We start from the raw sequence: 144,179 nt of genomic DNA, 5'->3' as shown, positions 1-144,179 counted from the left end.
CTAAATCCATTTTGAGTTTATTATTGTGTATGGTGTTAGGGAGTGTTCTAATTTCATTCTTTTACATGTAGCTGTCCAGTTTTCCCAGCACCACTTATTGAAGAGACTGTCTTTTCTCCATTGTATATCCTTGCCTCCTTTGTCATAGATTAGTTGACCATAGGTGCGTGGGTTTATCTCTGGGCTTTCTATCTTGTTCCATTGACCTATGTTTCTGTTTTTATGACAGTACCATATTGTCTTGATTACTGTAGCTTTATAGTATAGTCTGAGGTCATGGAGTCTGATTCCTGCAGCTCTGTTTTTTTTCCCTCAAGACTGCTTTGGCTATTCAGGGTCTTTTGTGTTTCCACACAAATTTTAAGATTTTTTGTTCTAGTTCCGTAGAAAATGCCATTGGTAATTTGATAGGGATTGCATTGAATCTGTAGATTGCTTTGGGTAGTATAGTCATTTTCACAATATTGATTCTTTCAATCCAAGAACATGGTATATCTCTCCACCTGTTTGTGTCATCTTTGATTTTTTCATCAGTGTCTTATAGTTTTCTGCATACAGGTCTTTTGTCTCCCTAGGTAGGTTTATTCCTAGGTATTTCATTCTTTTTGTTGCAGTGGTAAATGGGAGTGTTTCCTTAATTTCTCTTTCAGATTTTTCATCATTAGTGTATAGGAATGCAAAAGATTTCTGTGCATTAATTTTGTATCCTGCAAATTTACCAAATTCATTGATTAGCTCTAGTAGTTTTCTGGTGGCATCTTTAGGATTCTCTATGTATAGTATCATGTCATCTGCAAACAGTGACAGTTTTACTTCTTCTTTTCCAATTTGTATTCCTTTTATTTCTTTTTCTTCTCTGATTGCCAGGGCTAGGACTTCTAAAACTATGTTGAATAATAGTGGTGAGAGTGGACATCCTTGTCTTGTTCCTGATCTTAGAGGAAATGCTTTCAGTTTTTCACCTTTGAGAATGATGTTTGTTGTTGGTTTGTTGTATATGGCCTTTATTATGTTGAGGTAGGTTCCCTCTATGCCCACTTTCTGGGGAGTTTTTATCATAAATGGGTGTTGAATTTTGTCAAAAGCTTTTTCTGCATGTATTGAGACAATCATATGGTTTTTCTCCTTCAACTTGTTAATATGGTGTATCACATTGATTGATTTGTGTATATTGAAGAATCCTTGCATCCCTGGGATAAATCCCACTTGATCATGGTGCATGATCCTTTTAATGTGTTGTTGGATTCCGTTTGCTAGTATTTTGTTGAGGATTTTTGCATCTATATTCATCAGTGACATTGGTTTGTAATTTTCTTTTTTTGTAGTATCTTTGTCTGGTTTTGGTATCAGGGTGATGGTGGCCTCATAGAATGAGTTTGGGAGTGTTCCTTCCTCTGCACTTTTTCGGAAGAGTTTGAGAAGGATGGGTGTTAAGTCTTCTCTAAATATTTGATAGAATTCACCTGTGAAGCCATCTGGTCCCGGACTTTTAGAACATAACTTTTTAAGGCAGTACTTTTTCCTATTTACCACTAATATCCCAAAGGCACATTCCTTGGACAGACTTCCTTTCTCACATATAAGTCAGGGTATCCTAGGTTATGCTATGGTAACAAACTCTTTAAAATCTCATTGACTCTCAATTACAAAAGATTATATCCCACTCATGCTGCTTGTCTGTCACAGATCAATTATGGCTCTGCTCCAAGAACCGTATTGAAGGAGCAGCCTACTGGAGATCACCGATCATCATGACAGAAGGAGAGTGAACTTGGCAGAAGCACACACTGGCTTTTACAGGCTCTTTATTGGCTAAAGCAAGTCACATGGCCATGCTTAGGCTAAAATGGATGGGGATATGTAATCCTTCCCCAGGGAAGAGTACAAAATAAAAAGATACCAAGTATGAGTTGAACAGTTATACAATGTACCATAACCTTTGACTTCCCAGGCTTTCAACTTCCTCACAATACATTTGTAAGTTCTCACCCATACCATCGTCACCCACAGCACCATCATTCTCCATGACCCCATCACCACTTTCACCAGCCTCATCACAACCACATCAATATCCTCATTAACAACATTATCGCTACCTGCCTTAACCCACGTTCCCTGGAAAAGATAGTCTGCCTGGGGGAGAAGCTTACCTACTGACATTTAGTTGCAGAGTGCAATACCAGGGAAAAGGAGACTGAGGCAGGAAAGAAGGGACAGTGAATAGAGGGGATATTTAAGAAGCAAGCCACAGTTTCATAACAAATGCAACTGACTGTTGAGTCTTGCAGATCTTCACATCTTCATGGTTCATCTGCTGCACCTCTTACAGAGTTTATTTGTGAGGAGGAATGGAGAAGAATTTATCTGTTGATCCCTTCTCAGCCCCCATCTCCCATTAGTCAAAGTCAGCTCTATGAAGCATTTACACCCTTGCTTTTCTGAAACATGTAAGCTGGTCTCCTGGGCAACCTCTAGAGGAGCCAGAGCTTCTGGGGGTCCAGGACAGAGCAGACAGTCTCTTCTTGTTCAAGGACCCTTCATCTGCAATGGTAGCAATGGCAGTGCTGGAGATCTGGCTTTCTTGCAGTGGAACAATAGGGTGAGCTCTCGCTAGGGCTGCTCAGCTGAAGAGCAAGGCAAGTGACCAAGGCCCAGGCAGAGGGAAGGTGTGGCTACATAGACCTGGGGTGGCACACAAATGGGGTCCAGTACAATTATCCATTGTGACTTTCAGATCTGCTCATACCCGTTTATAATACATGGATCTTATATCAGATCAGTACACTTTCAATTCTTCCTCAAGAGGTAGAGAGAAAATCCAGTTCTTCAAAGTAATGGCAAATTGCAATATTCCAAAAAGAATTAAAGGAGGCTAGTAAGCCAAACTTGGTACATCCGTACTACTGCAGCTGGTCCTAGAGTTGTTATAACTGACATTCACCATCACGCTCATTCAGCATCCATTTTGACTAGTCTGCATTTCTTCCCTGCTGGAGTGACCTACACCTTCATACCCAAGAAGTCTAACTCCTTAGTTGCCTAGACCTTGTAGAGCCATTGTTGCTAGAGTTGCCTGTGGGCCAAAATAAGCTCCCAGTGAATCTGTTTCCAGACATTGTCTTCCTTGTGCCCATTATGTAGCATCAAACCTAGCTCCTCATGGTAATCAGGGTCAATTATTCCCCCACCCAGTAACTCCTTTCTTTTTCTATTGGTTTCACTGGCATAAGGACCTAAAAGTTGCCAAGTGGTAGTTGCAATTTCTAGTTAAGTAGGATCCTTACTGTGCTCCCTGGAAGCCATAATTCCCTTCAATGAGCTCTGGGTCTAAGAACTGATAGAAATCTGGAAATCAGTCAAAGGACCACAATTTTCCACTCTTGTAGGTGACATCAACCTCCTGCTGGGCTGGCAGCTCTGACTTTTTCTGCATCTATTCATAGAGTTTCTCTCCCTTAATCTGTTTAGGTGATGAATTTAATTGATTGATTTTCAAATGTTATGGCAATCTTGCATTCTTGGAATAAGTCTCTCTTAGTCATAATATATTATTCACTGTCTATATTGCCAGACCAAATTTGCTAATATTTTGCTCAGGATTTTAAAATCTATATTCATGAGGGATACTAGTAATTTATTTTCTTTTAATGTCCTTGTCTGGTTTTGATATGAACAAAAGTATTCCTTCCTCCTCTGTCTTCTTAAAAAGTTTATTTAATTTTGGTATATTTCTTACTTAAGTACTTGATAGAGTTCACCAATGAAGCCATCTGGGCTGGGAGTTTTCTTTGTAAGATACTTTATAAATATTTGTATTTGTGAAACTTTTATATTTACACATTTATTTACCATTTCTGGTGCTTTCCATTCCTTCCTAAAGATCAGAATTTCTACCTGATGCATTTCTCTGCAACCTAAAGAACTATCCTTAGCATTTCTTGTAGTACAGATTTGCTGGCAACAAATTCTCTCATTTCTTTTATCTGAAAATGTCATTATTTCATCTCATTCTTAAAGAATATTTTCACAGGAGATATAATGCTAGATTGACCTTTTTTTTTTCAAATTAGCACATTGTAGATGTTTTTCCACTGTATTCTGGCCTCTATGATTACTGATAAGAAGTCAGTGGAAATTTGAGTCATTGGCACCATACATGTATTGTATCACTTTTCTCTGGCTGCTATCAAGCTTTTCTCCTTATGTTTGGTTTTTAGCACTTTGACTATGATTTGCCTAGATGTCATTTTCTTTTTATTTATCCTTAGAGTCACTAATCTTGAATCTGTCCATTTATGTTTTCACATAATGGCAATTTTCAGCCATTATATCTTTTTTGTTTGTTTGTTCAGGTGCTATCTACATGACTGGTTTTTTTCTCTTCCACTCATGGAGACATTTATTGAACAGACATTTACAAGCAAATAAGCACAGAAGAACCATATAATCTCTTCTGTGTCTTGTTTAAGCCCCAGTCCTTTTTAGGTCAGTAGTTGTCAACCTCGGCTGCACCTGGGAAGCTTTAAAAAATACTGATGCTTGAGTCCCATCTCAGAGATTCTGATGATATGGGGTGTGGCCTGGGCACTTGGGCATAGGTTTTTTTTTTTTTTTTTAATATTGTCAGGTTTATTAATCAGCCATTATATCTTCAAATATTTTCTTTTCTGCCCTATGCTCTCACTCTTCTCCTTCTGGGACTCCAATTCCAAAGACATTAGACCTTTTGATGTTGTCCCACAGTTCCCTGATCCGCTATTCTCTTTTTTATTCAATCATTTTCACTCTCTACTTCAGATTATAGAATTTCTACTCATCTGTCTTCAGGTTCACTGGACTCTCTATCACCTCCATTTTCTTTGACTTATTTTTTACTTTACTGATTTCTACAGTTATCTTTATTATTTCCTCTTCACTATTAACTTTAGGCTTAATTTCTTTCTTTCTTTTTCTAGCTTCTTAAGGTGGAAGCCAGATCACTGATTTTAAATGTTTTTTCTTAATATCAGCATTTCAAGCTGATATAAAGCTATAATGCTTTATTTTTATCCCAAATTCTTACATGTTGTGTTTTCAGTATCATTTAGTTCAAAGTACTTTCTCATTTCCCTTATGATTATTTCCACGACCTATGGTTACTTAGAAGTGTACTGTTTAATTTCCAAATATTTGGGGATTTTCCAAATATCTTATTGATTTCTAATTTAGTTTCATTGTGATCAGAGAACATACTCTGTATCATTTCAGTCTTTTGAAATTCATCAAGACTAGTTTTATGGCCCAGTATATGTTCTAGCATAGTGCACATTCCATATGCATTGGAAAAGAATGTGATTGTATATTCTACAGATGTTGGGTATATTGTTCTATAATTGTCAGTTAGGTCAAGTTGGTTCACAGTGTTGTTCAAATTTTCTATATACTAACTGATGTTTTATTTACTGGTTCTGTGAGTGACAGTGACATGATATTAAAATATCCATCAATGGTTATAGATTTTTCTTTTTCTTCCTTTATTTCCAAACATTTTGTCTTCATATATTTGCAGCTTGTTAGTAGACGTACACACATTTAGGATTGTTATACCTTCCTGATGAATTGGCCCGTTTATTCTTATAAAATGACCCTTATCTCTGTGATACTTTTTAACTTGTTTGATATTAATATAGCCATTTCAGTCTTCTTATGCTAAGTGTTTACAAGTTATATATTTTTCCATCCTTCCATGTGTCTAAGTCTTTAGATTGAAAGTAAGTTTCTCATAGAAAACATATAGTTGGGTCTTACTCTTTTATCCCTCTGATCTTTATCTTTTAACTGGAGTGTTTGTTATTAGTTTCCATGTACATTTTAAAACTTTATTGATACGGTGGATTTAGTTCTATCATCTTATTATTTTTTGCTATATGCCCCCTATGTTTTTTGTTCCTCTGTTCTTCCTTTTCCTACTGTCTCTTGGGTTAATCAATTTTTTTTTTTTTTTTTTAGTATTCCAGTCTATCTCCTCCATTGGCCTTTAAGCCATACTTCTTTGCATAATTTTTTGGTGGCTCTCTTAGGATTACAATATACATACTTAATTTATCACAATGTACCTTGAATTAATATTATGCTACTTCACACACAAGAAGTGTGAAGTAAAACAGTGCAACAGTAAAATTCCATTTCATCCCCCACTCTTTGTACTATTGTTGTCATATATTTCCCTTCTACACAATATATTGTTATTTTCATTCTAGAGAATTGTCATTTAAGTAATTTTTAATCATTCTTTTCCCATATATTTACATTTTTATTACTCTTCATTTTCTTCCCTGGATTCAAATTTCCATCTGGCATCATTTTCCCTTTTCTTCAAAAATGTCCATTAGCATTTCTTACAGTGCAGGTCTCTCAGCCTTCACTTATCTGATAACATCTTTATTCTTGCCTTCATTTTTTTTTATTTTGCCTTCATTTTTGAAAGATTTTTACACTGGATGTGGAATTCAAAGTTGACTGATTATTTTTTTCAGATTTTAAATATGTCATTCCATTCTCTTCTGGAATGTTTTTATGAGGAGTCAGCTGTTATTCTTATCATCTTTCCCCTGTATGCTGCTTTTTTAGACTTTTTATCTGGATGCCTTTAAGACTTATTTCTTATCCATTGCTTTCATCATTTTGATCATGTGTGATTTTCTTTGTATTTATCTTCCTTGGGCTTTGCTCTCTTTTTTTCTATAAATTGCTAGTTTTGATCAAATTGAGAAATTTTTAGTCAGTATTTGTTTAATTATGTTTCCTACCCCATGCTCTTGTTCCTTTTTCTTTCTTTTTTTCTTTTTTTTTCTGGGACTCCAAACACATGTATTCTAAGCTCCTTAATATTTCTTTCAAAGGTTGTTAAGACTCTATTCTTTTCTTTTCACCTTTTTTCTCTCTCTGTTTCACTTCAGATAATTTCTATTGACTTGTCTTGAAATTCACTCATCCTCTTTTCTATTCTGTCAAATCTGCATTAATCTCATCCAACAGAATTTTTATTTTGGATATTTTATTTTTTAGTGTTAACATTTCCATTGATTCTGTTTTACAGTTTTCATATATCTTTTGAAATTCCTCTTCTCCTCACTCATTATGTCATCTTTTCCTACAGACTCAACATATTCATCACAATTATTTTAAAGTTTTTGCTAAAACTGACATCTGGATGATCTCTAGGTCTGTTTCTATTTACTATTTTTTCTCTTGAATTTGGGTCCCATTTTCCTGTTTCTTCTCATATCTAATTTTATATATATATATATATATATATATATATATATATATATATTACATCTAGGACATTGAGGATGATATGTTACAGGGTTCTGGATACCATTATCTTCCTTAGAAGAGTATTGATTCTTGTTCTAGTAAGCAGTTAAATTACTGGCAGATAACCCTGATCTTGTGGAAGCTTAATTTTTTGCTTTGTTAAGGTAGGTCTTTTCAGTTTTTCCTTTATCCTAAGGAGCAGTCTTTAGTCCTTGTACATAGTCCTTACTCCCAGAGTTTGACCCCTCTCACATTTTAACAAAAAGCCTAAGGTATTGTCAAGCTCTTTTACCTTGGCAGAACTTGAACTCTAAATCATGTATCCACAGCACTGGAGAGTTGCTGTAATATCTGCTTAGTAAGATTGCTAGTGCTTTCTTCTGGGATTCCTTGGAGTCTTGCCCTATGTCTTCACAGTCAGCTAAGGATTTGAAGAAAGATCTGCAGATTTGGGAGCTCCCTCTTACATGACTCCCTCTTTTCCTGGATATCCCCCCTTAACTTTCAGCCATTCTAGCAGCCCTGAACTCCAACCTCTGTCTCCTCAGTCCATTAGTAATTCTGTATGAGCTCTATTCCCATACATTGAACAGACTAGGGAGTGCCCTCAGGGGAAAGACAGGGAAGTGTGAGTCTTACCTAGGGTGTTTGCTTCTTTCTTAGATTATAGCCCCTCCAGTTTCTGCCTGCTTTTAGTCACTCTACTATGCCTTCAAGTAATTATTTTTTTTTGTATTTTACCAAGAATTTAAAATTGTTGTCACTAGGAAAGTTAGTCTGATATAAGGTCCTCTGCCATTATCTGAAACCAGAAATCTCTTGAAATATTTTTATCATACAAATTGAGCAACATCCTAGTCAGTTCTCCATATATTTCATCACTTAAACCCAGTCTTCCTGATATCTGTCATTTATTTGGTGAGTATCCCAGTAGCCTTCCTGGTAAATCCATTTTGGTTTGAATCAGCCAGAGCAAGTTGTTTACAACAAGGGCTAAGACTAATACTTAGGGTTTGTATTGACCTGTATGTTGCTCAAATCTTGACTACATTGAGAAGCTTCAAAGACCTCTCTACAGTCACTGGCCATGCATGGCTCTCCCTGAAAATAGCACCTCAGATCACTGCCACCTTTAATAATTTTTTTGAATTTTATTTTATTTTTTATACAGCAGGTTATTAGTTATCTATTTTATATATATTAGTGTATATATGTCAATCCCAATCTCTCCCAATTCATCCCACCATCACCCCCCCACTTTCCCTCCTTGGTGTCCATGTTTGTTCTCTACATCTGTGTCTCTATAATATTTTTTAATTTTTAATTAAAATTTTGACTGAAAATATTTTAGTTTTATAATGATCATATTTTTGCACCTGGATAAGTAGATTCCTTCTTAATACTATTAAGTCATTTTACCACCTGGTTTGGATCAGCTTCACTAGCCCCTTCACTCTGCACCCTTATTAGAATTATTCTCCTTTTCATCAATTCTGAGGGTCTAAAACATTCTCACCAAACCATTTGCCTTGCTCTCCACCCATTCATACGCCCACACACAGACACACATCTTCCTTAGCCAGTAAAGGCAGATGTTCCAAACTTTCACATCCTTTCCTCCCAGTGACAGGCAGAGAAGAATTCCAATTAGTAAAGGAGAAAAAGACATATATTTGGAACATGGTGTAAGACACCAGAGGCAGAAGTCAGGAGAAAGAGAAAATTGTGAAAGCAAGGATGCTGATCTAGGGAATTTCAAGAAGTCCTCACAAGCTCATTTGATTGTGCACTGTCCAGTCATTTTCAGAATTCCAAACAAAGTGCCGCACTTGTTAATGAGTATGTTAATGACCCTTTAATTTACTCAGTGAAGACCAATTCATAAAACAGTTATGCTCCATTATGTAGAATTTCCTCTGTCCCTTTGAGGTGAATCTTCCTCTCCTCAGAGAAACTAAGAATGGGAATGGGCAAAGTCTCTTTAAAACTGGGTTCCTGGATCACTCTTCCTGCTAAAGTGAAGAAGGGATGAAAAGAAGGAGAATGGAACTTGGTAGCAGACAGACACAAAATTAAGTCTCTACTCGGCTTCTCACTAGTTCTGTGGTCTTGGGCAAGTCAATTACGAATAACAATAGTTAATACATATAGAACATTAGGAACTGTGTATTACTAAAATACGTTAAAAGTTTTATTTCATTTAATCCTTATAAATTCCTATTGAGGTAGGTACTATTATGATTCCTATTTCACAGAAATAGGAGAAAGCATCATGACAACATGCTATCTGAGTCTTGCCATAGTGCACAGCTTTTATTCATGGTGTTTGATGTTTGGTTTCATGAATGCTGTGCATCAGATGAAAGAAGCAGCAGGATTGCTGCTATAACAGTCTCACTGTACGGTTGGGTGTATCTCCTGGCTGTGTCAATTTCAGCTTTGTGGCTTTCAAGTTTGGGTCCTGAACCTTCTAGGAATTCTGAAAATTGTTAGTATACTGTATTCATTTTCTATTGCTGTGTAACACACTGCCATGAACTTAGTAGTTTAAAACAGCACACGTATATGGAATCTAAAAAAAAAATGGTTCTGAAGAACCTAGGGGCAGGACAGGAATAAAGATGCAGACATAGAGAATGGACTGGAAGACACGGTGGGGGAAGGGTAATCTGGGATGAAGTGCGATAGTGGCACTGACATATATACACTACCAAATGTAAAACAGATAGCTAGTGGGAAGCAGCTGCATAGCACAGGGAGATCAGCTCAGTGCTCTGTGACCACCTAGAGGGGTGAGATAGGGAGGGTGGGAGGGAGACACAAGAGGGAGGGGATACGGGGATATGTATACATATAGCTGATTCACTTTGTTATACAGCAGAAACTAACACAACAATATAAAGTAATTATACTTCAATAAAGATGTTTAAAAAAAAACAGCACATGTTAATTATTTCATAATCTCCATGGATCAAGAGTCCAGCACCTTTTAGTTAGGTCCTCTGCTCAGGACCTCATGGAAATCAAGATGTCAGCAGCTGTGTCCCTTCAGGAGGCCCAGCTAGGGAAAGATCTACTTCCAAACTCTCTCAGGTTATTGGCAAAACTTATTTCCCCATGGCCACGTGATTGCAGTCCCTATTTTTCTGTCAGCTGGGGCTACTACCAGCTCCTAGAGACTGCTTTTGGGTCCTTGCCACATGGTCCTCTCTACAATATGGCAGTTTACTCCTTCAGGGCCAGTAGAAAGGCATCTGCTTTTCTTCTCATAATTTTTTTTTTTTTTTTTTTGCGGTATGTGGGCCTCTCACTGTTGTGGCCTCTCCCGTTGTGGAGCACAGGCTCTGGACGTGCAGGCTCAACGGCCATGGCTCATGGGCCCAGCCACTCCGTGGCATGTGGGATCTTCCCGAAGAAGATAAAGGGGACCCCACCCCAGAAAGCTCCCTTGCTCTTTCTACCATATGAGGACATGTGAAAAGACATCTATGAACCAGAAAACAGGTCTAACCAGACACTGAATCTGCAGGTTCCTTAATCTTGCACTTTCCAGCCTCCAGAACTATGAGAAACAAATTTCTGTTGTTTATAAGCCACCCAGTCTATGGTACTTTTGTTACAGCAGCCCAAACAAAGACACACATATATACTATTTTAATTCTCTTCCTTCTTAAACTTGGCAAAATGGATTCTGTAATCTGCAGGTGAACCCTGAGCAAAACAGTAAATAATATAAACAGCAATAAATCTTTGAAGAAATGAGAATACAGGATTAACAGGCTATCTACCCTGATGGGGTAAGGATACAGTTACCAATAAAAGATGTGATATTGCTAGTTTATAACACTTAGAGACAAAATGATTTCTTAAATTTTGCCTGTGTCAACCTGAAATAAAGAGCACGGAATGAAGACTTTGGTGGCCAGAATGGCAGCTATGATAGAACATTATTAGAGGCTTGAGGAATACAAGGACTGTGTAGACTAGGATTTATAACTGCAATGATAAGCTTAGAGAATAAAACTTAAAAGGCTGGGGTTTTAAGTTTTCTGCTCAAAGTACGGTCAGAGAACCAGAGTTTCTATGACTACCGAGAAAGAATGACTCTCTTATTTCTAGCAGGGCTGATGTAACTAAGATCAAACTCAGAGTCTGCCTGTAGCTTGTTTAATTATACATTGGAGCTTGAACTCAAAACCATATCATGTCTTTTGAAAGGGCAGTTGTTAGAATAGAGTAAGATCTCAAGAACTGGAAAAGTTATATTCTGGAGGATCCATATGACTCTGAGTACTCCAAGCCCAAAGCCCACTGAGCTTCCTTCTTCCCTGTGTCACCAGGCTGGCTCTACCTCATATAAAGACCCTGTAATGACCTCACCTGGCATAGTTACATTGTAAGAATTCCTCCTGTCACCTAAATCTATCCTCTCATTGCCTCCAGATCTATAGTGAGGGTCAAATGACAGTAATCTCCAAGAGGCCAATTACAAAGTTGTACCTGGCAGAAGATGGCCAACATACCAAAAGAAATGTAGGAGTTTGCCATTTATATTGCCCAAAGTATGGGAAGAGACTTCTGGTTCTGGGTAAGATGGAGTGAACACACTTTACTCTGTACCTCCCAGTTAATAAAGCTATAAAACCTGGACAGAATTCATGGAGCTATTTGAGGTTTCTGAAAGATAAATAGTAGAAGGTGGGGAAAACTTAAAGTATCAATGAACTGGTGGTGAGTGTTCTTTTTTTTTTTTCTATGATATCTCCCAGCCTGGACTCAAGAAAGTCAGAAATCTGAAAGTGGGCACCAAACATGACAGAGAATGCTCAGGAGGAATCCTCTAGTTCTGGCTCCAGGAGCAAGAAAGGGAACTCCTAACACTCAGAGAAAGTGAGAAAGTCCTCCATTTTTCTTTCTTTCTTTTATTTCCTCCTCTCCATTCTCTTGTGCTCCAACCCCCAGGCAATCTCATGGAGACAGAACAGGAAGTAACAGCGGGGAGCCTACAGATCCTTAAATTCTGAGGAAGGGAAAACTTCATCTCCAACTGGAGGGCCTGTGGTCCCAAGAGGTGGAGGCAAACCCCACAGCTTTTTTTGTCTCTCTTATTCTTCCTGTCACTTGGTACCAGATGCAGGAGAACAAAAACCTGGAAAATCCCAGAAAGATTACAGAGAGGGAAAATCTAGGAAAGCGATCCCATAAAGTAGTTTATAAACTCTGAACTCACCCCTGAGCTGCACATGTATGGCTCTGGCCCTAACCAGTATACCAAAGACTGAGAATCGGACTACAAGATAGACCACCATTCAGGCCCCAGACTGGTCACCAGGTGGCAGACCAGGTTGAGACACATTCAATTAGCACAACAGACTATGAAGACCCAACTGGCACTGAGAACAACAACCCACAAAAGGCTAGTTGGAATGTGCAGTCTGAACCTAACTGAGTCGATTGCTTGCCATAACAAAATATCAGCATTCTCCCTACAATTTAAATAAGACCTAAAGTCTCCTAAAGTAATATTTTCAATGTTCAGAATATAATTTTTTAAATTACTCAGTATTAGAAGAACCCCAAAAATTTCAACTCACATGGGAAAAGACAACCAACAGATGCCAATGTTGAAATGTCACTAACGTGGGAAATATCAGACAAAGACTTTAAAGCAGTTATTTCAAAAATGCTTAAGAAGTAAGGATCAATTAAAAGGAAAATAAAGATAGAAAGTCTCTGCCAAATGGGACCTATAAAGAAGAACCAGATTTCTTTAAAAAAGAGAAGAACCAGATAAAAATTTTAGAACTGAAAAGCACAATTCCACAAATTAAAAACTCACTGGATGGTCCAAGAGCAGAATTGGAAGACTCAACCAGCCAAAGATATCAATTCTCACCAAATTGATCTATAGTTTAATACAATTCCATTCAAAATCCTAGCAGGAATTTTTATAGATATAGACAAGTTAATTCTAACATTTACCTAGAAGGCAAAGGAATTAGAATATCCAAAACAATTTTGGAAAACAAGAACAAAGTTGTAGGAATCATACTACCCAATATGAAGACCTACTGTAAAGCTAGGGTAATGAAGACAGTATAGTATTGGCAAAAGGATAGGCAGATAGGTCAATGGAACAGAACTGGGAGAGTAGAAATCAACACATATTTAGGGACAACTGATTTTGAACAAAGGTGCAAAACCAGTTCAGTGAAGAAAGTATCTCATTTAATAAATTTGCTACAATAACTGGACATTCATGCTCAAAAAAAAAAAATTAACCTCATTCTAAACCTCACAACTTATTTTCTTTAATGGATCAGAGATCTAAATGTAAAACTTAACAGTATAGGAGAAAACATAGGAAAAAAATCTTTGTGGTCTGGGTTAGACAAAGGTTTCAAAGATCTACACCAAAAGCATGATCTGTAAAGAAAAACTGACTTCACCTAAATTACAAACTTTTGCTCTTTGAAAGGCATTGTTATGAGAGTGAAAATGCAAGCTACAGACTGGGAGATATGTGAAATCACGTATCTGACAAAGGACTTCTGTCCAGAATGTATTTTTTAAAAACTCAACAGTAAGAAACCAGACAACTCAATTTTAAAATGGGCCAAACACCTTGGACAAAGAGGATAGATGGATGACAAATACGCACATGAAAAGATGTACATCACTAGCCATTAAGGAAACACAAATTAAAACATACCTATTAGGATGGCTAACATAAAATAGAAAACTGACAATACCAAGAATGGGGAGGAACTGAAACTCTTATACATTGTTGGCAGAAATGCAAAATAACATATTCACTCTAGAAAACAGTCTGGCATTTTCTTATGAAGTTAAACCTATACCTACCATACGACCCAGCAATCCTACTCCTCACATATTTACCCTAAAGAAATGAAAACTTACATTCACACAAAAACCTATACATGAATGTTTATAGGAGCTCTAATCATAATTGCCAAAACCTAGGTACAACCTTCAAAAGGTGAGAGGGTGAACAAACTGTGGTATGTCCATACAATGGAAAATTCATCAGTAAAAAGGAACAGACTGTTGATACACACAACAATGTGGGTGAGTCTCAAATGCATTATGATAAATGAAAGAAGCTAGTCTCAAAAGACTATGTACTACATGATTCCACTTATATGACATTCTCAAAAAGACAGAACTACAGTGATGGAGAACAGATCAATGGTTTCCATAAGTTACATGTGGGGGAAGAATATGACGACAAAGGGGTAGCACAAGGAAGATTCTGGGGGTGAGGGAATTATTCTGTAACTTGATTGTGGTGGTAATCACATGAATCTATATGTGTGTTAGAGCTCATAGAATTATATGCCCAAAAAAGAGTCGATTTTACTGTATGTTAATATAAAACTTAAAAAAAAATTATGAGGAATATGTGTGGGAATGAAGGGGGTCTCATGGACCTAGAATAGGGAGAGAGGGACATAATTTTAGATCAGGTCAAATTTTCTATGTGTGAACATCTACAAGAGATTCTGGATGCAAAATATTGACTCAAGCTACTGGGAAGGATTCCATTTATTTGCTTGGTTGATGGACTAAAACTAGAGTCAACAGGAACCTACATGAATTTGAGATGCCAGAAAGAACTTGATATAATATAGAGGAAAGAATCCAAAAAGCTGGGGAGATAAGAGTGTAAGATTTATCATGTGTTCACAACTCCCACCCCAAAAATAACCCACAAGACAGTTCAGAAGATAATCTCTTCATCATAGTATTGAGAAATACATTGACGATGAAGAGCACCAATACCCTTTAAAATCATGTTAGGTAAAATCACACTAACCACTGTCGGTAGAGTATAAAAGTAGGAAATGTTGCCATTATAAAGAGCTCCTTGATTTAAGTGACAATGATGGAAACTTAGGATGACAAAGGTCAAGTAGATGTATTCAAATACCAGAGAAAAGGGAGATGCAGTTACCATAATAGGTAGCAGAGCCAGAGTAACAAACAAAATGGTTTTACCTACAGGGTTTTACCTATAGGGATCTGTGGAGATAATTAGGCCTCTATGACTTAAATAAATGGGTTACCCCCTAAGGTTTTACTCAATGTGCATAACAACAACAACAACAAAAAAAACCCAGCTAGACTTAGTAAGCAGAGAAGATTGATTTGAGCCACTATTATAGAAACTCACTACTCCTCACCCAGTTCCCAGCCCTAAATCAGTTCAAAGAGCCAGAGCTTTCTGACTGAAAAGGAGATGGGGTACCCAGTTCCCAGTCCTAAATCAGTTCCCAGCCCTAAATCAGTTCAAAGAGCCAGAGCTTCCTAATTGAAAAGGAGATGGGGTACCCTTAAAAAAGAATTATGTAGTAACATTATAAGCATGTGCCATAACACTTTCACCTGACTGTTACCAAAAGGACACAAATTATGTTTCAGGATCATTGTACCCTAGCGGGGTGGGGGAAAGGAATTCCTAGAACTCTGAGGGACTACTTGACCCTGGCTCGGAGCTAACACTAATCACTGGCAACACAGAATATCACCATGGTCCACTGCTAGGGTAGAAGCCTGTGGAAGTAAAGGTTATTGGAGTTGGATATGAGTCCCGCCACAGTTATTTCATCAGTTCGTGGTTGTATAGCCCATAAGACTGCCAGTTTTGTGGGGGATACAAGCAAGAGAAGGCTCTACCATGCCCTGGATGTTGTGCAAAGCTCTGCTACTAGGACTTCATGACGTGGTAGATTTGTGGCTGATTGAGAGCCTTGTAGAGCCTATGGCCAGCCGCAATATAAGCACCACAGCTGAGCCATCTGGGGCTTTGAAACAAAGCTCTGCCCTTTGAGTGGGCAGATGTTCTCTTGACCATTCGCGGTATGGGCTACACAGCTTCCAGGTGTTCTTGCTAGCCTTTGTGGTCAGGCAGGGCCAGGCTGCTTTTCCCCTGGCCGGACTGCATCACCGACTTGGTTCTGCAGATGAGCAAAGTGCTGGTTGGGCTACTGTTTGTGATCTGCAGGGAAGAACTCGGTCTGCCTAGATCCAAGTGCTAGTTGTTACAAGCCCATACCCCATTCTCCATCACAACCAGAATCCCACTGATGGAGCCCCACAGATTCCCCTGCAAACCCCAAGGGGCCAGACCAGAGTGGGGACTCCCAAGAAGTGACCCACAATGTTGGGGGAGCTGTAAGTGCCCCTTGGGCTCTCTTTTCCCACTGAAGGATCCATAGGCTCTGGGGAGACCTCACCTCACCACATGGTTCTAAGATTCTCTCGTTGGTGTCTTGTCCATGAATAGCTGTTAGTTGTTCTTCTTGTGAGCGTGAGTGAAATCAAGTACTATGTCGTCATCTTGGTGATGTCACCTCAACAGTTCATAGCTTGTTATTGGCCCTGGAGGAGATAAAAATGTCAAACCATGGGAAAACTGGTGGCCTTGCAATTAAGTTGCCCATCTCTAACTAGGGGTGGCCAGCCAGCATTAGGATGTATCCAAAAACACTTCATGATCAGATGGAAGTGGTACGTAATGTACAAACTTAGCTGATCCAATAGATACAAGAAAATTGCATGACTCATATTCCCAAGATGTCTACTCCCTCCACATTTCCATACCTCCTTCAACCTATGCCTAGAGCCTTAAGAGGTGTTCCACATGGCCAGCTGACTGAAAAGGTAAAAACTAGAGCCCCATTTTCAGGTAGTTCTGCACAATATGAAGGCTTTAGACGAAAATGGAATATAACCCCACATAGAGATAGTCCTAAAGAACAGTAAGGAAAACAAATCTCTCCCAGGGGGTACACTTTTAAGAGTATATCTCATGTTCCACTTTATATGGAAAGAGAGATGTCCGGGGTTGTGGATCTTCTAGGTTTCACAGGCAGTGGCTAATGGTTTGATCAGACTTGAAGATAACTAGATTGGAGGATTGGTGACAAGGACTATTGGAGAAGAGGCACGTGAATGGACCTCTCAGAAAGGACAGAGTGTGGAAATACTTTGTGGTTTCTACTGAGGAGGAAGCTCACAATAAACAGGTTATTAAATAATCTCACAAAATGTAGCTCTACAAAATGTAGTCTATTCTTTTAAGTTTTTTTTTTCATTTTCAGAATTTTTTTATACATCTTTATTGAGTATAATTGCTTCACAATGCTGTTAGTTTCTGTTGTACAACAAAGTGAATCAGCCATATGCATACATATATCCCCATATCCCCTCCTTCTTGAGTCTCCCTCCCACCCTCCCTATCCCACCCCTCTAGGTGGTCACAAAGCACCCAGCTGATCTCCCTGTGCTATGCGGCTGCTTCCCACTAGCTATCTGTTTTACATTTGGTAGTGTATATGTGTCGATGTTTCACTCACTTCGACCCAGCTTCCCCCTCCCCACCCCCCGTGTCCTTAAGTCCATTCTCTATGTCTACATCTTTATATCCTTTAAGTTAATGACCAGTTTCACCCCTAGAGATAAGAGGTGGGAGTAGCTCCTCACATCATGATGACTAATGAACCACTTGCTAAATTTTTGCCTTCTGTGACTTTGGGTTCTACTGATGTAAAAGCCTTTGAACCAATGGGAGGGATACTTTTACCAGGGGACACAATAATAGGCCCATTGAATTGGAACCTGAGACTTCAACATGGACATATGAAACTTATGCCCTGTTGGACCAAATGACTGATCCGGATTATCAAAGTAGACTGCTGTCACACATGAGGGCAGAAAGGACTATTTCTGTAAACCAAAGGACCCCCTGGGGCACATCTAAAATTACCATATCCAGTGATAAAAAGTTAACAGTTCTAACCCCATATGGACGGAGCCAGTAAGTATTCAGATTCCCCAAGAGTGAAGATTGGGTCACCCCACCAGATAAAGAATCACAGGCAGCTGATTTGCTGAAGACAAAGGGAACATAAATGGGCACTGGAGGAAGGACATTATAAACGCCCTCGCAGTGTCACAGCCAGCTGCATCAGTCAGTTCTGTGGCAGCTAGCCACATTTTCTTCTTTGCCTGCTGTCATGTACATATCTAGTATTTAATAAAGTTTCTTTTTTCTTCCTTCCCCTTTTCTCTAAAATTTTATAGAGTCTATGTGAGTCTACAATTTAGTCCACAGGCTACAGAATATCAGTATGATATTATGACAACCAGAGGAGATATGGTCATCACCCAGAAAACCTGAACTTGTATCTAGGTGCAGAAACTAATGAAACTTTGGGTCCTTCCTTTGAGGAAGTGCATTTTGATTGTCCAAGTGATAGCTGTATCATTTTAAGCAAGCACGGGTTATTGCTACTATTATGGTTGGAAATGCAAGTATAAAAACATGGCACATATGGATGCTAGGCAGCCAAGGGGTAGATCGTAGTAACATCTGTAACTTTTGAACGCTTCCACATTGTAAAGTCTGCCTTTCTGAGATATAATCCCAAAACTACATTTTCCCGGCTTCCTTTTAAATAAGGTATAGACATGAGACTAGCTTCCTTCAAGTAGATGCATCAGCATGAGACTGGCAAAGCAGAAGGGAGAACAGTGAGGGTACGAGCAAGTGTTAGGTCTTAGGTAGTTTTGCAGGAGCAGTAATAGAAGCTCTGGTGCAGTGGATGTCCCATTTGTTGCTTTTGTAGGGGTTAAGCAGAAGGTCTCAACATCTGCAGGATTTCCAGATGATAAAATAATGTCATCCAATGGATAAATATGTGGTCCTTATATACAATGGAATATTATTCAGCCATAAAAAAGAAAAAATAATGCCATTTGCAGCTGCATGGATGGACCTAGAAATGATCATACTAAGCAAAGTAAGTCAGACGGAGAAAGACAAGTACCATACAATATCACTTATATGTGGAACCTAAGATATGACACAAATGAAACAGAAACAGACTCACAGATATAGAGAACAGACTTGCAGTTGCCAGGGGTGCGGGGGCAGGGGAGGGATGGGTTGGGAGTTTGGGATTAGCAGATGCAAACGATTATATAAAGAATAAACAACAAGGTCCTATTGTATAGCACAGAATATATATTCAATATCCTGTAATAAACCATAATGGAAAAGAATATGAAAAAGAAGAGCCATATATATATGATATATATATATATATATATATATATATATATATATATATATCTGAATCACTTTGCTGTACACCTGAAACTAACATAACATTGTAAATCAACTATACATCAATATTTTTAAAATGTCATCGAGATTTTGCTGTCTCCATCCCCAAGCTTTGCTTTCCTCTGCACTGGGTATCCTCAGATGAGATTTCTGAAGCAGGTTCTCCCTCTCACAGTGGCTCCTGGCAGCTCCAGATTGAGTAGGAAGACAGTTTCACCTTCGAAACAAAATAAGTCCCTAGACTGAATCTCATCGATCCAAGTTTGGGTCAGATGTTCATCACTGAATCAACTGTTATCCAAAGGGATAGAATATGCCAGATCTGGGTGACATACATACCCTGAACAGGGAGAACAAGATGAAGTCTGAAGGGGAGAATGGGTTTCTCCCATATATTTCCTCCCACGTATTTCATCACCCAAAAGCACCTGGCCTTAAAGAAGGGAGGAACAAACTATTGAAGTGATGGCACCAGCAGAGAAACAACACCTGGTGAGGCTGAGGGTTGCCAGATAAAATGTAGCATGTACTTTAAGTTAGCAACTACTAACCTAATGGTGGTTCTCAAACCAAATTCAGTATGTTACTAAAGGAAAAGAGAATGGATGCTGGGTAAGCAGAAACAACAGCTGTCCACCAGCCAGGAAGCCTCGCTCCTCCCTTTAGCTACGAATGGGACAGAGAGCTAAGACCCTGACTATTTCCACCTTGTGATCCAAGCAGCACTTTCAGTTTGCTGGACTAAAATTCAGAAGGCCTGGTACCCAATTCTGATGTCTGTGAACTTGGGAAACTCCCTTAACTTTTCTGGACCTCCATCCCCTCCTTTGCCAAGTGAAGAACTAACAAAGCCTGCCTGGTGAAGATTCAACAACATAAAACTCATAAAATTGTTTCAAAATCTGTAAAGCGCTCCATAAATGTAATGGATCATATTTATTGCTCCAAGGAAACCAGGGGCAACTTGAGCCTAGCTCATCCTATTTGCAAACAGTAGGGAAATTGAGGTGGATGGAAGATGATAAGACAAAATAGAGGGATTTAGATTGGAACCACTCTCACATGACCTTCACCGCACAGATAGGACCAATCCACCTCTTTCTGGGATACTGATCAAATTTTTCTCAGCTCTTCCTTTTCCCTGCATAAGAGTGAAAATAGCAGGTGAGCTGGGACCGAAGACTTAAACTGGTAAATATGTTTGATGCAGAATTCCTCATTGAGGACATTTCTTCTAGGAAAGTAATTGGATCGAAAAGCAAAGATTCCTGCAGAAGGAAATTTATTGCAGCAATTATTAGGATAACAAAAGTTTGAAAGTAAATGCCCCGCAATAAAGGATTACATAATTACACAAATGATGGTATTATCTTCTCAGTAGCATACTAGGAGGTCATGAGAAAGGATGATATGGATATTATATAGAAGGATATCCAGGATCTAATAGCTGAAAAGAGCATATAAAGTATGATCCTGTTTTTATCAACCAACCAGTCATATAGATGTGTTCATATGCATAGACAAAGCTTGAAAAGATACAAAGTGGAGTCACATCATACATGCATTTAACTTCTCTGAATTCACCTCTATGCACTCCACAGAGGGTGGGGGTGGGAGACAGAGAAAAGCTTAAATAGTGCAGATCTGACCTGCCACTCTACTCATTGAGCCCATGAGTGAGATGGGGACACGAGGCTGCTGAAATTCCTCTCAATTCCCACTTGCTTTCCAGGACGTGAGCATCCTCCCATGCTGAGTGTAATCTAATGTTTCAAGATGTGCATTTTTCATACTACCTGTCCCCTAAAAGCAAGCCAACCACTTTTTCTGGGGCTCAACTACCAAACAGTGATCTGGTCCAATCCCAGAGGAAAATGGTTGGGTTGTATAGATTGAGAAGTGGTATGTCCACTCCCAATGTGACACATTCCTGAGGAATTGTCCAGGGTAATACTTCTCCTTATGGACCGACTTTACATTCTGATCCCCATGGTACCAAACAAAATGTCTACAGCGGGGATCTCTGGGTGAACCTATTTCTTTTTTCTGCATCTCCAAGTTTCCTAAAATGAACATGTATTTATGTAATATATTTTCAAGGGATAGGTAAGACCCCTGTCCTCATAGGTACTTGAGGTACCCTCCAGGAAGTTCCACGTAGGGATCTCAGCTTTGCCAGCCCACAGAGGCAGCTTCCTATTGGGGCTCCATAGAGCCGGCTGTCCTTCTGCCGTTGCTTGGAAAGCTGCTCTCTCCCTTTCCCTCGGCCCTTATCAACGAGGATCTCTGTGGGTTATAGCATTAGGCCAGGCTGGGCAGCACTGGATGGCTGCAGGGCCCAGGGTGCCAGGCAGCTCGGGGCCATCTCAGCCCATCGCTCCCGGGCTCCATCAACCCTTGTTAGTCCTCATTACCAGCCCGAGCCCAGACAGGCTGCCTCCACACTGGGTCCTTGATTTTTCTATTTTGAGAGGGTTACTCGGGCTAAATCATCAAATCAAGTTATGCCCCTGAGGTCTTAGGACTGCAGCGCTCTGACAGCTCCCTCCCCCTACCAGTCCCCACAGGCTGGGGTGGTCCTACTCTGGTCCCCCAGCAGCACATAAACACACTCTCTCACAAACACCCCCCCCATGCTCACGTACAGACACACACACCTTCACAGGCTTACAAACACATTCTTTCACCCACACTCACACAAATAAGCATCCTCAGTCCCAGCAACATAAACACCCACACTCAGGGGCCCTCAGAAGTCAAGAGAGACCCAGAAAAAAAAAAAAGAGACCCAGACCACTTGCAGTTTTGAGGCTTCCAGAATATTAAAGAATGAGAAATGGTTATCACCAAGTCCCCATATTTGTAGCTGTTCTAAATGTTTACATGTAACAAATTATCATTGTGTGTTTTAAATGTAATGTAATTACCCACAAAATAATGATAGGATTTATGAACTATTAATTCCTAGGGCACTGTAGGCTGTGTGCTTCAGTAATGCTGTGTGCTCAGGGCCGTGTGATGAATGTCTTCTCCTCTCCATCTTGTCAGCAGATCTTGGACTGCATGTATAACCTCATTTGAGGATAATACCAAGGGCCCCTTTCAGGACAGAGGATTCTCCGTAACCCCCAGATGGTTGGCCACCCTGCCTTGACTCAAGGTCTCTCAGCTCATTGCTGACATGACAGCCTGGGCCAGCTCTAAGGAGAAGGAATGCAAAGCCAGCCATCCTGGAACTTCCATGTATCAGCACCCTCATCCTCTTCCATCAAGCAGACCTGGGACACGGACCATTGCCACTCCATTCAGGGCTTCTGTTCTGTCCACCTGTGTCTGGGAAAGTTTTGCAAATACACACACACGCACACTTACTTTCTCACTCACACTCATACATGTACTCATGCTCACACCCATACATGTACACACACACTTTAAAAGACAGTGTGGCATTAGGAGAAGACTGGCCTTTAGAAGCAAACAAGCCACCATTGGAAGCTCTCTTCCACCCCTTACGAGTAGTCACTTAAAGAGTCATTTGTCCTCTCTAAGCCTCAGTTTTCCAGATCTTTAAAGTAGATCCAGAGAAGATCTGCCTCATAAGTCATTGGTAGGTTGTCTCTGAGATACTTGTAAAAGCACCCAGCAAGTGCCTGACACATCACCTCTTTGCTGTATTTGATCCTCTTCTCTATCCATTCCACTGCTTGCAACTGACAGTAAGAAATGACTATCCCTCTTAGGGGGAAAAAACATCCTAAATGCAAAGAAAAACTTGCTTGTCTATACAGTATGGGGCAAAGAGTATCAAAATGGGAATCTAATAATATCTGAATTCTGGCTCCAGTTCTGCCAAAAATCAGTTGTGTGCCATTGGTTTTCCCATCTATGAAAGGGGTACACTGGAGTAAGTCCCTCGGGTCCTTTTCAGATTCAGTGTCTGGAATTCTCCTCAAAGGCAACTCTCTCATCCAAAGTGCACACCAGGGACTTCCCTGGCGGTCCAGTGGTTAAGGCTCCGCATTCCCAATGCAGGGGGCACAGGTTCGATCCCTGATCAGGGAACTAAGATCCCACATGCCACATGATGTGGCCAAAAATAAAATAGAATGAAGTGAAATAAAATAGTGAATTAAAAAAAAAACCAAAGTGCACACCAGCTTTCCCAAACTCAACTGGTGAAATTCATAAATTAGACCTGAGACCAGACATGTTCAATTCTGTCCAAATTTCTAGCCCCTCAGGAAGACCATGACTCTGTCATAATATGGGAAGCCTTAACTCTTCCTGTGTCCTGCCCATTGAGCCCAAATGAACCTAGTGGAAGTAAAGGCCATGTAGGCCGCACTGAGGTAGAGGGTTCCAGGAGCCGGGTGGGACAGGCAGCCAGGGGCAGGGTAGTGGGAGGAAGACTCCAAAGGGGAGTTGAGGAAAGAAGGAAGGTTGATTTGCCAAGTCAGAAATAGAAGATCAGAAGCTGGGGCAATCTGGAGCAAGCTGGCATGTGGCATGTGAAGTGCTGAGGGAAAATGGCTCCAGACCAGTTTTAGGTGGTGCCAGCTGTATGGCACAGGGCAAGCCTCAAACCACGGATGGGTAGGCAAACCCCTAGCCAAGGCCCTGGAAATCACTTGGGCCAGTGCTTCCAGAGTGAGGCTAGATGGGGAAGGCAGAGATGAGGAAATGACAGTGATCAAAAGGGTCAGTTCGCTTCTCAGCCTTTCCTAAGTTAATGAATCAAAGACACGCACAAGGAAGTATCAATATGGGACTTGACCCAGGAGAAATTCTGTCCCCATCCAGGGAATGAGGTGGCAAACACAGAAGACAAAGAAAAGCTTGCCATTCCTTATAATCCTTTTCTGGTGACCATTTGCACTACAACTTCTAAATAGATTCTCTTCCATGACAATGATCCACTGTTAGCTGTAGCTGCAAAAGCTGAATAATAAAGTTTCATAGACTGCCCAGCATCTCTCAGCCAGTAAGCAGTGGAACTAGGTCCAGCCTCAGGCTCAGCACACGCTGTCTAGCTCTTAAATCAAAGACGCCATTAATGTCAATTTTCAGAGCAACTAGACCCTCAGTAAAAGAGGTAAGTATGGCTTTTGGAGCCAGGTGGGCCTGGGTTCAAATCCCAACTTCACCCTTTACTAGTTGTGTGACTTTGAGAAATTTTTGTAACCTCTTCATTCTCTATTTTATCATCTATAAAATAGACACAAATAATGCTTACCTCTCAATGTTTGTAAGGTTTTTAAGAGAACTTAGCCTATGTTTGTCACGTAAGTACTCAATAAATAGCTATTTTCTTTCCCTCTCCTTTCCTGCCCCCATTTTCTCCATCACATGTCAAAGAGAAATAAATTGTGGTTTCCCTGAGTCTACCTGTGTTTCAGGTGAGCACACCTGAGTATTCATATTCCTTCTGTCTTAGGTTTGGAGCATCATGGGAGAAGGTGTCCTCCAAGTGTCAGGACTCCCCCAATTCCCAGGTCCTCTTCCCAGATCAACTGAGCCTCCATCTCCTTGCACAGCTGAGGGCAGAAAGTCATTGGGAGTCATTGGCTCCCAAGCTCACCATTGTGTCTAAGCACACAGCCAGAATCCACCCTTTAAGGCCATTAATTAGCCACAGCCATTTGGAATGACTTTTTTTTTTTTTTGGCATGGTTAGCTGATAAGAGTTTCAGAACTAGTTTCCTTTCCATCCCCAGCTTCAGCTGTTTGTTCCCTCTATGTATATTCAGTGGCACAATCATTTCACCAAGAAACACCTCCTGAGCTTACTGGCCAAGCCCTTTGGTCAGAGCTGAGAGGACCCCCTACATTTGCTCCTGGAAAGAGAAGTCTTCTGCACTAAGGGTCCCTCCAGGGTCTTCCTGGGCTTTTGGGAAACCCATGGACCAACCACAACCCGGTTCACTCTCACCAAGGATGAGCACCAATTCAAACATCCAAGCAGAAGATGTGGTCCACGCCCCATGGGTGGCTTGTTATCATCCTTGATCTGGCCAGATACTAAAGAACACATCATATGTTGGGCAAAGTAGAGTCCTGGACTCTGCCAACCTCTCTAGCCGTCCATTTACCTCTACTCCTCCATATGACCTAGGTTCATACCTTGCTGAAACACCTGCAGCTCTCAGCCTTCTGGTGTGTATTGCTTTCTGTATTGCTGTCTCTGATTAGAATGTCTTCCCTGTCATCTCCCAGCTCCTCCAGATCAGGAAAGGCTTCCTGGAGGAGGTGAGCCCATGGATCAGTCTGGAGGGGTGAGTTGTATCACCATTTTCCTGCCTAACTCCTATCCATCCCTCCAAAACAGTGCACATAGCTTCTCCCCAAGAAAGCCTGCCTTGATCACCCTCCCCTCAAGCTAGACTGGATGCTGCAGCAGGTAACATTCTTCCATGAGTGTTTCTGGTTTGGGGTTGAGATGTGTATTAGGAAACAGATGGCACACTCAAACTAGGTAATTGAGAAAAGTTTCATAAAGGGGCAGTTTACAAAGGTGTGAGCAGGGTTTAGAGAAAACAAAAAAGAGATAGTGCTGCGCAGAGACTAGCAACAGAGGGCAACCTTAACCATCCAAGGCCTAAAGGAGACAACAGGAAGAGCTGCCAGCTGAGCCAGGAGATAAGGCATGGAGTAGAAGCAGCAGGGCTAGTCGTGGTTAATATCACATATCAGGATGATATTAGCTTAGTAATGTTTGTATAATGTTAATACTTTAACACTTTTAGTTGATGTTTTGTAATATGTTTATACGTATTTTATATGTGAAGGTATTATGGTTTTAGTTTCACTGATTATTTAAAAATGAATTTCAAATACTTAATTTTAAAATACAAGTATTAATGCTAGTATTTTCACATCACATAAAATAAATAGTAAAATACACTATTATAATTTTGTCCTGATATTGAAAATCAGTACTCTTGTGGTTGTAAGTATAAGAAACCCAACTCAAACTGGCTTAAGCAAAAAGGAAATTTATTACCTCACCATGTCTGAAAATTCCAGGGGGTGAGCTAGCTTCAGGCCTGGCTTGGAGCAAGGGCTTAAACAACGTCACCAGGACTTGCGTGACTCCGTGTCCTAGCCTGACTCTCTTCTCCTTCATGGGTTGTCTTGATTCTCAGACAGCCTCTCTCCTCAGGATTGCCAAGGACTGCAGCAGCTCTGGACCTCATACCAACTCAACTTCACATCTAATGGGGAGAGCCTCTTTCCCAAAAATCCACTGAAGCCACACTGCCTCTCATTGGCTCTGGTGGGGGGTTGGGTCCTTTGCTACAGCAATCTCTGTGACCTGGGTTGTGAGCTTCAACCACCCTGGAAGTCTGGGGTAGGCCCAGCTTTTCCTGAAACATAAAAGACTGAGAGTAGGAAAGAGGTGATTCCCCCCAAAGCATAGGAAAGTACCCCCCAAAAGGGAAAGCTGATGCTGGGTGACCAAAAAACACCTCAGATACACCCATTGGGGTTCCCACAGAATCCTGGACTTCCCTCTAAAATGACTCCATTCACGTTATTAAAAAACAAAAACAAAAAAACCTCTTAGACAAAATTCCTAAAGGACAGGAACTCTCTTGTACTCCCAATCCCTAGGAAGTGTCTAGCATTCTCTAGCTGCTCCATAATTGTTTGTACAGTGAACATATGACTACAAGTTCTTTGTGAGGGTGTCTTGCTGGGGACCCTCTCTCCAACAGGCTGATGGGACAAAGCTTCTTAGTTACCTTCTGAGTTTTGAATATAAACTTGAGTGTGCCTAGGAATTTCTTGGAGAGCTTTTTAAAACACAGATTTCTTGGTCTCAACCTCAGAGATCCTGTTTCAAGAGGTCTGGGGTGGGGCCTGAGATTCTGCATTTTCAGCAAGCTCCCAGGTGATACTGATGCTGCTAGTTTGGGACCTTTTCTTTGAGTAGCACTGCTCAAGAGAACCTACAAGAGAGGCCCTGAACGGGAAAAGCATTGTTCTGGTCAAGAGTCAGGCTACCCTTCATGATAAAACAACTAGGTATATTCAACACAATGCTCCAGTGACTGCTATATTAACTGAGCATTTTCAAATGGCTTTGCTCGATGGGGCTTCTAATGAAAGGATTAGAATTTTCAGAACTATCTGGTAAAAGATTCATTCAATTAAAGCAATTAGATTTTTAAAGGTATTTGTCCCTTCATGAAGGCAAAGCCATGCTTTTCTAATTAAAAGCTAATTACTGGCTAATATGCCAGTCTCACTACTTTCTGCACAATGAGGCAGAGGGAGCGGGAGGGCCTGGTGGCTGTGCTGGAAACCCCAAGAGTGAAGAGTGAAGGGCCCTGCAGAATGAAACTTACATATAGTAGCTTCGTTCATCCAACAAGCATCTTGAGCATTCTAAAAGAGAGATTTTAAAATACCTATGTAAATTGGACTGGGTAACTCCCCTGCTTAAGACCCTTCACAGGCTCCCAAATGCGTGCCTCATCTCGTACCACTTGCTCCCTGACTTGGGGGCCAGTCACACCAGGCTTCTCTCTGTCACTTCCTCTAATGCAAACAAGTCTTTTCCTGTCTCAGGGCCCTTGCACATGTTGTTGTCTCCACCTGAAAGGCCCTGCCAGCCTCGGTGAAATATCACCTCCTCACATAGACCTTCCCTCCTTCAGTCTATTTTTTACCTTTAGAGAACCCATCGATGAAACAGATTTCAGATTCTAGAAACATAACCAAATACAAGCAAAAATATAGCACATGGTCAATATCACATTTCAAGTCAGTAGAACAAAGGATGCAGTATTCAATAAATGATGTTGGGATAAGCTGTGTCTCTACCAGGAAAAAAAAAAAGTTTAATCTCAACCTTCTTCCTCATACCAAAATAAATTCCTGATGGAAAAAAACCACAAAAGTACCAGAAGAACTTTTACATTCTTGGAGTGGGAAAGCCATTTTTAAAAGTATAGTACAAACCCAGATACTATGATAGAAAAGATTGAATACACCAACAAAAAATAAAAGTTTTCTGTGAAAAAAAGAAGAGTTACACAAGAAGAGTAACAAACTGAAGGAAGTATTTGCAACATATATCACAGATAAAAGTTTAATTCCCTTAATATATGAAGAGCTTCTACAAATCAATAAGATCAGCAGTCTAATAGGAAAATATAGACAAGATAAAATAGTTAATAGTAACTGGAGTAAAATGGATTTTAAACATACAAAACCTATCAGGTTGGATAACTTGACAAAGCTAACTAACAGATTGTTGGCATGCATGTGAAGAAACCGACATTCTCCTTCTATGCACTTTCAATGCATGTGACCTTTATAGAGGCAAAAAACCATAATATTTAAGATGTGTAGAGTCTTCAATCTAGCAATTGCAATTCCAGAAGATTATCCTACGGATATGCTTGCCCATATATGAAATGACATATGTAGAATATTCACTGGGGCATTGTGAAAAATTCAAAAGACTGGAAACAAACTTAATATCCTTCAATATCAGAGACTGGTTAAATAAATTATGATACAATCCATACCACTGAATATCATACAGCCTTTAAAATGACTGAGGCAGCTCCCATGAATTGACGTGGAGCATTCTCTAAGATGCATTATTATGGGGAAAAGCAAGTTATTGAAGAGGGTGTATACCATGAGAGAATGTGTGTTTAAAAATAAAAGAATATGCATGCATATACTTATATGTGCATTGATTAACTTTGGAAGGAAACTCAAGGGGCTGGTAACCAAGGCTGCCTTCCAGGAAGGGAACTGGGATGGGGGAGACTTCTCTTTAGCTGCATACCCCTCTGTAACATTTGAATTTTGTATGTATTATGTATCAGATTGAATTCTTGATTAAGAATAAATGAATTAAAAGCCATTTCACAGAGGGAAACTACCAAAAGGGAAAAAAGCAGAAACAAAACATTACTAGTGATTGTGTGGTGGTACAAGGAGTGCCTGTTCTTTGTATTTTTCTATATTTAACCCTGCTTCTTTAATGAGCATGTACTGATTTAAAATGGGAAAAAGAATCATTTTTAAAAAGGATTGGCAAAGTCACTAATCACCATCTTTCCCATTGAGCCGCGTGTGTTCCCAGCTGGATATGGCATGAAATACCCCAGCCATATCTGTTATTCCTGAGCCATCCTTGTAAAGACCCTCTGAGCCTCTGCATGTGGCTATGGGGAAACAGGTCATCCCAGCTGCTTCTCTGGTCCCACTCCAAGCATGTTGGGGTGGGACCTGTGCTTAAATGACAGCAGAGCTCTGTCTCCAGAGCCACAGTGGCCCCCTGAATACTTGGAAAGACCACAAAAACACAGTTAGCATTTGAACAACACTCTGGAGTGTGCCAAAAGTATCTTGTACAACAACTGCCATGAGATGAAGCTCTAATTTTCCCTTTTGAAAGCTAATGGAATTGATGTTGTGAGAAAGTGACTCATCCAAGCTCACACAGTTCCATGCCATAGGGTCAGGAGTTCAATCCCCATCTTCTAACTCCAAACTTGAAGCTTTTGCCACTTAATTAAGTTGTGGAGGTAGACACTAAATGTGCTCTCCAAAACTGATCTCTTTTTCCTGGGCACACATCTAGATTATATTTCCCTGCCTTTGTTATAATTGTGTGGTCACTGAATTAAGTATGCCTTTTTATTCTGATGTCCTTACTGACCCTGGGCAAACTGCCTTCCCAGAGTAAGCAGATTTCTAGAGACAGTAAACTCTCCCAAGAGCACACAACTCATATGCAAACTAAGCAGTCCAAACCCAAACCCCCAACCCCTGCTTTCTCAGGATCTTATCCTATGGGACACCATCCCTCTGCCCTAATCACCCCAGGGCCAGGCATCAGACAACTAGGGGGCTACCCCTACACCCTGAGCCCCCAGAAATTATTCAAACTAGTCAATCCTAAACCTGCTTACCCTGCCATGCCCATTCCTCCCCACTGAAAATACAATAAAGGCTTTTCTGAAGTTCCCCTCTCTCTCCCTCTGCTTCCTAACTGACCCTGCTGCTTCCCCATGTGGTCATACATGGCCTGGCATGAACCTTCCTCTCGGAAACTGTGAGTAATAAACTATCTTTTCAGTGGCAGTTGTCTCCTTAGCTGCTAGCCTCACTGATGGAATGTGATCAGAAGTGAAAGATAACACTTCCAGGGCTGGCCCATAAAAGCCCCCATACAAGTTTCTTTCTCTGTGTCTCTCTCAGTCTCTGTCTCTGTCTGTCTGTCTCTCTGTCTCTGTCTGTCTCTCTCTTTCTCTCTAACTTGGATGTAGAGCATCCCATTAGCAAAGTATTTTGAGGTCCTAGAGGATGGTAGAGCTGCAAAATGGAAGGAGTCTGCGTGCTTGAATTACCACATGGGAGGCCACCTGTCAAACACACACATCTGAGCAAAAAATAAACTTCTATTGTGTTCGGACTTTGCAGTCTTGAACTTCTCTGCTGCAGCAGTTGGATGATCCTGATTAATACAGTTGCCAAAACGTGTCTTTGGTTACACCCACCACCTACCATAGCCCTGCCTTTCTCCCAGACTTCCATTCCCCCTCTCCTCCAGTCCCCCACCGACTTGAAGCTCTACAATCCTAAGTCCCCCTTGACAAGCATCCTATTATATCAGGTATATTCTCCCCAAATTCAAAGCCACAAATGTCTCCTGGCACCTACCATGTACCCGGTCCAGAACAGGTTGCAGGACACAGGTGCCAGCCCTATGAGAGGGCTGGGGAGCAGCTACTGGAGGTCAGGAGCTAGGCTGGGCCCGGGGAACACAGGGCTGAAGCAGAGAATATCTGCCACCTTGGATTACAGACTCTTTGATGGGTAGGTGTGCAGGTTTCAACATCCAAAAAAAAAAAAGGAGAAAGAGGAGGAGAGAGTATGAGATTGCAATTAATTGAGACTCAAAGAACTGAGGTAAGATGGATTATGGGTCCCAGGGAAGACCAGGGAGCAACTTGAGAACCTCAGGTCACAGGCAAAGGGGAGGCCCAGGGGCTCTAAAAGTGTAGGTAAGAACACTGGAGAGCGCAACACCCGAGTCCCCCTTTTTTGGGGGGGTTGCTAGAGTTATTTGCCTTCTGTCCTTGAAACCAAGCCTCCCTTAGGGCCATCCCAGAAACATGCAGCGGCTCACCCTCCCCAGTGCCCCCATCCAGTTAAGAGGCTTGTGTCTACAGCTCTGGTCATGGGCCCTGGCCCGTTGGACAGCTGAACACTCCTCCATCACAGCCGCACAGCCCTCAGCTGCAAACATATTTGCATTCAGCCAACACGTGGGATTTGCTGTGAGAAGCTGGGGATGCAGCACGTGTGAGACACTGTCCTAATCACTGTTCCTAATCAAGGAACAGAAATGTCTCAGATAAGCTCAACTAGTAGAGGGTGTGATGGAAGGGCTACCAGGGAAACCCAAGGAAATATTGAGCAGGAAGTGAAAGTAACTCTCACAGGAGCTGGAAAATCATCCAGGGCATCTCTCCCCCTCTCTGTCCCCTGTCCCTGGGTGGCATAACCGTGTGTCCAGTCCGCTCTGTAGACTGGCTTCATCTAGGTACTATGTGGGTTCTGGCTCATCCACAATGTAGCTGAGGTTAAGGGGGAGAAGGGTGCCATGGAACAGAGAGTCCCTTCCAGCCACTGGGAGCACTGTGAGCTGGATAAGTAGATTGTACAAGCAGAGATGCAGATGCGCTCACAAACCCACCGCTGACTGGCCCCAGCCCTCAAAAAGCTCACCGTTTACTGGGAGAGCTTGCCCTCAAGTATACTCTCCAACAAGGAAATGAGAGCAAGGCATCAGTCCCATTTCCCAGGGTGGAACAATAAGTTCAAAGAAGAAAGTCCCTATCGCAGGTGAGGAACTTAACTGAGTCCCTATGGGAGTGACCCACCCACACTTCACACAAACCCATCCTGTGTCCCACACTGACCAGCCTGGCATTTGGTTCACCTGAACCTGTAGCCCCACACAACCTCTCCATCCTCAGCCTGCCATCAGAAAGTCCTGTCATACTCTTGCATGAGCAGGATGCCAAACCAGAGGTAGCTTTATGACTCAACCAAACAGCACCATCCTTGCTCCCTAGAAGTGTAAATGTCAAGACAGACCACACTGGTCTAAAAGTATCTAGGATGTCCCATGCAAAAATACAGAATGTAAACAAAAACTAGTCACACAGTGGCAGAAGGAGGGCTGGACTTGAAATGCTGAGACCTGATTGCTTGTCCTGAAGTGGAAACCAGCTCATCAAATGAGGGTGGACAAGTCACCTCCTCTCTCTACATCTAGATGACTTCTACAGTCTGCCCTTCCAGCTTCTTTGGTTGAGGAACATCTTGGGCAGGGTTAGTGGGGTGGGATGTAAAAGAGAAGATGATTCAGGCCTTCCCCTACTTAGTCAGAAAAGATTCCCTGCATGACATCAGGTCCCAGAATTGGTTAAAAGAGGGCAGGGAGAGGGCAATAAACAACATCAAGAAAGAGTTTTCAGGCCTGGTGCCACTGGGGAGAAGGCGAGTTGTTGTCACAGGACAGGTACATCTGGCTGAACAGCAGACCAGTATCCTGTTGAAAGGTTTGCTCAGCCATTAAAAAAAGAAGAAGAAAATCTTGCCAATTGCAACACCATGGATGGACTTTGAGAGCCTTATGCTAAGTGAAATAAGTCAAAGACAAATACTGCATAATCTCACTTACATGTGGAATCTAAAAAAACTGAACTCGGGACTTCCCTGGTGGTCCAGTGGTTAAGACTCCAGGCTTCCTCTGCAGGGGGCACGGGTTCAATCCCTGGTCAAGGGACTAAGATCCTGTATGCCATAAATTTAAAAAATTAAAAATTTTAAAAATAAATAAATAAATAAGCTAAACTCATAGAAACAGAGAGTAGATTGGTGGTTGCAGGGGGGCTGGAAGGTGGGGGAAATCAGGAGGTACTGGTCAAAGTGGACAAACTCCCAATTACAAGATGAATAAGTTCTGGGATCTATTGTACAGCATGGTGACTATAGTTAACAACACTGTATTGTATATTTAAAAGTTGAAAGAATAGATTTTAAATGTTCTCACCACAGCAATAACAAAAAAAATGGTAACTATGTGAGGTGACGGATGTGTTAACTAAGCTTATTGCGGTAATCATTTTGCAATATACACCTGTATCAAATCATCACATTGTACACAATTTTCTACGTCAATTTTACCTCAGTTAAACGGGGGAAAAATGATCTGGGTCCTGATGTTGCTTCATGGTCTTCAGTAGGTGAGGGTATGTATATGAAAGAGCCATAATAGTAGGGGGCAACCATGAAGTGAAATACTTGGCTTGTGTGGTCTTCTCCAAAGAACCTATTGAAGGATTCTTCAAGGCATCCTGTTGTGAGTCAGGAGGCACAAAAAAACCCATCCAAATTATTTTAAGTCAGGAATTTCCTGGCAGTCCAGGGGTTAGGACTCCATACTTTCACTGCCAAGGGTGTGGGTTCAATCCCTGATCAGTGAACTAAGATCCCGCAAGCCACACAGCACAGCCAAAAATAAAAATTGTTTTAAGCCAAAAGAGAATTTAGTGATACATGTAGCTGAAAAGTTGAGAGGCAGGGCTGGCTTCAGGCATGGCTGGATCCAGTCACTCAAAGAGTATCACTAAAACCTGATTCTTCATCTCTAAGGTCTTCTTTCTTTGGGTACGATCCGTTCTCAGAAAGGCTCTCCTGACAAAACCACAAGATGACTATAATTGCTCTAATGCCACATACTTCCAGGTTCAAGTCCTGTGAGAAAGCATGAGCTTATTTCCCCAGTACTCAAACAAAAATCCCAGAGTTAAATCTCAATGACTCTGATTGGCCAACTTGAGCTATGTGCTAGTTCTTAAAACAATCATTGTCAGCAGGGGAATGAAATGCCCTGACTGTATAAGACTGAGCCTTATGTTCTACCCCTACCAGGGATGGAGTCTACTAAAACCACATGGGCTGAGAGATGGGGAGAGGTGGACCCCCAGATAAAAATGGAGGATACTATTACCAGATAATGGGGAAAGAATACGTGAGAGGCAAATAACACATGTCCACTATAACAAGTTATCCTAAACTTCATATATTGCTAAAAAGTGCATTTCCATGGCAGATGTAAATACACATTAAAAAAAAGAATTCCATCATAGCTACTTTCAGTGTATCTTATCTTCCTCCCAAGGGCTGATTCTTATTCATCATTCTACCCCTTGAAGTGCCTAATACAGGACCTGCCTGGTAAACAGTAGTGCTTAATACCTGCTTCTTGGATTGAAATGAATATCTGCAGTGGACTTCATTAGCACTGTATGCAGCACTTTATACAATTTAGCAAGCATTCTTGTATCCATTATCTGATTTCATCTTCCCAAAAACCCTGTAAGAAAGGCATTATTAGTTTTACTTTATAGGTAAGAAAACTGAAGACGAGTGAAGCTAAATAGCTCATCGACCGGTAAGTGACTTGTCCAGCTGGTGAGTATCAGAGCCGAGTCAGTTTCAATGCAGGACTTCTCAACCTAAAGTATGGGCTCCTTCCTCTCCACTGTGTGGTCACCCAGGGGAACAAGGAGAGGACATCAGCACCATGGTTTGGGTCCCTGCTGCCCCAGCCCAGCTAGATTCAGACACAATAAACCACTGCCCACCCAGTAAACTGGCCAGCAGGGTCTCTATCCCTACACATCTGGAGATAGTCTTGCTGCTAGGTCATGTGGCCTGGGGACTAAGCCCTGGGGGCAGGAATGAATGCTGAGCTGAGAACTGTGGTGCCAGGCAACCTAATGGATTCTCTGTTAGTGCCCCCACCTCCTGACACCCTTCAGGTCTCTACTGAGGCTGGAGCGACCCAGGGCTGAGTTATGAACCTAATTTATTGATGTATAAAATCCAAAGGCTTATTTTCCCAAGATTCCACTGATCATGCATTTTTTAAGTAATAACTACAGCCACTGAAAACATGCCTATCCATTTGGTGACTGCCTTTGAAAGAACTGATATGCTTCTGAGCATTTGTTTACCTAATATTTCCAAATTAAATTTAGAATATTTACATATTGATATTAAATGTGTCACCTATTTTGAACTGTATATAAAAGTGTTTATAAGAACGATATACATTTCCAAGTATTTACTTAATCTTCTAAATTAACCTTTGAATTTCTACAAAGTGCCATGTTAAGCATGTCACTTATTTTTCTCTTAATGCAGTACATAAAAATATTCACAAAAATTGCATTGTTTTGGGCTTCCCTGGTGGCGCAGTGGTTGAGAGTCCGCCTGCCGATGCAGGGGACACGGGTTCGTGCCCTGGTCTGGGAAGATCCCACATGCCGCAGAGTGGCTAGGCCCGTGAGCCATGGCTGCTGAGCCTGCGCGTCCGGAGCCTGTGCTCCGCGACGGGAGAGGCCACAACAGTGAGAGGCCCGCGTACTGCAAAAAAAAAAAAAAAAAAAAAAAAAAAAATTGCATTGTTTTTATCATTTATCTGCTTAATCAAAAGCAGATAAATCTGTATGTGTTTGTGCATTTATTTAATTAAATAAAGGTTTTAAATTTTCAAGAAGGGAAAAGATGGCCAACCAAATATAAGAACTCCGAGAAACCACAAAGGAACTACTTATACAACTTTAGAGAAGCAATGAAATAAACTGTCATGCTGAAATGAAACAGTCACAATGAAGATGTGCAGGAAAGACTACAAACTGGAGGAAAGAAATGTTTCAGAACTGACTAGACAAAGAGATGGTGTGATATAAATCATCAATAAGTACCATGGACTGCATGTTTATGTCTCCCAAAATTCATGTGTTGGAGCCCTAATCCCCAATGTGATGGTGTTAGGAGATGGGGCCTTTGGGAGGTAATTAAGTTTAGATGAGATATTAAGGATGGAGCCCCCACGATGGGCTTAGTGCCCTTATTAGAAAAGGAAGAGACACAAGAGTTTCTTCGGTCCACCTTATGAGGACAAAGTGAGAAGGCAGCCATCTGCAAGCCAGGAAGAGAGCCCTCACCAAGAACTGAATCTGCCAGCACCTTGATCTTGGATTTCCTAGGTTCCAGAACCATGAGAAATATATATCTGCCATAGCCACCCAGTCTTTGGTATTTTGTTATAGCAACCTGAGCTATGATCAACATGGTTGGGGCCCAAGGTAGGAAATATGTAACAAATATGAGCATCACAGTGAACTCAGACACTATTCACCTCTCACTCCTACTGTTCCCCTCCATATTCAAAAGAACAGGTTCCTGATTTTTCAGTGATCACCTACCTATAAGCCCCCAGGGAAAAACTTTTGGCAGAACTTCAAATACTGGAGAAGGATATGCTCTGTCAAGAGTTTTATCATAGAGCTCATTAAGGGTTATATTTGAGAAGAGTCAGATTAACTTTTCATAATGAGATAGATAAATATATATATATATGATTTTATTAATATCACAATAAGATCTGCTGAAATGAAGTGTGTTAGTTACACTGGATATGGCTCATTTCCCGGCCTCTGCCCCTGGGGCTGTTCTCTATCTTTTGGATCCTTCTGACAGAATTCCTGATCCATGCCTCAGGCTCTCACTGGACTTAAAAGAGCAGCCTTGCATTCTGTCCAGGTCTTTAAGATTATACACTATACTGGACTTGACAATTTGGACTACCAGTTAGCCCTATGCAGCTAATTATTTTCCCTAAGTGCTCCCCATCCCCCAAGGCTGCACACACACACACACACACACACACACACACACACACACACAAAAACCCTAGCAATGTCAGTTCTTTCTCTTCTCCCCACAAAGAGATCCCATCCTATTTGCATTCAAGGTAGGGCTTGCTGTGATCCAAGGACTTAAGTGGTTGAAAGACTGTTGACCATGGGCACAAATGGCTTTAACAAGCAGATTCTTAACATTTTCCCTATCATAACACTTGTGAAATATGTGAAGAACATAAGTACAGGCAGATTTTAACAAAAATCTCAAACCATTTTTGAGAGAAGTAAGATACTACAATAATTCACAGTTATCTCATCAGTAATGGTGAATTATTTTATTATTATTTTTTTTGGTTTTGTTTTTTGCGGTACACGGGCCTCTCACTGTTGTAGCCTCTCCCGTTGCGGAGCACAGTCTCCAGACGCGCAGGCTCAGCGGCCATGGCTCACGGGCCCAGCCGCTCTGCGGCACGTGGGATCCTCCCATACCGGGACACGAAGCCGTGTCCCTGCATCGGCAGGCGGACTCTCAACCACTGCGCCACCAGGGAAGCCCTATTTATTTATTTTTTAAACATCTTTATTGGAGTATAATTGCTTTACAATGGTGTGTTAGTTTCTGCTTTATAACAGAGTGAATCATTTATACATATACATATGTCCCCATATCTCTTCCCTCTTGCGTCTCCCTCCCTCCCACCCTCCATATCCCACCCATCTAGGTGGTCACAAAGCACGGAGCTGATCTCCCTGTGCTATGTGGCTGCTTCCCACTAGCTATCTACTTTACATCTGGTAGTGTATATATGTCCATGCCACTCTCTCACTTTGTCCCAGCTTACCCTTCACCCTCCCCATATCCTCAAGTCCATTCTCTAGTAGGTCTGTGTCTTTATTCCCGTCTTGACCCTAGGTTCTTCATGACCTTTTTTTTTTCTTTAGATTCCGTATATATGTGTTAGCATACAATATTTGTGTTTCTCTTTCTGACTTACTTCACTCTGTATGACAGACTCTAGGTCCATCCACCTCACTACAAATAACTCAATTTCGTTTCTTTTTATGGTTGAGTAATATTCCATTGTATATATGTGCCACATCTTCTTTATCCATTCATCTGTCGATGGACACTTAGGTTGCTTCCATGTCCTGGCTATTGTAAATAGAGCTGCAATGAACATTTTGGTACATGACTCTTTTTGAATTATGTTTTTCTCGGGGTATATGCCCAATAGTGGGATTGCTGGGTCATATGGTAGTTCTATTTTTTGTTTTTTAAGGAACCTCCATACTGCTCTCCATAGTGGCTGTATCAATTTCCATTCCCACCAACAGTGCAAGAGGGTTCCCTTTTCTCCACACCCTCTCCAGCATTTATTGTTTGTAGATTTTTTGATGATGGCCATTCTGACCGGTGTAAGATGATATCTCATTGTAGTTTTGATTTGCATTTCTCTAATGATTAATGATGTTGAGTATTCTTTCATGTGTTTGTTGGCAATCTGTATATCTCCTTTGGAGAAATGCCTATTTAGATCTTCTGCCCATTTTTGGTTTGGGTTGTTTGTTTTTTTGACATTGAGCTGCATGAGCTGCTTGTAAATTTTGGAGGGTGAACTATTTTAGATCAGAAGATGCAAACATATGGCCTATGGCCTAAAGCAATCTAGTCCACAAAAGCATTTCCCTCATCCTACATAACATTTTTTAAATATTGGAATTTTTTGCTACCCTGAAAATGAGATGATTTCACACTAAAAGAACAATCATCTGGGCTTCCAATTAATAGAGCAGGTCATAAAAGACAGTCACTCTTACCATAACAATGAGAAAACATCAGATAAACCATAAAGTCATATTTTGTAAACCCAGTAAAGAGTTAAGGATGGAGAGAGATCTAAATGAACTAATTCTAGACAGAGACAAGCCTTGCATAAATGAATAGAGACCAGTGGCTGTTTTAATTCTTGGGAACATGGGCAGGCAGAGAAGCAAATTCATAATAGATAGGGGTATTTTGCTGAATTAAAAGGAACCCAGATTAACTCATAATGACCATAAGGGCTGGCATAATGAATTGGGTTCTGATTGAGCCCTCAGGTAGAGATGGCAGTCACTACCTGCCAATCCTCCCCCATAGGATGTTTATCAACTATGCAGCAGCATGTGGACTTGGGCTGGAAAGAGAGCAAGAAGTCTACCATAGAATGAAAATGTGACAGCAGGAAAGGAAATCAGAGAGAGATATTAAAATCATTTAATATTTAGATCCCAGAGAAGAGGCCTGATCCCATCCTCAAGGCATTTGAAACCAATGATGATGAAACCACTATTTTACTGCTGAGAGAAAAAAGGACATCACCTTTCTGGGGATAAATATTACCTACTTCAGTTTCTACTGTTCTCTTCTACAAAACGTCTAGCTTTTGATCCAAAATGACAATAAATGCAAAGAAGGATGACAACTCTAATCAAGAAAAAAATGGTCAATCGAAGCAGACCTACAGATGACCTAGATAATGAATTAACAGACAAGAACTTTGAAATGACAATTATAAATATTTTAAGAAATTAGTAGAAAGTATAAACATGATGGGTAAAATGATGGAGAACTTCATCAGAGACAGAAACTCTAAAGAAGAATCAAATGGAAATTTCAGACCTAAAAATAATCTGAAATAAAGAAGTAACTCAATAATAGACTGAATAAAGCAGAAGAAAGGACTAGTAAATGAAAAAAAAATCAACAAGAAAATAACAAAATTGAAGCATGAAGAGAAAAAAAGAACTAAAGTTTGAATAAATTGGTCCTTGGAGAATTAAAAAAAAAAGAACTTAAAAAAAATGTAGCATCAGAGTGCTGTGGGAAAAAAATCAAACAGTGTATACAAATACAGCTGGAGTCCAAGAAGAAGAGGAAAGAGAAAATTAAGGCAAAAGAAATATTTGAAGGGAAGATGACCAGAATTTTCAAAAGTTTATGAAACATATCAATCCACAGACTCAAGTTTAGCAAATTTCAAGTTGGATAAATACAAAGAATACCACATCTGATGACATAATAGTCAAAACACTGATAACCAAAGATGAAGAGAAAATTAAGAAGCCAAAGAAAGGAGGGATATTAAATTTAGAGTAATAACCATATGATTTACAGAAAACTTCTCAGTAATATAAACATTGTTTACAGCAAACAATAGAATGACATTGTTTAGGTGCTGCAAGAAAAAACAGACAACCTACAATTCTATCTGCTGTGAAAACATTATTCAAAAATGAAAGCAAAATAAAGACATTTTCTGGGACTTCCCTGGTGGTTCAGTGGTTAAGACTCTGCACTTCCACTGCAGGGGGCGCAGGTTTGATCCCTGGTGAGGGAACTAAGATCCTGAGTGCCACACAGTGTGACCAAAAAAAAAAGACATTTTCAGAGAAATGAAAGAAGAGAATATTCAGCACTAGTAGACTGCACCAAAAGAAATACTATAAGAAGCTCTTCTGGCTGAGGAACAGATAGAGATCCAGGTCTTCAGGAAGGAATGAAGAGTAAAGGGAAAGGGTAAATATTGGTGTATGTAAAATATCTGAAAAAATAACACAAATGGTGGGAGAGGAAGTAAAAGGAATCATACTTTCTAAGATTCTTACATTATTAAATGGACTAACACTAATACTAATTACACAATTTGTTAAATGTGAAAAAGTTAAGCATACATAATTTCTGTAATAGACATTTAAAATAATATAAGAATGTACAGTTTAAAAGCCAACAGAGGAATAAAAAGGAATAATTTTAAATACTTGATTAATTCAAAAGAAGGCTGAAAATAAGAAACAAATATATAAGAAAGGGATTGAGATTGGACACAGAGTAAAAGGGCAAACTTAAAGCCAGCTGTAATTATACTAAAGGTAAATACACCAGACACTTCAATTTTAAAAAAATAAAAGATTGTCTGTCTGGATAAAGAACTGAGCTCAAATTATGCTATTTTCAAGAGACACTTCAAATATAAAGACATGGTTTGAAAGTAAAGGGTGAAAAAAGATATACCATATAAATGTTAATCAGAAGAAAGTTGATAAAAAAAAGAAGTAAGTTGGTGTAGCTATATTTATATCAGACAAATAGACTTCTAGACAAGGAATATTACTAAAAATAAAGGGAACTTGTTATAATGATGAGTCAATTCATCAGGAAGACCCAACAATCATAAATGCATATACATCTAATAATAGAGCTTCAAAATACATGAAGCAAAAACATAACTAAAGGACCTCCCTGGTGGCGCAGTGGCTGAGAGTCCGCCTGCCAATGCAGGGGACACGAGTTCGTGCCCCGGTCCGGGAAGATCCCACATGCCACGGAGCGGCTAGGCCCGTGAGCCATGGCTGCTGAGCCTGCGTGTCCAGAGCCTGTGCTCCGCAACGGGAGAGGCCACAACAGTGAGAGGCCTGCGTACCGCAAAAAAAAAAAAAAAAAAAAAAAAAAAAAACCATAACTAAAGGGAGAAATAAACTAATCTACAATCATAGATGAATATTTTTAATTAATAGAACAATTAGTCAAAAAATCAAGAGGTACATAGAAGATCTGAACAACGTTATCAACCACCTAGATTTAATTAATATTCATAGAAAACAATATTCAACAACTGCAGAATATAATTTTTGTTAAATCTGCTTGGAACAGTCACCAAAATAATCCATATGCTGAGACATAAAGCAAGTCTTGATAAATCTCAAAGGGTTAAAATCATATAGAGTACGTTCTCTGACCACAATGGATTAAAATAGAAATCATCAACAAAACAAAACCTAAAAGTCTCTAAATATGTAGGAATTAAGTAGCACCCTTAAAAAAAAAAAACATAACTCCAAGCATCAAGGAAGAAATCCCAAGGAAATGAGAAAATATTTTGAAGTGAACAAAGAGCATACTAAAATCTGTGGGATGCAGCTAAAGCAATGCTTAGAGGGAAATTTATAAATTATAAATTTATAGAGGGTATTATAAATTATAAATTTATAGAGGGTATCTATTAGAAAAGAATAAAGGTATAAAATTAATGGCCAAAGATTCTATCTCAAGAAGATAAAAAAAGAAGGACAAATTTAACCCAAAGTAGAAGAAAGAAAATTAAAATATGAGCAAAAAATCAATGAAATAGATAAAAGTAACAGAGAAATCCAAAAAGCGAAAATTGTGTTATTTAAGATTAATAAAATTGGCTAATGTCTAGTAAGAATAATCAAGACAAAAGGAGATTAGACATAATACTAATATTAACAATAAGAAGGAGAATGTTATTATACATCATATTGACATTAAAAAGACAATAGGGGATATTATGAAGTACTTTATGTTAATAAACAACTTAGAGGAAATGAAAAATACCCCTTGAAAACACCACTGAAACTGAAACAAGAAGAAAAAGGAAATCCTATTTTGTTAATTTAATCTGTAGTTAAAAACCTTATATAAATTAAACTTCAGACCCAGATGGCTTCACTGATGGATTCTACCAAACATTTAAGGAAAAAACTAACAGCACCACCAAGAAAGTGAAAAGGCAAGCCACAGACTGGGAGAAAATATTCACAGCACACATATCCGACAAAGGACTTGTGTTCAGAATACATAAAAAATAGAGAATATATATATATGTATATATATATTATATATATGTATATATATTATATATATGTATATATATTATATATATATGTATATATATTATATATATATATATATCATATATATTACATAAATAAGGCACCCCAATTTTTAAAAGAGGGCAAGGAGGGGCTTCCCTGGTGGCGCAGTGGTTGAGAGTCCGCCTGCCAATGCAGGGGACGTGGGTTCGTGCCCCGGTCCGGGAAGATCCCACGTGCCGCGGAGCGGCTGGGCCTGTGAGCCATGGCCGCTGAGCCTGCGCGTCCGGAGCCTGTGCTCCACAACGGGAGAGGCCACGGCAGTGAGAGGCCCGAGTAACGCAAAAAAAAAAAAAAAAAAAAAAAAAAGAGGGCAAGGAATTGAAAAGGAACACCACAAAAGAAAATACTGAATCGGCAATAGATATATGTAAAGGTGCTCAGTATCATTATTCATTGGGATATACAAATTGAAACCACAATGAGATACCACTACACACCCACTAGAATGGTTGAAAGTGCTGGTGAGGATATAGAGCCACTAGAACTCTCACATATTGCTGGTGAGAATGTAAACTGACATAACCTCTATGGAAAACTGTCCATGTCTAATAAAGTTTCAAAGACTTATACCATGGCTCAGCAATACTACTCCAATGTGTGTATATAGTATATAGTATATATGCTATATATATATCCCCAAGATAAATGAGTGCATATGTCCAGGAAAAAAGACTTACACATGAAGGCTCATAACACCTGTACTCACAATAGCCAAGAAGTAAAAACAATCCAAATATCCCTCCAAGGGAGCGTGGGTAAACAAATTGTGGTATTTGGTAGTACTCAGCAATAAAAAGGAATGAACTACTGATAACATGCCAGATGGAAAATCTCAAGAGTACTGTACTGAACAAAAGAAGCCAGACTCAAAAGAATACATACTGTAAGATGTTAATCATAAGAAGTTCAAGATCAGACATAGCTCACTTATGGATATAGAAGTCAGTGGTTACCTTTGGGGAGGAAGGGGTAGCTATTGACTTAGAAAGAAGCACAACGGAACTTTCTGAGAGATGAAAATGTTCCGTATCTTTATATGGATGGTGGTTACATATGTAAAATGTATACATATGTAAAAAATAATTAGGATTTATATATTTTATTGTATTTAAATTATGCCTCAAAAATAAAACTTCACATAAATCCTCTTTCTTTTGAAAAAATGAGAAAATATGGCAACACAGGGCCCACATTTGGCCACATTTGGCTGGGGGAATGCACATGCCACTTCACCACAGATGCCACCACTCTCTATTGTCACCTACAACTCATCACACTCATTTCTGCTACCTGCCTGGCTCCAACCAGATCCAACCACCCTAGCACACGGGTCAAGCTGGGAGTCCTGAGTGAGGGCACCACAGCAGCCACCCACCAAGACAGCCAGGGAGTGGACTAGTCAGACCCTAGTTGTCTTTCTGCCTGGTATTTGGAAGTAGGTCTTCTCCTTCATACTTAGCCAACGATTCAAGGGGCAGGAAGCCTCAAAAGAGGGACCCTGATCTTCCGAATAATAAAGATTGTTCAAGCAATCAACTGAAGGAATAAAAGAAATGTGATGGTATTTGCATTCCAAGCTGGCGAAGCAGGTCATATTAATTACATTTTTTAAATCATTGAAGCAAATCATGTGCAAACTCTACATTAACAGAGATGTACACTATTGCCCCTGTTCAACCTCCAGATAGATGCAGGGCTCCATCTTTGTCTTATGGCTGTGCTGGGGAACACTCTGGGGATGGGGCCTCCCAAGGTAGCCAACAGTGGTGGGCCAGGCACCATGTCCACAAGCCATGGTCACTCAGCTTACTGGTCTGACACTTCTTGTCTATAGACCTGTGATACCCAAATAAGTTATCTACTGGTCTGGCACATCCTTGACCCATCAGTACTGATACTGGCCAAATCACAGGAGCAGGGTCCTCATAACTCTTTTAGTTAATGGACCAGTGGGAGCTCTGGGAGGATCATGAGGGGAGGGCCAGGGTCAACGGAAGAGTAGGAAAACTCTTGAGGCAGTGGTTATTTACCAACCAGTATGAAAATTTTAATATTTATTAAGCAGCCTTATCACACCAGTAGTACTGGACCAGAACTGTGCTGGAACCAGATCACACCAACCCCTGAGAGCCAACTATGAGCACCTCTTCCCTATCCCTCATTTAGTGGCACCACAGTAGTGGCTCAAAACCAGCCATGGTGGGAGTGTTAACACCATGGAAATTGGCAAATGCTACAAAACAGCACTCTCTCCCCACTGCGCACCACCTCCAAGAACCTGTTCACCAGCACACTGCTGGCACCGACTAAATATAAGCCACAACCCCACAAACAGGACAGTCTCTGGACTCGGGACCGTGGTGCCAGGCAATCTTCTGAGTGCTTTAATATACACACTCATTTGATCCTCACAGCTACCCCACAAGGTACGTTCCATGTGTATTCCCATTTTGCAGATGAGGCACAGAGAAGTCAAATGACTTGCCCAAGATCACACAGCTACCAGGGGGCAGAGCTGAGTTCAAACTTGGCCATCCGGAGCCTGAGTCCACATGCTTCTCCCCTACATGACACTGCCCTGCCTCTTGTCTTCCTCCCTCAAACGTTTCAGTGGACTATGGGCTTTCTGTCAGCCATGAAAGCAGAGCCCAAATTACTAGCTACAGAAAACCTGACTCCCCATTCCTTGGAGGCAGGAAAGGCCTGGGCTTCAAAAGCACACCCTACCTCTTAGGCTAGACTTTTATGGAGGATGGGAGATCTTTGCATCTAATCTTGAGAAAAATTCTCCTCCCACCATCCCAGCCCCAGAAATGTGCCTAATGAGACCTTCTAAAATGCAAGTTTGAGTTTTCATTACAAGAGCAGGTGGACCGTCCATATGTAGTAGCATTGGTAATGAATGGGTTTCCACAACCCTGCTTGAGCTACAGCTGCCCTGCCCTGCCTTCCTCTCTCTGGTACTGGGGGTAGAAACCCTTCCAGGACCCTTGGAAAATCCTGGCCTGGACCCAGGCACAACAAGTACATCCAGCCCTGGCCCCAGCCCTGCTCAGGGGTCTGAGAAGACCTCTGGGAGGTCCTGGCTAGCAGTGCCAATACCAGATGGCAGGGGAGATTACTACAATTTGATTTCCACATAACCCATAACTTGGATGACCGAATGTTCCTTCACATGCATTACCCTGTAATCCCAGGGAAAGTTGTGTGAAGAGCCCAGCTCTCCCTACCTCCTCAGACCCTGGTATGCTAAGTAATCCCTGCTCTACTGGGGGGGGTGGTGGTTATGAGGGCCAAGGAGCCCTGCCAGGGGCCCGAGGAGAGGCTCTCCCCAGGGCCATGCTGGCTCCTTAGAGCCTGGTGTTTGTGAGCTGGAGCAGAGTTCCCGAGGCTTCCGGAAGGCATCAGCTCTCACACTGGAGCCAGGCAGCCTGCATAGGGCATCTGGGCAAAAGCCTGGGGGTGGGAGTCAGGACTCCCTGGGTCTCCTGCCTTTGCCTCTGCTCCGTATAAGGCCTGAGATAAGAGACCCTCCATCTCTAGGCCTCGTTACCCCAAATGTAAAGAGAGGAAGTAGAAGCACAGGTGATTTGAGGGGCTCACCCACTTCACCTGCTGCCATGTGTGACCTGGCCAGCACTGTCTCCCTGTCGCAGCTGACAGAATCACCCAAACCACCCTGAGGCGGGTGCCCACCCTACTGACTGTTTCCAGTACCCAGGGGTATCCTTCATGGCTCATGAGAACCCCGATCTAAGTCCCAGCTCTGCTGCTTACTAGGTGTGTGGCAAGGGCCATGCCACTCCACTTCCCCAGCTCCTGGTTCCCTGCACCTGTCAATTAGGGATACCTACACAACCCTGCTTTCCTCGAGCACACTATAAAAATCACATAAATTTAGGACACTGGACTACAGGGAGTATAATATAGCGTTATCAGGCAGCTCGAAGTAAAGCTACATTAAACTGAATCAAATATGTGTGAAAATGCTTGGATGTTGGTGTTAATACTTTTTCTCTCCTGGCTCTGTCTTCCCTTTCAAATTTTACCTGTCCTGAGTGCCCACAACCTCTTCATGCTTCTGTTTAATCCTATGAGCTATAGTAATTCTAATGTGTTAATGATTTGGTGATTTCTGCCTCACACTATCCTTCCATATTTGCAGTGATCTCCAATGCTTTAACTCAGTTTGTAACAGGCAGAGGGCCACTCAGAGGCACTGGCATGCAGGGAGGCTCCGGGGAAGAGGAACGTGGGCTTTCTGACTCCGTGGGCCGCACAGCTTTTGGCCTGGAGTGTCTGGGGCTGTGTATGTCTTTGTGTGTTGCGCCGCCTTGTGGACGATTTATATACTGCCTGGGACCCACCCTGACCACCAATCACCAACCCAAGGCAACGACCACCAGCATTGCGAAGCCAACTTCCTAAGGCTGCAGATGAGAAAACCGAGGCCCACATAGGGGCATATTACTTGTTCAAGACCAAATAGTTCCTTAGACATTTTATAAACATGAATAAGTGATGGGTCATGGTCCCTCATGATTCTATAAGCAAGAATGCTGAGATAAGGAACAGCTTGCCCAAGTCAGTTTCACAACTAGGAATTTAGATTTGGGGGCATTGCTCAGACCACAGGTGCACCCAAGTCGCGAGGGACAGACACTCCCACTCTTCCCTATTTATCTCCGGCATTGAGAGTCCCCTTGCTTCTGAAACCATGTCTGGCCCCGTGATGCAAAATCGTGAGGCTCCACGAAAGCTCCCACGACTCAGCTGAAGGCCATTTACCCTCCGTTCTCCAAATGGGCTCCATCTGAGATGGCCTGGACCCTCATAAAGCTGCGCTCACTGTCATCATTTGTGGTCCATCTAGAGAGGGCTGGATGTGCCCCTGAGCCATCTAGTCCCGGGGTCCAGCAAGCTCTGTCCCAGAAAAATCCTGGAACAGGGAAGGAGGCACTGTACTCATGCATTCAATAAATACTGAACACCTACTCTGTACCAGGATTCCATCCAACAAAGACCTGAGCACAGTTGGAGGCAAGTGTCGGTCAGGGATGAGAATATTTTAAAGGGTGGGTGTTAGAGAAGCAGAAGTTAGGGTCCAGTTAGGGAAAAGTCACCCATTCCAGGTAGTTTAGAAGAGGGAATTTAATACAGAAAACCAGTTACAGAAGTATTGGAAAGTATGGAAAACAAAAACAGAGGATGATGAAGCAACGCAGAGATTAGCAAGAGTAGAAGCCACCACCACACCTAGAGCTGGAGGGACAGAGCAAAGAGGTGGTGCTGCCTGGACCCTTGCCATCCTGCAGCAATTGGAATCATGAATAAGTCTGCTAGCAGGAGACGGGACCACAGAGGGACGCTGGGAAGGCCACCCAAGCAAAGAAGGAGGAGAAATACCTGGCTTCTCCCTTCACCCTCCCACCTCTCACTGGTAACTCTCATTGGCCAAACCCAACTGGAATCCAGTGGCAAGAAAGCTTGGAAAATGTAATTTTCAGGGGTCAGCACCCCCCTCAACACACACACACACACACACACACACACACACATTGCAGAGCAGGGGAAGGGCAGGGGATAAATCTGAGAGCAACAGGCAAATGACCTGCACAGCGAACAGCACGTGAGGTGAATCTTCAAGAGTCTGTGTGTGATGTGAACGTGCAAGAATTTGCATGTGTATCCTGCTATCACTTTCAAAGGCGTGTGCTTGCAGAATGTGCAGTGCTTCAGTGTGACTGTTCAAGGGTACATATGTATCAGATGGATTTCAGGGGTTTGTATAAGAGTGTGATGGGAGCAAGCATCCAAGGGTTTGTGTGTGAATGTGAACATTCAAGGGTATGTGTATATGTGATGAAAATATTTAAAGCTCTTGGGGGTGGTGTATGCTGTGAATGTTCAAGGAGGTGGATGTGTGCTGTGCATGCTCAAAGCTGTGTGATGTGAATGTTCACAGGTGTGTGACATGATGTGTAAGGGTGTGTGTGAGAGACTGGTGAGAAGTGGGGATGGGAGAACGGAAGTGCACAGAGATGTTCTCTATGGACATGGGAGAAGATGAGGCCACGTGTCTTCGTTGGGGACAGATATGAAATCAAAACTTTTCATTCTCGCCTATGGACACCAAATGGCTATGAGGATGATGTTCAGAGAAGGTTGTATATGAGGTGTGACTAAAAGAAAAGTACTTCTTTAGCAAACATACTTTTCCATCCAAATGAGTGTCACCTGCTTCAAAGCAGTCATCTTAAAAAATAATATTCTTTAAAAAAAAGAAAAGAAAAAAAGTTAAATTCTTATTTTATTGACGCAGACACAGTGCAATGAAGTTTTGGGACCTGCCTTCAGTTGTCTGTATGCCATATGTAAAATCTACACTCACTACTGTAATCATCACTTATTCTTATTGGCTGAGGCTAGAATTACCCAACTTTAATCACTTAATCACTCTCATCACTGGCTTGACTTAGAACTTTCCTAAAATGCAAATCTCTCACCTTAAAAAAAATGTTAATTTGTCACCTTTGAGGCCAAGCCTCCTTTGGGTATATTGGTTATTTGGGTATAAGCTTCATTGTTTGATAATTAGCTCCTGCCGATGGGAGTGTACTGGGAGCTACAGAAACAACTGGGAACCAAATGAATCCATAGAATCACATCATACTCTTATGAACTCAGACTATTATACTGCGACTTTTAAAGGGGAGACCAATAATCTGCCAATAGTGCAGGCATTTCCATCCACTACTGATGAGATTACTGCTCCCAGGGCTCCTGCTCTGGAACGAGCCTGAGATGGGTGAGGCAACTCCATTGTGTCCCGAGTGCCTATCCTTGTGTGAGCATCTCATAATGCTGAGTGTGATTATGAATCTCCTTCATATTCTCCCAAATTGCCGCAATACGGGCCTTTCCCTGCAATCAATTGCCCCTCAGTGACAGGTACGGAAACCCTAGTATTTTATACAATACAGCCCCTAAACACAAGCCAACTGGTTAATCTTGTGCTCAACCAAATAAACCATGATTGGTTCCATCGCTGGGTGAAATACTGGCCATGTGGGGATTCCCCCAACAGACCTGTGTCAGTCATATATGTGACACCTTTCTAAGGGACAGTTCAATGGTAGCTTTAACTGTACATGATTTGTGACGTATGCACTGACTTTATTTGTTGTTTGTTTTGTTTCGTTGGCTGTGCCTTGCAGCTTCTGAGATCTTAGTTCCCTGACCAGGGATTGAACCCGGGGCCACAGCAATGAAAGCACTGAGTCCTAACCACTGGACTGCCAGGGAATTCCCTATGCACTGACTTTAGAATTCAGCCCCCACGTAAGATATGGCTCCACTGTAATAAGAGATCATGGGACTCATTTGCCTTTGGACAAAACAACTCCTGAGCTGTACTGGACAGTTAAGAATGTAAAACATTGTAAAATATCTCCCACATGTGCTGCACTCCAGCCCCACAGAACTTCTTTCAGACCTCTCCGGGCAGGCGCTCCCTCCCCACTCCTCCCCGGTTCACTCCTTCTCATCCTTCTGGTCTCAGCTTAGACTTGTCTGTCCAGGAGGTGTTCTCTGAGCCCCCGACTGACCGCGCTGGGCGCATAGCACACGTCCTCCCACAGCACAGCTCTATCTGCTGGTCGACGGGTCTGTCCCCTGCCCCCAGCCTCAGCACTAAACTGTCAGGAGGACATCGGCCGGGAGAACTTCGATCACCATTTTATCCCCAGTGCTTGGCAGTCAAAGCACCTCTTCCACACACATTTGTTGAATGGTGACTGGAATGTCTCAGGAACTCACTTTAATGTTTAATAATCTTAAATGTCAAGGAATTCTTCCCATGTTGTAATTTCCCAAAATTCCACGTGCTGCATTTCAAGCTCAGTGCCCTGTATACGTAAAATACACACTTGAAGACCATGACTCTCATCCTTCTCTTCTCCAAGTTCAACATCTTCAATCTCTTTAGTCTCAATTGTTCTCCACTCCAAATCCTCTTCATGTTCTCCCAAATTGCCCCCGTTCAGGCCTTTCCAGGGGTCCATGGGCCTGCAATAGGTTGCCCCTTGATAACAGGTGTGGGAATTCTGACACAAAGGTAATCGTCCAGGTAGCACGGGGCAGTGGTGGCTTTAGAATCACACAGCTCTGGGTTCAAATCCTGGCTCCACTGCACGCTGGCTGTGGGACCTTCACAGAGTCCCCTCACCTCCCCAAGCTTGTCTGCCGATCAAAACACGGCGAAAGTAAAAGCTGCCACACAGGGCTAACACGAGAATCAAGAGAAGCAGAGTATGCGAACACCCGCGCATCTGTCCTGGCCAGTGCATGTGTCACCCCAGAGGACCGGGCACCGAAGGCTCTGCGGAGCCTGGGAAAAGAAGCTTCTCCAAGGCAGCGGCCTAAGGCCAGGCCTGGTGAGGCTGCAGGGGACGAAGTGGTTGTCAGGCAAATCCTGCCACCTCGTGGTGCCCGTGCATAAGAGACCATCCTACCCGTCCTGAAGCCCCGCCTTACCCCCTCCGCCTCCAGCCGTCTTCTTATTCTGGGGGCGTCCTCTCCCCACTTCTCAGCTCTGCCACCCAAGGCTTCCTTACATGTCCTCCCAAGGCCCCTAGTCCCGGGGTGTTCTCAACTTTAACTACCAGTCCTGTCATCCTCAAAGACAGAGAGAGAGAGAGAGAGAGAGAGAGAGAGAGAGAGAGAGAGAGAGAGAGAGAGAGAGAGGCGGGGGGGAGAGAGAGAGAGAGTGTGTGTGTGTGTGTGTGTTCCTTGCTGTGGGCTAGCAATGGCCTCCCCTCCCAGTGCCAGCCCCTCAGCTGCAGCAGTGACTCACTGTCTGGACCCATCCCTGAGTCTTTACAGAGGCACCTATTCTAGATACTTCTGGAAGCAAGGACAAGAACAGTTTCCTCCTTCATGTCCTGTGGTTTAAGCACTGACATTCCAAGGCAGGTGGGAAGTGACTGATGGCCTGAAGTGACTGGCTATAATCCAGGCTTCTAGGAAATAAAGCAGAGAAGGGCGGGGGGCCGAGGCTGCCCTAAGATTGCAGGCAAACAGGCTTTAACTTGCTGTGTGTGCTTGCAGCTTAGCGACATGTGAGCTCTTAATAATTGGGCTGCTGACCCTTCCACTGTGCTCCTTTTCCCCCTGCTGGGGTAACGGGATTGGTCAGCCAGTCCATTCTGCTTTTAGTGCCCCCAAGCCTGTGCCCAACAGTAGCTCTGGATTTCCTGGCCCAGGGTGGGAATCATGCCCAGCCAGATGGATGTGGTTATGGGACTGACCTGCCATCCAATCACTCTGAGATGGGCTGATGGAATCCATCAATGTCCAAATTACCCATGTTCCTCTCCAAATGGGTCAGAAATGCTTGGCTGTCACGTGTATAACCTGGAAAAGGTGAGAATGGGAGTTGCAAAAGCTAAAGATGATACAGCTAAACTCCGGAGAATTTAGCAGCTTAAATATGTCGGAAGCAGGGAAACATTTACTGAGTGTTTATAATAAGCCATGCATGGTGCTAAGTACCCTTACATAAATTACCACATTACCTGAGAACCAGTATCATCTTCATCTTACAGATGACAAAAATTAAGGAAGGTTAAGAGCTAGTTTTGTACAGATCTGGGTTCACATTACTAGAGAGTAACCCTAAGCAAGTTAACTAACCTTTCTGAGTTTATTTTCTCATCTATAAAATAGGAGTAACTATGCTTGCCCTGCTGTTTTAAATAGAAACGTACATTGTAGGTACAGGTTCCAGCCCCAGTACCTGGCACTCAGGGGTCATTCCACTGTTGTAAATAGTGACAGTAGGTGTAATTTGCCTAAGGTCATAAAACAAATTCAAACCCAGGTTTTCTGATTTCCAAGTTCAGCGCTCACAGGGAAAGAAGCTGATTCACTTGAATATGTCTTAGTATGGCTGTGAGGCAGGCCCTGCCCTAGGATTTGGAAGTTCAGTTAGGTGTGGGAGCCAGACCATTGTCCTATCAAGTGCTACGTGTAGAGACGTGTTCAAGGTGCAGAAATGGCCCAGCAGGAGGTGACTCTTGAGGCTACGTTATCAGGAAAACAAGTTTATAAAAGTGATATTTTCTCCATAGTCCCCACAAAGGGGAAAAACAAGTGACTGGAAATCATTGGGGAAGAAAATGACCAGGTGAGGGCTAAACTTCTGGAGGAGACTTCGAGTGAGGTGGTCTGTTTTTCAGGTTAAACACACACACACACACACACACACACACAGCAGCAGCAGCATTTCTCTTAGAGCACACAAACACACCTCAAACTGCAACTCCTAACACCCACATCACACACAATATTCCTTCCTCCTCTCATTGTTTTCTTTAAGGACATCACTTAAAATACAGAGATCACCACCTTTTACTTTGTTCCATGGCAATATTTCCCCCAAGGAGACACTAGAAATAGTTTTTTGGTTAGCTTGGCAGCCAATGGACAATTCAGGTTGGCACTCAGCATATGCGGTCATTTCTACTATAATGCCAAAAAATACTTGCATTCTGCAAAATCACACTCCCCAAATAACAGGGCTTCTGGGGAAAGGGGATTGGGGCAGACCACTCAAAACCTCCAGAATTTTGTAGCCAGGGCACTAACAAAACAGAATCCAGCCCCACATGATGCTAACACAGTTAAACCTCCACTGGCATGTACACTGGTCCCTTACAGCCTGAAATCCTAGGGTTCTTTTCTTCCTGAGATGTAGGGTCTTTGAGATGCAGGTCCTAGCAGAGACTAGTTCCATCAAAATCAAAAATGTGATCCAGGCCAGGGCTTTCTTCATCAATTTTGTAAAACAAAGCAGGATTGCGGAGGTAGGGAGTGGTCTTCCTTTCCAGTTTCCCCAGACAGCCTAACATAGTGGAAAAGCTAGTGGTGAGTCTTGAAACTACTCAACTAGCCACTACTTGCAATAAAGAAAGTCACTTCTACACAATTTTCAGCTTTTTTTCTTAAGGTATTCTATCCTTTCCCTGATCTCTTCAAAATATTAAAGACTGGGGAAAACCTCACAGGAAGCAACCTAATTCCAGGTTATCCTGACACCATTTCTCTACTTGCCAATTTTATATATGCTATTTCCTTTTAAAGAAACAACCCTGCAACAAAACAGACCATCTTATGAATGGCCATTAAGATTCTGGTATCAACTCCACACCAAGCAATTCTGTGACACCAGCTAGATGTCCTACAATTCAACTCAATTTTGACACTATCTACCTGAAGAAAGCATCGGCTCCCACAGGTTAAGGGCTCCATCCTACCAGACTCCTCCTCTCCCCCCTTAGGTGTCAACCACAAGTCCAAGTGGTCACTTGTGCTTCTGACCAACTGGTTATAAATCAGAGGTTCCAAGGACTCCCCCTTGTGTGCAATTAATTTGCTAGAGGCCAGACTGTTTAACCCAGAAGGCCTTCTGAGAGGAAACCAGGAAGTTTGATAGGATCCAGGACTGCAGTCTTGCTACTGGAACCACGATTCTGGGCGGAAAGAAGCATGCCTGAGACCCTCCCTCCCTTCCCCTCATTTTAGCAAATGCTCACTGAGTGCCCTCCATTGTGCCAGGCACCGGGCCCAGCGGTGACCCAAGCAACCTGGTGAGGGGTCAAGAGCCCCAACCCAGAGGCAAGAGATCAGCAGTCTCCTCCTGCACCATTAGTGACCTGCAGTAAGACTCTCAACCAATCACACCTGGCCACGACACCCACCCACCTTTTCTAAGATGGGAGGTAACAGGCTGACCCTGCTTATTTCACATGACTGTTTCAAAATATGTAAGAAGTGATTATATTCTGTTTAAATATAAAATGCTTTAAAAAAAAAGAATGAATGAAAATAGGAAGGGAGAGAAGGAGGGAGGAAGGGAAAGGGAAGGGAAGGAAAGGAAAGCAAAGCAAAGCAAAGCAAACAAGGAAGGAATCATTTCCTAGGCTAGATTGATACATTCTCATATCAAGGAGAAAGGGAGAGAAATACAAAACAGAAAATGACTAAGAAACTACATGGTAGTAGGTTTTTTTTTTTCAGGGGCCTAGAAGCTTTCACAGAACTCAAGGCTTTTAGAAGGTTGATTCACTTCCTTCCGTTCTTTCTTCCTGGGTCCATGAAGCCAGTTGATTCACTACAAAGTAATACAATACTACTCAATTATGAGCATGGGAAAAAAAGGGAAAGGCAACTTAAGAGACAGTTCTCTCTTGACAGAAAGAAGCCAGTAGTCCTCAAAGAACAAATCAACAGAGACCCACACAATGATAAACTTGTTTATTTCTCAGAATTTAGTTTGCTGCTTGATATTCCCTGCAGAGAAGAGGCAACCCAACGTCCTTGAGGCCCGATTGCAGACCTGTCTGAGCATTGTCCATCAGAGATCCAAGAGAAACCGCCTAACCTGGGCCAGGTATTTTGGTTTCAAATAGTCACCCAGCTCCTCTTTACTGACCCACACATGATGGCCCTTCTTCTCAGCCTCGAAAAAGTCTCCAGTTAGCAGCAGTGCTTTGAAGAAGAATATTTTGGCCCCGAGGCTGCTCTCTGTCCGCATTGCCTGGGGGAACTTGAACTTGTAGTGGCCACAGGGTGCATTTCCCAGGAACTTGGCTTCCATGTTGTTCTCTGAGAAGGGGGGAACAGAATTGGAAGATGAGGATACATCCACCTGTTTACTATGGCGCCCGAACTTATTGGGGGTCTCTGTGAGAGCCACTTCCAGCCTGAGGTAAAAGCAATCCCTGAGAGTGAGAACTAGGGTCATTCCTGAAGACGCTTGTCTCCTCTCAATCCAAAGGTTCCTGGCCCATAGGCTCCAGATTCACTGGGTCCATTCCTCATGCCAAGCTACTGCTCTCAGACAGAAGTCAGCGATGCAGCCCAAATATCACTACCTGGGAGTCAGAGCACCGAGCTTCTAGACTCAGCCCTGTCACCATCTGTTGATGAAGGACCAAGACACTTGGTATCTGTAAAGCAAAGTTCGTTAGGCTTTTAAACGCAATGTCATGTGGAAAGTATAAAAAGGACCCAATTTGACTGCTGCAGGGTGAAAACCAAAGTTAAAAGGCAAAGACAGATGGACAGACAACATCTGCAATCTACAACAATGGGTTAATAACCCCAACCCAGCATTTCAAAGGATGGGAAAATGATGGATTAATTACTAAATGGCATTGGGAGAATGGGCTAGCTAAAAGGAAAAAATAAAGCTGGATCTCAACCTCACTCCTCACATCAAAACTGACACCATATAGGTCAAAGATTTAACAGTAAGTTAAAATTTTCATAAATGGTTTGTTCATTCTGGATTGATGGTTTCATAAAGGTTTAATATTTTCTGAATTTTTCTGTATTTAAAAATTTTTCACAAAGAAAAAAGAAACCATAAGAGTACCATAAAAAAATGTGGGATATTTTCTGTATCATTTTTGAGAGGGGAATTCCTAACCAAGACACAAAATTCAAAAATCTAAAACAGAAAAAACATTTATCTACATAAAAATTAAAATCTTTCTGCAAGGAAAAACGAAGCATACAAAAGTCACATACAAAATGACAAACTAGGAAAAATATTTTCAACACATTCAACAAAGGACTATCTTAAGGTATAAGTAGTACTTAGAAATCAATGAGGAAAAAAATAACTCTAAAAGAAAAATGAACCATGCATATGAACAAGAAGTTCACATGAAAATAATTATCCATGAACTATAAACTCATAAAAAGATGCTCAATCTTATTAATAATTCAAGAAATACAAATTTATTTCTATTTGTAGAAATAAAATTTATTTCTATTTGTACAAATTTATTTTCTATTTGATGTGTAAAACACATCATTATTACCGAAGTTCAAAAACTTTGAGCTGCAACATCACTAATAATTAGAGAAATGCAAATCAAAACTACAATGAGGTATCACCTCACACAGGTTAGAATGCCCATCATGAAAAAAATCTACAAACAATAAATGCCGGAGACAGTGTGGAGAAAAGGGAAGCCTCTTGCACTGCTGGTGGGAATGTAAATTGATACAGCCACTATGGAGAACAGTATGGAGGTTCCTTAAAAAACTAAAAACAGAATTACCATATGACCCAGCAATCCCACTACTGGGCATATACCCAGAGAAAACCACAATTCAAAAAGACACATGTACCCCAATGTTCATTGCAGCACTATTTATAATAGCCAGGTCATGGAAGCAACCTAAGTGTCCACTGACAGGCGAATGGATAAAGAAGATGTGGTACATATATACGATAGAATATGACTCAGCCATTAAAAGGAACAAAATTGGGTCATTTGTAGAGACGTGGATGGACCTAAAGACTGTCATACAGAGTGAAATAAGCCAGAAAGTGAAAAACAAATATCATATATTAACACATATATGTGGAATCTAGAAAAATGGTACAGATGAACCAGTTTGCAAGGCAGAGATAGAGACACAGATGTAGAGAACAGACGTATGGACACCGAGGGGAGAAAGGGGGAGTGGGATGTACTGGGAGATTGGGACTGACATATATATACACTAATATGTATAAAATAGACAACTAATGAGAATCTGCTGTGTAGCACAGGGAACTCCACTTCGCTGTACAGCAGAAGCTAACACAACATTGTAAAACAACTATATCCCAATAAAAAAAAAATAAGTAAATTAATTTAATTTAATTTAATTAAAAAAAAAAAACTTTGAGCTGTACACTGCTTGTCAAGGGTGAGGGAAAACTGCGATCTCTCAAACATACTGTGGGAGTGGAATTAGTACAAGTGCTATATTTGGTGAGAGATACCAGTTTTAGTTATACAAACCCTTTGATTTAGCAACTCTGCTTCTAGAATTCATCCTCCTGGATATAGTTATTTGCCCATGTGAGCACAGAGGAGTGTACACAGATGTTCAATGCAGCTTTGCTTGTAAAAGCAATACACTGGTTAAACAAACCGCAGCACAAACATATATGAAATATTACACTGGCGTTGAAAGTGTAAGATATGTCTTCACCTGCTGATATAGAGATATGCTTAAATGCTGTGTATAAGAAGAGAAAGGAAGGTATGTAACCATGTATATCCCACTGTGTGGAAAAAAGGAACAGATAAAATATGTATGTGCTTGCAGTTTCTAAAAGGATACACAAAGTGTTCATGGTGATTGCCTCTAAGATGGGAAAATTACATATTACTTCTTATAGTACTACATTTACCAGACACTGTTTGATATTTTTTCACCATATACAATGAATCGCTTTTCTGAATATTTCAAACAATAACAACAGCATCAGCATTAGATGAGGAATTCATGTATGATGTGAAATCACCTACAATACAAATGTCAGCAGTGGGGGTCTGTGGGTGGTGGAATTATACTGGCATGTTTCTTTATACTTTTCTGTATTTTCCACTTAATTCAATGAATACATATTACTTTTCTATAATCTGGGGAAATGGATTAAATGTAATTAAATCAGAGAGAAAAAAACAGTTCATTACAAACATGAGCAAAGAATCCGAACAGGCGGTTCACAGAAGAAGAAATACAAATAGCCATATGAAATATATGAACATATGAAAAGATGATCAATTAGCAATCAGGAAACTGCTAATCCAAAAGAGATCATTTTTTTTTACTGATTGGACAGGCAAAAATTTTAAAGAGAGACTATTTCACATGTTGGTGAGGTCTAGACAAACAGGCACTCCTATACCCCACTCCTGAAAATGTCACATGCTATGTACGTTCTGAAGGACACTTGGGTGGCACCTATCAAAAACGTAAATGTGTCCATCCTTGACCATTAATTCCACCTCTAGGAATTCCATCTTGCAGAACTACTCGGGAAGTGCACCAAAGGGGAGGAAAGGAATAGACTTTGACTGTTTTATATTTATACTTTTATACTGCTTGAGCTTTTCTTTGCCATTTTAATTATTTTATTTACGATTTTAATGAATTTGAAATAAATCAACATATTTTATTTGCACCTATAAAATACTAATATATCCTTTCACACTTATTTATGGCAATGGGAATGTTCAAAGGAGGAAAGCGTGGTGCCAAGGGGAGCCCCTTTCCACGTGGTGCACGGAAGGTGGAGCTGAGCACCAGTCGTGAACATGCAGGACTGACCGAGGGAAGCTAAGCATCTGAGTCCAACGATCCTGGCAAGAAACCCAGCTGCCAACTCTTGCGTGATGGCTAAGGAAACCGAGAACGCAGCAAAAGTCCCTCCCATTCCATTCTGTCTTGCTCCCTCTCCTGCAGGCCACACAGGTCGCTCTGGGGAAAGGATCAAGGCGGGGCACACTGGCTGCTGACGTTTCATTAGCAGGTACTTACGCTGGTGGCAGAGTCAGAAAAGTGGCTGTGCACTTATACAACCAGATCATTTATTCAACAAACATTCAGCAAGTACCTACTGTGTGCCAGATAATTTGCTAAGAGTTGGGATGACTGAGAGGGATAGATAGTATCCATATTTTCAAGGGAGTCAGAATTCTGGCTGGGGAGGGACAACGTGTTAATAAACAATTAAACGGCAATGGAATACGTGAAGAGCATCTTCTCCACAAGGACATAAGCTCCCAGGAAGCATGGGTAGTGTTCTGTTCATCACTGTGACCCCACTGCCTGGAGAGCGTCCAGCAAATGGTAGGCAGAGAGTAAATGTTTGCTGCATAAACTGAGTAAGGGCACACACAAGTGCTATGGGAGCCTAGAGGGAGGAGTAGCTCTCTCTACCCAGAAGGTTCCACCACAGAAGGTAGAATGTACTGAGCAGTCAGACTAGGGAGGAGTAAAGCATTCCAGTCAGGGACCAGCAGGTCCCAAAACAGGGACGTGTGAAAAACCACATTATTCATGGGATGCAAAAGGTTTGCTAGGTTAGAACTTGGAATATACATTAATGAGTGGCAAGATGGAAGACTGATGAGCTCGGGACCAGAGCAAAAAGGATTTGTAGGCCCTGCTTGAAAGTCTGCTTTTATGGGGAATCTTTCAAGAATTTGAGGCAGAGAAGTAACAAGGGATTTGTGTTTTAGAAGGCTCATTCTGGCAGCACTGAAGAGGACAACACAAAAGCAAGGGGGAACTCACTTGGCATCTACCTCAATAGTCCAGTGTAGCGGTTCTCAACCACTGTGATTCCACTCCCCACGTAATGTCTGGCAGTGTCGAGAGACACTTTTGGTTGTCACACTAGTGGGAATGTAGATGGGTTAGTGCTACTGGCATCTAGCAGGTAGAGGCCAGAGATGTTGCTAAACAGCCTACAAGGCACAGAAGCCCCCACAAAAAATTATCCTGCCTCAAATTTCAATAGTGCCAAGGCTGAGAAAATCTGGACTAGTGAGAAGTGAAAAGGGTCCCAGGAAAGCTGCAGGAATAAAGAGGGGACTATTTAGAACAGACCAGATAGGACTCAAGAACTTATGGATGTTGGAATGAGGTCAAGGATAACTCTGAGGTTTCTAGTTGGTAAGTGGTGATGACAATAAGCAAGCCTGCAAGGACAAAAAGAGAAGCAGGCTGAGAGATTGGCAGGAGCATCAATTTTGAATGTAATAAATTTTAAAATCTCTGTGAGGGTGAGGGAGAGCACAGGGACGCCATCTGCCAGCCTCTGTCCCCGCAGGATATTTCCACAGGCCCCCAGATGTGTGCTGAATTGGATGCCTGTTCCCCCAGATCGATGCTTTATGTTAAACAGACAAGCCTCTTTCATAGAAAGTCTGGGTGTTTTTCAGTTGGCTGCCTCTGCACTGGGCTCTGGGGTAGAACCTAAATCACAGGTCTGTCAGGGATTAACAAAGATTGTCAAATACTGAACAAAATGGAACAAAGGATGATAACAACCAAGGTATCTTCCTCAAGATGATACCAGATGGCCAAGAAATGAAAATTCTCATTTTCAAAGAGACCCAAAATTCAAAGTCAATTTTAGAAGGCAGTGGGTTACCTAGAAACAGGTTCTGCAAAACTGAGTACTTCTTCAGGATCTGAAGTATGAATGAGCTGAGGAGAAAATCAAGTGTGGACAGACCATATTCTAGATGCGACAGAACTAAAGAAATTCCATATCCTCTAAGTTCTTAGCACAAAAATGCTGCTTTAAAAAAAAAAAAGAAAAAGAAAAAGGGAAGGGGAGTAACTGTGCAAAGCAAAAGATTCATACTATGCAGAGGCACACACAAAAAAATCCACTTCCTGAAGAATCCATAAATTATAAGAATCAGAAATGTAGGAAAAGAGAAAACCAGGGACTTCCCTGGTGGCATAGTGGTTAAGAATCCGCCTGCCAATGCAGGGGACACAGGTTCAAGCCCTGGTCCGGGAAGATCCCACATGCCGCAGAGCAACTAAGCCCATGTGCCACAACTACTGAGCCCACGTGCCACAACTACTGAGCCCACATGCCTAGAGCCCGTGCTCCACAACAAGAGAAGCCACCGCAATGAGAAGCCCACACACCACAACGAAGAGTAGCCCCCACTCACCACAACTAGAGAAAGCCCACACACAGCAACGAAGACCCAATGCAGCCAAAAAATTAATTAATTAATTAACTTTTTTAAAAAAGAGAGAAAACCAAACAGCTAATCCTGATAATTTTTATGACAAGAAACCATGAACAATAAATAATGAAGCTTTCAGTGTCATAAAAACTGAAGCACCTTTTAATGTAAGTATTGATTACCAGAATCCCACTGGAACAAATAGTATCACTGGTGTTGAGTGGAGAGACAGAAATGCCTGCAGGGAAGGCGAGTAGGACCTATTAAGCCAATAGGACCCCTCATAGCTACACCCTATAATGACAAAATATTTTACAATACTGGGCCCCAAAGAAGATCTGGGCCAATTAAACCAAAAAAAAAAAAGTACTAGAATCACCTACTCCTATGGAGAATGCACAACTGTAGAAACCAGGAGGTGAATGTTTTGCACTCTGTTGGGAAGACAAGTTTTAGTGATCAGAAGCAGAAACTCTCCATCCTTCAAGTATGACAGCAGTTGTTAATTCATTGAGTACAGGAACTATGAAGAAGCCGCTACTAAACAACATCAGGTCCATTCAGATAGGGAGATGGGAGGAAGACAGCATCTACAGCCAAACTCTTGAGCCTCGTAGAAGAGATGATGGCCAGCCAGGACGATCCACTCAGCCAACCCAGCAGCTTTACCAACCTCCCCGGGCTCAGAACGAGTATGACAAGAGTCTTTGTGAAGAAACAAGCCAGTGACTAGACCTCCTACTTTCCCTTTAGAATAAAATGCAGCCACTGTGGATATTATTATTTGGAGAATGAAAAAACAGATTTTAGGGGAAAAAAAAAATCAACCCACACAAAGAATGGGAAAAAATATGGAGTCAGATAAAGCAACTACCTTTTACAAGTGAAAGAATTTTTTCTTCTGCTATCAATAAAACCAATGTGTTATTTTTTTAAAAAGAAAAGAAAATAGTTTAAAAGAAATAAAATAAAAATAAAATTTAAAAATCTCAGTGCCAGGACTTCACTGGTGGTCCAGTGGGTAAGACTCCCTGCTCCCAACGCAGGGGGCCTGGGTTTGATCCCTGGTCAGGGAGCTAGGTCCCACATGCGTGCTGCAACTAAGAAGTCTGCATGCCGCAACTAAGAAGCCCTCATGCCACAACTAAAGATCCCGCGTGCCACAAATGAGACCCGGCGCAGCCAAAATAAATAAATATTAAAAAAAAAAAATCTCAGTGGCACAAAGACTCCCACTTGATCTAAGATTTTTTTCTAGCTGAAATTTTATAAATATCAAAGTTTCCATTAACCTTCCAACCTCCTACCCTTAAAGCCAGGCCCACAGTCAGCCTGCAAATCCTCAGGGTGAGTCTGAAGTGTGTCTTGTGGGGTTTAGAGGGAGACAGAGAACTCACCTGAGAGTGTGGCCAGGGTTCGTTCAGCTGTTCGGCGGAGGGTCTCTCCGGGCTGCCACTCTGCCTGGGGCAGCATCCAAACGTCCTGGTCTCCAAGCTTCTCTTTGATCAACAGAATGAGGTTCCTGTCTAGCTTCCGGTGCAGTGAGGTTCGGTCATTCTTTACATCGGCTTCTGTGAAGAAAAGAGGGGGTCACAGGAGACAAGAGGACCGTGTTCTGCCAGAGCCAAGAAGATTAGAGTTGTAGAGTCCTCCTTTAAGGTAGAGCCACAACCTCTGCCCTCAAAGAACTTATAATCAAATTAGAACCCTGACCCATCTCTCTAACTCTGACCTCTCTCAGGACAGAGTCTCACAATCTTGAGGAAACTAAAATTTAACAAGAAGAAACCAAAAGCTGAACTCCTCCTTTGAAGAGCCAAACACAAAGTACTTTGAGCCTCTGGAAAAGAAGCAATACCCGGACACTACTATTTCATCGGTCTTGACATTGTTACTGACTTAACCAGCCCCTACTTTCTCTGTTCTTCAGTCTTCATCGTGAAATAAGAATAAAAGAACTCAACCCCCGGCTTTGGGAGGGATTTCAGATAAAATACAGGAAACTAGTGGGAAACACTTAATTTACCCCACTCTTAGTCCCAAACTAGGAGTTAAACCCAGATAACATTCCTGAGGCTTAACTGAAACAGATAAGGCTATCCCAATACCTTTACATCCCACTCAAAAAATAACATAGACCTTGAAAAAATTATATTAGGGTGGATGTGAGAAACAGGGAAAAGAATTTCTTTTTCTCCCACATGAAAGAAGTTCTATCGTTTGAAATTATTTGTTACTAAAAACACAAGCAGGGGTTAAGCAAGAATCCTTTGTTTGGGAACCAGAATACCCCCTTTTCTACCTCTAACTGGCCTGAAAAGACCACAAACCTGTTATTCGAGCTCCAGGTTTGAACTGTAGGAATTTCTGCTCCCACGTGTCTTCCAAATCCTGTAACAGCAATATATTCTGCTCATCTTCTTCACCATAAAGGTCACCTTTCTTCTTTGCCAGTTGCTGGGCTTCATCCAAAGCACGAAGCTCATGGTCTGAATACAGGCTTCTCTCTATCTCGATCTGGGAAAATTAAAAGAGCAAAAATCTACCCCAAACTGGGAAAATTAAAAGGACAAAAAAACAAAATAAAACAGAGCTACAGTGCACTTGACAGACTCAGAAGTTTACCATCCAACAGACATACAACCAAAACATCACAGAGAAAACAGAGAAAAAAAGATCACCTGCACTTTGGGCTTGAGTTATATTTACTAAAACATTAGAATGTGTTTGGAAGTCAAGACTGCCACAAAGAACAGAGGACTAGGACAGGCATTGCCTGCCCACTTACCTCCCTCCAGTCAGACCAGGCCTTGATTAGAATCTCACTCACCATGAACGTTCCTGCTTCAGGGAGTTTACAGATGCCTTTCCTTCTTCCTAGAAAGTTTTCCCTCATGCTCTCCTGGGAGATCCCTACTCATCCTTCACATCTCAATTTAAATATCACTTTTTAAAAAATATCACTTTCTTAAGAAAGATATTCTATGACACCTCCCATTAAAATCAAATTAATGTCCCTGTTAAACACTATTACAGTTCCCTGTGTTTTCCTTTACAACACTTACCAAAGACTTCAATTCCATCATCATGTGGTTATTTGGTTATTGGCTGATGCCCCCTAAACCAAACTGAAGGGCTCTGAGAACCACAGCTATGTGTGTCTCATTCACCACTGCATCCCTAGCACTTAGCAGTGTCTGTACAAAGTGGGTCCTAAATGATTATCTATAAAGCTATTAATAAAATGTTTGCAGAGTAAATTAATAAGTCAAGTAAAAAGGAAAGGAGTGAAGTTTTTATCTCTCCGTAGCCAAGACAAAAACGTCTCAGGTTCTGGGGAAACATAATATCCTTTAATCACTATGGGGATTTAAGACCCTCATAGCAACTACACCGTTTTTGCCCATGTCTCTTCACTTGCCCCTCACACAAACAGACTTTATCACAGACATCTTACGGATGTGCCCGTTGCCTTTTCCTTACGCTCATCACATAACAAAGTCTTTCTCCTCTCTAAACTGTCAACTACTTATGATAAGGGCTGAATCCGTCTTGTTCACCATCGCATACCCAGTATATTGACTGAAAAAGGAAAGCATCTCCAAAGAGTTGCCGACGATAACAACAGAAAAGATCAATGAAAACGAAGTACCTTTTATTGAACGCGTACTACGTACCACACGAACCCAGTAAGGTAGGCACCATTTTGCAGGTAAGTATACTGAAGCTCAGAGAAGTGAAGTAAATTGCCCAAAGTCACACAAACTAATCGGTGGCGGAATCGGGATCAAACGCAAGTCAGCGTGCCTCTACTGCTTTCCCAACTGCACCCAGAAGCGACGACCCGCACCTCAATCCCACCTGCTGTAGCAGAGCCTCCATCTCTTCCTGCAATGGGGTCAGCGGCTTCGAGACCAGCGGTGGCCGCTGCAGGCACAACGCGCCCAGCAAGCGCCATGGAGACGCGCTGCTCGAGGGTGCGGCCGCAAGGGCCAAGCTGCGAGAACCCAGGCTACGGGTCCAGGGGCCCTCGAACCGCCGCCAGCCCCTCACCACCCCTAATCCAGTCAGCCTTACGGGCCCCGCCATCAGCCAACCTTCCCACAATGTACCGCGGCTCCCAGAGAGGTCCTGGGCCAATCCTATATTCCCACAAGGCAGTGCGGCCACAGCATGACGGGAAGAGCTAGGCTCCCCGGAACTAGTAGAACGAACCATTCCAATATGGAGGGGTGGGCGAAAATCTCATGTTAGAAAACTGGGAAAAGAGGGGAGTATTCCCAGTTGCCACTCTCAACGATAGTTATTATGGAGCATTTAAATGGGAAGAAAAATCTTTAATTGTACGTTATAAAAAGGAATCAGGTGACTTTTCCTCTGCACCCTCCCCCACAAGCGCTCGTGGTGCTGGCTCCGCTCCAGCCCCTCCAGGCTCCGCGGTCGCCGCGGACGGGAGCTGAGTGGGGTCAACTCAAGTCATGCAGGTTGTAAGAAACGCGGGGTTTCGGCTCTTGCGGTTATGGGCTTGGCCACCGACGACCAGGTAAGAATGATTATCCCCTCCGAGCCTACGGCCATCCGCGGGAATTCGCTCCTGCCCGTGTCCCATGAGACACCTGGACTCCAGTTAGGACTCGGTTAGGCCTGGATCTCACCGAGCTTTCCTTCTCTACAGGGTCGCCGTGGCCGGAGTGCCGACCCCCACCATCCACACTAGCGCCCAGCAGATGCAAGACGCAGCGGCCAAGCCGGAAGTTGAGAAGGCGAAGGCTGCGGCGCCAGCTCCGAGCCGCAGCAGCTTCAGGTGAGGGCCACTTAGGTCCAGCCCTCGGGAGACTGGCACCACCCTCCAGAGTCAGAGAACCAGTGAATTCCCAACTCTTTGTCACTTGCCATCTGCGGGACCTTATGCAGATTAATCCTTGAGCCTCAGCTTTTTCGTCTGAAAGTGGAGATAACGCCAGAAGAGGTTGTAAGGATCAAATGAGATGAGCTTTGGCACAAAATGAATGCTCATGAACATTTGATGAATGAATGAGTGAACGTCGAAGTTGTATAGTAAATATCTCCTTTGTTTCCCTCTGGGATCACGTCAGACTAACAACCTTCCCTGGGTCTCGGACACAAAAGGGGGCTGGGATGGGTGGCTACACTAGGGTGTATGTTATTATGCACGTTTTTGAGTTGGTCTAAGGTCCAGGGTGGTTTCTGTGCTTAGCCCCAGCGACTGGTAACTTGCTTTCCACAGTGCCACTGCCTCTTTGTGCTACTTGTACTTCACTATATTTAACAAACCTTTTCTAAGAACCTGCTCGGTGCCAGGCACCGTGCTAGGTGCTGGGGATACAACTGCAGAAGATCATTCCTCCCCACAAGTAGTTCACAGTCTACCAGGGAAGACAGACATACAAATGTTTTCACCATCATCTGACCAGTGGTATATTGGAGGTAAGAGATGGTTGTTTTGAAGTATGAAAGAGTGAGTGTCTGACTCCGGAGGAAATCAGGCAAGAGTGCCAAGAAAATAATGTGAAGCTAAGAACTGAATTGAATGGGAGTTCAGCTGGAAAAGTCGTTTTAGGCAAACTAACAGTCTGTGTAAGGCATGCATTGTGAAAGAACGCAGTGTATTCAGGTGTATGTGTGATGGCAGATGAGGCCAGCAGGGTGAGAAGGAATCCGAATGCTGAGGGTCTTATCTGTAACACTGGGGCTTTTACGCAGTCCCCACTGTAGGCAGTGGGGAGCTGCCAAAGGAATTTAAGCCAAGATTCTTTTATAGTCACTCAGCAATGTCAGGCACTATTCAAGGTGTTGGGGATGCATCGGTGACCAAACACACAAAAGTCCCTGCCCCCGTAGAACTTAAATTCGAGTAGATAGGGGACAGTATATAGAAAACAAGAAAAACAAATATGACAGATTGTAGGAGTGTGTCTAGTGTTTGAGAGCAGCAGCAAGAAGGCCAACGTGGAGTGATGAGTAAAAACAGGAGGTGGGGGCAAGAGGGCAAAGGGGTGCAGCAGGCACGCAGGGCTACACCCTGTCGGCCTTGTGGGCCATCGTGAGGACTTCAGCTTATTCTCTGAGTGAAGTGGGAAGTCACTGGAGAATTCTGAACGGAGGATTGACATGATCCTGCTTACATCTTAAAGGGTCCCTTTGGCCGCTGTGTTGATATTGAACTGTAGGGAAGCGAGGATGGAAGATGGGAGAAGTCTCCTAAGCAGCCAAAAAACTACTGAAGTAGTCTAGGTGAGAAATGATGCTGGCCTGGACCAGAGTAGCAGCTGTGGAGGTAGTATAAATGGTCAGACTGATACATTTAGAAGATGACCAACAGGATTTGTTAATGTAAGATGTGAGAAAAGAAGAGGACTGAAGGAGCACTCTAAAATTTTTGGCCTAAACAACTGGAAAGATAGAGTTGTCATTAAGACGGGGGAGACTACAGGAGCTTGGATTTGGGTGGTTAAGTTTGAGATGCTTCATTAACATCCAAGTGGAGATACAATATTGACTATTAGAAATGGAGTTCAGGGGACAGATCTGGGCTAGAGGTATACATTTGGAAGACTCATCATATAGATGATTTTCTGTCTGTTTGTTTTGGGGGTTTTTTTTGCCACGAGGCTTATGGGATTTTAGTTCCCAGACCAGGGATCAAACCCAGGTCCCCCTGGCAGTGAGAGCACCGAGTCCTAACCACTGGGCCACCAGGGAAGTCCCTAGATGATACTTAAAACCATAAGATACAAGATCATCAAGAAAGAAAGAGTAAACAAAGAGAAGAAGAGGTCCAAGGACAGCACCCTGGAGCCTCTGGCATTTAGAGATTTGGGAGATGAGGAAAAATCAGCAAAAGAGAGAAAGAAGAAATCTCCAGAGAAGTACTAAGAAACCCTGGAGGCTTTTTTTTTTTTTAATGTGGTTCAAGGGCAGAGAGATTAGCTATATCAAATGCTACTGATACGATAGGTCCATAGACTGATGACAGAATTGCTCATTGGACTTAACATTGTGAGTTGGTTGGTGACCTTGACTAGAGCATTTTTGGTGGAGGTATGAGGGGCTAAGGTCTGAGTGGCGTGGGTTCAAGGAGAATAGAAGACAGGAAGAAACAGCAGGTATGGTCATTTCGTTGAGCGGGAATATAGAAATGGGCAGGTGCTAAAGGAGGCTTTAGGATCAAGAGGTTTTTGTTTGTTTTTAGGTTGGGGAAATGACCACATGTTTTGCTGATGGGAATGATGCAGTAGAGAGGGGAAAGAATGAGGATGCGGACTGCTGTCCTTGAGGAGCTAACACACAAGTGGAGCATCATAACAGGAGAGAAGGCAGAGATTGTGGGCACAGATGTTTGGTAGTGGGAGCTGGAAGAACTTCTGATTGCTTCTATTTCTCTGTGAAGGTCATCAGCGGGCAGTGAGGAAGCAGGAAGGAGTTGGAGGTCTGAGGGGACAAAAGAAGGTACAAAATAGTCATCCAGGACAGTGAAAGGGTAATTGAACTGTGGATGCGCTGTATGATTGCCAGCAATGAGGGCCCACTGGATGTTAGAAGTCATTAAAGTAAAGCAGCAGTTCTCAGCCTGGGCGGCTGTGCCTCCAAGGGGACTTTTAGCGATGTTTGAAGACATTTTTGGTTGTCACAACTTGAGGGACAATGTCTAGTGGGTAGAGGCCAGGGATGTTGCTAAACGCCGCCACAGTGTGCAGGACAGCCCCCCTTCAGAGAATTCTCTTGCCCAAAATGTCAGTAGTACTGAGGTCAAGAAACTGTGATAGAGAGAGAGAGACAGTAGGTACTACTGCACTACTGTGTATTTTTCTCTACCCAACTGTGCAGGCTATTTTCAGTCCTCGTCAGCCATTTGCAAGGGATGCCGTGTGTGCGGGCCTGGTTTGAGGATGGGTATGAAGAGGCAGCAGACCAGCACCAGAAAGCTTTGTCTTTCCTGTTTATGGGCTGCCTCGGGGTGAACCACTTGTTCGTTTGTACATTGGACCTGGGAGCCTTAAAAGCTTGATCTTGTCTGCGCCTTCAGTTAAATGGTTCAAGCTCCAAATCCTTCCTAGTTCAAAAATCTTGTCCTATATAAAAGGCATTATGCTGGTATGTTCAGACTTTAGAAGGCGTAAGTTTTTGACCCACAAGTCAATAGGGGAAATTATCAATGGGGAAATGATAATGTTTTAAATATTAATGTCATCTCAGAGCCTCATCCGCATTCCACCTCAGTGTAGGCTGATAAGCTGGCAACCTGCTGAGGTGCTAAATCATCTCTAAGATCAGGCCGAGCAGGAAAGAATACACTTGTAACTCTTGAATACCACTGTGTTACTGTTTTGTTTTGTTTTTAATCTCTCTAGGAAAGCCAGTCAGGAGGATAATGCTCAGCTAATAGTGTATTCTCTAAATCAGAACCCGTTGTAGATCAGGTGGCTGAGGGGATACAAACACTGATCTGATCTGTACGTGTAAGCAGGGTGCAGCAGCAGGTTTGCTCGAGTCTAGAATAAAAAAAAGCGCAGGTGGTGAGCAGAGCTCTGAACCAAGGTAGAGCCCCTCGATCCAAGGCCTGGCTTCCCTTGTTAACCCTGTTCCCCTCTTTGTACTCAGTTTCTCCACCTGAAAATGAAGAGTCCTGACCGAGAGACAGCCAGAGGACAGATCGGACTGAGATAGAGAGGGGTCTTGAACTCAACATATTGTCTAGGCCAGTGTGCTAAACCCTGAGTTCACATTCTGACTCACTTGGGCTACTTCAGAAATGGATTCTCAGGCCCCATCCAGAAGTCTGGGGTGGAGTGTAAGCATCAGAATCACGTGATCCTGCTGTTCAGCCAGCATGGACAACCGCTGGTCTAGGATAGGTGTTGGCAAGTTGGATCTGGCCAGTTTCCTGTTTTTTTATTGGACAGTAGTCACACCTACTGTTGTCTGTAGCTGTTTTTGCACCACAGTGGCAAAGTTGAGTAGTTGCAACAGAAACTTTATGGCCAGCAAAACCTAAAATATTTACTATCTGGCCCTTTACAGAAAAAGTTTGCTGACCTCTATTCCAAGGAATTTTTTTATAATAATGATTTTTATAAGTATTATTAAGATAATTTTGTCTTTTTTTATTAAGATAATTTTGTCTTATCAATATGATATGAAAAATCATATTGTTTATACAAACGAACAATAATATAGTCAAGATATCTGTGGTTGATAAAACAAGAAATAGAGGTTCGACTTTATTTTTTTTAATGCAGAAAGAGTAGCCTATAGAGGACTGGAGAGTGATCTGATTACACTAGAAGGGACAGGGGAAGATGGGGAGCGTGGATTAAATTCTCTATCCTCCCAGCAGAAAGTCACTTGCTGTGTCTAGAGTCAACAACTCAGGAAATGGCTGCTGAAGCACCGTGTTCACAGATGTGGCAGCAGCGCCAGAAGGGTTGGGGGCAGTGACCTCAGGAGCAGGCTGAGGCAGAGAGCTGCTGTTTTTTATTAGCTTGTCTGTACTGTTGGCTGTTTTTAAACCTTGTAATTTTTTTTTTAATTAAAAAAAAATCAGGACAACTTCACCTAAAATTTTTCTTCTAATTGCAGCATTTACCCTCCAATTCCAGGACAAGAGAGCTCTCTGAGGTGGGCAGGAAAGAAATTTGAGGAGATCCCAATCGCACACATCAAAGCATCGTACAACAAGTAAGCAGGGAAGGGAGCACCTGGTAGGGCTAGAGTGGGCTTCTTTCCCCTTCAGAGGGGGTGGGCAAGCCAGGCGGCCACGTTCTGCACGCAGATGCTGATGCAGAGGTTCCTCTGGGCTCCCTCCTGGTTTGGGGAGACCACCTCTCTCTTTATGTAGTTTATTCAGATTTCATGAAAATATGAACTAGGTTAGGCATATCCCATTCATAAGATTTCATTGCTGTCCTTGGGAATTGTATTTCCTGGTTCTGCTCAAGAGTTGGAGAAGAGTATATTTTAGGGCCAGAAAGTCCCTCTGTGAAAGTATTTGTGAAGTGTTAGTACTGGGGATCGGTGATTAATAAATGAGAGAGATTATTTCAGAATATATGATTTACTAACTGAGCAAAATGGAAACCTCCAAATAAGGGTCACTTTAAAGTACTCGCTTTGGGCCACCGTGCACCGACCTCTGCCTTTGTAGGGCTGCACAAGGTTGGAAGACTAGTGTTCTGTGTGGCTTTCAGACAGTGCTGGGTAAGTTCCCAACTGTGTTGGCAACAGAAACCTTGCTGACGTCAGTAACATCTTTGTACACCAGCCCCCACTTGGAGATGGGATTGGTGTTTGGTCAACAGTCGCCTATGAAGCAATTTAGAGAACAATACAAGAGACTGTTGGTAGTCAGGGCTAGAGGGTGGGCACAGGTGAGGTGCCATAGGATGCATTTCAGCTTTCATCTGGTAAGCTCAGAATGAGAGCCCCTGGATTTTCCTCTCTTCTCCGGTTGCTAAGGACATAGGTAAGCTCTCTTAGTTCGTTTGCTTTTTTAAGGGTCTGTGGCCCACTCTGTAGATTTCTATTGAGGTTGTCTCAGAGACAAGCCATTCTCTTGTCTACTTCTACTCTGTTCAGTGTAGAAAACCCAAGAAGCCCTGGTAGGGAAATGGCAGCCGTAGCCAGGCCAACAGCAGGTGGCCTGAGCCTAGGGCCGGCTCCAGCAGGTCTCCCTATAACCACTCTCCACTTCCCTCTGTGGTGAGTTCTCAGGGAGCTCTTCAGACCAGGAGACTGGACAGTGATCAAGAGGGAAATGGAGGGCTTCCCTGGTGGCGCAGTGGTTGAGAGTCTGCCTGCCGATGCAGGGGACACGGGTTCGTGCCCCGGTCCGGGAAGATCCCACATGCTGCAGAGTGGCTGGGCCCGTGAGCCATGGCCACTGAGCCTGTGCGTCCGGAACCTGTTCTCTGCCACGAGAGAGGCCACAATGGTGAGAGGTCCGTGTACCGCAAAAAAAAAAAAAAAAAAAAAAAAAAAAAAGAGGGAAATGGAAAGCATGTCTAAGGATTTCTTGAAGTTATTCTTAATTTTAATTTAACTTGTTAAAGAGTCCTTATCTTTTAGAGATATATACTGAAATATTTACGGATGATATGATGGGTCTAAAATTTGCTTCAAAATAATCTATTAGTTAGGGGACAGAGGGGAGTAGAAACAGGGTTTATAGGTGAAACCAAATTGGATATGAGTTAGTAATTGTTGAAGCTGAATGGTGAGTCCATGGGAGTTCAGACATTATTCTATCCACTTTTGTGTATATTTGAAACTTTACCAATGAAAAATCATTAAAAATTGCCTGATGTGAAAATCTAATTTCTTAGGGGGAAAAAAAAAAGAAGAAGCCAGAAAGGACCCTGAATCTAATTAAACACTGGCTACAGGGAAGATACTAGGAGGAAAATATGCCACCTTACCTCTGGATGACACTTAACACCCTCAGATTATGGAGCTTCTGTTAGTCAGCTCAGGCCACTATAAGAAAATACCACAAACTGGGTGGCTTAAACGGCATTTATTTCTCACAGTTCTGAGGCTGGAAGTCAGAGATCAGTGTGTCAGCAGGATCGGGTTCAGTGACAGCTCTTCCAAGTTGCAGATGGCTGGCTTCTCGTTGTGTCCTCACATGCTGGAAGAGGCAAGGGAGCTCTCTGGGGTCCCTTTTATAAGGCACTAATCCAGTTTATAAGGGCTTCACCCTTATGACCTAATCATCTCCCAATGGCCCCACCCCCCAATACCATCACATTAGGGGTTAGAATTTCAACATGAATTTAGGGGGTGGAGCCCAAACCTTCCATGCATAACGGCTCTCTTTAGATTATACGACTTGTCAGTTTTTAATGAGATTTAGAGGTTGATTCTGACCTTTCCTGGCACCTCCTACAGGAGTTCAAAAAACACTCATCTGATAAGCTCAGAGTGAAAGCAGCTAACGGTCTTTTTCTTTCACACTTGGGCTTGTCTGGTCATGGGTTAGCACTCTCTTACTCCCCTGAAGAGCCATTATATTCTGTACACCTCCCCTCCTTTCCCAGCACACAGATCCAGGTAGTCTCTGCCGCTCACCAGCCCCTTGCCCGCGCTTCCTGTGGCACGGAGGGGTTTCAGAATGCCAAGAAGGGCACGGGCATTGCAGCGCAAACAGCGGGCATAGCTGCCGCGGTGGTAAGTGTGTGTTCTTTCCGGCTCCCTCTGTGCTGGGCTCCACTTTTTGCATGGCTGATCACTGGCAAGAAAATTGTCCTTGAGGCGGGTCTTCAGAAGCAAGAGTATTGGCCAACTCTTGTTTGCTACCCTAACATAGGGGGTGGTTTGAAGAGGTGTGTGTGAAAAGGCTTCTCTTTTCTCTTTCTCTCAGCTTTAGTAGAAGTGAAACACTCGGTTCATTCTAGAAGAGGCAGGAGCCAGGTGCCCAAGGCTCACCAGAGCCCCCTGGATTTAAAAACCAGTGCGGTGGGTGGGGTGTGGTTGTGGTAATGGTCCATCTGGAGAAGGTGTGGCATGTGAGGACTCTCCTGCAGTACCAGAGGGAGTGTGGACTGTTGCAGACCTTTCTAGAAGCAGGGTGGCAGTGAGCTGCAGATGGTGTATTTATTCAGTATCTACTATACGCCAGACACTTTACATTCATTATCTTGAATCCTCAGAAGACCCTTGGTATTACCCACATTTTTAAGAGTCATTTGGGATTCAGAGTGTGTGGCTTGCTCAGAGCCATGTAGCCAGTCCAGTTCTCTGAACTAACCCCGTCAGGTCTGGGACCAGAGCCTGGGTGGGCACTGTCTGCTATAACACAGGCCTCACAAAGGTTCACACTGCCAAACCAGGAGTATCTCTGGAAGGAAAACCTTGACCTTCAGACAAAGCTCGATGCCCCAAAATACTGATTGCTATGTATCAGTGATCATCAAAACACACTAAATGGCCACCAATGGGCAGGTTTATACACTTAAAAGAAATATGTCAGTGTTAACGGTGGCTTCTGCATGGTGGGTTGAGTGACCTGTGTGTTTTCCAGACTTTCTGCAATAAACTACCTTTATAAACAAGAAAGGAAATTTTAACTATAACTAAAGATTAAAATGATAAGATAACACTTTCTAAGAGGGTACTGAGGCTTAGCCTTGGAGTCCAGGGCACATTATGGTCTGAAATTCTGCATTTATCCACCTGGGAAAAATCTGAGCGATATTTAGAAGTCTCCACTAGGTGGCAGTGCTGTCCTGGGTGGAAAGAGATCCCAGCTGACTGCTGGTGTCTGTCCTGCACCTCGGCCATCTGCTCTTTGCTTCCTTCCCTGCTCTTTGCTTCCTTCCCTGTTTTCTGCCTGCTTACATGTGTGGGTGCTTGTTCTATGGAGCTCATAACCCTGTTGCTCCAGGTTGCAGTAGCAAGGGGGTTTGGATGTCGCACTTCTCTCTCAGAGCACTAACCACTTGCTGCTCCTCTCCAGAAAGCTACGGGGAAGGGTGTGACCCACGTCCGAGTTGTGGTTAAAGGCCTGGGGCCAGGGCGCTTGGTAAGTGACCTCGCTTCTTCACAGCCCAGCATGTGTGCTTGCTTCTTCAGTTAGTGAGAGAAACGGGAGTGAGAGCAGAGGAGGGAGAGTGGACCCTGTAGTGGATTCCCCTAACAGCTTGAAGTTTCTTTCCATTGCCTCTAATCTACTAAGCTTCTCAAAGCAAGCCCTGATCACTTAGTTTCAATTCATCAGACACTTACAGAGTGCCTGCTGTGTGCCAGGCACTGGGAACAGAAAGGTGGCCCCTGGGGGACTGTCACAAATGGGTCCCTCAGTACAGACTAGTGAGTGCACTGGTAAAGCTTGTGCCCAGGGTGCTGGGAGCCTGTTGGGTGTGATCAGGAAAGTGTCCCCAAAGAGGTAGCATCTCTACTGATTTTTTCAGAATGACGAGGGACTAACCAGGTATGCGTATGGGATTGGGGGAGGGGGGATCATTCCAGGCAGAGGAAACTACAAAAGCATAATGCTTAAGATGCGTTGAGATTTACAGCAGTCTTTGTTCTTAGATTGTAAAGCGCAAGGTGGGACGTGGCAGGTGGGATTGGAGATGTGGGCAGCATTGAGGGCTTGGTGAAGGGATTGGTAGGGAGAAGAGCTCTGTGAGAGCATCACGTTGGGACTGTAGATATCAGAGCCAGTGAGCTTTCTCATCCCTATGCTGCCCCACCCCCCACCCCCGACCGGTTCCTCTCCAAGCCCTGTCTGGACACACTGGGGCATCATTTCTGGGACCGTGCCATCCTGCTATTCCTTCTCCTTCCAGTCTGCCATCAAGGGACTGACCATGGGGGGCCTAGAAGTGATCTCAATCACAGACAACACCCCCATCCCGCACAACGGCTGCCGCCCCAGGAAGGCTCGGAGGCTGTGAGGGGCAGGAAGCCTGCACCTGAACCTGACCTCAAGTCCCGCCTCCAGCTGGACGTCATGGAAAGCACACTGTCAGAGCTCTCTCCAGGGAGGGCTTGTTAGAGACCCTTCAGGCAGTAAGGGAGAGCTCTGCCTCCTTATGGGATGGCCTTGGCTTGTTCCTTCTACTGGAGACCAGTATGCCTAGAAGTGCCTCTCCTGGACAGGAAGGGAGCTACAGGGGCAGCTGTGGCCCAGACGCCAACCAGTAAATGCTGCAGCTGCTCTGAAAAAATAAAAATATCTCCACCATCTGTAGTAATTTGTGGGGTTTTTTGCTTCCAGCGTTGCAAACAGTAACCCCCCACTTCCTCCTGAAAACGAGATTGTGAATTGAGGTGAGACCCTCAATGGAAGGATTAAGATGTAAATGTGGGCTGCTAAGTACCAGGCACCTTCCTCTTTGGTTTCACATATTTCCTTTTTAGCCCCTTAACTAAGGGTTCCAGAGCTCATTAGCAACTTTTCTTACTAACTTGTAATTTGGCCCCAAATTGAGAGGTTTGTGCCTCCTACCTCTGGAGTACTCTGATAGCAGGTTTCACTGTTAGCAGGCGTGTCTAAAGTTAGTTAGCCCTAACAGTACGGGAGAGTGGTCTTGGAATCGGGTTCCCTTAAGTGTGAACCATCAGAGATTCCCCACAGTCAAGGCTGCATTACACACTCCGTGGGCGTCAGCAGCCCCAATACCCGAGACTGCATGACCCTAAAGGAGGGAGGGTAGAGTGGTATAAAACAGGGTTCTGTAGAAATTAGGAGAGGTGGAGGGATGGGCGAGAGCAGAGCCCAAATTGAGACATGCAGGAAAGCGAGTCCGGGTGGTGCTGACACAGCGGGCTCAGCTGGGCTCCCAGGCAGCACTGACTGCTCAGTCGGGACTCGGGGGTCCCTGGATGCCACACAGAAGCCAAAGGTGGGGCCTCTGGGGACCCAGCAGGAGAGACCCCCTCTTCCTTGGACAGAGAGGACCAAGGATGAGAGCATTACCAGGAGATGAAAAGGTGCACGTCTGTCGGAGGGGAGTCTGCAGGAAGGGCCTGGCGACCACCGAGGGGCTCCACACCTGCATAGCCAGCCGAGCATTGCGATTTGCCTGAACCCCGTGTAGTAAATGCACAAATGCCCTCTTATGTAGGGAAGCCGCTGCGTTACACAGGTTAGAGAAGGGGAAAGGACCAAGACCTGAATGTGAATTTAGAAGGAAAATGTCTCCCTACTGCCTCCTCTTCCATCCTTAGCAGGACCTATGAAGGTTAACTTGTGACCAATGACTAAAGGAACCCAACTGGAGGCTTCTTGTGTTGAAACCACAGACGGAAGGAGTTACACTTTAAAACTATATATAAACACGTTGCGTAAAAAACATGGGGCTCGTGAGAAACCGCTCTGTGATGTGGTATGGTTTGGCCTTTATTCGGGTGGACAGAGGGCCTGGAGCAATTAGTTTAACAGAGCAAGAAACAGGCTGTTCAAAAGAGAAGCTTAAAGAAAGTCCTTTAGAGAGGCGTGGGCAGGGTCAGGGGATAAACAGGCTGCAGCACTCAAGGACTAGCAGGAGTGGGGGAGGGACAAGCCCCCAGAACCTGGAGGCGCTCTAGTCACAGGGATGCGGCCTCTGCCAAAGCCGCGGCCCGCAGAGGGAGAGGACAGAAACACGCTGATGGCTGTAGCCTCTGGCCACCTGACGTGCCCAGTGGCTGAGCCCAACAAGAACCAGAGCAGGGGAGCAGGGTGGTGCCGTCCCTGGAGGGCCAGCCTCGCAGGCAGCAGAACAGATCTGGAGGGGCACGTGGAGAAGAGGAAGCACAGGCGGTCTCCATCATTCCAGAAGTGAAATCTTCCATACGCTGTGGTTTTAGAAAGTGTTATTTTATTCCCAAGAGGGCATTGAAAAGGAAGGTACTGCCTGAGAGTACCTAAAAGTAGACAAGACACAGGGGACCCTAAAGGATCAATGGTCTCAGGGCCAGAAATGGAAGCCTGGCACCACCGCCGGGAGCCAGGTGGGGGGAGCACCGTCGACAGGGCGCCCAGGGGGAACGCACACAGCTTTGCTGCTGGGAGCCTCAGTGCCCTGCTGCGTCCAGGCTCTAAGAGGCCAGTGAACTTGTGCTCTCTTAGACTCTATCACCTCTTTTTTTTTTTTTTTAAAGAAGATGTTGGGGGTAGGAGTTTATTAATTTATTTATTTATTTTTGCTGTGTTGGGTCTTCGTTTCTGTGCGAGGGCTTTCTCTAGTTGTGGCAAGCGGGGGCCACTCTTCATCACGGTGCTCGGGCCTCTCACCATCGCGGTCTCTCTTGTTGCGGAGCAACAGGCTCCAGACGCACAGGCTCAGGACTTGTGGCTCACGGGCCTAGTTGCTCCGCGGCATGTGGGATCCTCCCAGACCAGGGCTCGAACCCGTGTCCCCTGCATTAGCAGGCAGATTCTCAACCACTGCGCCACCAGGGAAGCCTCTATCACCTCTTAATCGTGGGGTCTTGGCCTCAGAGACCGGCCCCTGCTCAGGGGAGGACCTTCACTGACCACTTAAGGCAGTTATCGTTCACCCAAAATGCCAGGCTGCCCTTTCCCCTGCTGCCACAAGCCCTTCTCCAAAGCCAGCCTCTCGGTTCTGAGACACAGGTGACCGTGTGCTTGCACTTCCCCCTGGCAGAGAAGATGCAGAGCCTGGCACTGGGTCCTGAGTATTTGCACAAGCAGAGTGTTGGCATCAACTTGTGTGACAACACACTTCCTTGTTTCCTGGCAGCAGGGCCTTGGGTTATTGCTATGAGTGCATCAAAGTGCAAAGCTGGTGGCCCAGGACTAGCTGCATAAGGAAAGCCTCTCCTCCCCTCTCCCCTCTCTCCTCTCGTCTGCAGGCAAAAAGGCAAATATAATTTTTCTCCTTTCAGCATAGATGCAATGTTTTCCCTTCTTTTGGCCAAGGTCATCACCCGACACTAAGCTGTACCTTCACCACCAAAATAAACCTGTTTAACAGGAGAGTACCTGGATGCTGGCAGAATATAACTCAGCAGTTTAGGAGAATCCATTTTGCAACCTGCCTGCAACCTGACTCTCATATGTCCATTTTTTTTAATGCATATTAAATTAAAAGGCATTTAATGCATATATGCCTTCCCCCGGACTCCTTTATTCTTTCTCTCTAGTCATTTTTTCCTACCCTGGATAGATACATTGCTTTTTAAATCTGAGTATTATCAGCCCACAGTGATGGAGTGGTCACTGCCAAAGCAGAAAAGTCTATTCAACCGAAGTGAACAAACATGGGCTATTGCACAAACACAGGCTGAGCACAGGGAGAACAGATACGGCACTGTCATTCCTGTCCTGGAGCTCACAGACCAAGAAAGTGGGACAGGCACATGGCTGAATTAGTCAGAAGGAAGTTCCATACGAGGCATGAATGTTATTGGTGTTTGAGTGAAAGGATGATCCCCTCAGTTCATCCCAGCAGGATCACCAGGTATCTTTAGGATTGGAAACTGGCAAAGCAGCATTGCCCCAGGTTACCGGATATGGCTTAGGTGGCATGGTGGGTCATGATAGGAAGACGAATGGGGGTAAAATCTTACCAAAGGATTGGGAGAGAAGGAAGGAGGCAAAAAACCTGTGGCCACACAAGATGTGATGGAGAAAGGGAGGTGGGCGTGTAGAAGGCTGCAGTCGAGCTCATTTGCAGGCAATGAAGGTAGGTGTGTAGGCATCTAAAATAGAGTAGAAAGAGTCACTGAGGTTTAAGTCAAGAAACTATGAGATGTGGACAAAGAAAGCTGTCAATCTTGATGCTGAAGCCCCAAAGTGGGCATCAGGGCAGGAGACAGAAAAGTCTGGGAGAATCAAAGTCCCCAAACAACACAGAGCGGCCAGAGTACAGGAAGGAGTATATGGGTTTAGGAAGAGGGGAGTAACAGCACGAACTTCAAAAGAGAAGGACTGTTGGGAGGAGGTGGCAGAACGATGTCCCAGAAGGGAGATGAGGCACTGACCACACGCTGACCCGCATCCCTGGGCACTGGGGTGAGATGTGCAGAGTTGGGGAGGAATGGGGAGGAGCGTGGTGATGAGAGACTGTCTCTTCTCAGTGGAATCAAGCTCTGGGGACCACAGAAGGAGGAGCAGGGTGATGAGAGTCCTGGAGAAGAATGCAGGCTGTGGGCTGGGTTGGGGGCGTCCGGCATGGTGACTTTGCAGATGCTGAGAGGGTGTGGAGAGAGATGAGGCCAGGGAGGGCCTGGAGGGGGCGAGGACAGGGACCTGCCATGGCTGTGGTCTGGACTGGAACCTGTGTCCAGTGTCTGCTCTGCTTCTAAGCTGCTTTCATAAGGAATACAGACGGCCGGAAGCCATGAAAAGAAGACCCGTCTTACAAGTAATCAAGGAAATGGGAATTAAAATGCATGACCGTCACTCCGTAAATGATGCTAATCCAAGCCACAGTGGGGATGAGCTCTCCCAGGAAAAAAGCAGAGAATGAGGAAAACAAAACGACCCAGTGTTAAATGCTGCAAGGAGGGCAAGGCTGCAAAGAGGCAGGGATGCAGCAATCAGAGAGACAGCAGGTGTGGCGTCTCAGAAGCCAAAGGGCCGAGCACTTCAGTAAAAGGGAAGTCGGGGTGCACGGTGCATCTGAGAGGTCAGCTGGCAGGTCAAGCAAGGTGAGGACTGGGCAATGGCCATGGATTTGGCAATGTGGAGGTCCCCATTCACCGAAGGGAAGGAGGGTGGAAGAGAGTCAGGATGCCGAGTCTTCCGTAGAGGCTGTGTCATGGCAACGGGTGCTTGAGGAGATGGGCTGTCTCCCTTGAGACATGGCAGCTGTGGGTCGGGGTGTGGAGGACCCTGGACCTGAAGGAGTGGGGAGGGAAGAGGCCTCGAGCTGGGGAGAAGCAGACCTCAGCAAGGCAGCCGGAGGCCAGGCCTCAGGGGGAGACAGCCAGAGGGGGGCTCCAGTGACAGGTGGAAACAGCAGCGTCCAACTCCAGCAACGTGGCACTGACAACGGAAACAGAACGTCCTTGCAGTTGGTACATGGGGAACCTTTCTTTTTTTCCCCAATATTCCATAAATTGTTCTGAAATAAAAGTGCTCTCAAATGTAAATAGCTAGAGCCTCTTCAGAGGGAGATCTGGCAATATCGTTCACCACTTACGATGTACAGACCTTCACAGTTCCCTTCTAGGAATTTCCCACATGGAGCAGCGCTGTCCCTGCTCATGGACGTGCCCTGGAGCTGCACGGTCAGCACAGCAGCCACCAGCCCCGCGGGACTCTCCAGCGCTTGCGATGTGGCGGGCAGGACCATGACTGAGGAATTGGCAGTTCGGTTTTATCTAGTTCAAATTCACTGAAGTGTAAGTACAGCATGTGGCTGGTGGCTACTGTATCGGACAGTGCAGCGGAGATAGGCTCTCACGCGGGTGGGAGTAGGCAGAGGTATATACTCACGGAGGCACTGCGAGTAACAGAAGAAGACTGGAACCTAAATGTCCATCAACAGGGCGCTAGCTAAGGAAATTACAGCCCATCCGGATAATGGAATGTTAGCCCTGAAACAAGCCAAGATGTACTGCTAAGTGAAAAACGGGGATTGCGGGGCGGGACAGGCAAGACAGTGCAGAGTACAGTCACGAACTGATGTAGAAAAGGACAGGATATGTGTACATAAATGTGGATGCACTGACTATCTGGAAAGACATACCCCAAACGGGAGCATTCCCTCCAGGGAGAGAAACTCAGTGACTGGGTAACAGGCAAAAAGAAGATTTTTTACCTTTTCCACCTTCAGAAGAGGGTGTCATGTACAGCTGACCCTTGAACAACGCTGGGGTTAGGGGCGCCCACCCTGCGTGCACTGCAAATCCACGTATAACTTCACGGTGACCCTCCGTATCCATGGTTCCGCATCCATGGATTCAACCTTGGGTGTCGTAGTACTGAACGGATTTAATGAAAAAAATCCACATAGAAGTGGACCCTCGCAAATCAAACCTGTGTTGTTCAAGGGTCACTTCTCAATGCTGTTGCTTATTCAGGTTAATTAATGAATCAATTAAACTAAAAATAGAAATAAAAAACTGGTTTATAAGAAATGCGTAGAAGCTGCAGAGTCAGGCACTATGTAAATTTTCTCAAGTGAGCAGGTCACATTTTTTCAATAGACATTTTGACACACACACAGATCTGTAACACACACACCCCCACCCTGCAGCTGGCCCAGTATTTGGGGGAGGACTTCTAACTTGGCTCTGAAATTTGTTCTGGTAATCAATCTGGCTTCTCCCCTCTGCCCGCCCAGGTTCAAATTAAATTGTACACATGCTCTGTGATTCAGCCTAACAAGTCTGGCCCAAAAAGTTGGCCCCAGTGTCATTGTTGCTTGGCTGAAAGGAAGGGGCAGACAGAGCACAGCGCCCCGTTTCCATAGTGCCCTGTGGCAGCTTAACCACCTTGGATTTGCGTAATCCCCTTGAACGGAAAGGAAATGTCAACTGAGGGGCAGTGTGGTGTCACAGGGGGCCCTGGCTGGCAGGACACCTGTTGTCTCAACCCAGCTTGAGCACAGACTCAGCAGGCTGTCAGCCACATCCCCGTTCCCCAGATGGACCTCAGTTTCCCCCTCAGAACCAAGAGGCGGTTGAGTGGGCTGTAGCTCTGGCACCCAGGAACCCACAGCTCCTTTGTGGCTGGGAGGACAGTGCAGGTTCGGATGCACTAGCCCACTCTGGGGGAGACCCTCAGGGCTGCGGCCCAGGCCTGACTGGATGCCGCGGAAATGCCCTTCGCTCTTCTCCCCGTGTGCTCTCCCCAGGGCTCCATTCCCCCTGCCTGCTTGCAGTGGGGAGGGCCGGGGCTTTGGAGACACCAGCCCAGGTTGGGACCCCGGCTCGGCATCAGTCTGACGCTCAGCTACTCCACCTCCTCGGGACCGTTAGGAGCATCCACCCAGACAGCTGTGTACCCGCTTGTACACAGCTGGTGCTCATGAAGGACGCCTCTGCGCTCTCCCCACACTGCTCCCTCGGGCTCCAGTCTGTGGGGTTCTGGCTGAGAACGGTGGTGGATGCAGATGCAAGCCCATCTTGCTGCCATTATTATTATTACTATTTCCAAAGCTTTCTTTCCTGTGATTTTAATCAGAGAAGGTTCTGATGGAGCCAACCACCCATCCTCCACTCCCTTAAACCCACTCATTTGTAGATTAAGCCAGATTGTTACAAATTTGCAGCCAAAAATTAAATTAAATTTAAAAGCCAAATGATTCCAGAATCTGTCCTTCAAGAGCCTTTCTTCCATCACTCCTTCCTCGAAAATCTATCCATACTCAGATAAAATATGTCTAGAACCTGGTAGCTGCCCTCAGCAGCTTCGAGGCTGGTGGGGGAGACAAATTCAGAAAAAAGTCCATTGTAATCCCGCAGGTGCTACCACAGAACAGGGGTGTGTGTGATGAGAGGAGGTATCAAGGAACACTTCCTGGAGGAGGTGACCTGAGCTCAAAATAAGAGTAAGCATTAGGAGGCAAATGCGGGGGATGAGGGGTGAGGGGGGTAGTTTCCAGCAGAGAGGGTGCACGCATGGACAAAGGGCAGGGGGCAGAAATGACAGTCTGTGCCGTAAACTACCAGCAGTTTAGAACATAATGTGAGGGAGGAAGGGAGGCTGTAGCAGGCTGAATAACAGCCCCCAGAGATAACAGATCCTAACCCTGGAATCTGTATGTGTCACTTTATTTGGAAACGGGGTCTTTACAGATGTGATCAAGTTAAGGATATAAAAATGGGGAGATTATCCTGGATTACCTGGGTGGACCCTAAATGAGATCACATGTACCCTTAAGAAATGGAGGCAGCAGGAGATGGTAACTGCACAGAGGAGGAGAAGGCCATGTGACGTCGGCAGAGACGAGTGATGCAGCCACAAGCCAAGGACCTGCCGGAGCCACCAGAAGCTGGTAGAGGCAAGGAACAGGTTCTCCCCTGGAGATGAGATGAGAGATGAGAGTCTGACAGAGAACAGACAGTCGGGACTGCTGCGCAGGGCCCATTCAAGAGCGGTTTACGAAGCAAAATTGCTCTCTGGGTTGAAGGGGGCCGAGAAGCCCCAGAGCTGCCTCAGGGCGTGTCTAACAAAAGGGACTGGTAGGGCTGCGGCAGCTCCCACTTTGCACGGACACCTTGGGCCGGTGGCCCTGCCTCTGAGGGACCGACAGGGCTCCCTTCCTGGGCCTTGCACCCGGGCCTCTGAAGGGAGGGATGAGCCTCAGCCATCGCTAGGACCCTGCTCTAGCCCCTCAGCTGTGCGAGTGGAGTGCAAGCTGCCTCTGGGAGAGGACAGTCAGGATCCTGACGACACATCCCTGGGAGGCGGCATAGCACAGGTTTTTGTCCTGTTGGGACCAGGATAATTGGGGCATTAATGGAAATGCATTTCTTACCTATTTTCTGTCTGATTGAAAAGTACTTTGCAGTCATTTAGGGCCCTCACACCCCTATAATCAGAGCACACGTCGCTCAGAAAAGGCAGAAAACTGGGTCACCACACAGGCTCTAGAGCCTCTTGGATGCAATAAGCAAAGAGTGCAGGCCCGCCTGCTTCCTGTGCCCCACCAAGGACATCGCCAGCTCTGTGCAGCCCCTCAGTGATGGCCAAATTCAGCAAACAGGCTGAATTTGGACTATCAGGGTACAACTTTATTTTTCTCCCATCTCTGCCTCGCATCAACTATGTCAGAGCTCCTTTTCTGTACCCCTGAACCGCCATCTCAGGAAGAGTCCATGGCCTTCTTTTAGTTTTAAGAATAAGTCTCATTTTGATAGTTCAACTCCCTTCCAGGGATCTAAAAGTCCAGTCAAATCTATTAGAAAACTCTGATCTCAGACCTGTCATAGCTTCTCCCCTCGCCCCTCTGTAGACCCCGTCTTCACTCCTCCAGGAACGGGATGAGGGAGGATGGAATGAGGGGGGAAGTGCAAAGTCATCCTGCTCTCCGTGGGGCTCTCTTGGCCAACACCGGCCGTCACACCTTCGTCTTGACAGGCTGGCTCTCGTGTGGGCCCGTGGTGGGTTCTCTGGAACCAGTCCCCAGCCCGCCACCCACGCAGAGACCTCTGCCCTGGGCCTTCTGTGGTGGACCTGGAGATGGCTGCCCAGACACCCCCCCAAAGGAAGAGCCTGTTGCCCAGCTGCTGTCAGCCCCAGGGACAGTCACAGAGAGCTGTCACCCTTCCAACGGCAGGTCCACCGATGGCTGATGGCGGCCCGGGCATAGGGCCTGGCCAGCTCTGACAGGCACCTTCGGGTCGGTTTAGGCCTGCAGCACAGCTCGGCTTCCCTCTGCCCACCCTGCCTCCTGCCCTCCCTTCCATAGGGCCGCTCCTGGGCCACTCCCTAATAAACATCCCCACACAAGTGTCTCAAGTCTGCTCCCCGGAGAACCCGCATGTGACCCCTTTAGCAAGAAGCACATGCACTCGGGCTGACCCCTCCCCACCCATCTCAGCTCCTGGCCCTGTGGCCCACCCCACCCAGGGTGCTGCTGCGGGGAGCCCTGAGCCCCGTTAGGTGAGTGGGGTACCGGCAATGCTGGCTCAAGGCCAGCTCCCCGCACAGTCCCCACTGAGCCACAGGGACCTTGGGGACGCCCCACTTATCCCTGCCCCACCAAATGCCAGCAGCATGGCCTACCCAGCTGCTGCCCCATCTCACTTTGCCCCACTCTGCCAGCCTCCCCGCTCCAGGCTTCTCCCGGCTGGAAGCAGGCACCACCCTCCGTCTTCATGTGTATGCCCTCCCCACTACCTGTGAGATACCATCAATGTTTTGCTCCCAAGAACTCTCTTGAACCCTGCCTTAGAGGTGGCATGGAGCAGGTTCTGGTTTTCTGCAGCTCAGTATGCTCCCAGCCAGGGCATGAGACACCACCCTCCCCTTCTGGTAGGTGCCCCAAACTCTGCAAGCTCTTCCCCCATCACTTGACTTCAAAGCAGGGGAAAGCAGTCCTGGCCGTATAAAGCAGTCCTGCGAATTAGTTGTGCTTGCACTAGATTTGGAAGGAAGAAGAGAGGCAGAGACCATGGCCTCCCCGCTGCTTTGGCTGGGGAGATGTTGGGTTTTTCGTCAGTGTGGACAGGCGGTGGCGGCAGTGGCCGTGGCGGCGTCCCCATCTCTGGGTCAAAGAGAGGCAGTGGTCTGGGGTCGCCCACGCCCTCAATCGCTCCTGAAGCCCTGCCTTCCTGATGGGGTAAAGGCAGCAGCTCTCTAGAGGGTCTGCAGGGGTGTTCTGGGCCCTTCCAACAGTGTTGTAAACACTGAATTTCCAGTAACAAATCCTCTTCTACCTAAAACAGCCAAAGTGGTTTCTGTTTCCTGCAACTGTGACCCTGACTGGCACCGGACACCTTTTTGAATTCCGAATCTCTTCCCTTGCCTGGATGGGGTGGCCATTGTTGGATTCGTCTTGCCATCTTTTAAGTCCCACATGGATATGACTAGCCCTTCCCTTTATCAGCCCTTCTCATCCTCGACTGAGCACATGAAATCCTTGGGGACCCTTGTTAAAATACAGGTTCTGATTCGGTGGGTCTTGGGTGAGGCCTGAGAGTCTGCATTTCTGACAAGTTCCAGGTAATGCCTTTGCAGTATTCCCACCCCAGACGTGCTGAAGAGCACAGCTTTAGTTTGTGAGGGTACTGAGCATCTGTGCTCCTCAGCTGGGCCGTCAGCGGAAGTTCCAGGGCAGCAGGAAGAAGCCCCTTTACCATCCTGCATAAGCGGGGCCTGGGCCAGGTGCGTGGGAGGTGCAAAGACGAGTCAGGCACACTCGGGGCCTCCAGGATCAGTGAGCCATCTCCTACTGGGCACAGAGCCCAGTGGGCCATGGGGACACAGCCTCCCGCCTTCTCCATGCCTGGTGACTAAATGATTTGTCCCGCTCCCCAGGCACAAGCCAGTGGTGCTTCCTGATTGGACAAGGGTTTCCGCTCCTCAACGGACGAGCACTTTAGGAGCACAGTGGGGCAAGGCGCTAATCCCAGAAGTGGACTAAGGAAGGAAGGCGCAGGGGGCTGCAGCTGCCGAGCTGGGCCTCTGCCCCAGTGACAGGGTGAGGGCATCATGGGTGGGCAAGGAGCAGTGGAACCACTGCTGGAAGGCCAGGCTGGGTGGCATGCTCTGTAAACAGCCCTCCTGAGCCATGCGAGGGTCAGGATGGGCAGAGTGGGAGCAGGGTCGGGCTTGGAATGCTGAGGGAAAGGACTGACAAGGGGCTGAGGCCAGACTGGGAAGGCCCTGCAAGGGAATTTGGGGTGCCCCTAAGGATCCTTAGCAGGGCTTTAATCAGAGGCATGACAGCATCGGGAGGAGATGGAGGTGGTGGCCCGAGGAGCAGAGACACAGGATCAAAGCGTTCCAAGTTCACATGTCCTCCCACCAGCCCCGGATTATAGGAGTCCAGCTCCGTGGGTCTTATTAACTATCTTTTATAAACAGACCCATTCACTCAGCTGGCTTTCATGTTTCTTCAAAAGCAGAACACTAAATGGAACACCAGAAAAGAACATGTTGTCCATTTAGATCACACCAAAAGCATGTGTTTTTGAGGGGCAAATGGAAAATAGCCAGTAGAACACTCAATAAATATGTGTCGAATGTGTCAAATGCATGAATGAATGTATAAGCCTAGAACAAGCTGCCTTGGGTGGGTGGGGGGGGGGGGTTCCAGGGGAGTCCAGGGCTGCCCTGATCACAGGCAGTGCGGCACTGGGCAGCCTCTTCCTTGGGACCATCCCTCTGCTCCAGCACACCCGGTCCAGATTCACTGAAGTGCTGACTGATCACTAGAAGTTTACAGATCTCTTTACTGACATGACATCTTGACTTAGTATGGCCAAAATAAAACTCTTGATTCTCATCCCCTCCCCAGAAACCCTTTCCCTCTCTCAGTCTAATGTAAGGTAGCTAATGAAACCACTTACCCAGTTCCGGCCAAAAAACTTTGGATGCATCCTGAATTCCTTTGTCTTACCTCTACGGGGAACTCATTAGCTGGTCCAGCTGGCCCTACCTCCAAAACATGTCCCCGTCTGACCACTTCTCACCATGTCTACTGCTACACATGTCTACTGTCTTGCCTGGCCTGTTGCCTTGGCCTCCTAAGTGACCTCCCTGTTTCCTACCACCCCTTCCCCTGAGCACAACCCATTTTCCACACAGCAGCCAGAGGGATCTTTTTAAAACATAAACCAGATAATGTCACTTGTTTTATCAGTTTCCTAGTTTATGTTCTGTCTTGTCTGCTAGAATGGAACTCCATGAAGGCAGGGACTTGTGGATTTGCAGTGCCCAGGGCCTAAGAAAGTGCTCAGTAAACACCTGTAAATCTCACCAAATGAAGGAGTCTAAGCCAGTGGTTGGAGTGAGGGCCTCATCTCCAACATCAGTCACCCAGGCTGCCCTGACTGGCCCATACTGCAGGGAAGCCGACACCCAGCTGCAAACTCAGCCATGTTCCAGATAATGCCATGAGAATGTTGATGAGCATTAGAAAATGTGATTTTTTAAAATGGTTTTCTAGAACATTCCTGGAGAAATGGTCCAAAACGATAAGGAGAAGACTCTGGATTACCAACAAGATGAACAACTAAAATGATATATAGGAGTGGATTCTGGAGTGTTATCTAGAATTCAAAACATTAGCCAGTGTCTGATTCTGAAAGGACACCATACTGATGTCCCCAAAATGTGACAAAAGAATTTAGAAATGAAAACAGTGGGGATGTTTTTCTTCTTCTTCTTTTAAATAAATAGGTACTTAATAAATATTTATTGAATGAATCAACTGCCTATGTAATATGAGAAAGAAAATATTCCCAAAATATCATTCTAAGTTTTAAAGTATGAGACAGATTAGAATGGTTCCAAAAGCAATATTCTGGAAAGGGGTCACTAAGGAATCGCAGCATTCCATACACTCCTCCAGTGGCTTACCCATATAATCCTCTGGCCCCCAAATACTCAAATATATATTTCATTGTCCTATTACTTTCAATGTATTTGTGTGTGTGTGTGTGTGTGTGTGTGTGTGTGTTACACGGGCCTCTCACTGTTGTGGCCTCTCCCGTTGCGGAGCACAGGCTCTGGACGCGCAGGCCCAGCGACAATGGCTCATGGGCCCAGCCGCTCCGCGGCATGTGGGATCCTCCCGGACCGGGGCACGAACCCGTCTCCCTTGCATCAGCAGGCGGACTCTCAACCACTGCGCCTCCAGTGAAGCCCTCAATGTATTTTTGAGAGCTGCTTCAAATCCTTTGTGACATGAGGCAAGAAACAGACAGAAGGGCAGACAAAACCAATGAAACCAGCAGCCCCAAATCAAAGCAGACACAGAGGACGTGGACAAGAGGCGGACTGAGTAGGACAGGAGAGATACCACTCACCAGTTACAGACAGACACTGGGCCCATCATCTTAGTTTTACATCTCACTTTCTAGAAGGGAGGAGGTTCTCTGATCCTTTGGAAAAGCTCCCTGGCCATCAAGAGGTGGAAGATTCCACAGCCTTAGCAATGGCCCTGTCAACTCCTGCTGCCATGGGGACAGAGATTAGCAAGCACTAAGCTCCCCGGGCTCGGAGGTGCTGGAAGGGGCAGCCAGAAGGGCCCACTGTGCATCTCCACCCGGTGGTCACTGAGGTTGCTGGGCACACCTAATCCAGCTGTCACCATGCACTTGCCCTCCTCTGCAAACAACAGCTGGTCGGGGCTGGGCTCCACGGCTGCCCATCTGCCACCCGCCCTCCCTGGCCAGAGATGCTCAGGTGTCCTCAAGATGGCCCTTATCCCTCACAGCACCACCCCTCCCATCCCCCTGGCTTGGTTCTGTGGCTCGGATGGGGATTTTCCACCCTTCCCACGAGGCCGGCTGCCAGCAGTGAGTCCCAGATATGCCATATGCCCTCAACTATCCCACGCCCTTCCCCAGGGCCCCTTACCACATGCGGGGTGTGCGGGGCGCTGAGCTGCAGACTCTGAAGTCCATTTGAATTCTGGCTCCAGCTTTGTGACCTTTGGCAAGTTACTTAAGTCTCTCTGTGCCTGAATCCTTATCTATAAGATGGGGACAAAGCATTTCAGAGAGCTGAGCTGAGTCAGTAAGTCAACAGAGATAAAGAATTTTACACAGTGCCTGACTCAGGTGCCCGAGAAATGCTAGCTCTTTTTATTTTTTTAATTTTTTATACTTATTTACTTATTTATTTGGTTGTGTTGGGGCGTGCATGTGGGATCTAGTTCCCTGACCAGGGATCGAAACCAGGCCCCTTGCATTGAGAGTTCGGAGTCTAAACCACTGCACCACCAGGGAAGTCCCAACTAGCTCTTTTTAGACGCCTGCATTCCCTCGGACCCTCCAGAAGGCACCCCGACAGCAGACCTCTCCTTTAACTCAAACAGAGCCTTCAGCTCCATCTGTCTGCACTTGATAAGGAAAGCTAAAGAAGCACCTTTATAACCCTCTTCGGAAAGGGTCCTGAAATCTATGAGGACCTTCAGAATCTAGTGGAAAGGCCTGCACGCTAATTTTGGCTCTGTCAGTGCACTGACTCCCTTATTCTTGTTCTCTAGTTGGTTTCCTAGTCCATAACCTGGGAATCATGCTGCCTAATCCTCATTACTCCAGCGGCAGAATCCCACTAATTGTATGCCGTTTCCAGATGTGAACTGGATTTAGAAAACACAGTTTTATACTAAAATATCAGTATTTGGGGGCCACTGCCCCAGGAAAGGGGCTCCCCGGGTACCCCTCCTGTCCAGCGGAGTAGGAAGTCTGCCACGGGTGGGCCGACTGGCAGACCCTCAGCTGTGAGGCCCTTGTAGGGGGAGCTGGTCTTTGCTCCCTATTAGAACTCAGAAAATATAGAATCCCACAAACCCAGAAAGAGGTTCCAATGCTGGAGGAAGTAAACAAATGACAATGGCACTCAATGGTCTGAAAAGCAGAACTGCGGGGGAGAGCCCACAAAAGGCAATGTAAGGGTGAATGGAGGCCTCGAACCTGAAACTGTTGGGCATTTCTGAATTGCATGGCTTCTGACTCGGTGATGCCTCACCGCGGTGATGCTGCAGCGCAAAACTGCCTTCTGTCCTGGGATCCCTGCAGCACCGGGTGGCCCAAGCCCAGTCTCTCTGTTCTATTTTCTAGAGAAGGTGTGCAGAGGACATGCTCTTCCCCGGCCTTCCTCCACACCCACCCCTGAGCAGGCGTCCTGCTGTGTTGTGCCTCGCACAAAAGAAAACACATACCTGGTAGGTGTCTACAGGCTGAGACGAGATGGCCTTTGCCTGTGCGGTGGGGGAACTGGGAGGGGGTGGCTTCCTATTTTCACTTCCTCCATAAGCAGCAGCTGGAAGGGAAGCCAGAACCGAGGGCTGCCATCCCCCGCGGCCTCTCTAGAAACGGAAAAGCTAGTCCTTTCTCACCACAGGTAGAATGACTTGAAAATGCCAGATTAACCCTTCAAACACTCACTTGCACCCACCCAAACCTGGGGAGAGGGTGTGTGCTCCCTGGGAGAGGGGCTGCCTAGCCTGGCACTTGACGAGCGCTTTCTGCCATGGGTACTGGGCACCAACTACACAGCAAAGGGGGCCCAGATGTGCAGTCTCTAATTTCATCCTCACAACAACCCTCGAAAGTCAGTATTATCATGCCTCTTTATATGTGAGAAAACGGCCTCAGAGAGGCGACTCTCTAGCGTCAGAGACTGAGAAGGTGTGGAATGAGAATTCTAGAGACCAAAGTCCCAGCCACTCACTGGACTCCCTCCCGCAGGGAGTGGTCAATGCCTCAGGCTGGGGCCCGCTTCTCTTCCATTTCCCCTCCTCTCCCCTCTTCTCACCAGGCTAACTCCTCTCATCCTTCAGAATTCAGCTCAGGCCACAGCTCTGCCAGAAGCCTTCCTGGACCCCACCAGCCTAGGTCAGGTGCCCAGGTGTCTGCTCCCCTGGCTCCTATGCACCCATCTCTCACCTGTTCTCAGTGAATCCTCACCTGCTCTCAGAGCTTCTTTCTCTGCTTCCCCATCTGGTCTGTCAACTCAGGTCTGCAAAGACCATGGCTTACTGTCCTTTCAGCCCAGTGCCTAGCTTAGGCTGCGATGCTCGGAAGCTCAAGAAATGTTTGTGAAAAGAATTAATGAGTAAATACAAGAGGACCCCTGCAGAAGCAGCCTCCCTCACACTTCTGAGGATACAGAAAGGTGCAGGGGTCACACAGCAAACAGGCCAATGGATCGGGTGAGGTGGGTTATGCAAGCCGGAGGCACACACGCCCAGTCTAAGACGGCCCCAACTGTGGGACCGCGGGCCTCCTGACGGCAGTGTGAAAATGCAGGATATTTTATACACCTTCAAATCTGTAAAAACACCACATACACCAAAAAGGCATGTCACTGAGCAGCATGTCATCTCAAAGCGTCCGGTTTGCAGCCTCTGCAGAAGCATTTGGGAAGAACTGGGGCCCAGAGTCTGGTTCCTAAGCAGCCGTCTCTCACACCCCTTAAGGGGTGGCAAGTTCAGATTCGGGGCTGTGGCTGCTGCTGACATCTCCGTCCCCACACCCCTTTCCAAAGCCCCTGGAAACCCAGAGCAGTTGGAGCCACCAGGAACGAGGCTTTCCTTTTCCCCTTGCCTGGGACAGGGTGCCCCCAGGGCCTCCAACACCCACCAAGTCCTTCCTGAAAGGTAGGCTCTGCCTACTGTGGGGCAAGATCTCTCTCTTCCCCCAAAGTCTCCCAGCTGCACTTCACAATCCCAGCAGACTTTTTTGGACCATGTTGCTCTGTCTGTATTATAGCTGGTGACATTCTTTCTGCTCTAATCATGAACTTGAAGGAGCGGGGTGGAGTAGGCAGGCCAGGAGCTTTAGCACCATATCTGGCTTTGCAGGAATAACAGGTTCAGATCACTCACTTCCCCTGGAGAGCCAGCCCTAGACCCAGGGACCCCCACCCCCACCCCAACCCCAGGCTGTGACAGCAGGTGGGCTGGCCACCCACCTTGTCTGGAGAGAAGCAATCAGATGTGAGTGCTGCATGTTGCTAGGGAGCAACTGGTAACAGCTGGCTGAGAAATAAGTCGTGTCCCTCGGAAAGCATGTTCTTGGCCTCTAATTAAATGCTGCTGCAGCGTCTCTTCCTTCAGGGAGCTATAGAAATGTGCCGCATCAATGCGGGCAGGAGCAGGCAGGGAGCAGCAGGTTCACAAGCCTGTTAAGGCCCCTCCTGTCTGTGCAGAGGAAAGGCTCAGGGGACAGGAGTGAAATTGCTAAACCTCCAGGAGGTTGGCAAAGTAAAGAAAATCCTGGCCTCAGACTACTCAGCTCAACTAAGCCCACAGAGTGGCTACCTAATACCACTTCTGCTGTTACAGGTGAATTCATTGGTTAAACACTTTTTAAAAAGGTCATTAAATCCTACATCTGGGTATATATCCAAAAGAATTGAAAGCAAGATCTCAAAGAGATATTTGCGCACTTACATTCATAGAAGCATGATCACAATAGCCAAGAGGTGGGAGCAACCCAAGTGTCCAGCAATGATGGATGAATGGATAAACAAAATGTATAATACTATATACATATAATGGAATATTATCCAGCCTTTATAAAGGAAGGAAATTCTGACACATGCTACAGCATGAATGAACCTTGAGGACATTGCGCTAAGTGAAATAAGCCAGACACAAAAAGACAAATACTGTATAATTCTACTTATATGAGGTAACTAAAGTAATCAAATTCATAGAGACAGAAGGTAGAATGGTGGTTACCAGGAGCTGGGGTGAGGGGGAAATGGGGAATTATTGTTTAATGGGTATAGAAGTTTCAGTTTTGCAAGTTGAAAAAGTTGCAGAGTTTCAGTTTTGCAAAATGAAAATGTGTAGTGGGCTTCCCTGGTGGCGCAGTGGTTAAGAATCTGCCTGCCAATGCAGGGGACAGGGGTTTGAGCCCTGGTCCGGGAAGATCCCACATGCCGCGGAGCAACTAAGCCCATGCGCACCACAACTACTGAGCCTGCGCTCTAGAGCCCGCGAGCCACAACTACTGAGCCCACGTGCCACAACTACTGAGCCTGCGCGCCTAGAGCCCGTGCTCCACAAGAGAAGCCATCGCAATGAGGAGCCTACACACCGCAACAAAGATTAGCCCCCGCTCACCACAACTAGAGAAATCCCATGCACAGCAACAAAGACCCAGTGCAGCCAAAAATAAATAATAAATAAAATTTTAAAAATGTTGTAGAGATAAGCTGTACAACAATGTGAATGTACTTAACACTACTCGACTGTACACTCAGAAATAGTTAAGATGGTAAATTTCATGTCGCGTGTTTTTTACCAGTTACAAATTAGGAAAAAACTCATTAAAAAATTTTAAGTAATACATGTTTACAGTAAAAGAGACACAAAGATAAAGGGGATAAGCTAAAAATTAAATATCCACCTTCCCTCACCCCCAGGCCCACTCTCCACAGGGAACCATCATTAACAGCATCTTCTGTGGGCCTTCAAAAATGTTTTATGACTCTAAGAGCAGGTATGTATTTATGTCTTTATTGATTTCAATTTCATTTCAGATTTTAGTCATTTTTCTTTTTTATAAAAAATAGCATCACACTAAACACACTTGTTCAATTAATATGTCTCAAGAGAGCTTTCCAAATCAATATGTATGGATCTGTTTCATTATTTTTGACAGGTGTATCAGACCCCATTTTAGGGACATTTCATAATTTATTTAGTCTATCTCTACTGATGCACATTTAGTAGTTTCCACTTTTTCATAATAAAAAAGTTGCAATGAAAAGCCTTATGCATATACCTTGGTCACATATGCACACGTTTTGGCTTAGTAACACAGAATTTAACTGGGCTAAAAGATATGCACATTTATTAAGACACTACTCTTTGACTTTCAAGAAATCTGAATCAACTTTCTCTCCCACTAACAGTGGGTGAGAGCACCCTACCTTCTTGACAATACTGGGTCATCAAACATTTTTAACCTTTGCTAATCTGATGGGTGAAAAATAAATATTATAAGCATTTTTCATACAGTTGTTGACCACGTGTATTTATTTTTTCTGTGAACACCCTGATAATAATATTCTGTGCCCATCTTTTCTTTGGGATTGTTCATCTTTTTATTATATACTTTTTAAATGTTTTAAGCTAAGGAAATTAATCCTTTGATAAATGGGTTGTCATTTGCCATTTGATTTTGTTTTGATATTTTTTGCCAAGTTTTCATTTGTATGTATTCAATTTTATGGAGGTTTTTTTTTTTCCCCTTCTTAAAAGGGGCTTAACTCACTGCAAAATTATAAACAGAAATCTAGAAGACAATGGCACCTCAGCAATTATAGGCCCATTTTGTGTCCCTTATCTTTCTCCGACCTTGGCACTTGCTGCCTGCCCCTCCCTGAATCTTCTCTTCAGGGGACTCATAGAAATGTTCCTTCTCCAACTTTCTCCATTCAGTCTTTTTTATGAAACTCGCCATCTTTCTAACAAATGTTTTCCAGTCTTCCAAAAGTCATCTCCCTACTTGATAACCAGGAAAATCCCCTCTCCCTCTAGAATTTTGAGTGGATGTATTCCGGTTATGAATTCCTGTGTCTTCTGCTTAACCTCATCAGATAAGGTTTTTTTTCTTCAATGTCTCCGCAGTTTGTAATGTGAAAACGTATGCATTTTTTCATTTTCTCAATAAAAATGATACAGACTTGTTTTTTCAAAAGGAATCTCCATCAAGATTCTAGCATGCCCACTACTTCAACCTTAACCCTAACTTACACTGAGTTGAGAACCACTTTTCAGATAAACTTTATTTTTAAAAAAACATAAATAGAATGACATTTGAAGTTTAAAAAAATTGACTTGGAAAAACAATCTAGAAGCAATTTATTTTGAGCAACACATTCCTCCATAAGGACATTATTTCAAACCTCATAACACCCAACAAAAGCTGTTGGGGGAAGCCTGAAAATTACCTTTTACTTCTTTGTTCCTCTGTTCAGAATATTTCCATCCTTCCGTCCTTTTTTTTTCTTTTCTTTTAGTAGAAATATAGACCCCTCTCTATTCTTTCAACAATTTACTAAGGATAAGAGACAGCCTGTTCTTCTAATCTTGGAAAGTTAAGTACTAAGCTTGGAAGAGAAAGGGTAGTTGAAGACCAGGCAATCTCCAGTCTCAGGAAGCCGAATGGGACCAGCCAGGAAACCCGCTTCTGCTATTAGAGTTACCGTGTACTACTTACTGCCAGGCAGCAGCTTCAAACAGCTCTCCTGGGGCACTGTAACGCTGCCTGCAGGGGACAGAACTTCATCATCAGAGAGTTAATGAAACAAGGAGAAACAGTGGACTCCCACAAAAAAGCAGTCCACCACTCAGCTTTTCCATCCTAACTCCACACACTCAAAGACTGGTTACCTGGTCACTTTACTGATGGTGGGATGGGTGAGCCAGGGAGAGGGCAAGACACCTCTTTCTTTCAAAGAGAAGGAGATCAGTATCTGGAGACATTACCAGACTAGAAACTCAAAGGTTGGGACTATGACTTATACAATCTTATATTCCTAGTTCCTGGCATTTAGTAGGTCCTCCATAAGTGTTTAATAAATGAATGAAATAAGCCAACCAGGGTTTTTCATGAGGCTGCAGTCACCTGTAGGCTTGACTGGGGTTGAAGCATCTGCTTCTAAAAAGTCACACGCACATTTTGAGTGAGGAAGAAGCCTCATTTCCTTGCCAAGTGGGCCTCTCCAGGAGGTTACCTGCATGTCCTCATGATACGGCAGCTGGTTCCCCCAGAGCGAGTGATTCAAGAGGGGCGAGGTAGATGCAAAAGCTAAGCCTTGAAATGTCTTTTATAACAGAGCCTTGAAAGTGACACACCACCAATTCTGCTGTGTTTACTGCTCACACAGACCAACCCAAATACAATGTTGGGAGGGGACTACACATGAGCATGAATCTAGGAGGTGAGATCACTGTGGGCCATCTTGGAGGCTGGTTATCACAATGTATCACTAACGAAAAGAACCCAGGTAATTCAACAATGGCAATGCTTTTTATTACTTGCAATTACTATTTTGTACAGTATTAACCATGCTTTTTATTTTCTGATGTTTTGACATCTTGGGGTCTTGCTTACCCTGTAGGGAATGCCCCTCCCAGGGTTAGCTAATTCCTAGGGTTAGCAAACAACCTGCCTGGGAGTGTGCCTTTCATTACACACCAATCCAGAGTCAGTACCTAACCAGCTCCTTTATGGCACTATCCAGCTGCCCTAATTACCCAGGGCCTGATATGAGACAACTAGTGACAGCTCTTTGTCCCAGAGCCCACCAAAATTATTCAAATTAGCCAATCCCAAGCCTATTCACTCTGACTTGCCTGTTCCTTCTTGTAAAAACCACCCTAGAGGCTCTTACACACATTTTCCCCTCGCTCTCCCTGACTCCTGATTGACCTGGGTACTCCCCTATGCCATGCTTCCTATTGCTAGTGACTTCTGAGTATAACAAACTTCCCTCATGACAGTCATCTCCATGTCTGTGTGTCTTGCCATAACTGATTAAAACAAATCTCGATACTCTTAAAATGTACACCTATTTAAAGAGCATTTTAGGCCTTTTTTTAGATTGGAGGCATCCAAGCCATGATGAAGAATACCTAGCTTCATCAGCGTTTCCTATTTGACTTCAAGTCTAATTTCATTTTCTTCCTGTATTGAATCACATATCCCTAGAAGCTAATCAGCTTCTGCTCAAAGTCAGCATGAAGTTTCTGACAAATTGGTTCACACCTTAATGATTAGTCCTGTGATCTGCATGAAATGGTCACACTAGACCTCTCACTACATTAAGAAATTCTTCCATTTATTCCAAAGGATGGAACAGTTTCCATCTAAAGGTTTGACAGGCAAACCTTTCACACCAATCTCAGCATGTCAGTAAAATTTCAATTACTAGTGTGGATCTTTCTTTCTTTAGTTCTAAGCAGCACTTAGTTGCTGCTTTGCAAAAAAATATGGCCTCATGTTCATTCCTCCAATGGCAAACCTTTGCTTCACTAATACCGAAATGAACCCCACTGCTCTGCTTCTGTACCTTTCTGAGTACAAAATGACCTTTCATTGTAATATCAAATCACAGTGCAGTCTTTTGGAAGACATCTTACACAGCACATACATTTAACATATGTGGCATCAATAATGCATATTACTTGACAGAAATGATGACAATATGAAGAGCATGCTCAACGTGCATATGCACAGGTGGTGACAGCAGTGACGTCACAACTGCTGCCTGGCTGACACTCACAAGATGCCAATTAGATACACTCTGATTTTGAAATGCATCCCAGAACTGATGCAGTGAAGTAAATAGCTTCCCATGTAAGGTGCTTAGCAGAGCTTCTGGTCCATGGTAAGCCCTTACTAAATGCGAACGATCAAAAACAACAAACTCGCGGCAATTGAAGCTCCCTCTGTCCAATGTGTCTGGCTGCAAAGAGGGTTAGGGATGTTCTGATCTTCTCAGACCTGGGTAAGTGGGGACAGAGGTAATGCCACCAGTCTCCTGTGGGTGATCAGGGCTGGACCTGGAGAAGGGCAAGCTCATGTTGCTTGGTCACCAAGGAAAGGAGGAGTGTTTAGTTAATGCTCATTTAGTGCTCACATCAACCCTGCAAATGAGAAATTATCCCCATCTTAGAGGAGAATAAACTGAGACTTCGGTCAAGTTCTTATTATCAACCCTAGGGCTACAAAGCCAGTAGCACAGATCTCATTTGCAAGCCCGAGCTATTCTCATAATTCTATCAGAGCATGCTCTGTAAAGAATCTGAGTCCAGAACTTCCCTGGCGGTCTAGTGGTTAAGACTTAGCCTTCCAACGCAGGGCGTGCAGGTTCGATCCCTGGTCTGGGAACTAAGATTCCCACATGGCCCGCGGCCAAAAAACCAAAATTTAAAACAGAGGCAATATTGTAACAAATTCAATAAAGACTTTAAAAATGGTCCACATCAAAAAAATCTTAAAAAAAGAAAAGAATCTGAGTCCTACTATGCATCTCTCTGCTTCCTACATTGTTTCTGTCTCTGATAATCAAATGCTGTACGATGGAGAAAGCCTTCAGAATTTTTTTTTAAAACAACAGAGGGTTATAGCTATAAAGGGTATACACTGAGCAGATTAATGTTGTAAACAAAATTACTCCCAGAACATCAAAACCACTTAATACGCTCCATTGCTTTGGAAGCACACACTGCAGAGAACCATTATGCTGATTACCAATAATTATAATCCACTCATTAAGGAAAGTCCCTAAGGGCTTCTACAAAGGAACACTTCATGGCTGACATGGAGTTACTCTGTGTACTTGAAAATAATGAAGCTACCGTTCGTTTAAAAATTATCTAATTTAGGCTTTTCACTGATATATGTGCTTCTCTGTAAGGACTCTAAATGAAAGAGGTTCTGCTAAATTTAAATGGAAGTTTTCTCTCAAAGGTCCAGAGCAGCTTCAAACTGATTGTTGACATGCCCGTTCCCTGCCGAGCAGGGCTGAGGACAGAGGTATTTAATCTGAAAGGTATATCCCCTGAAGTCTCTGCTTTTCTTAAACATTTTGGTTTCAAAAAACTTGTTTCTCCAAAGATTCTCGAGATTTATTGGATGCACATTTGTGGAGAGAAGACACTAGGATTTACTTAAAGCAGCTTTAAATCCTTTAGAAACAAAGTTAATGTAAACACATAGGGGTTGAGAACTAATTATGGGTTAAGTACTCAATGGGCTGAGTGCTTTACCTCCCATTTTAACTATAATCCTTTTAGGTACAAGAAACAGCCAGGCCAGCTGAGGGATGCCTGCACAGGAGAGCCAGAAATCTTACAGAAATCCAAGACTAGGAATCATAATTGGGCCTCATGGACACTGGAACTGAATCTAAGAAGGTCCCCAGATAGCAGGAATTTCATGACTCTTTCCACAGGCGACCTGCCTTTCTCTTTGCATCTATTAATTTGCTTTCAACTGCAAGAAACAGAAAATCCAGTTCCAAGTGGCCTAAATAGTAAGGAAATTTACTGCCTCACCAAACTGGAAATCCAGATGTAGGGTGGGTTTCAGGGTTGGGTCTGAATCAGCCAGCTGTGTCATCTATGATTCAGGTTCTTTCCTCTTCATTTTCCCATCCAGAAGGCCAGCTTCATCCTAAGGCTGATTCTTACTGAATATGATCATAGGGTGTTGCATGGTGGGAATATGGGCTACATGTTTCCTCACTAACATATTCTAAAGAGAAATGTTTCCCCAGAAGCCCCAGAAACCTTTATCTCATGGTATCATTGATCTGAACTAAGTCACATGACATTCCTAAACTAACCCCTTATGCTGACTGGTCTTAGTCTAGTTCTAGTCACTAGCAAGGAGTATGGGACTACTATGATTGGTTTAGACTGCTCAGAGCACACCCCTAGAGTGAAGTCAGATATGTGGGGGATGGAAAAAAGAAAAACTGAGAATAATTCCTAAGTTTTTGCCTCTAGTAAATGGGTAGACACTGAAGTCATTTGGGAAATCTTGGAGGAAAAACAGGTTGAGGTGGAGGTGAGAATCAAGAGCATTGCTCTGAATATGCTAGTTCTGAAATGCCTGTTAGATCTCCAAATGAAGAGGCCACGTAAGCCATGGAATATATGAATTTGGCGTTCAAGGAAGGGGTCAGGGCCAGAATTATCATTTCAAGAATCATCAGCTTATACCTAGAATTTAAAACCATGGAATGGATGAAATCAACTTAAGAAAGAATATATAGAGACAAAGAGGTGAGGATCCACAGCCAAGGGCTGGGCACTGCAACATCTAAAGATAGAGCAGAGAAGCAGCCAACAAGCAGGACCAAGAAGCAACAATTAAGAACTTCCCTGATGGCGCAGTGGTTAAGAATCCGCCTGCCAGTGCAAGGGACACGGGTTTGAGCCCTGGTCTGGGAAGATCCCACATGCCGCGGAGCAACTAAGCCCATGCACCACAACTACTGAGCCCGCAAGCCACAACTACTGAAGCCCACGTGCCTAGAGCCCATGCTCTGCAACGAGAGAAACCACCACAATGAGAAACCTGCCACACCACAACAAAGAGTAGCCCCTGCTCACCGCCAACTAGAGAAAGCCCACACGTAGCAACAAAGATCCAATGCAACCAAAAATAAATAAAAATTAAACAATTAAAAAAAAAGAAGCAACAATTAGTAAGGCAAGAAGAAAACCAAAAATACATACTATCCTAGAAACCAAGTGTTTCTTGATATACAGAGAAATCAATTATGCCTAATGTCGGGAGGCTTCCTAAGAGAGGGACAAGAGGTGAGCACTATATTAACAACATCGAATCACTGGTGACTCAGACAAGTGCAGCTTCAGTGGAGTGATGGGGACAGAAATCTATCAGAGTGGGTTGAGGAAAAAAGTAGGGAAGTGAAAACATGTACAACTCTTTTGAGAAGTTCTTCTGTGAAGGTCCCAGAGAAATGAGCAGTAACTGAAGGGGGAAATGGGGCCAAAGCAGGGGTTTTTAAAGAAGAAAGATCCTCGAACATATCTTTATGTTAATGGGAATGACCTAACAAGAGAAAGATGGAGGAGAGAGAAAATAATTGCAAAAGCAAAGACCTTGAGAAGTCAAAAGGAGACAGGATTCAGTGAAGAGGTGGAGGGGTTGGCCTTTTATAGTAGCAGGGCTATTTCATTCAGGAGGAAAGGCAGAGAATGGGCATAGAGGCAAGTCACATGGTTGACATGGTAAAGGAAAGATAAGGAATCCCCACCTGATCATTTCTATTTCTGCCGTGAAGTAGGTGGCAAGATGATCGGTGAGAAATCAAAGGAGGGGCTTTAAAGAGAAATGAAGACGTGAAACGAAGAAATGAAAACAGCAATTTCAGGGAGTGGGAAATTAGACAAGAAAAGTATATGAGGATTACTCAGCAGTTAGAGGTGATGAAAAGATCTAAGATATGACCAAGGGAATGCATGACTAAGGTGGAGGGAAGTGTAAATTAAGCCTCAGAAAGGCTAGGAAATTGGCCCACTGGTCACACAGCTAATGAGCAGAAGAGCCAGGATTCACAGTGAGGCCCGAGTAACTCTACACTCTGTGCTTTCTGCTCTGCCAAGTCTTCAGGTACAATCACGCAACCTGGTACAAAGAAAAAGCTACAGGTAAAGGGCTTCTACCAAGAAAGGTTCACTCAGCTCCACAAACACGTGACAGCTTTGGGACCCTGATTTCCTCATGACCTACACAGAATCTGGGAGAATGCTTCAGTATTTCATCCATCCAGATGGCCAGTGATAGTGTTCAAGCTCTCCCTTTGGATTACCACTGACTTGTCTGGCCTATCTCTACTCCCTCCAAACCACCTTCCAGACCGCTAAAAATTATCTTTGTGAAATTCATACTACGCCTTCCACTGCATAACACCCTAGCACCGTGCACAAGGCTTCTCTTCGTGACTCAGTCCTGTTGTCCTGGGCCCCCCACGCTTCTTGTGCTGTAGCCATTAGATTATTCACCGTTTCACAACCGTGACAGCCCTACTGATGCTTCCATGCCATTGCACATGCTGGATCTCTCCTTGAAATGTCCTCTGCCCTGGTTCACATGACAGATTCCCATTTACCCAGTTTCAGTGTCCCTTCCCCAGTATAGCCTTCCTTCTCTGCCTTTCGTTCAGCCCCCTCCACGGTTCCCAGATATACACTACTGGGGCTTTTACCATTTTGCATTCTAATTCTATTTGCCTATTTCTCTCCTCACCCTCAACATCTTGGCATAGCATCTACCTGACACACAGTAGGTGCTCAAATCTTATGTTGAATGCTGAATGAGAATTAATTTAGCTGTTCGAAGTTGAAGATGATGAAATAAGCTGAACTGTTTTTGGTGGGGCTCAGCATCTCATATCACATTTATTATGTTCCCAAGGGAAGTCAGTACCTAGACGGCAGAGGGATATAGGATCCAGCTGTCTGCATCCATGGCTTCTTTCCCAGCCTGCTCTGAAACCCAACATTTCAAAGCTACCTTCAAAGTCAGAGGCTACTAAACAAACTTACTACATAAATGGTGGGCACAGTATGAAGATGAAACATAAACATCCTGACAAGCCCTGTGGAGGAGGCTAGCTGAGAAAGTGACAGAAGGATGCTGACTGGTGGCTGGCAGGTATTTGTAGGAGAGCAGTGATGGCTCAGCCGTCCAGGAACAACCTGTCTGATCTCTTTAGGGACACCTGGAGCTTACCAGCTCCCACTACCCAAATTACAGTAAGTGCTGCACAGTGTTTGTTTCTGCTGTGGCAGTGAGAACTGCTCACTCTTCCACCTGCACCACGCAGATGGTGCAGATGGGAGCGTGCTTCCACACGAGGATGTGCAATTAGGCCCAGTTCCTCCAGCTGTAACAATTACCAGGAGAACACCCGAGGGAAGGAAACAATCCCAGCAGATAGCTGTCTTCCACGCTGGCACACACCATTTAGTCCTCCCAAGAGCAGCTGCTGGATCTATGGCCTCCAGTCCCTTTCACAGTCCTTCCTGGAACTGATGTATTTGGAAAACATTTGGTGAGATCAGAACATAAGGCAGTCATTAAACAGGATATATTTAAGTACGAAAATACCAAGGCTTTATTTTTTTTTTCTTATAAAGACAGCCCTGTTATTGGCTAAGTGGAAAGATGTATACACTTCTCATGAGTAAACAAGATTCACCTGCTTCAGGCTGCATACCATAATGCCAAAGAAGTGACATGAAGGAGGCAGAGGTGTAATGCTCTCATCTTCATAGCAATAAAATGCAAAATAAAACAAAACTTAAATGGACTTAATTAATGCTGGGCATTCCCACAGGGAAAAGGCAAGAGGACTTTAAGTCGATCGGTAGTTGTACTGTGTACGACAAAAAAATTCCGTCAGGCTGAGCCACATGGCTCTCCCCATCTGAGGTATACAGTCTGGAACCGACAAGGCTGAGAGTCAGGAGCTTCTGCTTTACAGTCCACTGAGATATGAAGGGGGAAGAGTCTTGGAAGACCAGATGACCCGCTCTGGTGAGGCACCTATGTGCAGCAGTGTCGCATATGGAAGTTGACAACATACTCAGCGTTAGTCCTCTGCACAGAGATAGCAAAAGGCTCAAAAGGGTGGAAGGTGAAGGCAACAAGGCGTCGCACCGTGTGGTTGATGGGGCGGCCCAGTAAGCCTGCCTGAATCTCAAACTTGAGCAGACCAGAGTCCCGGGCATAGAACCTAAACAGAACAAGAGAGAAGGAGAGGATGGGACAGATACTGACCACCGTCTTGAAACCTGGACATCAGGAAAATGTGCCAACTCGTTATTTAACCTCACTGATGACATCTCCTCTAATAGCAGCCCCAGGTTATTGGAACTGCAAAATCACCTTTGTCTGATCAGCTCATTTTACGGGCAGGTTGATTATGAACTTCCCTATGCTGTCCTGAGTCACTGGGTCATTTCTCTTTCCCAAGATGACCCTTAGTTACAGCCTTAACTACAGCCTCCCCTTTTCCAGTAGCTACCTGCCCAAGATTGCCTAGGCCAGGACTGGAAATGAAATGTGAGCCACGTACGTTATTTTAAATTTTCAGGTAGCCACATTAAACAAAGTAAAAGGTGAAAGGTGAAATCAATTTTAATAATATTTTATTTAACCCAATATTGGTATCTAAAATATTATCATTTTAACCTATAATCAATATAAAAGATACTAAAAAATATTTTTTTTTTGTACTAAGCCTTTGAAATCTGATGTGTGTTGACACTTGAGCACATCTCAACTTGGACTAGTCACATGTTAGTGACGTCAGTGCTCAACAGCTACATGAGGCTAGTAGCTACTATAGAACAGTGCAGATCTAGGCCTATATTTGAGTTTTTCACTTTTAAGAATAAATTCCTTTAGAAGGTTCTTCTTTTTCACACACAAATACAAAATACTAAGTAGTTTTTACTTTTTCATCTAACACAGTAAGAATAAAGATGCTTCCATCCATCCCAATACTTAAAATGCCTTTTTCCCACATGCAAAGTAAGTGCCCTGTGAACTTGGGAACTAGAGATGATCAGCAGGGTTGGGGCTGAACTGGGGGAAGTTCTAGAAAATAAAGAGCTCTGAAATAAAGAGCTCTATAATTTCCCTTTTGGGAAGCAAATATATACTAGACATAAAGATATTCATACCCCTTGACTCAACAATCCCATTTCTAAGAACTTATATCCTCTACATTTAATTTAAATGTAGTAAATAGTGACATGAATAAAGATGCCTACTACAGCATTAGCTCTAATGTAAAAATGCAGAGAGAATAATGCTCAATAATAGGGTAATAAATAAATCAATTATGGTACACCTACTTGATGGAATAACATGCCACCATTAGGACTGTAACTGTGAGCACTATGTAACAATATGGGAAAATGTTTATTAAATAAAAGCAGGCATCGCTTCTCGGCCTTTTGGCTAAGATCAAGTGTAAATAAAAGCAGGCTACAAAGTATTATGCCAACCATGATTACAACTGTGTAAATGTAAACATGCATACTGGCAAAGACTAGAATGGAATATACAATAAGTGTTAGGGTAATGGCATTACCTCTTCAAATGACTTTTATATCCTTACATTTCTCATTTTAAATTAAAAATAAAGAATTACAAGAAAAATCTTTTAAGTCAGGGTCAATGGCATTTCCAGATTTGTTTAATCTTTTCAAATCAGAAAGGCAGGGAAGTAAAAAAGGAAATAAATGTATCTCGTGCTTTGTGACAATATCAAATGAGGCCAATTATCTGCTTTTATGTGTGAAAAACACATTCACCTTACCCACATAGTCCCCAGCACACAAAGGGCTTATAATTTAAAGTGAGTTGTTTGAGCTCCTAAATCTAACTACCAGTTTACAGGAAATATGGGGGAATGAGAAAGGCAGTAAATACGCCAGGGATGCAATGAGCAAAATCTAGAATGTGGTGAATGCTACCAGACGAACAACCTGGTTTCTTCAACAATTTAACTGCAAAGAAAGTAAGAGGGAAGCAGAGCCCATAGAATAAAAAAGACTTGAGAGGATAGCAACCAAATACAACATATACACCTTGTTAGGATCCTGACCGGAACAAACTGTAAAAAGACTATGCACAAGGCAATAGGGAAATGTGAAAACTCACCAGATATCGGTGATCTTAATATATTTTTGTTAATTTTCATAAGATGGAACAATGGTATTAAGGTTGCATGTTTTTAAGTCCTTACCTTTTAGAAATTCATACTGAAATATTTACAAGTGAAATGCTATGACACCTGGGATGTGATGGTCCAGGGTGGCAGTTGGGAGGGGAGGAGTGGTGGTGGAAAGAGATGAATCAACATTGACCGTGAAGTGATAACTGCTGAAGCATGGTGATGGGTACAGGGAGGTTCATTATACTCCTCTACTTTAATATGTTTAAAATTTTCCATAATAAAAAAAATTTTAACTGGCTTTTGGAACCTGACTGCAATTTCTCAAAGGAAATATTACAAATGGTGATTAAGTGTTCAGAGTATGTTACACAAGCCTATTTAACACACAATGAAGCTGGATTATGCAATACTATCTACCACTATTTCTATGTGAAAAAGACCTTCCACAATCCAGCTCAGGGCTCCAGGAACACACCTCCCTTGAAATAACCCCACTAGTGGCAGTGGCGCCAGTTCCCCTCCCTAGTACCTATTACAGCACACAGAACCACCCAAGCTCCTGGCACAGACAAGCGGGTCTGTGAACTGGACATACGTGAGGAAGCCATTGCTTCCAGGAGGTTAGTTTCAAGGTTCTAGCAATAATCCAGTGATCTGCATTCCAAAATTCTTCCAAGTGAGGAAGCATGAGTTTCTCCAAAACCTGCCTGTTCCCCAAACTGTCTCTGCTATCGTTTCTATTAGGTAACATGAGAGGATAAAATAATGTGAGCTGGATAAAATTTAAGTCTCAATTATAAACACTATTAAGAAATGGTATTAGATTATTAAATTGAAAAGTATGGTTTCCTTCTCTGGATACCCTGAAAAGGGAACAACACTTATCTGAATTTGATGTTTTGATGAGAAGCAAAGAGCAGAACTAATTAATTTATGAGATTAGTGCCTGAATGATCAAAGTACCCACCACATTATAGAAATAGCCTACCCTCTGAATTCAACCCATGAGTACAAGTGGACAGAGTCACAGTGAAATGATGCTTAAGAAGAAGAGAAAGAGAAAGCAGGCCACCTCCTCAAGCAGTGTGCAGCTGAAGCAGGGATGGTGTACCTGATAGGGTGATCTCCACAAGTCTTGGGCCGCTCCATGACTGACACCCACTTGTCATCGTAGCTGAAGAGAGACAAATCAAGGTAGGGGCTACCACTGTAAGACTGGGCGCTGATGGGGAGCTGACCCAGCAGCCGGCGTACTGCCTCCGTGTGCCCTCCATACTTGGCATTTACAATAGTGTCTTTAAACCTAAAATAAAGCACCAGTGAGGAAGGCTGTGTTAGCGGCACACAAACTGCACTGGGTTTTAAACTGACAGACATATGTCTAAAAACAACTCATTCTGAAAACAAAACTTAGATATTGAATTCTGACACATCACAAATCTGCCTAGCTACAAATATTCTCAAAAAGCAAAAACAGAATGAGAAATTGGGAACATTAAGTTACTTTAGAAAAGTCAGCAAATATTCTACAAAAGTTAAAAACAGTATGACTTATCTATGACAAATATTTCTACTCAAACTTATTTCCCCCAAATAGCAGCCTTAGATTGCATTAAAAAGGAGTTACACAGAGCAGAGAATCCTGAACAGACACAGCCTCTGACTCTTCTTGGGATCAGTTATAAGCCAACTTACATCAAACCTTTTGACAAATTACTCATTCTTTGTTTAAATAAATTTTGGGAGCTAGCTACTTATACTTCTGCCAAAACACCAGTATCTAGAAGAACAGTAACATGGATACAGAATCACCTATCTGACTTATCATTAATAATAACAATAGAGCAGTTATTTCTCACAATTATAATGAATACTAAATTTAATACCCTTTGACCAAGTATTTCTATTCTTCTGGAAATTTGCCCTAAGGAAGAAAAATCCCTGTGCATGTTCAATATAGCACTGTTTATGACAATGAAAAATTGAGAGAAAAATTAAAAGCCTAATAGAAAACCATAATTTTCAAAGATTATATGGTAAAAGAGGAAATGTTTATGATAATGGTAAGTAAAAGAAGTAGGCTACAATCTGTATATATAGTACGATCAAAAACACACACACAAATTTATGCCTTAAAAAAAAAACTGGTGGAAATACATCAAAATGGTAATAGTTGTGTTTGCGTGATGACATTTTAGATTTTTTTAACCTTCTTTTTCACTTTCCTATAGTTCCTTAGAAAATATGTCAACTGTTTATCAGCTTGATTTTTAAAATTCTCTATATTGAAGCATATCATATAGTTTAACAATCAAGGGGAAAATAATTTTTTTAGTCCAGGGGAGAAAATACAATATAACATCTCATCCCTGAAACGAATGGAATAAAAAACTTGAATGTTCAGGACTTCCCTGGTGGCGCAGTGGTTAAGAATCTGCCTGCCAATTCAGGGGACACAGTTTCGAGCCCTGGTCCAGGAAGATCCCACATGCCGCAGAGCAACTAAGCCTATGCGCCACAGGTACTGAGCCTGCGCTCTAGAGCCCACGAGCCACAACTACTGAACCCACATGCCACAACTACTGAAGCCCGCGTGCCTAGAGCCCATGCTCCGCAACAAGAGAAGCCACTGCAATGAGAAGCCCATGCACTGCAACGAAGAGTAGCCCCTGTTCGCTGCAACTATAGAAAGCCCACACGCAGCAACGAAGACCCAATGCAGCAATAGATAAATAAACAAACAAACAAACAAACAAACTTGAATGTTCGTAACTTTGATGAGACCAGAAAGATTGATTAGATGGGTTTTGATTTTTGTTTTCACTGCTAGCCTGCAGTGCTAGATGGACATTAACACTTCTCAGTTCCCCCAAAAGAAAGCCTAGTGTCAACACTGCTCTTCCATTATTTCTCTTGACAGTAATTTTCACAGCCTCAGTGTAAATCATAAAATTAAACCCTGGGCCACACAGAACTTATTTCTTTCCCTTTCATTTGAGCTGATATCAAAGATCCTGGGCCCTTTGGTTTTCAGCCCTTTGTCAGTGAAGACCTAGTACGCCAACCCTGCCTGACTCACTGGCTTCAAAAGGTGGCTTCGAATGATGGGGCTGGCCCACACCTTCATGATGACCACAAATCAAAGCCTCCGTGACAATCCATGGGCTGAAGCAGCTCCTATTCCCCGGCAGCACCCACCACCTCTACTCTCCAGGCTCCCCAACGACTAAAAGATGAAGCAGTGGGCTTCCCTGGTGGCGCAGTGGTTGAGAGTCCGCCTGCCGATGCAGGGGACAGGGGTTCGTGCCCCGGTCTGGGAAGATCCCACATGCCGTGGAGCGGCTGGGCCTGTGAGCCATGGCCGCTGGGCCTGCGCGTCCGGACCCTGCGCTCCGCAACGGGAGAGGCCACAACAGTGAGAGGCCCGTGTACCGCAAAAAAAAAAAAAAAAAGATGAAGCAGTCATCCCTCTGATGTCTTCACCTGATTAACTCCTAGCTCACTGTCACTCTGTCCAACTACGCCTCTCTTAATTCATGATTTCAAAATTCTCAGAGATGATCCTTCCAACACCACGGCTTCCTAGTTCCTGGACTTCCTTTCTGCCTCAGCCACTCATTCCAACGGTTATATCCTCAATCTCATTCTTACCAATGACTGCACCCCCCTGTAACAGGGTGCAGCACCACAGACTCCAACTATCTTCTCTCCTACTTTTCCAGCTAACTCCCTCTACTCATCCCAGCTTCAACATCCTTCAGCCCCAATGGGACCTAAATTCCATTGACTCTACCAACTTTTTTGCCATCCTACGCCTTCATCATGACCTCTTTTCCTTCCTCAGCCAGCTTAAATTTCACAATCATTAAAATCACAAAATTTATATCCATGAACTCACGTGGGCCCTTAATGCTGCAGGACACTCATGCTGCATTCCCATAGTCCAGTGAGTCTCCTACTCTCTTAGACGACTATTTCATCCCCCTCCTGCATGTTCATCCTCACGTAATGGCACTGCCTTCTTTGTAACTGACAAATAGAAGAAATGAGAAAACTTTTTAAAGCTCCCATCAGCACATCTGTACCTATTTAACTGTATGTGCTGCCCTAGAAGGCTAATCCATCCACTTGGGCACTAGGTTCTATCCTCTGACCTCATATACTTAACCAATTCTGCCCCCACCCCAACTTTTCCTAACCTATCAGTTTCCTCCTATGTACAGATCAGTCCCAGCTGCAAACAAACATGCCATTTTCCCCTCCCATTTAAAAAATATCAATAAAAGCAGAAACTTAACACCACTTGCCCCCCCAGCTAACGCACCATTTTTCAGCTCTCCTTTACAGTAAAACTCCTCAAAGCACTTTTTCCTACTGTCTCTTATCCTCCCATTCTTTCTTAAACCCAACCCAAAGAGGCTTTCATGCCCACCATCTCACTGAAATGACTCTCATCAATGTCTCCAGTGATCTCCATGTTGATGACTCTAATCGCTGATTATCAGTCCTTACTGTACTTGAGCTGTCAGGAGGATCTGACACTCCTTCCTCGGAGAAACTACTAGACCTCTCCACTTACAGATCTTCTGATCTTCTCCCCTAAACCTGCTCCACCCACAAGCTTCACCATCAGAGTTTAATGGTAACACTCTCTTAACAAGTTGACTGGGACAAAAATGTTAGAATCATCTTTGACTTTGCTCTTTCACAGCCCATATCCCATATCGCTAATCTTTTGGGCTCTATCTTCAAAATACATTGAGAATACAATTACTTACCACCCCCAATGTTATCACCCTGATCCAAGACACCATTATTCAACCAACAAATTATTACTGATAGCCTAGAATGGGCAAGGCACTTTTCTAGGTGCTTAGGATACTATAAATGAGCACAAAAGAACTTAAATCCTAGCGTCAGGAAACAAAAGGTAGCAATTTTATTTACTGGATCATTGCAATGGTCTACTAACTTCTACCCTATCCCCCTATGGTCTATTCTTAAAACAGCAGCCAGAGTGATCCTGTTAAAACACATGTGAGACCACATCACTCTTCTGCTCAAACACTACAAAATCTCACCTACACTTAAAGCCAAAGTCTTAGAATGGCCTTATGTGTCTGGTCCTGTCTCAGACCACATCTCTAACTACTCTGCCTCTTGCTTACTCCAGCCCGGCCACCCTGATCTCCCTGGTGTTCCTCAAACGCATGAGATCCACCTCTGGACCTTTAGATTTAATATTCCCTTTGCTTGGTATATTCTTCCCCCTGATATCCACATGGCTTGCTCCCTGACCTCCTTCAAAAGTTTTACTCAAATATCACCCTGTCGGTGAGGCCTATGCTAACAACCCCACTAGAAAAGAACTGACAATCTCCTCCTAATACCCTCAAACCCATCAGATATTCTAATAATTTTAACATTTTATTGGATACATCCCTCTTGGAAACCTCCCCGCTCCTGCTTCCACCTAGTCCAACTGGTGGCCTGTCATCCTGGAACTTCCCTTTACCATCATCCTCAGAATTCTCTGTGCTTCTCTCCACTGTTAAGACTCTATTCCCTGTACCATTCTTTCGTGGTTTACTGGGAAAAATACATATTCCAGAGGCTTCCATAGAGAAGGAACATGCAAGGTAATTTTTTAAGACCTTACGTGTCTGAAAATGTCTTTGTTACACCCTATTATTTGGATGTAGAATTGTAGTTTGGAAATCATTTTTTTCACAGAATTCTGAGGATATATAATTGTATTGGCTTCAAGCTTTCGGTATTATTATTAAGACTGATAACATTAATGACTTAATTTTTTATATATAAAATGTATGTGTTCTTTCTGGAAGTTTTTACAATTTTCTCTTTATCCTCAGTGTTCTAAAATTTCATGATGATATGCCTCAGTATGGGTTTTTTTATTTATTGACTGTACTGGTTACCTGATGGAGCCGTGATGTGCTAATAAGTTTAATAATTATTTCTCTGAAGGGAAAAAAGCCATGATTTGCAGCGCCTGCTGATTTCTTTCGTGTAAATCCTCCTGCTGTGGTCAATGTCAAGGTACCAAAGTGACATCACTGAATGCAGAGTTGTCAAGAGATGAGCAGTAGCACATCACTATATAATATTTTTACCAGATAAAATAGATACAAATAACCTCAAGAGTACGACAGTAAAATAATTATGAATTAATAATTAGAAAATAATAATTATTATTATTTTTTTTGTGTGTGGTACGTGGGCCTCTCACTGTTGTGGCCTCTCCCGTTGCGGAGCAAGGCTCCGGACGCACAGCCTCAGTGGCCATGGCTCACGAGCCTAGCCACTCTGCGGCATGTGGGATCCTCCCGGACCGGGGCACGAACCCGTGTCCCCTGCATTGGCAGGGTGGACTCTCAACCACTGCGCCACCAGGGAAGCCCGAAAATAATTAATTTTTAATAATGGCTGTGTTTAACAGCTTGCAGAAACTCCTGAAAGTTTAACAGTTGGCTCTCACAAGCCAGAATGAGCCAGCTCCAGCATACCACTGGATGTTCCTTGCCAATCTGGAAGAGAGAGAGAGAGAGAGACAGAGAGAGAGTGAGTGTGTGTGTGTGTGTGTGTGTGTGTGTATTCGCACGTCTTGCGGGACCTCAGTTCTCCAACTAGGGATTGAACCTGGGCCACGGCAGTGAAAGCCCAGAATCCTAACCACTAGGCCACCAGGGAGCATCCATGGAAATGCATATTTTTCAGTACTAGAAAACTGTTTAGGGTCTTCCCTGGTGGCACAGTGGTTAAGAATCTGCCTGCCAATGCAGGGGACATGGGTTCAATCCCTGGTCCGGGAAGATCCCACATGCCATGGACCAACTAAGCCCATGAGCCACAGCTACTGAGCCTGCGCTCTAGAGCCTGCAAGCCACAATTACGGAGCCCGCCTGACTGGAGCCTGTGCTCTGCAACAAGAGAAGCCACCGCAATGAGAAGCCCTCGCACCACAATGAAGAGTAGCCACCACTCGCTGCAGCTAGAGAAAGCTCACGCACAGCAGAGAAGACCCAACACAGCCAAAAATAAAAATATATAGATTTAAAAAAAAAAGGAAAAAGAAAACTGTTTACATTATTTCCTCCCCTTCATTTTTCTACTGCTCCTTCTGAAATTAGCCAGATATTGGACCTCCTGGGAAAATCCTCTTTTTATCACTTCTCTCCCATTTTCCTACTCTTATCTTTTTATTCTACTTTCTTGGAGAGTTCCTAAACTATATCTAACAAAGTTTAAATTTCTAAAGCATCTCACTTAGCATTACTGTTCTAGGAATGTTCCTGTTTTCATAGTTTAAATTATTTCAGTGAATACTATGCTGTTTCTTTATTTTTTATACTGTTTGTTTTATTTGGTCTCTATCTTTTAAGATAAAGGCTTTGTTTAAGTGACTCATGATCCCTGATGTCCATTTTTTTCTTAAACATTTATTCTAACCTAAAATAGAATCCATTTTCATTTATTTTTACCAAAAGTTTATTGAAAACTGTAAAATTGAGCATTCAAATCCATATGTTCACAAGAAATAAAAAATAATTTTCATTTATATGTACACTATATTTTCAATGCAGCAAAGTATGATAAGATGATTAATAAAATGTTATTAGGACACATTCTCTGCGGGAGATAGAACAGACATATGAATTTGAAAAGAAAAAGAAATATAAAATTTCAAACAGTATGGGAATAACTTGCTCTATACGTTTTTTTTCTTCTTTTGGCCACGCCATGCGGCATGCGGGATCTTAGTTCCCTGACCAGAGATCGAACCCCCGCCCTTTGCAGTGGGAGCACAGAGTCTTAACCACTGGACCACCAGGGAAGTCCCTTACTCTGTACTTTTTATGTGAAATATTGGAATACTAAATTACTATGGTATTAGATTCCCTTGGGTATATTTAAAAGTGTTAACACCTTAAACTTAGACAATGTTATATGCCAATTATATCTTGTAATGCTTTTTTTAAAAATGTCAATGTTTAATACATTGAAAATTGTATCCTTTTAAACTATTTAAATTTAACAGTAAAAAGTTTAAAGATTAACTTAATAATTGATGCATGAGGGTATCTACAGTTTCAAAATCTTTGCTGGTATGAAGCAAAATTTGGAAGATCACAAAGCTAGAATGCCACCTTTCTCTTTAACCTTTTATTTTCTCTTCCAGAGCTTCCTACAATTTCACTTAATTATAGGTACCTTGTGAAATAAATTTTCAGAAAACACAGCTTCCTCTAATTCCTGATGATATTATTCATTCAACAAATATCTAACATGCTCCTCCCACATGAAAGACACTGGCCTAGGTGCTGTGGATATGGCAGTGTAGGTAACAGACAAAAATCCCTGCCCTCATGGAGCTTACCTTCTAGTGACTTCTTTGATGTTTTAACTGAGTGTACCCCGTTTTTGTTACTAGTCGATAATAATCTGCTTAATTTTAAAAGACAACAATTCATTTCAAAACGAAAAAAGCAAGATCTGATCCATGTTCTGCTTCCAAAAATCCTTCTATACTGAATAGAGATGCTAGTAAGGCAGAAAATTTGTGTGAACCAGAAAAAAAAAGGCATGTTTAGTTGTCTGAAAATCAATATCCATCTATTTTTAATCAAGTACTGGCCTTCCGTATAAATACAATGCCACTGAATTAGGTGTCTGCTTTGCTTGTTTTTCCCAGTGGCAGTAATGCTTATTCTGATTCATCCACTCACTCTGGTCTGATCTATACTGGAACCTAAAGCAGATATTTTCCATAACTAGCTAAGGTTGGGGAAGCAAGTTAGGTATGTGGAACGTGACGAGGCACTGAATGACTAGAGTAGGATTGAGCCCTTGGTCCAAAATAACTAGTCATTTCACAATAACGTATTCAGATAATTATGAGCAGCTCTGGTTCATAACAGGTGGGTATCAATTTAGGGTGACCTAGGTGTTTCAAGAGGGGCCTCCAAGTGTCTCTTCTTCGGGTTGGTCAGTTTCCCTGGGGAATTTATCTCTAATCTCCTGCCTGGGGAGTATAAGCTTGGATGCCATATCTGATAAGAGGGATAGGACTCTTCCCCAACAGTATGTCAATTTTCACTTAATTCTTGTTTTAAGCATGACATGTCTCATCCCTACTCTCAGCCATGCCTCATGAACATGAAACCAGAGCCTGCACAGTGCAATTTCTCCAGAGAATAAACCTCTAGCCTTTTGATGAGGTAGGGAAGAGACAATCATTTGGCAGTGTAGGCTTAAGGAAAGGAGCTAGAGCATCTGATTGCTCCTTTTAAGAATGTCATCCAGGGACCTCCCTGGTGGTCCAGTGGGTTAGGACTCTGAGCTTCCACTGCAGGGGACACGGGTTTGATCCCTGGTCAGGGAACTAAGATCCCACAATCCACGTGGCATGGCCGGAAAAAAAAAAGTCATCCAATCCTTCAGAGGTATGTAGGGCCTCCAATTTCTTGAACTTTTCCAGAGCTCTCTGGTGCAAGGCAACTTATTTCTTGATGGATAAGCTCTGCATTTTTTTTTTTAAATTTTGGCTGCTCCAGGTCTTAGTTGCAGCATGCGGGATTGTTTAGTTGCAGCAATGTACTGTTAGTTGTGGCATGAGGGCTTCCTAGTTGTGGCACACAGACTTCTTAGTTGTGTCACACGAACTCTTAGTTGTGGCATGTATGCAAGATCTAGTTCCCTGACCAGGGATCGAACCTAGGCCCCCTGCATTGGGAGCATGGAGTCTTACCCACTGGACTACCAGGGAAGTCCCTAAGCTCTACGGTCTTTAAGTTTTTGTCCTCTAAGATATGTCAAGTTAGTTATCACTCATCCATTGGCTCTTCAGCTTCTAAAATTCTCTTGATATCTCCTCCCCATTCTCTTTGTTCTTGTAGCTTTATACCTCTTTTTTTTTTTAAGATTTATTATTTATTTATTTATTTAATTTACTTTTGGCTGCGTCGGGTCTTAGCTGCAGCATATGGGATCTTTGTTGAAGCGTGCGGGACCTTTAGTTGCAGCGCACAGGCTTCTTTCTAGTTGTGGCATACGGGTTTTCTCTTCTCTAGTTGTGCAGCGCAGGTTCCAGGGAACATAGGCTCTGTACTTGTGACGCATGGGTTCCAGAGCGCGTGGGCTCCGTAGTTTTGCAGTACGCGGGCTCTAGTTGAGGCACGTGAGCTCAGTAGTTGTGGCACATGGGCTTAGCTGCCCTGTGGCATGTGGGATCTTAGTTCCCCGACCATGGATGGACCCTGCGTCCCCTGAACTGCAAGGCGGATTCTTTACCACTGGACCACTGGGGAAGTCCCTCTTCTTCCTTTATTGTCATTTTAGTGGGGTTTTGGGATGGAACAGAGATAAATGCATGTGTTCAACACATACGTTTAACCAAAAGTTATAAAATTATGTCCTTAGTCATTCATTCAAAAAATATTTAAGTGCTTGACAGTGCACCACTGAAGATATAGCAATGAACTAAACAAAGACAGAGTCTCTTTCTGCAGCTAACATACAGTCTAGGAGGAATCATGGACAACACACAAGTAATTCCTCAGGCGCTAAGAAAGAGAAAAGAGAAGTTTAGGATGACACGATGGGTTACGACAAGCAGACTGATCCAAGGCCGGGTGGGCAGAAAGAATATGAGGTTTCTTGAAATAAATGACTGTTGGCTTCACACCAACAAATTTTCTGAAGAAAAATTAAGCTTGTTAAGCCTAGTGGAACAGCTTACCGGCGCTGGATCTGCCTTGCAAAATTGTTGCTGGAAGCTGAGCAGGGAAATTGGACTTCACTATGCAGGGTAGCATTACGGAAGAGATCACAGAAGTTCTCAAACAGCTCCAAAAGCTCATCTGATGTATTCTCAAACACAGCGATCACCTCTGTTGTCACCATATTGTACACCACAAAGAAAGATGCCTGCGGAAGAACAGACAGACCTAAGTAATAGCTGAGTATAATGCCTTGCCTAGCAAATATCATTTTGGTTGAAAAATCAAGTTGCCCAAGTAAAACAGGCAAACACCTCCACTCCGGCACTATGGCAGCAACATGATGCCAAGAGGTCTTGGAAAAGGAGGAAGCCTCAGTGGACTTGATCAATCAAGGGCCTCAGTGTTGCCTGATTTCCCACTGTACCTGCTGGAATTACCTGCTGGAGTTGTTCAGCATATATGTATAAAAAGGTTTTCAATCTTTCATTTCAAGCTGTGTGAAAATTTAATATTTTGCCTTCCAAGTGTTATTCCCTACTTACTCCCCAGCCCACTTTTTTTAAATGCCAGATTTAATTTTCCTTCCTGCTGCGAAAGTGATTTGTAGCCAGGAGCTGCCTGTTGGCAAATTATTTTCTCTTGTATACTTACAGTTGAAAGTTCAATTCAGGGGCATTTCTTTTTCTCTCTTAATATTTCTAACATGCAGAAAGACATCTTAAGTACACTGTGTCCACCTAGGCAAGTTGTAACCAAGCAGAACACACGACTGTGTGTCAGACTGCTGCTGAACACACGAAAAATCAGAGAAGCATTTTCCATTTCTTTCTTCATAAATGTTCTTTCAGCCAAGAGCATTTGTAACATACATTTGAGATTCATAACCATTAATTTCAGAGGGGGAACCTGAAAACCATTCAAATGCCATAGGTGGCAGAGTTACTGTTTTCTCTGAATGAGCCCCTGGGCGACTGGCCCTCTTCTTTAAACCTCCAGTGCTCTGCTCAGCCTAACAAGGAAGTGCCGGGTACCTCTAGTTTTTATCACAGTGAATGTGGCAGTGTGTGTCAATCTGCAAGCTTCCAACAGGACTCTAGAAGTTTTCAGAACACTAGGATTAGTATTCCGCCTCTTATGATTGAATTTAAATCTCCATTACCAATTTCTGGAGACATCTGGCCCACCTGTTTTAATAGTAATTAGTCCTTCCCAAAGCTTATATTACATGACTTTTGTGGTCATCTGGAAATTAAATTTGGCTGTAAATTAAAGAGGCTGGAGAGTAACCTAAGCATAATACCCATAATATTAGCAAGGCTTTGTGTTTAGGTGCACTTTTTACTCATTAACCTTATTGGAACCTATCAAATTAAACTGGGAAAGGAGGGGGGAGGACAACTAGGGCAGAGAGATTGGTTTAAAGTTACAAATTCTGTAAGCAAAGCATAGAGCCCTTGTAATGTTTCTGGCTACAACCTACTGTAGCTACCGGATATAAGTAGGTCATGTTTTAGCAAAGGAAAAAAGGATAATCTCAAATGCAGCAGTCACACAACATATTCCCTCCAAAATAAAAAGGTAATTATAGCTCAAACCTAAATACAAGATTGATTCATGTCCTTTCTATAAACCTGGACAGCGCTTTGATCATATTAGGGCTTCACCAGGATCCATCATAATTATGTGAATATAGAATTACACAAACATTTACTAGCCTTCCCACCAGGCCAGACTGGGAAATACAGGACAGGAGGGTACAGAAGTCAAGTGCTTCACGGACAACCTCCCATGACTCATAACATGAACTAGATGGGCTCACCCATGATGGCTCAATGGGTGACTTCATCATTAATAGAGAAGAAAAAGAATTCAGAAAAAAAATGATCTCCCTCCCCCCTTATTTTTTAGAATACACAAGGTATGATTCAGAAGAAAAATATTAGAAAACATTTTACCATGGCTGGCTGGTAAGGTCTTAGGAGACAATTCCTTATACAGTCTGTTACGGGCAGAATCAGCTGCAGGTCAATGAGAGAAACCAGACTCAGCTGACTTTGTGGTTTACTGGTTTGTTCTGTTCTAAATTTCCACACTAGTATCTAAGGAGACACTCTGGAAATAGGAAAATGGGGGGACAAACGTACAAAAAGGTAGGTCTCTCACTTGGTCAACACTAAAGTAAGGAGCTTCTCAAAGGGAAATGCCCAAATTACCCTGAATTTCAGCATGGTATTTCAACCCAAAAGTCTTAGAGGTTTCCATGCTCTTAACACCACGTTATTCCTATTTGTGAAATGCCTCTCTCCCCTACCAACATCTTTCACCCAAACTGAAAAACCCTCAGAACCTGCAGTCTTGATGATTCACTTGGTAGATCAAAAAGTTTGGCTTCCTTTTGATCTTTTCACTGCTGCACAACCTATGTTCCAGCACATGGGCAAGGTCAGCGTACAGTCATAAAGCTTAATTCCGTCAAATGAACTTACCTATTACAATCTAAAGAAGATTTGGTGAGGAAATATACTGACATCATTTAAGTAGGAAAGAAAGACTAGGTTTTTAGAAGATTTTCTTTTCCGTATGGTGAGCTCATTCTCATTGCCAGAACTAAGCAGACCAATAAGCACAATCTTATACAAAATCAAGGCAGTATCCCTAGGGAGTCAAACCTTGACCCTGTAGCATCTGGGCTTCCATCTCAAGGGTACTGAAAATGCTCTGCAGAAGAATTAGGGTAATAATCACAGAGGTGACTACCTACATGTCAATGGCTTACGATATAGCTTCCATTTGTCCAAATGAGAAAAATCATTTTGAGAAATGATTAGAAAAATCGAGCTGTTTTAAGTTTGAGCCCTAAGATAGCAAAAATTCAAGATTACATAAAATGTGTTATTTCTGAGAGGCTGGCTATAGGCAAAGAGAGAAACCTTCCCATTGTGCCAAGAAGACTGGAGGGGTAAAGGGCAGGAGAGCACCTTATACCTGTGATGGATCTGTGACCCGCAGGGTTACGACATCCTCACTAGTATACTTGATAAACAGATGGTTTTCATCCAGAAGCTGCATTTTCCACATGCGCAGCTGCCGTAGTTGGTCAAAATACTGGAAGAAGCGCCTCTTGGCCATTGCACTACCATCCTGCTCTGCCCGGCGCCAAAGGTACACGAGCAGCCGGTGTTTCAGGGAGTTGATGAAGGGATCCCTGAAAGGATTGGCCATGCCTGTCTGACTGTCCCGCTGCACCTCAGGAAAAACAGCTGACACAGTGAGCAGGTCATCCTCATAGCAGAAGCGGCCAATGGTCCTCACATCAATGAACGTGCCTTCAGGAGTCACCTGGAAGACATGGATGGTCTGCTGCTGCACGGACAAGATGGCCAGGATGTTCTTATACAAGTACAACCCTTGGTTGTGTGACAGGACCACTTTGTCACACTTGAAGGTACGTGTATCACATAAGCGGCCAGTATGAAGGTCAATGATATGGAGGGAGTAGTCCTCCAGGGGGGACCGGGGGTTGGGGGTCACGGACTCACTGTTCCGATATACCTCATAAAAAGGAGGGTGAGGCTCATCTGGGAGATAGGCAGCTGAGCCCACAATGACACAGCGGCAGTCATCAGTGAAGAGGCTGCACTCCCGGTTCAGGTGCTCGCCATTGGCCGCCACATTGGTAATGTGCAGCAGGACGAAAAAGCGTTCGAAGAGCCGGCCACGGATGTTGACTGACCGCTGGTCATTGCCATTGGACAGGATCTCCCCCTCATAGCCCTGCAGTAGGTCCTCAGCTGCCTGGCAGCCCTGGTACTCATAGATTTCGAGAGATGTCTGGTCTGAAGAGAAAGCAATGAAGTAGCGTCCATCAGGTGAGAATTTACGCAAGAAACAAGGCGGCTTTTCAACATTGACGACCGTGAAGTTGGGGAAGACATTCTGGTGGAACACTCGGACCTGGTGCCAGTGGGTGCCTGCCTTGCCTGAACTGATCCGCCGGCGTTCCAGGCGGTGAATGACATTTTGGTTTTGGATTCTTCGAGGTTTGATGGTGGAAACATGATGATCCATTATCACATCTCTGCATGGAAAAGTAAAGAAGTAGTCAAGAAAATAAACAAAATTTACCAAAACATAAACACACTTGACCTTTGAACAACGCAAGGGTTAGGCACACCAATCCCCTGCAGCTGAATATCCAAGTATAACTTATAGTCAGCTCAGTATACATGGTTCCTTCCTATCCATGGTTCCTCCACATCCACGGATTCAACCAACCGGGGATGTCTAGTACTGCAGTATTCACTGATGAAAAAAATCCATGTGTAAGTGGACCTGCACAATTCAAATCTATGTTGCTCAAGGGCCAACTGTGTATATACAAGTCAAATAGATTTCCTTCCATATATCCTGGACCTAGGATGAACTAAACAAGCTCCTTCCCAAGTTATAGTTAGAAAGTGGTCAGGACATTTTTGAGTCTAGAAACAGGTTTGAGGGAAGGACCTAATTCCCTAGGAATACCTTCAAAGCATGCTTAGCTGTTGGGAATGTTCAACAGAACAAACCTTAGAACTACATCAAATTTGTTCAGTGTAAACACCACATTCAATGTACATTCATTTAAAAAATATATTTATTGGGCTGTTAAGATGTCCATACTACCCAAAGCAATCTATAAACTCAATGCAAAATTCCAAAATCCCTATCAAAATCCCCAAATCATTTCTGGCAAAAATAGAAAAATTCATCCTAAAAATTACATGTAATCTCAAGGGACTGTGAAGAGCCAAAACAATTTTGTAAAAGAACAAAGTTAGAAGACTCAGACTCCCTGATTTCAAAAACTGTTACAAAGCCACAGTAATCAAAAAAGTGTGGTACTGGCATAAGACAGAAAAATATACCCAATGAACAGAATTAAGACTTAAGAAATAAACCCTCACATATATAAACCTGAGATTAGAAGTTCAGAGAACCCCAAACATGATAAACCCAAAGAAACCCATGCCCAGGGACTTCCCTGGTGGTGCAGTGGTTAAGAACCCACCTGCCAATGCGGGGGACACAGGTTCGATCCCTGGTCCGGGAAGACTCCACATGCCACGGAGCAACTAAGTCCGTGCGCCACAGCTACTGAGCCTGCGCTCTAGAGCCCACAAGCTACAACTACTGAAGCCCACGCACCTAGAGCCTGTACTCCGCAACAAGAGAAGCCACCACAATGAGAAGCTCGTGCACCGCAATGATGAGTAGCCCCGGCTCGCCGCAACTAGTGAAAGCCAATGTGCAGCAATGAAGACCCAACGCAGCCAAAAATAAATAATAAATAATTTATTTTAAAAAAAAAAAGAAAGAAAGAAATCCATGCCCAGGCATACCATAGTCAAATTGTGAAAAACTAAAACACAAAGTAAAAATCTTGAAAGCAACCACGTAAAGGACACATTACCTATAAGGGAACAACAATTCATTTATCTGTGGATGTCTCATGAGAAACTATGGAGACCAAAAGAAGCAAAGCAACATTTTTAAAGTGCTGAAATAGCTGTCTGTTTCATCATTCAAATCTCAGCCAAAATAACAACTCTTCAGAGTTTTTGCCAGACTACCTTACCTAAAGTCATGACTTTTTCCATCCACATCAACCTACTATTTTATTTTCTTCAGCCCTTATCACCTTCTGAAACCATTTGTTTACCTTTTTAGTATCTTTTTCCCCCATACAAGACAGCAGGGGCCTTGCCTAATTCCTTGCTGAATCTCCAGCACCTAGGACAGTGCCTGAGGCACACTAAATGCTAACAAATATGTTAAATGAATGAATGGAACAACATTTGACAAAGGTGTTAAAGGATAAAGAACTCACTAGGCAAAATAAAGGAGGAACGTTTCAGAAAGAAGGTAGCTTAAAAAATATACTTAAAAAGAGTGTAGCATGGCACATTTGGGAAACACGATACCAAGTGGTTAGAACACAGGAAACACAGAGTGATAAGAGAAGCCTAGAAAAGTAGATTGGAGCCAGATTGGAAAATCCTTTGTATGCCACGTCATGCAAGTTATTACAGGTTTTAAGCAGAGGAGTGACTCTATCCAATCTATATTTTAGAAATAAAAACATACAGACAATGGGGAATTTGCTTATATTCTGTCTCCTAAAAGAGATATGAAATGCCTTATATAAGTATATATACTACCTAGTCAAGTTAAAAATGTGCATACCTTATGATTGAGCAAATCAAGTTTCTCAAACTGCTAGTCACAACTCACTGATGGAGGCTTGAAATCAATTTAGTGCATATACTAATTGACATTTCAAAAAATGGAATAAAACAGAAAATACCAAACTGTATCACATATTTTCAATACATATGTGAGTTACATGCACTGGGTGAGGATATAAAATATATTTCCTACTGATCTAGACTAGAGCAAAAGACTGCAAACAACCAGCCTCAGACCAATCTAGCCTGCCTGCCTTTTTTTTTTTTTTTTTTTTTTTTTTGCTGTACGCGGGCCTCTCACTGCTGTGGCCTCTCCCGTTGCGGAGCACAGGCTCCGGACGCGCAGGCTCAGCGGCCATGGCTCAGGGGCCCAGCCTCTCCGCGGCATGTGGGATCTTCCCGAACCGGAGCACGAACACACGTGCCCTGCATCGGCAGGCGGACTCTCAACCACTGGGCCACCAGGGAAGCCCTGCCTGCCTATTTTTATGAATAAAGTTTTATTGGAACACAGTCATACGCACTCATTTACATCTTGCCTATGGCTGCTTTTGCCCTACAAAGGCACAGTTCATTTATTAAGACCAAAGACCACACAGCCCACAAGCCTGAAATATTTACTACCTGGTCTTTTGCAGAAAAAGTCTGACAACCCCTGATCTTGAGCACTGGTTCCCAACTGGGGCAATTTTGTAATATATGAAGATATTTTTGGTTGTCATAACCTGGGAGGGAGGAAGGGGTGCTTGGGGTGCCCATCAAACAGAAGACAGGGATGATGCCAAACATCCTACAGTAAACAGGACAGTCCCTCACATCCAGCCCAAGATGTCAATAGTGCTAAGGTGGAGAAATCCTGATGTAGAGAAGTGTCTGCACATACGTAACAGGAGACATATACAAGGATGTCTCTAGTAGGACTGTTAGCAACAGCAAAAACTGACAACACTCCAAATGTCCATCAACAGTAGACCAGATAAATTCATCCACGCATATTCATGCAGTGGAATCTCTTTTCTTTTTTTTAATGTTTTTGTTTGTTTGTTTTTTGGCCATGCCACGTGGCTTGCAGGATCTTAGTTCCCGGACCAGAGATAGAACCCAGGGATCGAACCCGGGCCCCAGCAGTGAAAGCGCTGAGTCCTAACCACTAGACTGCCAGGCAATTCCCCAAGCAGTGTAACCTTATGAAGTAATGAATTAATGTACTACAGTTATATATAATAACACAGATGAATCTCAGACACAGTGAGCACAGTGTTGAATGAAGAAAGCAAGCTACAGAATACATACAATGTGATTTCCTTTATATAAGCTTCAAACAATTTCTACTTTAAGAATACAAATATATATGGTATACAATTACAAAAAGCAAAGGAATCATAAACATAAAATTCAAAACAGTGGTTACCTCTGAGGAAGTAAGAAATGGGATGGGAGTTAGGGACACATTGGCACTTTTAAGTGTATATTTTTTTCCTTCAATCAGCATTCATTGTACTGTTGTTCTTTTAAAATTACGTATGTTTTTAAGTAATATTTGTGCTTACTCAGATTTTTTTTAATTAGAATAATCATTGTGAAGGGAAAACAAAGGTAGGACAATAAAATGAAGTCTGAAGTACACAAAAATGCATGCCGTCAGGACCTGCAGAACTGCCAAGCTTCTAATTTGGCTCTGACTTTCTCAGCAGACAAGGCAGAGGAAAATACAGTCAGTTACAGAACTTGCACTGCCAAGAAGATAAAAACTTAATAGCTGCTTGGAAGAAGCACAGCAATACCCATCACTGGATTTAAAAAGAAATCTCTCTCATGAGTCTTCTCAAAGGACCCTGGCATGATACAGTGAGCAATATCCTCCACTTATGAACAATAAACACAATGCTGAGTTTCACACAGCTACTCCTTTTAACAGTGACATAGCTGATGTGCCCATTTTGATACAGTCCAAAAAACATACTGGTAAGGTTTAAGCATTTTAAAATACCAAGTACTGTACAAAACTGCCTCCCTCAATCCCTGCCCAGGACACCTCTGCCACTAGCACCCTGCGAACCTAAGATGAGGGCTGGAGTCAGAGAGGGAGACCAGAAAGGGATGAGAGAGGCAGGTAAGACCCATGAATGGAAGAAGGAGTAGGCATCAGACACCATCTAGCAGACTAACCACATATAACGGAATCAGATAAAGTAAACTAGCTGTTCGACGTAGAGCCATTGATCATTTTAAGCAAAGCAGATGCTTAATTCTAAAAAAAATTTGTATATATTTTGAACAGTTCCATCTTAAATTCTCCAATTTGTCTTTTTAAGGGAAAAGCCACCAGTACTATGGTGGAGGCAGTAGAGGGGTGGGGTGGGTGGAGGTGAAGGCCTGCTGGCTTCAGCTCCAAATTGGACAGAAAATCCACACTTAATTTCCTAACCGTTCTCTCAGTGTGCTCTCTCTCCCTCTCCATATTTTACATCACACAATTATGGTTTTTAGAGAGATGGTGGAATTCTTAGTCTTTTTCAACTTGTTATTCCAATTATAAAATACACGCTCATAAACTCAAACCATATAGAAAAAGTACATCAGGAAAGTCCCTTCTAGTCAGAGTGGGAGTTATGAAAAACGTTAGAGTAACTTATATTTTTCCCAGAAGCCCTCTACCCATTTCCCTAGTCCAGTAAATGGCATGGCCATTCACCTGCTAAAAGGAACGAGAAAGTTGAGAGTCTCCCTCAATACCTCTTTCCCTCAGCCTCCATACCTAATCAGTCACCAAACTCTGGAAATTTTACCCCCTAAACAGTCCTCTAATGCTCCACCTTCTTTCTATCATGACCTGCCAGCACCCTTACCCAAAATTTTATAACTTCATGTCTACGTTATTGCAACTGCTTCCTAAGTGGTCTCCCTAAATCCACTCCTATCCACTTCCAATCCACTTACCAGAGCAATCTTTTCAAAATGCTTTTTTGATCACATCCTTTCCCCTACAGATTAAAACAAATATCTTTCCATTGCTCTTAATGATACGGATCAAAATCCTTGCCGTGCCAACCAGATGCCTCAAAGGCTCAGTGCTGCCTCTCCAGCCTCATCTTTTCCCATTTTACTCTAATCATTTCTTCAACAAGTGGCCTACCTCCTGCCTCTGAACCTTGGCACATGCTCTCCACCTCAATCTAAAAAAAGCTCTTCTCTTCACTTTGCCGAGTTAACTCCTATTTCAGGTTATCAGCCTAATCATCACTTCCTGAGAGAAGTCTTCCTTAACCTTCCCCACCAGATAAAACACCAATACACCAGCCATACCTCTCCTTCTCAGCACTTACCACGCTTGCAACTTCATCTCTGCATTTTACTTATGTCTGTGGCACTAGATGGTGAACTCCTGACCGGTACACAAACATTATATCCTGTATGCCCATCACAGCATTTGACCCATCGAAAGCCTCCTTTCCTGAACGTTCTTTACCAACTCAAATATCCACAGGGGCTGTTCGCTCTGCCTAGCATGTATTTCCTCTGGCCCTTGCCATACTTCTCAAGCCGTAGCTCAAGTGTCCTCTCTTTCAGGAAGTCTGCTCTGACCACCCTTGCCGAAAGAGATCTTTGTTGCTTTACCATTACTTTTTCTGTTCATCTTTTCCATAGCCATTGCCACAATTTGTACTTTCAGCGGCATGGTTAGGTGTTTAATGTTCGACTCCCCCGTAAACTATCCCCTCCAGGCAGGGCGTAACCACGGCTACTTCAGTCACCTTAGTTTTCAGAGAACCTAGCACTAGGGCTGCCCCACTGCATGGGTTCGTACGTTATCTATGGAACGAAAGAAGAAAGCCTGACTGTACTGGGCCACTAACTCGTGCGGTACTAAGCAAGACCTTCCTCCCTGCTAGGTCTGTTTCCCCGGGCAGGCAGTTGCACGTAACCCTCAATTATTTCTGATGGGTTCCTAAACGGGAAGGGGATACCCAGGGGCGGGCACACACGCCCAACGGGGCGCCCCCGGAAAGAAAAGCCCGGGGCGGGGCCTCAATGGGAAGAGAATTCTGAGGGAAGGCGGGGGCCGCAGGGCCTCGGCGTCATGCGGGTAGGGGGCAGCCCCATGGCGGTAACTCGAAGAGGCCTCGGGGCGGGCCTGACGGGTTTGGAGGCTGGAACAAGGAAGGAGAAGTCCTCACCTGTCCGGTCCGGGCTCAAAGGGCCGGGGCGAGGGACTCCCCGGCCTGCTCGGCGCGCGCCTCCCCCAGCCCCGCCCCCGCCATGCTGTGGGACCAGGTGCCCGCAGCCGCCGGCTCCCGCTTCCGCTAGCCACTGGAAGTGCGGTGCAGCGAGAAGGAAAGTGGAGAGAGCGCGGCACCCGTCCGGCCGGCCCTGAGAGACGGTACAGCGCACCCTGCTGCCCGGAGGGGGATCGAAGCCCTAGAGGCCCAGGGGCTGCGAAGGAAAAATTGAACCAGGCGCTATAACCTCGGCACCTGAGTGATCTCCTATGGCAGTGTCTCTGCACCTGCTGGACACACTTGCCAAAACATGAATAAAAATTAATTTTTCACCTCTTGATTAAATGCACCATTTCATCAGCTGAGAAACTATCCGTTTTCTGTTATCTCCTCCTAGACGGTGAGCTCTTTAAAGACCGAGGCTGTACTGATCTCTGAACGCTGTGCCCAACACATTTACTAGCACACAATGGACTACAGTAAAAGCTTCTTGCATTAAATTAATGCTATAACCTTTACTTGACTTTTACTTACATTATCTCATTGTCTCTTACAACCTGGTTCCTCCCCCGAAGCCTCTGCTTTGTCCTATTTCTGGGGACATCCTGCCCCCAGATTTCCCTGCCTCAGCCTCCTTCAGATAATTCAGGTCTCAGAGCAAATGTCACTTCCTCAGAACTCTTGTCTGACCACTCTCATTTCACCACCATCGTGCTATTTCTTCCTAGCACTCATCACTATCTGATATTACCCTATTTGTTTTGTTTTATTTTCTTTCTTTTTTCTGTTTCCCTTGCACCCACTAGAATGTAAATTCCGTGAGAGTATGGGTTTCGTCCTCTTTTCTTTTCTACCCTCACCTAGACCAGGATTTAGCATCTTGCTGGTGCTCAAGGAAGGTTCAGTCCGTGAATGAATGGCTCTGCCCTTAGGGCTCACAGCATCTCTATGAGGAAGGAATGTTTATTGGCTTTTTTTTTTAAGTGCAATTTTATTAACTTAACTGTCTTGGTTGACGTTGTTATAACAAAATATCATAGACTGTTCATTGGCTTTTACAGATGAGGAAACTGAGGCTCAAGGAGGATCCATGACTTGGAGATGAGGGTGGTTAAAAGGAAACACCATGGGTTCTTGGTCCAGTCTTGACTTTTCCAAGCTGAATGTACTGACTTCAGAGTCTCTATTTCTTCTTCTAGGAAAGGAAGATATGGTATGCAGAGTATATCTCAAGTAGAGAAAAAAGAAGGAGAAGGAGAAGAAGAGGGAGAAGAAGAAAGGGAAGGAGAAGGAGAGGAGAAGAAGTAGAGGAGGAGGAGGAGGAGGAGCTGAAGAAGAAGGAGAAAAAGAAGAAGAAACTCTAAATTTCAGGTTGCCCCCAGCTTCGGGGCTGGGGTGGCCCATGGAGCCAGCTCTGAGTGGGCTGCCGGCCTTCCCCTTCCCCATTCAGCTTGTCAGATGATGCCCCCAGTAAGGGGTCAGCCCAGCACCCTCTCACCACCCCCCCACAGCCCTCCCTGGACACTCCTGCCCACCATGAGGGAGGCAGGACTTTCTCGAGCTCCTCTGATTTCTTCAAGGATAACTTTTCCTGTCGAGTGGAGTGGTTTAGGACAAAAGCATTCTGGGACATTGAATTCATCATACTTTCCTCAACTTTTGTATGGGTTTGAAATTTTTCATAACATCAACAACAGCAAAAGCTGAAGCTACCCTGCAGCCTGCCTGGCACTCAAGTATCACTTACCGATTAGCTTACTCTCATGCTTGACCTACAAGAAGAGAGAGGAATGGAAGGAACTCCCTCTCCTGGAATGTAGACCTGTACTGCCCTGTCCCTGGCATGCCACTGCATGGGGATGACAGGTGAATGGGGGCCATGCCTTCCCTTCTCTGCTGACCATTGGCCTGTAAGTTTTCCCCAAGAGCTTATTACTTAAAAAAAAAAAAAAAAAAAAGGAGTTTTGCAGTAAAACTGGTTTAGTTATTTTTTTAAATAAATTTATTTATTTATCTTTGGCTGTGTTGGGTCTTTGTTGCTGCACACAGGCTTTCTCTAGTTGCAGCGAGTGGGGGCTACTCTTCGTTGTGCTGCGCGGACTTCTCGTTGCGTTGGCTTCTCTTGCTGCGGAGCATGGGCTCTAGGCGCGCAGGCTTCAGTAGTTGTGGCTCGCGGGCTCAGTAGTTGTGGCTCGCGGGCTCTATAGTGCAGGCTCAGTAGTTGTGGTGCACGGGCCCAGTTGCTCGGTGCATGTGGGATCTTCCCGGACCAGGGCCCTAACCCGTGTCCCCTGCATTGGCAGGCGGATTCCCAACAACTGCGCCACCAGGGAAGTCCAAAACTGGTTTAGTTTTGCAGTGAGACTGGTTCAGTTCAGCCTCCAATACTTCTTACCTACAAGTTACTTATTTGTACCCCAGTTTCCCCACCTGTAAAATGGGGATAACAATCGTAGTACCTGTATCATAGGGTCAGTGGAGAATAAAATTAGTTATTGCATGTAAAGCTCTTAGTACTCTCTGACACATAATTAGCACCCATAAATGTTAACTCATTAATTTGGCTCTTACCATGCTGGACTACCTTGTCTTGGAATGTTATGGGTTTGTCTTATCAGTGAGGCTGTAAGCAAGCCCCTTGAGAATTAAGATTATGTTTCATACCCTCATGCTCCCACCTCAGACTGACAGATATAACTTTCCTGTGAATATCAGCTCCATCCTGGGATCCTGCCACTGGCTTATGAGCCCTCGGCAAGTCACTTTTCTCTGCCTGCTTTCCCATCTGTGAAATGGGTGTATGAGGGAGTTAAGGAGTGGGGAAATCACTGTGTTTGTGAAAGACCTAATTTTTACATGAATTTTTAAATCAAGTAAATAATATATGAGTACATTTACACAAACTTTTAATTACACAAATCATACAGGAACACTCTACTCTTGTAAAGCTACAAATAATATAGCAATAGAGTAAAAAGTGAAACTTCTCCACATCTTCAATCCCACCTCTCCCACTGTAGTAAGTGTATATCTATCCTTCCAGGCCTTTCTATGTATTATTATTTTTTATAAAATACATTTTATTTTTTTTTAATTAAGGGTACTTTAATTTATTTATTTATTTATTTATTTATTTATGGCTGTGTTGGGTCATCGTTTCTGTGCGAGGGCTTTCTCTAGCTGTGGCAAGTGGGGGCCACTCTTCATCGCGGTGCGCGGACCTCTCACTATCGCGGCCTCTCTTGTTGCAGAGCACAGGCTCCAGACGCGCAGGCTCAGTAGTTGTGGCTCACGGACCCAGCCGCTCCGCGGCATGTGGGATCCTCCCAGACCAGGGCTCAAACCCGTGTCCCCTGCATCAGCAGGCAGATTCTCAACCACTGCGCCGCCAGGGAAGCCCTCTATGTATTATTGTTGTAAATGGATGAACATACAGAGATCTATATATAGGATTTTGCTTCACTTTTTTCTTTCCACATGAATGGACATTGCCTTAATATTGTTTTGTAACTTGCTCCTTCAGTAAACACATTTGTCATTATGTTTTGGGGTTTGTCCTATGTCAGCACATAGATGTCTAATTCATGCACACTATCCCACAGTATGAATGTCCCATGATTTAACTATACTCCTATTTATGGGCATTTAGGTTTCTGGCAGTTTTCACCTTTATAAGCTGCCTCAGTGAATAATCTATATATAAATTTGGACACAAGTATAGACATATGACATATATTTAACAGTAAAATTACTAGGTCAAAATTTAGGCATTTAAAAAGTTTTGATAGATAATGCTAATTACAAAAAGGTTGTACCAATTTGCACTCTTATTTCTCCACATACTGTATATCATCAGTCTTTCTTGTTTTTGCCAGTTGCATTAGCAAAAGATGATATTTTGTTGTTCTAACTTGAATTTTCCTGATTACTAATGAGGTTGACTAATTTTTTCAGATGTTTATTAGCCATTTACAGTTTCACTATGAGTTCCCTTTGCATATCCTTTGCCCATTTTTCTACAAGGATATTTTTTCTTATTGATATGTAGGAATCATTTATATATTCCAGATATTGATCTTTTGTTAGGACTGCAAACATTTTCTTCCTGTCTGAGGCTCGTCTTTAATTTTTAACTTTATTTATAGTGATGTCTTGAAAATGCTCCGACCTTCCGTTACTGTTCTTGCTATTTGTCGATTTAATGCAGAGTCTAACTTGGAGAGGGCATCACACTGTGCTTCCTGGAAAATCTGCTAGTGGCAAAGGAAGCCTAAGGTTGTCTTTTCTCCCTGCCTTTTCTAGGAAGTGGATGTTGTTTCATTTTTCCAGCTGTTATTGCTATCAGAGTATGATGGGGTTAAAGAGGCATCCAGAGGCAAGACCATGACTGTTTGTGGGTCTTTGCAAGGACTTTGCCTTCAATTTGGAGTGAAATCCTTTGAGCAGAGGAGTAACATAAGCAGTCTCATGCTTCAGGAGGTTCACTCTGGCTTCCATGGGGAAAGGGGGCTATTAAGAGACAGTCAGGAGGCTACTGCAATGCTCTGGGCAAGAGGTGTTGGTAGCCTGGACTGGTGTTATAGAGGTGGAGGTGGTGAGAAGTGGTCAGATTTGGAATATATTCAATATATGAAGATGGAGTAAAGAGGACTTGCCAATGGATTGGGTAAGTGGTGTGAGAGAAAGAGAAGAGGCAAAAATATCCCAAGGTATTTGGCCTAAGTAACTGAATGCTTTTGTTCAGAAAGTAATAGAATATTTGGATTGGGCTACATTTGAAGTCAGCTCCATGAGGACAGGGATCATTTCTATTTTGCGGCTACTATTTTGCAGGTCTATGCCTCAGGGGGGCCATTTTCAAGGATACCGGATGCCACTTTCTACTTCCACAGCTCTTCAGCCTGCCTCTCCCAGATGTTCCAGCTTCTAATTCCCCACTGCTCCCTCCCATTGTCTTCTCACACCGGGAACAACACTAAGTCCTGAGCCCCCACTGCATCCCCAGGCCCCTGCCTTCTTCTTCCCTCTTGGGAATCTCCATACACACAGGGTCCCCAGGGGAGTGGGATGATGGAGTGATAAGGAGGGGGCCTGAAGGGCTTGAGAGCATCTCTCCCCTCACTCCAGTCCTTCTGTCGCCCTTCTGCCAAGGCTTTTAGCAACTCTGCTAGCTTTCTGCATTAGCCATGAGAGGAGGAGATGGGCACAAAAGCAGGACGAGAGGCTCTTGTTCTTTCTCCCCTTCTTGAAGAGGCTGGTGAGCTCCTTCTACCTCTATATTCAGTGGCAGACATTTCTTACCCTGAGTATCACATCACCACCACCACCCCATCATCATCATCATCATCACCATCATCAATCTTTAATAAAATAATTGAAATTGGGGACTTCGTTGATGGCTCAGTGGTTAAGAATCTACCTGCCATAAAACGGGAATAAAGACACAGACCTACTTGTGAATGGACTTGAGGATATGGGGAGGGGGAAGGGTAAGCTGTGACAAAGCAAAAGAGAGGCATGGACATATATACACTACCAAACGTAAGGTAGATAGATAGTGGGAAGCAGCCGCAGAGCACAGGGAGATCAGCTCGGTGCTTTGTGACCGCCTGGAGGGGTGGGATGGGGAGGGTGGGAGGGAGGGAGATGCATGAGGGAAGGGATGTGGGAACAGATGTATATGTATGACTGATTCACTTTGTTATAAAGCAGAAACTAATAAAAAAAAAAAAGGAAAAAAAAAAAAAAGAATCCACCTGCCAATGCAGGGGGCATGGGTTCGATCCCTGGTCCTGGAAGATCCCACATGCCGCAGAGCAACTAAGCCCATGCGCCACAACTACGAGCCCGCACTCTAGAGCCCGCAAGCCACTACTACCGAAGCCCACACACCTAGAGCCCGTGCTCCACAACAAGAGAAGACACTGCAGTGAGAAGCCTGTGCACCGCAGCGAAGAGTAGCCCCACTTGCCGCAACTAGAGAAAGCCTGCACGCAGCAACGAAGACCCAACGCAGCCAAATAAATAAATTAATAATAATTGAAATTGTCGATGGGACTTCCTTGGTGGTCCAGTGGTTAAGACTGTGCTTCCACTGCAGGGGGCACGGTTCGATCCCTGGTCAGGGAACTGAGATCCCACAGGCCATGTGGCGTGGCCAAAAAAAAAAAAGAAAGAAAAGAAATTGTCATTTAGTACATATTTACTGTACGCCAAAGCCTATACCAGTCATTTCCCTTAGGTGATCTTATTTACTGCCCTGGATAACCCTGTGTGTTAGGTATTAACCCCGCTTTATGGGTGCAGAAACCGAGACTAAGTTTCACTCGACCCTCTTGTGGAAACCCCACCCAATTCTTGCTTTACAAGGCTCACTTCTTCATATGTCCTTTATTGATATCTGCAAGAAGTGCTCAGTTTCTGCTTACAGTTCCTCAGCCTTGAGATTTCAATTCCAAGTTCTTACCAACTGTTTGAAAACGTAACTTCCCCCCCGTGCTCTTGGCTGAATGCTCCCTGACCCACGAATAGGTTTGGGCTTTTTTTTTTTTTTTTAATCTTCAGTGAGGCTGCAGCCTTTGATCTTTCTCAGACATCTTCCCACTGCCTCTTGCACTTATGACTTAGTGCTCAGGAAACTGGATGAGTTTTGTTCTGCTCGGTTTGGGGTTGGGGGGAAGAATAACTTCTAGATTTGGGTCAAGAGGAACATGGCAGCTGCTGTTTGGAGCTTTCACTATTTTAACCATTTCTTACCAAAAATCAATCTCTCTCTCTCTCATTCACATGGCAGAGAAGAAAAGTATGGGCTTCAGAATAGATTGATCTGGGTTTAAACAGGCTGTCCCTTGCTGTGTCTGGGCTGGGACCCTGGGGAGCAAGAATGGGGCTAAAATCTAGTTTTTACTGGCTCAGCCAAGCTCTGAGACCCTCAGACCCAGGGACCTCGGCACAGGGCTGCATCAGCAGCTGGGAAAGGAGTGTCTTTTTCTCTCCGGTCCGCCCAGAGGACTTGCCTTTTTTGCAATCAATCTGCTCAGAGAGGGAGCCTTGTCCTAATTCACACAAAGGCGCCTTATGGTAGCAGCAACCATGGTTCAAGTCTCATTTTTACCCTATGCCCTCAGTGTGACTTTAGACAAGCGACTTCACCAATCTGTTCTTGTTCAGCTAACCTTTCTGGAACACTGGCTCTGTGCCAGGTGCTGTTCTGGGTGTGGCAGGACCAAGGTGAATGAGTCATGCTTCTTGCTTCAGAGAAGCCTGCAGTTTAGTCGGAAAGACACTCACAAACAGCTAATTTCGATATGATATAGTGAGCACTCAGTTGGAGGTCTGTGCAGGGTAGGTGGATGGACACCTAACCCAGGACTCCAAGGGTAGATGCTACAGAAGATGCTGAAGGAGAGGTGGGGATGGCACTCCAGGCAGTAGGGACCACAGGGGCAAAGGTATGAGATGCAAAATACCATAGTGTCTGCAGGCACCAAAGCGCATTTGGGCGTTGCTGAAGCAGAAAGGGTAAGGTAAGCAGGGATCGGGATCGGAGAGAGGGCTAAAGGCCCTGAGGCTCGCTTTTCTAATCTCTAAAACCGGGGTACGAGTATTACCTCCAACAGGTAATACTAGATCCAGTTAGGTATTCAATCAACAATCGCTTCTGTGGCCAAGCAGATTTGAAACTTCCCAAAGGCGGTTACTTTGTCTTAAAATCATGGCTAGGGCTACACCTCACCTGGGCACTGTGCTGAGAATAAAGTCTGATTTAAATAAGACGTTTTTGATTGTCTAGCGCCTAGCACATATTAGAGACCTAATGAATATTTGTTTAATGAGTGAATGAATGAATGAGTTAAGCCAAAGCTAAAGTCTAGTTCTCTCCTCCTTCTAGATGTACCTGAGATAGGGGGTTGGAGGAAGGTCTCTGGAGAGGCAGGAGAAATGGGAAACACCTCAGCCCTTTCCCTTTCCTGTGGAAGCAGCTGCTTTGACCACAGAGCAGAGCCCTCAAGCCGGGGGCCCTTGGGATGCCCCAGGGCCACCCTGTTCCACCTTCTCAGGGGCAGGACAGGGGAGGATGGCTGAGGTGTGAGTTTGGGGGTGGGGATATGCAGGCAGAGCTACTGGAAAACAATTGCTCAAGTTACTTGCTGGAAATGAAAGAAAGAGACTGGGGGACCGAGGAGGCAAAGCCCAGGGAACATAAAAAATCTTAACTGCAGGGGAAAGCACTCTTCTTCCCATGAAGGCAATGAAATTAGAGGTAATTGCGAGACACAGAGATTCGAGAAAACCTAGGGAGGCTAGCAGGTAAGGGGGGCCAGGACTGGATTCGGAGATGGAACAGCTGGTTCTCCCCTCCAGCGCCTGGTAATCGCCCCTCAATTGTGACGATTGAACAAACAGTCCTTCCTGGCCCCGCACTGGCGCTGTCCTGTAATGGGGGCAGCTGGGACAGGTGGAGGACATAGGTGGCCTGGCCACCCACAAGGCATGAGCCTCCCCCGAGCCACCACCCCATGCCTGGGGTCTGGAAGCCCATGAATCGTGAGCCGGGACCTGCTTGGGTACAGAAGGTTAACAGGGGTGGCTAAGCCAGGACTGACCTTCCATCAGCTTGTAGACCACAGGCCACCGGAGGGGCTGGGAGGAACCAGGGAGCAATCTGTGGGGGAGGAGCAGCCATCCTGTCCCTCCCTTTCCCTCTCTTGTCCTCCCTTTCACCCACTGAGGATCTGGGTGAGTAACTCACACAGTAAAACTGAAGATGGGGTGCGGAAAGCGCTGGTTAGGGAAGCACCAGGCCATGAGGATACACACAGCAGGCAACAGTTGGTCGTTAGTCCCGCTGTCCCTTAGTTAGGAAAGAAGTGATCTCTAACTAGGTCTGGTGCACGGCTGTTGGGGAGAAGGCAGCAGAAGGGGACAGTAGGTGAGAAAGCACAAGGCAAGAGATACCTTCTATTATTTTTATGATTTACATTTTTCACTGTATTTTCACAAACTGAAAACATTATAGGTAAGGTTGAGAACAATGTACCAAGAGGAGGCTGGTTAAACAAAGAATGGTGGAATATCAAGCAGTGATTAAAAGGTCTGGGATGAGTGTTGGCCAGAAAGAATACTCGTGACTGCCATTAAGCGAGGAAAGCAGTATGTAGATGCTTTCCCCCATTTAAGGGGGAAATGTTTACATGGATGATAAAAAGTTAGCAAGTTTTTACACTTATCTGCTGACAATGGTTATTCCTGGGAGGCATAATGGGGAGAGATTCACTTTCTACTTTATACACATCTTTGTTTTTGATTTATACTGAGCATGTTTTGTTTTAATAATCAGCAAAATCAGTACAGATGTTTATACTTAAGGTATTTAAAGTAAAACACAAATAACAGCAAAAAAAAAAAAGGTAGGTTGAGAAAAATGCTGGGTTTTCAAGCTGCTTATAATCCCCCCTTTTACCCTCAGAACAATGCCATCTGTGGTCAGAGCATCTCAGAGAAGACAAATTATGTTTCCTTCATTCTACAGCCCAGAGACACTGCCTTCTGCTAAGCTCAATTCAGCTTGGAGGAGGGGATAAATCAGGAGTTTGGGATTAAAACATACACATTACTATATATAAAATAGATAATCAACAAGGACCTACTGTATATAGTACAGGGAATTATACTGAATATCTTTTAATAACCTATAATGAAAAAGAATCTGAAAAGGTATATATATATATGAATTACTTTGCTGTACACCTGAAAATAACACAACATTGTAAATCAACTATATTTCAATAAAAACTTTTTTTTAAAATTCAGCTTGATGAGCTCTTTACATGAGCATCTTTCCGTACAGTGCCTGGCTAAGCATTGAGGGTGGGAGGCATGGGAAGGCAACAAGAAGAACAAGATAAGCCCCTGTCCTCACTGTGACTAGAGTATAGGGCTGGGGGAAGAAATTCGGTTAGAAAGAAAAGCATGGAGGTCTTTGGAGGGTCTCCACTGCCTGGACTTGGTCTGCAGAGAGAAGGACAAGGGGGTGACAGGATTAGCGTTGATCCTTAAGAAGATCATTCGGGGAGCTGTGGGAGGACAGACAGGGAGGGTGGGGACAGGAACCTGAGTGATGGAAGAGGCTGAGCCATCCTTCCAGGTGATGAGAGCTCAGGCCAAGGGGTGTATCCAGGGAGCTCCCCTTATTGACCGGCGGGCTTCTCTTTAGGATTGCAGGCAGGGAACAAGCTGAATCACCCCCTCCCCAGTGCCCAAAAGAAGAGTGTCCTCTAGACCAGCAGTCCTCAACCATGGCTGCCCGATGAACACAACTGGGGAGCTTTAGAAATGCTGAGCCCTGGGTCCCATCCCCAAGTATTCTGATTTAACTGATCCGGGGTGCAGCCTGGGCATGAGGATATTTCAGAGCTTTCAGAGGATTTTAAAGTACAGTGGAGTTTGAGAGCCACTGCTCCAGAGCATCATCCAACACATCAGGAGCCTCACGGGTCTGTCCCCAGACAAGTTCTCCCATCTCCTCCTGGAATAGATGCCAAGCAGCAGACCACTCTCTTTATCAGACTCTGGATTTGGAGCTTTTATGGGGAAGTGACAACTGTGTTTTCAGCAGCGTTGAGAACATTCAGCTACTTTTGCTCAATATTACCCATGACTTTCTGCCTTTCAGAAATTTGTTCGTCACTTAATCCACTGTTGATCCCTCTTCCTGTTTTCCTCATCATTATGCATCTATTTCCTTCTGTCCATCACTGCCTTCACCACGGGATTTAGAGAAGGCAGGAGGAAAACACATGTGTGCAGGGAGCCACTCTGGCCTGGAGGCTCCTTTTGTCTTTTATGGGAGCAGACGTGCTGGGAAGGATTGTGGCCCTCGGGGCATCCAGCCTCCCTGGTCCCCAGTGGTTGAATACAGGAAAAGGACACCACTTTAGGTATATTCATAAAGAAACTGGGTTCTGTTCCAAGATGCTGGGGTGTGCATTTGGAACTGGAAACGGACACTTGGAATCTGTAACCAATAACCGCAGTAGTTGGACGTGAAGTTGGTCACCCCGTCTATGGGTGAGGCCACCCAGAGTTGTTCTCTTCTTCCCTCCAACCCATCGACAAAACTAAAGGCTGGAAGCCCAGTCCCAGCTCAGGAGGGCAGAGCAGTTAGAGTATGACATCTGGTGATGCCCAAGCCTGCCAGCGTGACCAGAGTAAGATCAGTCACCCTCTACTCCAACAGGAATCTCCTCACATAGCCAGCCAGGGAGGGATTTTTGCAGCCCAATCCCCTGCCAGTCCATAAATAGTGAGTTTGAGAGACAGCCAAAGTCATTCTAAGGACCTGGCCAGCAGCCTTTGCAGGGATCTGGTACGATGGGGACAGAATGGAAGCCAGCAGCTAAGGACCACTGGATGGCCTTCTGACGAAATGAAGCAGGTTGAAGAGATGGGAGGAGGGGGAGGGAGGAGTGGGGACACTTTTCCCTGCCACCTTCACAAAACATTACTGTCTGCTGGGGGCTGGGCCCCTCGGAGCATCTGATAAGCTTGTTAAGTCAGCTGGAACACCTGGCCTGCCATCTGGCACTTTCATCCTCCAGACAGGGCCACTCGGGCGTCCTTGCTCACCTTCTCGAGGCCAGTGGGCTGCAGGGGTCCCGAACACCTGCCAGGGAGAATGAAACCCCCAAAGCCCCGAGGGCTGTAAGGCAGCGCTCTGGGTTCTCAGGTAACACTTCAGGAATACTTTTTTAACTTCATTAAGAGATGGGGTTTTTTTAGCAATGATGCGCCCTCTCTGAGGCTCCTGGTAGTTTAAACACAGGTTAATTCTGACCTTGCTGAGATAACAGAACAACGTGGTTACAGCGTCTGGAAAAGGGAGAATTTAAACAAGGCTGCCTTCTCTCCGTATCAGACTAAACGGGAGCTGCTGCTCAGGGACCATTAATCATCTCAAATGCTGGGCTTCAGGATCTTATCTGCTGTACAATCGCCTCATTCCCACCTCTCCTGGGCTCTGGAAACCATAGCATTTGGGGAGAAAACACAGTACCTATGTTAGCAAATCTTATTAGGCTCTAGCTAGTGGCACATGACCCATTAATGTATATACTTAGCTGTTCCAATAGAGTTCTGATACGTGTTAAGAAAAACACAATTGGAACTGCTGGAAATATTCTGTATGCTGCCTGGGTGATGATTATACAGACGTATACATATGTAAAGTGTCATCCAGCTGTATGCCTAAATGCCCTTTATTCATGTACTCTCTCTGTATTATCCCTCTGCTTAAAAATTTAAAAGAAAAAAATCTATTTAAAAAGAAGGGTGCAGTGGTTGGGAGTCCGCCTGCCGATGCAGGTGACGCGGGTTCGTGACCCGGTCCGGGAGGATCCCACGTGCCGTGGAGCGGCTGGCCCCGTGGGCCATGGCTGCTGGGCCTGCGCGTCCGGAGCCTGTGCTCCGCCGCGGGAGAGGCCACAGCGGTGAGAGGACCGCGTACGGCTTAAAAAAAAAAAAAAAAAAGAAGGGATGGGGCTTCCCTGGTGGCGCAGTGGTTGAGAGTCCGCCTGCCGATGCAGGGGACGCAGGTTCGTGCCCTGGTCCGGGAAGATCCCACATGCCGCGGAGCGGCTGGGCCCGTGAGCCATGGCCGCTGAGCCTGCGCATCCGGAGCCTGTGCTTTGCAACGGGAGAGGCCACAACAGTGAGAGGCCCGCGCACCGCAAAAAAAAAAAAACCAAACAAACAAAAAGAAGGGATGCACAACTGAATGATGCTAAACTCAGGTTTAACACCCCCACCCCACAGCCAAGGAGCCCAGGTTGTGCGTGCACAACTGGAGCCTCAGTGCTTGGGTCTCTGCCTGCTGGTGAGGGGTGGGTGATGGGGGGCAGGGTGGAAAAAGGTGAAATTTGGAGGGAGCATATCCGTATTTGCATCTTGACTCCGCTGTTTTGTAAGTCACTCTGGACAAGTCACTTGGCCCCTCTGTGCCTCAGTTTCCTCACCTTTAAAGTGGGGATAACATTGCCTGCATTACCAGTTGTTGTGACGTTCAAAGACCATTAAATGGAAAGCACCTGGCACACGGCAGATGCGTGCTCAATGGTAGCGCTAGTCACAGTATAACAGTTGCCTGCTTCTCAGGAGCCTGCTTCTCCCGTTTACCTGTTCTCAGGTTGACACACCCAACATCTGAAAGGAACTTTTTTTTTTGGCTGTGTTGGGTCTTCATTGCTGTGCGCGGGCTTTCTCTAGTTGAGGCGAGTGGGGCTACTCTTGTTGCGGCGCGCGTGCTTCTCATTGCGGTGGCTTCTCTTGTTGCAGAGCACGGGCTCTAGGCGCGCGGGCTCAGTAGTTGTGACACGTGGGCTAAGTAGTTGTGACTCTAGGGCTTAGTTGCTCCGCGGCATGTGGGATCTTCCCGGACCAGGGCTCAAACCCTTGTCTCCTGCACTGACAGGCGGATTCTTAACCACTGCACCACCAGGGAAGTCATGAAAGGAACTTTGATGTCAGTTGGTACCAACTTCTCTGTCTCCACCTCCTCTCATGCACTCCATGACTTTCCGATCCCTATTCCAACTGTAGAAGTCCTGCTTATAACCCTTGACCCATCGTCTGCTCATACTGCCACCTGCTCCAGCAAGAGTGGGTTAATCTTTTCTGCTGTCCATCCGAGAGACCACCCAAACCCCACTTCTGTGCTCAGTGTCCCCAGCAGCAGCCCTAGCCACATCAGCTGTGGCTCCAACCCTACCTGTGGGTTCAAGAGACCTTGGGCTGGGATTCCCGTGGTGGATGAGGTGGAGGTCAACAGCATACCCAGCACTTGCCAATGGAGACCAGAGGGTGTCCGGTTCTTAGGACCCAGGGTGTGGGTGGGACAGAATCAGTGTCCACACACTGAGCTACTGTAGCCACTCAGGAGTGCAGACCTCTCCAAAGTGAGGTGTCGTGGATGTGCATGGACACATTGAGGGCACCACTGTCCATCTGTGCACATCCGTCCCCAGCAAGCATGCCTATGCTGCAGGGAAGTCATTGCCTCCCCAAGGCTAACCTCTCCCTCTACAAACCACGTGATTTTCAAAACCACTCCCCCGTAATGGACCCACATTTGTTTCCCTTTCATGCCACCTAGAACCAGACTAATCCCTTTTTTGCATTCTCAGATTCCAGATATTTAAAGACAACCAAGTCTCCAATTCTCGAAAGGAATCTCCAGATTAAACATGCCCTATTCCTTCAACAGTAGCTCAGACATGAGCCTTGCTGTGAACCCCCTTGCTCTATGCCCTGCACAGGTTCCATCATGGAGGCAGTAAGGCGTAAAATTAAGAAATGATGCCTATTTTCACTCCAGCTCCCAAGTGCCCATCACAGACCCTCCTGTGTGCTCTTTACACCCTTTTTACCATCCTGCACCGCCCCCCCCCCAGCCTCTTCTATGATTGATTCCTGGTTCACACTAATTAGGCCTTGCTCGGACTGTGACAGGAACGAGTGCTTTGCCATTTTCTTTAAGGAAACCATGTGATAGGCCGACCGGCTGTGGTTGCCAGGCAACCCTGATGCTCCTACCGAAACTTGAGAGAGCAACAGGGCCAGAGAGCCTAGTTAGCAGCTATTGAACATGAGCCTCTGCTCCACTGAGAGGTGCAAGAAAGGCCTGGCTGGCATTGGCTCCCATTGCTCCAGCTGTCTTTTTATATGGAGTGTGTGTGTGTGTGTGTGTGTGTGTGTGTGTTGGGGGTGCATACGCAAAGGGAGCTGGGAAAGAATAAAGGAGTGTTAGTCTTTGAGATGGAATCACAATAAAGGATACCATGGCAGGATAATTTATGAAATATCACACTTTATCTGTGTACACTTTAATTTTCCTTCCTGCTTCCTCAATTCTAGTAACTGAGCAGGACTTGTAATTACTTAATCAGAACAGGACAGAAAGCAGAAACAGCCGATAGGCAAAGGTCTTTCCCCTCTGGTAAAATATTAACCCACAGAACAAGGGATAATGTGAGGAGTCTCAGAAGGGGCGAGGGGCGGGTGGTAGTGTCTGTCCCTGGGAAGGCCCAGCAGGGTCCTGTTTGGTTTCAATTTCAGGTGAGTCCGGGCACCTGAGCTCCCAACCTCACCAAAGGGTTCCTTAACCCACGTGTAGCTCAGCACCTCCTGATGAGAAGTAACCACATGGGCTGCCGGCAATGCATGGCTTCAGGCAAACCCATGCGATCTGGAGAGGCGCAGAGCGGCCACTTCAATGCCTTAGCATCTCCAATGACCCAGAACCTTTGCACAACCCTGATGGTGGGAGAGGAAACAATGACTTAGATTGCATTTCCCTCACACTGAGGCCAGATGGGGACTGAGCAGAGTGGGTTTGATGTAAAGCAATTAAAGCCTTTTAGGTGGGCAACTTGGTGGTATCACACCCAGTAATTTCACTTGTAATAAGAGGTCACATTCATTGTACCTTTAACACATATCAGGCAACGCTCTAAGGACTCTCCTAGTTACACTCTCACCAGCAATACATGAGACTATGTATGTGTCCCACACACTTGCCATCAGAGAACGTTACTAATCTTTAAAAGTTTTGCCAATCTATTTGCCAACCTATTACTGGGAAAATGGCATCTCATTGTTGTTGTTTTTGTTTGTTTGTTTGTTTTTATTTTTTTTGAATTTTTGAATTTTATTTTATTTTTTTTATATAGCAGGTTCTTATTAGTTATCCATTTTATACATATTAGTGTATATATGTCAATCCCACTCTTTAATATATGTTAACACCGAGTAGTGATCTTTCACTTCTATTTCTGTATTGTTTTCATTTTAACGAGGATGCATTCGTGTACTAACTTGTGTGTAAAATTAAAGTAAATAAAAATCATGATTCCTTATGCACTTACAAGCATGACTTTGAAATACATAGAGCAAAAATGGATAGAAAAATTAAGTGAAATCAATAAATCCACATGGTGGAAGGTTTTTTTTTTTTCTTTTTGCGGTATGTGGGCCTCTCACTGCCGTGGCCTCTCCCGTTGTGGAGCACAGGCTCCGGATGCGCAGGCTCAGCGGCCATGGCTCACGGGTCCAGCCGCTCTGCGGCACGTGGGATCTTCCTGGACCAGGGCACGAACCCGTGTCCCCTGCATCGGCAGGCGGACTCTCAACCACTGCGCCACCAGGGAAGCCCTGGTGGAAGGTTTTGACTGTATTTATCAGATACTAGATGAAAATAAGAGATTTGATAACATAATTAAACTTGATCATATATAAATGTATTATGCATGTATGTATATACATAGGTACACACAAAATTCAATAAAAAGACACACAATACACAGCATATAGGGAACAGTCTCAAAAAATTGACTCTGCCTTAGGCTACAAAGGAAAATTGGACAAATTCTAAAAATCAAAAATCATAAAGAGTACACAATCTCTGAACACAATGAAATAATATTCAAGATTAAGAATTCTAAAGGGATAACCAAAATATTAATCTGCCTAGAAAAATTATTTAAATATTCTCCTAAATAATTCTTAGGTTAAGAAAAAAAATCAAATTATAATTTATTTAGAAATGAAAGGCAACCAATTGGTTTGAAGATTTAAATGTAAACAAAAACTAGATAAACGATGGGTAATTAAAAAATAATCTTGGCATAGGAAAGGTCTTTCTAAATATGACG

General features: G+C 44.0%; 3 protein-coding genes across 8 annotated transcripts; 1 reads left to right on the top strand and 2 right to left on the bottom strand.

Annotated features, from left to right (window-relative positions):
- Nucleotides 1–55,224: 55,224 nt before the first annotated feature.
- MRPL46 (mitochondrial ribosomal protein L46) lies at nt 55,225–65,628 on the bottom strand. 2 transcript variants are annotated; one of them, XM_082619340.1, is made up of 4 exons: nt 65,355–65,628; nt 63,824–64,010; nt 62,891–63,064; nt 55,225–55,590 (listed from the first exon to the last, which is right to left on the bottom strand). In XM_082619340.1, the coding sequence occupies exons 1-4, from the start codon at nt 65,580–65,582 to the stop codon at nt 55,340–55,342; spliced, it is 840 nt and encodes a 279-aa protein (XP_082475466.1). In that variant the 5' UTR covers nt 65,583–65,628; the 3' UTR covers nt 55,225–55,339. The 2 variants fall into 2 exon arrangements, with proteins under 2 accessions (XP_082475466.1, XP_082475467.1); XM_082619341.1 differs by having other exon boundaries at nt 65,344–65,581.
- Nucleotides 65,629–65,709: 81 nt separating this feature from the next.
- On the top strand, nt 65,710–76,200 carry MRPS11 (mitochondrial ribosomal protein S11). Of its 2 annotated transcripts, XM_082619342.1 has the most exons (6): nt 65,710–66,036; nt 66,169–66,297; nt 71,094–71,192; nt 73,550–73,679; nt 74,968–75,033; nt 75,803–76,200. In XM_082619342.1, the coding sequence occupies exons 1-6, from the start codon at nt 65,972–65,974 to the stop codon at nt 75,908–75,910; spliced, it is 597 nt and encodes a 198-aa protein (XP_082475468.1). In that variant the 5' UTR covers nt 65,710–65,971; the 3' UTR covers nt 75,911–76,200. The 2 variants fall into 2 exon arrangements, with proteins under 2 accessions (XP_082475468.1, XP_082475469.1); XM_082619343.1 differs by lacking the exon at nt 74,968–75,033.
- Nucleotides 76,201–81,726: 5,526 nt separating this feature from the next.
- On the bottom strand, nt 81,727–127,616 carry DET1 (DET1 partner of COP1 E3 ubiquitin ligase). Of its 4 annotated transcripts, XM_082619338.1 has the most exons (6): nt 127,432–127,523; nt 120,582–121,107; nt 120,015–120,368; nt 117,047–117,234; nt 107,399–107,590; nt 103,696–104,334 (listed from the first exon to the last, which is right to left on the bottom strand). In XM_082619338.1, the coding sequence occupies exons 2-6, from the start codon at nt 121,095–121,097 to the stop codon at nt 104,145–104,147; spliced, it is 1,440 nt and encodes a 479-aa protein (XP_082475464.1). In that variant the 5' UTR covers nt 121,098–121,107; nt 127,432–127,523; the 3' UTR covers nt 103,696–104,144. The 4 variants fall into 4 exon arrangements, with proteins under 4 accessions (XP_082475462.1, XP_082475463.1, XP_082475464.1 ...); XM_082619336.1 differs by lacking the exon at nt 103,696–104,334 and adding an exon at nt 81,727–81,893 and having other exon boundaries at nt 120,015–121,107; XM_082619337.1 differs by lacking the exon at nt 103,696–104,334 and adding an exon at nt 100,978–103,627 and having other exon boundaries at nt 120,015–121,107.
- Between the last annotated feature and the right edge of the window lie 16,563 nt (nt 127,617–144,179).

This window comes from Mesoplodon mirus, assembly GCF_964341445.2.
Source record: "Mesoplodon mirus genome assembly, chromosome: 4".
Classification (NCBI taxonomy): Eukaryota; Metazoa; Chordata; class Mammalia; order Artiodactyla; family Ziphiidae; genus Mesoplodon; species Mesoplodon mirus.
This window is presented reverse-complemented; position numbering and strand designations above follow the sequence as displayed.

Bases quoted from the DNA above. Each gene is read 5' to 3' on its own strand.
- MRPL46 (XM_082619340.1), bottom strand. From the start codon at position 65,582: ATGGCGGGGCCCGTAAGGCTGACTGGATTAGGGGTGGTGAGGGGCTGG. The intron at 64,011-65,354 runs GTGGGATTGAGG...TAATTTTCCCAG, and splicing joins TGGAGGCTCTGCTACAGCAG to ATCGAGATAGAGAGAAGCCT. The intron at 63,065-63,823 runs GTTTGTGGTCTT...TTTTCTTCACAG, and splicing joins ACCTGGAGCTCGAATAACAG to AAGCCGATGTAAAGAATGAC.
- MRPS11 (XM_082619342.1), top strand. From the start codon at position 65,972: ATGCAGGTTGTAAGAAACGCGGGGTTTCGGCTCTTGCGGTTATGGGCT. The intron at 66,037-66,168 runs GTAAGAATGATT...CCTTCTCTACAG, and splicing joins GCTTGGCCACCGACGACCAG to GGTCGCCGTGGCCGGAGTGC. The intron at 75,034-75,802 runs GTAAGTGACCTC...TTCTCCTTCCAG, and splicing joins GCCTGGGGCCAGGGCGCTTG to TCTGCCATCAAGGGACTGAC.
- DET1 (XM_082619339.1), bottom strand. From the start codon at position 121,097: ATGGATCATCATGTTTCCACCATCAAACCTCGAAGAATCCAAAACCAA. The intron at 117,235-120,014 runs GTATAAGGTGCT...GTTCTTCCGCAG, and splicing joins GGGTCACAGATCCATCACAG to GCATCTTTCTTTGTGGTGTA. The intron at 107,591-117,046 runs GTAAGCTGTTCC...GCTTTATTTTAG, and splicing joins GCAAGGCAGATCCAGCGCCG to GTTTAAAGACACTATTGTAA.